The sequence below is a fragment of the Stomoxys calcitrans genome, chromosome 2 (genome assembly GCF_963082655.1).
Source record: "Stomoxys calcitrans chromosome 2, idStoCalc2.1, whole genome shotgun sequence".
NCBI classification, from domain to species: domain Eukaryota; kingdom Metazoa; phylum Arthropoda; class Insecta; order Diptera; family Muscidae; genus Stomoxys; species Stomoxys calcitrans.
The window spans coordinates 24,781,783-24,925,961 of NC_081553.1; the positions used below are offsets into that span (position 1 = coordinate 24,781,783).

At 34.7% G+C, this 144,179-nt stretch overlaps 5 protein-coding genes across 11 annotated transcripts in view; 3 read left to right on the forward strand and 2 right to left on the reverse strand.

Moving 5' to 3' along the window:
- Window positions 1–16,701: 16,701 nt before the first annotated feature.
- LOC106088418 (beta-arrestin-1) lies at window positions 16,702–34,037 on the reverse strand. The gene is made up of 4 exons (XM_013253932.2): window positions 33,843–34,037; window positions 33,708–33,758; window positions 32,468–33,163; window positions 16,702–18,994 (listed from the first exon to the last, which is right to left on the reverse strand). The coding sequence occupies exons 3-4, from the start codon at window positions 33,024–33,026 to the stop codon at window positions 18,147–18,149; spliced, it is 1,407 nt and encodes a 468-aa protein (XP_013109386.1). The 5' UTR covers window positions 33,027–33,163; window positions 33,708–33,758; window positions 33,843–34,037; the 3' UTR covers window positions 16,702–18,146.
- Window positions 34,038–35,394: 1,357 nt separating this feature from the next.
- Window positions 35,395–74,966, reverse strand: LOC106088419 (transport and Golgi organization protein 6). Of its 4 annotated transcripts, none has more exons than XM_059362693.1 (11): window positions 74,790–74,966; window positions 74,425–74,619; window positions 72,180–72,304; window positions 71,476–71,642; window positions 71,047–71,183; window positions 70,830–70,985; window positions 70,694–70,747; window positions 38,406–38,810; window positions 36,075–38,354; window positions 35,852–36,003; window positions 35,395–35,790 (listed from the first exon to the last, which is right to left on the reverse strand). In XM_059362693.1, the coding sequence occupies exons 8-11, from the start codon at window positions 38,455–38,457 to the stop codon at window positions 35,446–35,448; spliced, it is 2,829 nt and encodes a 942-aa protein (XP_059218676.1). In that variant the 5' UTR covers window positions 38,458–38,810; window positions 70,694–70,747; window positions 70,830–70,985; window positions 71,047–71,183; window positions 71,476–71,642; window positions 72,180–72,304; window positions 74,425–74,619; window positions 74,790–74,966; the 3' UTR covers window positions 35,395–35,445. The 4 variants fall into 4 exon arrangements, with proteins under 4 accessions (XP_059218676.1, XP_059218680.1, XP_059218679.1 ...); XM_059362697.1 differs by having other exon boundaries at window positions 36,075–38,344; window positions 74,790–74,965; XM_059362696.1 differs by lacking the exon at window positions 74,425–74,619.
- Window positions 47,140–77,373, forward strand: LOC106088416 (uncharacterized). The gene is made up of 7 exons (XM_059361395.1): window positions 47,140–47,259; window positions 47,766–47,932; window positions 48,221–48,357; window positions 48,419–48,574; window positions 48,657–48,710; window positions 49,541–49,897; window positions 77,288–77,373. Exons 3-7 carry the CDS (start codon window positions 48,231–48,233, stop codon window positions 77,371–77,373), a joined length of 780 nt encoding a protein of 259 aa, XP_059217378.1. The 5' UTR covers window positions 47,140–47,259; window positions 47,766–47,932; window positions 48,221–48,230.
- A 7,457-nt stretch (window positions 77,374–84,830) lies between these two features.
- Window positions 84,831–103,278, forward strand: LOC106085263 (uncharacterized). 3 transcript variants are annotated; one of them, XM_013249421.2, is made up of 5 exons: window positions 84,831–84,967; window positions 85,154–85,484; window positions 86,038–86,863; window positions 93,328–93,732; window positions 103,059–103,278. In XM_013249421.2, the coding sequence occupies exons 1-5, from the start codon at window positions 84,962–84,964 to the stop codon at window positions 103,069–103,071; spliced, it is 1,581 nt and encodes a 526-aa protein (XP_013104875.2). In that variant the 5' UTR covers window positions 84,831–84,961; the 3' UTR covers window positions 103,072–103,278. The 3 variants fall into 3 exon arrangements, with proteins under 3 accessions (XP_013104875.2, XP_013104874.2, XP_013104876.2); XM_013249420.2 differs by lacking the exon at window positions 103,059–103,278 and adding an exon at window positions 94,410–95,225 and having other exon boundaries at window positions 84,832–84,967; XM_013249422.2 differs by lacking the exon at window positions 103,059–103,278 and adding an exon at window positions 94,410–95,225 and having other exon boundaries at window positions 84,832–84,967; window positions 86,155–86,863.
- A 2,719-nt stretch (window positions 103,279–105,997) lies between these two features.
- The window catches only part of LOC106085262 (prostatic acid phosphatase), a 44,773-nt gene continuing 6,591 nt past the window's right edge, over window positions 105,998–144,179 (forward strand). For both annotated transcript variants that reach the window (XM_013249417.2, XM_013249419.2), the window contains exons 1-5: window positions 105,998–106,511; window positions 106,626–106,724; window positions 137,826–138,065; window positions 138,134–138,583; window positions 138,642–138,900. In XM_013249417.2, coding sequence (XP_013104871.2) covers window positions 106,299–106,511; window positions 106,626–106,724; window positions 137,826–138,065; window positions 138,134–138,583; window positions 138,642–138,900 — 1,261 coding nt within the window. In that variant the 5' untranslated portion in view covers window positions 105,998–106,298. The remainder of the gene's footprint in view (window positions 106,512–106,625; window positions 106,725–137,825; window positions 138,066–138,133; window positions 138,584–138,641; window positions 138,901–144,179) is intronic.

Genomic DNA, 144,179 nt, shown 5'->3' on the forward strand with positions numbered 1-144,179 from the left:
CAAGATATGGCCCAGTTCGAACCACAACTAAATTATATGTTGGAGACCTGTGTAAAATGTCAGCCAATTCGAATAAGAATTGCTCCCTTTGGGGGCTCAAGAAGTAAAATAGAGATATCGATTTATATGGGAGCTGTATCAGTCTATAGACCTAATTCAGACCATAATAAACACATATGTTGATAGTTATGAGAGAAGCCGTCGTACAAAATTCCAGGCAATTCGGATAATAATTGCGACCTCTAGAGGCTCAAGAAGTCAAGATCGCAGATCGGTTTATATGGCAGCTATATCAGGTTATGAACCGATTTAAACCATACTTGGCACAGTTGTTGAAAGTCATAATAAAATACGTCAGGCAAAATTTCAGCCAAATCGGATAGAAATTGCGTACTCCAGAAGCTCAAGAAGTCAAGACCCAAGATCGGTTTATATGACAGCTATATCAGGTTATGAACCGATTTAAATCATACTTGGCACAGTTGTTGGATATCATAACAAAATACTACGTGCCAAAATTCATTTCAATCGAATAAGAATTGCGCCCTCTAGAGGCTCAAGAAGTCAAGATCCCAGATCGGTTTATATGGCAGCTATATCAGGTTATGAACCGATTTGAACCATACTTGGCACAGTTGTTGGATATCGTAACAAAACACGTCATGCGAAATTTCATTCCAATTTGATAAGAATTGCGCACTCTAGAGGCTCAAGAAGTCAAAACCCAAGATCGGTTTATATGACAGCTTTATCAGGTTATGTACCGATTTGAACCATACTTGGCACAGTTGTTGGATATCATAACAAAACACTTCCTGCAAAATTTCATTCCAATCGGATAAGAATTTCGCCCTCTAGAGGCTCAAGAAGTCAAGACCCAAGATTGGTTTATATGGCAGCTATATCAAAATATGAACCAATATGGCCCATTTACAATCCCAACCGACCTACACTAATAAGAACTAGATGGTCAAAATTTCAAGCGGCTAGCTTTACTCCTTCGAATGTTAGCGTGCTTTCGACAGACAGACGGACGGACAAGGCTAGAACGACTTAAAATGTCACGACGATCACGAATATATATACTTTATGCGGTCTCAGACGAATATTTCGAGTAGTTACAAACAGAATGACGAAATTAGGATACCCCCATCCTATGGTGGAGGGTATAAAAACCAGTAAGGAAAGGTAAAAGTCGGGCGGAGCCGACTATTTAATACCATACACCTACCCTGCAATTATAAATTCGGGCAGCATATAAATATATATGTATATGAGGGCTATATCTAAATCTGAACCGACTTTCAAACAGATCGTTTGAAAATTGTTGTTACTACGGCCATATAAGTGCAAATCCGGCAATATATATGGGTGCTACATCCAAATTGGAACCAATTTTGATGAAATCTCGCAAATATGGTAAGATCAGTAAGAAAACAATCCATGGCAAATTTTGTGCAGGTCGGTCGAAATTTGTTGTTACTACGGCCATATAAGTGCATATCAGGCGATTCATATATATATTCAAATCTGAACCGATTCTGATTAAATCTTGCAGATATGTTAAGATCAGTAACAAAACTATTCGTACCGAATTTTGTGCAGATCGGTTGAAATTTGTAGCTAGTACGACCATTTAGGTTAAAATAGGGCGATATATATATGGGAGCTATATCTTAATCTGAACCGATTTTAATTAAATCTTCCACATATGTTAAGATCAGTAACAAAACAATTCGTACCAAATTTTGTGCAGGTCGGTTGAAAATTGACGCTACTACGGCCATTTAAGTGCAAATCGGGCGATACACATATATGGGAGCTATATCTTAATCTGAACCGATTTTGATGAAATTTTGCAGATAAGTTAAGATCAGTAACAAAACAGTCCATGCCAAATGTGCAAATCGGGTGAAAATTTTAGCTACTACGGCCATTTAAGAGCAATTCGGGCGATACATATATATGGGAAGTATATCTCAATCTGAACCGATTTTGATGAAATTTCGCAGATAAGTTTAGATCAGTAACAAAACAATCAGTGCCAAATTTGGTGCAGATCGGTTGAAAATTGTTGCTACTACGGTCATTTAAGTGCAAATCGGGCGATACATATATACGGCAGCTATATCTCAATCTGAACCGATTTTTACCAAAATCAATAACGTCCGTCCTTGGGCCAAAAAAGTAATATGTGCAAAAATTTCGTGATGATTAGACAAGAAATACGACCTGCATTTTTAATTACAAGAATACATGGACTCACAGATGGGTATGGCTCAAGTGATTTGGAGTCGATCGGTATATCAATGGGTCTAGCTCTTCTCCTTCTTAGCGTTGCAAATATATGCACAAACTTACCTCAGTGGTGGTGTAGGGTATAACAACAAGTAAAAGCGTGCTAAGTTTGGCTAAGTTCATATTTGTCGAGTTCTTTTCCCGGTATCTCTTTTAAGTCAAAAGAAAAGATTTGCTATGCTATTAGAGCTATATCAATTTATGGTCCGATTAGAATAAGAATTGCGCCCTTTAGGCGCTCAAGAAGTAAAATCGGTAGATCGGTTTATAGGGGAGCTGTATCCGGCTATAGACCAATTCAGAGCATATTTGACTCGTATGTTGAAGGCCATGGGCGAAACCGCTGAACAAAATTTCAGCCTAATCGGATAATAATTGCGCCCCCTAGAGGCTCAAGAAGTCAAGGTCCCAGACCGGCAGCCAATTCAAAACATAGACCGATTTGTAGCATATTTAGCACAGTTGTTGGAAGTTATAACGAAACACTTCCAACACTTCAGCCAAATCGGATAAGAATTGCGACCTCTAGTGGCTCAATAAGTGATGATTCAAGATCGGTTTATATGCCAGCTATATCCAAATATGGTACCAACTGGACGTTATTCGACAAAAAGGTGTAGAGTTTTGCTAAAGGTCACTATTTCAAATTTCATCGGAATCGGATGAAAAATTCTGCTTTTATAGGCTCACTGCTCAATATCGGGAGATCGGTCTATATGGCAGCTATATCTAAATGTAGTCCGATCTGGATCATTTGCGGCTCAAAAAACGAGAGGCATACTCCAACTCACTGTTCTAAATTTAAAATCGAATAATTGATAAGGCTATTATAGGCTTTATATCCTAAATCGGCAGATCGGTCTATATGACAGCTATGGTCCGATCTATCAACATGGTCCGATCTGGCCCATTTCTTGGTTTGATGTCATGAGGCTGAATACAACTTAATGTTGTCAATTTGAGCGAAATCGATTAATAAGTGCTGCAGTTATGGGCTTAACCTAAATCGGCTGATCGGTCCAATCTGATCCATATTCTGACCGTCAGTTGCTTTAAGCAACCGTCAGTTGCATAAAGCAACTGACTGTTTTTTTTTTGAAAATTACTGCGATATTGGACAAAAGTGCGCCTTTTATGGGCTTAAAACCCTAAATCGGCAGATTGGTTTATATGAAAGATATACCCAAATATAGTTCGATTTGCTCCGTTCTGAAACTTAGCCTACGTAATTAAACAAATACTGATCTACGCAAAATTTCAACTCAATAGCTAAATTTTTGGAGGCTGTAGCGATAGACGAACGGTCAGACAGACGGAAAGACACACCGACATCGTTAGGTCATCTTAGATTTTTACAACAATCACGAATGTCTGCGATCTTTTATTTTGATCTTTAAAATCTCTTCGTGATTTTTCTAATATTTCCAGCTCGAGATCATATTCAATTTGGTATATCCGTTGTGATTTTGTGATTGCCAAGTTTATCATTAAAATATGCACCTTTTTGTAAAATTTTCCAAAAATCCAAGTTAGTGCTTATTTTACTCTTTCTTACACAACATTTCACTCTTTTTTACCCTTTTTACAATTTTTTTTACGTTTTTTGGTGGTACATTGTTGGCATCACTGGTCCAATAACCCATGATCCATTATGGATATTCCAGACTTTTCAGCATGTCTTTTGTAGGGGTTTCTGAGTTCTATCTTTTAAAAAAGGAATCAAGCCGATCGGCCCATAAACGACTGTTTGACAAGCAATTCAAAATTTTACTTGGTCGAGGTGAACAACTTTCAAGGCCCATGGATCAATCTCAGGACACACTAGGGATCCTAAATTTTGCATACTTTTTGGAAAACATCTCAACATTACCAATGTTAATTTTTAGAATTATTTGTAAATTGTAAATGGTCCATATTGGCCCATGTTATAATATGCGAATTTGCCATGAACTTTCCATTAAGGAACTGGGGGAAAACTTTTCACAAATCTATGAGTGCTGTCCGATTCAATTTTAAGCTCAATGATAAGGGACCTCCTTTTTATAGCCGAGTCCGAACGGCGTGCCGCCGAGCGACACCTCTTTGGGGAGAAGTTTTTACATGGCAAAGAACCTTACAAATATCGCCAGCATTAGGTGCGGATAACCACCGCTGAAAAATTTTCTGGTGGTCCTGCAAGGATTCGGACCCAGGCGTTCAGCGTCATAGGCGGACATGCTAACCTCTGCGCTTCGGTGGCCTCCAATGTTCTAATATATAGCTGACATATAAGCTGATCTCGGATCTTGCCTCTAAATTGTTATCCGAATTGAAATTTTGCATGAGTTGTTTTGTTTTAAATTCTACCACCTATACCCAACTGAAAATGGGTTGCAATCCATAATCGACCCATTAGTGTTATGTTCCGACTTCCAACAAACGTAGCGTGTACAGTCCAAATCGGCCTATAACCTGATGTAGCTCCCATACAAATCGATCTTCCGTTTAATCTTCTACGGCCCCTAGAAACTTCAAATTTTGCTGGGTTCATAACCTGATATAGCTGCCATATAAACCGAGCTTCAGATTTGATCACATGGGCCTCTAGAAGTTTTGCTACAACTTTCAATAACTTCCCAAACGGTGCATAACCTAATACAACTCTCGTAGTAACCTTTTGCCCGATTTGACTTCTTGAGCCTCAAGTGGGTATGGATATATAGTCATGACAAAAACGGTCCATATCATAGTAACCTTTTGCCCGATTTGACTTCTTGAGCCTCTAATGGGCGCAAATATTCTCCGCTTTGTATGACGTTGAATAAAACACCCCATGCCACATTTTGTAAAGATCAGATCAAAATTGTGGCTTCTACAGCCTTAAAAGTCCATATCGGATGATAGATATATATGGGAACTATATGTAAATCTGGACCGATTTTGACGAAATTTTGCACACGAATGAAAACGTCAAATAAAACACCTCTTGTTTAATTTTGTAAAGATCGTACCCAAATTGTGGTTTCTACAGCCTTAAAAGACCATATCGGATTAAAGATATATGAGCTATAACTAAATCTGAACCGATTTTCTTCAAAATCCTGAAAAAAACGGGACGTGTGCAAAATTTCATGACAATTGGACAACAAATGCGATCTGTTGCTTAATCACAAGAATACATGGACCGACAGACGGACATAGCTTAATCGAATCAAGAAGTGATTCTAAGCCGATCGGTATACTTATCAATGGGTCTTACTCTTCTCCTTTTTAGCGTTGCAAACAAAGACACCACCCTGTACCACAGCGGTAGTGTAGGGTATAAAAAAAAAGGTAATTGATTTGTAAAAGTTTATAAACATTTAAAACTTACCTGTAAAATAATTGTCCCCAAAAACTATTCACAGCAGTTGTTTAGCGACATAGCGAGTACAATCCAAATCGGCCTATAACCTGATGTAGCTCTTCTACGGCCCCTAGAAGCTTAAATTTTTGCCTGACTTGGCAGAAAATGGTTACGTACGATACACTAATGCCTCAACTGAGTTTATTTGAGTAAATTTTAAGCAGAATCCATGGTGGTGGTTTCCCAAGAGGCCGTCTGGCCAAAGTTAGCGCATTTCACTCGTTTGTCGTTGCTCTGTGGTTTTCCGTTTATAACTCATCGAAATATTGATCTGAGACCCAAGAAAATATACACTACGTACTAGAGGTGTGAACGTGATTCAGGAGTTGTCGTGTCACGCGTGAGTCACGTGATTCGTGAGTGCGATTCAATTCTGATAGCGTGATAGTGCGTGACCGTGATTGTATTAAAACTTCTCCCAAAAAATGACGACTCACGAGACACTCACGACTCATGAAACACTCACGCGACACTCACGAGCCACTCACGAGATAATCACGAGACACTCAACAGAGGCTCACGGCTCATGAGACACTCACGATTCGTGAAATGCCCACGACTCACGAGAAAATCTAGACTAAAGTTTAAAAAAATAACGAAAAACAAATTTTTTTATGCTCTTAAATATGAAGAGATCAAATTACTGGTTATGGAGGGCTGATACATTTCATACATTAATATTCGTACATTCAAATGATTTTTAATTGGAAACGCACGAAAAAAATATTATTCACTTTATGAAAAATATTTATTTAACCGTGACTCGTGAGTTTTTCGTGATTCCTGATTTTCTCGTGAGTTCCTCGCAAGTCGGAAATTTCTTGTGAGTGCCTCGTGAGTCGAGATTTTTTCGTGAGTTGTGATTGTCTCGTGAGTTGTGATTATCTCGTGAGTTGTGAGTGTTTCGTGAATGACTCGTGAGCGTGAGAGGAAAATCACTCACGTCTTTACTATACATACATTCTTGATCGTTTGTCTGTCTGCATATCGAAAGCACGCTAACTTTCGAAGGAGTATAGAAAGGCTGTAAAAAATTTGCATAACTACTTCCTATTAGTGTAGGTCCAAATCGGTTCATGTTTTGATATACCTGCCATACAAACCGATCTCGCAATTTGACTTCTTGAGACTCTGGGAAGCGCATTTTCCGATTTGGCTGCTATTTTGCACCTGGCATTTTGTGTGTTGTGTTCTATCTTTCGTCAACTTGATTAAGTTGAGTGTCCAGATCCAGGAACACTGCGACTAAGATGAGGTGTATTCAGAAGAATCTGGGTCTGAGACGTGTGGGTGTGGCTGGGCAGATAAACAGGTGACGCGTGTCGTGGTGTCACAATCGGGACATGACATCAATCCTTGCTCTGTAGGATCGTAATTGAGCCAGAACTACTCTGATTTAATGGGGGACTTCAATTTCTTCGGGTGCAATGGGCGGCGGTCGTTCTGCAAGTAGCACATTCACCCGGTAGCTATGCACCGCATCTTCTACCGTGTCTGCATGAATGTTGTCTAGGTCCGCTTGATCCAAAGGTTCTCTCTTGTAGCACTGGACCTCACGCTCTAGATCATGTAGATCGACCTTAAGGCTTCTGAGCGGTGAATACCTATCCACAAGATGATGTGCCATGGTTTACTTCAAATTGGTCTGTAGCCTGATATAGCTCCCATAGAAATCTACATGCCGATATGGCGCCTTGAGCACCTAAAGGAGGCAACTCTTATTCAAATATATATAAAAGCAAGTAAAAAGGCGTTAAAGTCGGCCGGGCCAAACTTTGGATACCCACCAACTCGGGCATATATATAAACCACCTTTCGTGATAATCCGATGGAAAATGCATAATTTTGCACCCATAGCTGCTACATCGATTTGGACCAAATTCAACACGGACATTGAGTGGTCTAGTAAGTACAAGACATTGATAAATTTTGTAGAACAAAATATTGGTCTTTTTGGTAGTCACATCCAAATATAGACCGATATGAACCATATACGACAAGGATTTCGAAAAGTCCAACAAATCGGACAATAAGTGCATTTTTAATGGGCCCAAACCTGAAATCGAGAGATCGGTCTATATGACAGCAACTCACAGTCCCAAATTTCGGCGACATCGGACAATAAATGCGCCTTTTATGGGCCCAAAACCTTAAATCCAGAGATCGGTCTATATGGCAGCTATATCTAAATCCGGATCGATCTGGGCCAAATTGCAGAAAGTTGTCGAAGAGCTTAACACAGCTCACTGTCCCAAGTTTCGGCGAAATCGGAAAATAAACGCGCCTTTTATGGGTCCAAAACCTTAAATCGAGAGATCTGCACATATGGTAGCTATATTCAAATCTGAACCGATCTGAGCAAAATTGGAGGAGGATATCGAGGGCCCTAGCAAAACTCACTGTTCCAAATTTCGGTGACATCGGATAATTAATGCGCCTTTTATGGGCCCAAAATTTAAATCCAAATTGCAGAAAGTTGTCGAAGAGCTTAACACAGCTCACTGTCCAAAATTTCGGCGAAATCGGAAAATAAACGCGCCTTTTATGGACCCAAAACCTTAAATCGCGAGATCGGTCTATATGGCAGCTGTATCCAAATCTGGACCGATCTGGGTCATATTGAAGAAAGATGTCGAGGCGCCTTACACAACTCACTGTCCGAAATTTCGGCGAAATCTGACAAAAAATGTGTTTTTTATGGGCCCAAGACCTTAAATCGAGAGATCAGTCTATATGGCAGCTATAGCCAAATCTGGACCGATCTGGGCCATATTGCAAGCAGATGTCGAGGGGTCTAACACAAGTCACTGTTCCAAATTTCGGCAAAATCGGATAATAAATGTGGCTTTTATGGGTCTAAGACCCTAAATAGGAGGATCGGTCTATATGGCAGCTATATCCAAATCTGAACCGATCTGGACCAAATTGACGAAGGATGTCGATGGGCCTTACACAATTCACTGTCCCAAATTTCAGCAATATCGGATAATAAATGTGGCTTTTATTGGTGTAAGACCCTAAATCGAAGGATCGGTCTATATGGCAGCTATATCCAAATCTAGACCGATCTGGGCCAAATTGTCGAAGGATGTCGAAGGGACTAAGACAACTCACTGTCCCAAATTTCAGCAGAATCGGATAATAAATGTGGCTTTTATGAGCCTAAGACCCTAAATCGGAGGATCGGTCTATATGGCAGCTATATCCAAATCTGGACCGATCTGAGCCAAATTAACGGAGGATGTAAAGGGGCTTAACACAACTTATTGTCCCAAACTTCAGCAAAATCGGATAATAAATGTGGCTTTTATGGGTCTAAGACCCTAAATCGGAGGATCGGTCTATATGGCAGCTATATTCAAATCTGGACCGATCTGAGCTAAATTGACGGAGGATGTTAGGGGGCCTAACACAACTCACTGTCCCAAATTTCAGCAAAATCAGATAATAAATGTGGCTTTTATGGGTCTAAGACCCTAAATCGGAGGATCGGTCTATATGGGGGCTATATCAAGATATAGTCCGATTTGGCCCATCTTCGAACTTAACCTGCTTATAGACAAAAAAAGAATCTGTGCAAAGTTTCAGCTCAATATCTCAATTTTTGAAGACTGTAGCGTGATTTCAACAGACAGACGGACGGACATGTCTAGATCGTCTTAGATTTTTACGCTGATCAAGAATATATATACTTTATAGGGTCGGAAATGGATATTTCGATGTGTTCCAAACGGAATGACAAAATGAATATACCCCCATCCTTCGGTGGTGGGTATAAAAACTATATAATTTTTTATAACCACCACCATAGGATGGGGGTATACTAACATAGTCATTCCGTTTGTAACACCTCGAAATGTTGATCTGCGACCCCATAAAGTATGTATATTCTGGATCGTCTCGATATTCTGATTCGATCTAGCCATGTCCGTTCGTTCGTCTGTCGAAATTACGATAGCGGTCGAACACGTAAAGCTAACCGCTTGAAATTTTGCACAGATACTTAATATTGATGTAGGTCGTTGGGGATAGCAAATGGGCTATATCGGTTCTGATTTAGATATAGCTCCCATATAAACCGATCTCCCGATTTGATTTCTTGAGCCCCTGGAAGCAGCAATTTTCATCCGATTTGGCTAAAATTTTGCACATAGTGTTCTTTTATGACTTCCTACAGCTGCGCCACGTACGATCCAAATCGGTCTATAACCTGTAATAGCTCCCATATAAACCGATCGCCCCGATTTGACTTCTTGAGCCTCTGGAAGCTACAAATTTTGTCCGATTTGGCTAAAATTTTGAACAAAGTGTTCTTTTATTACTTCCGATAATTGTGTCAAGTAAGGTTCAAATCGGTCGATAACCTGATACAGCTTCCATATAAACCGATCTCCCAGTTTTACTTATTGAGCCCCTGGAAGCCACAAAATTAGTCCGATTTGGCTAAAATTTTGCACACAGTGTTCTCTTATGTCTTCCAAAAACTATGTGACGAGAGGTTCAAATCGGTCGATAACCTGATATAGCTCTCATATAAACCGATCTCCCGGTTTTACTTCTTGAGCACTTACTAGCCGCAATTTTTGTCCGATTTGGCTGACATTTTGCATGCGGTATTCTGTGACGGCTTCCAACAACTGTGATAAGCACGGTCCAAATCAGTCTATAACTTGATATAGCTCCCATATAAACCGGTCTCCCGATTTGATTTCTTGAGCCCCTGAAAGCCCCAATTTTAGTCCGATTTGTCTGAAATTTTGCATGCAGTGTTCTGTTGTGACTTTAAATAACTGTGCCAAGTACGGTCCGGTAACCAGATATAACTCCCATATAAACCGATCTCCCGCGGTTTTACTTCTTGAGCCCTTACTAGCCGCAATTTTTGTCCGATTTGGCTGACATTTTGCATGCGGTGTTCTGTGATGGCTTCCAACAACTGTGATAAGCACGGTCCAAATCAGTCTATAACTTGATATAGCTCCCATATAATCCGGTCTCTCGGTTATCCTTGTTCGACTCCTAGAAGCTTTAATTTTTGCAGGTTTGACAGAAGTTTGGTATGTAGAATAAAATTATGACCTTAAACAAAATTTAGTTTGTAGAAATTTTTAGCAGAATCCATGGTGACGGGTTCCAAAGATTCGGTCCGGACGACAGTTCTTTTGGAAACAAACAAGAAATGCGACTTGTACCTTGGTTACAAGAATGCATGGAGAGACAGACATAGCTAAATTGAATCAGAAAGTGATTCTAAGCCGTTCGGTATACTTAACAATAAGTCTAGCTCTACTCCTTCCTAGTGTTACAAACAAATGCATAAAGCTTTAATACCCTGTACCATCCCAGAGCGGGATGACTGTGAGCCCCTTATGGGTTGGAACTTTAAGCTCCGATATATGTGGTGTTCATTGTCATCATGAGAAGCTCAGCTGAGAGTGAAAGTAGAGTCGAATGGAGAGTCTCATTCTCATTAGGTTCCCGAGGCGGTCGGTCCTATGGACCGGAACGAGCTAGCTCACCTATGGAGTTTGACGAAGATCGCTAACTCCACAAACAATTGTGGCTACAACAACAAAGAAATGGCAACATGACAGCATACTTCCCATTGTAAGAAGGTGGGTGTAAATATATCGGCAAGTCCCACATATTTTGTACTAACACTTTAAAATTATTTATATACTAGAACAAGTAAGAAGGCGTTAAGTTCGGCCGGGCCGAACTTTGGATACCCACCACCTCGGGTATATATGTGAACCACATTTCGTCAAAATCCAATGAAAAATGCATACCTTATGCCCCATAGCAGCTCTATAGATATCATCCGATTTAGACCAAATGCTTATAAGTACAAGTCATTGTTCAACCGAGAGATCGGTCTATATGGCAGCTATATCCAAATCTGGACCGATCTGAGCCAAATTGAAGACAAATATCGAAGAACCCAACAAAAGTCATTGTCCCAAATTTCGGCGACATCGGACAATAAATGCGCTTTTTATGGGCCCAAAACTTTAAATCGAGAGATCGGTCTATATGGCAGCTATATCCAAATCTGAACCGATCAGGGCCAAATAGAAGAAAGATATCGAAGGGCCTAAGGCAAATCACAGTCCCAAATTTCAGCAAAATCGGATAATAAATGTGGCTTTTATGGGCCTATGACCATAAATCGGAGGATCGGTCTATATGGCAGCTATATCAAATTTGGACCGATCTGGGCCAAATTGACGAAGGATGTCGAAGGGCTCAACGCAACTCACTGTCCCAAATTTCAGCAAAATCGGATAATAAATGTGGCTTTTATGGGCCCAAAACCTTAAATCGGAGGATCGGCCTATATGGCAGCTATATCCAAATCTGGACCGATCTGGGCCAAATTGACGAAGAATGTTGAAGGGCCTAACACAACTCACTGTGCCAAATTTCATTCAAATCGGATATAAAATGTGGCTTTTATGGGCCTAAGACCCTAAATCTGAGGATCGGTCTATATGGCAGCTATATCCAAATTTGGACCGATCTGAACCAAATTGACGAAGGATATCGAAGGGCCCAACGCAACTCACTGTCCCAAATTTGAGCAAAATCGGATAATAAATGTGGCTTTTATGGGCCTAAGACCCTAAATCGGCGGATCGGTCTATATGGGGGCTATATCAAGATATAGTCCGATATAGCCCATCTTCGAACTTAACCTGCTTATGGACAAAAAAAGAATCTGTGCAAAATTTCAGCTCAATATCTCAATTTTTAAAGACTGTAGCGTGATTTCAACAGACAGACGGACAGACGGACGGACATGTCTAGATCGTCTTAGATTTTTACGCTGATCAAGAATATATATACTTTATAGGGTCGGAAATGAATATTTCGATGTGTTGCAAACGGAATGACAAAATGAATATACCCCCATCCTTCGGTGGTGGGTATAAAAAAACGTAAATAATCTTTCTTTTTTTGGAATACCATTTTAACGAAATGTGAACCTAAATGATCATACTATAGCGAAATTTGATAATGCTACATTTTAGTGAGTATTAAGCTGTGTAGGTATTTTCTCTAATAAGGCAGCAAGCGACATTTTCGGATAATAACCCCCTAAGCCTAAAAAATGAATTCGCACTCATTTGAAACTTAAGCTTGAAATTTGGTCTGAGATCCTGTTGTTGGAAAACAAAAAATTTGTTAATTTTCGCAATGTTTATTTTTTTTTGTTTGGATTAGAGGGTTATTATAGTCCATATAAACATTTTTTAATAGTGTCTTTTGCTGTAGTTATTGCTTGCCTCTAGCTAAAATTGGTTTAAATAAAATACATGTGGTGGATAATGTGTTTTTGTATTGTTGTATGTGTATGTATTTGTATAAATATGAAGGCGGCCGGTGTAAGCCGAAATGCATATCTATATGTATGTATGTATGTTTTTATGTACTATCAATTAAGAAAACTACAAATAGTACTATGTATAAAAAGATTTTGGAAAAAAATAATATACAACATATATATGTAATAAGATTTTGTTTTATTTTTTTTTTAATATATATTATTAAAGCTCTTTTTACTTTGAAATTGTATGTAGGTAGGTAGTATATGGGAAGTAGACAGACAAGGGCATGGGCCGAGGTGGAAAATGTAATTTGACTTTTTGGGGGCGGGGGGGTGGTAAAGGCGGAGATTGAATGGGAGGACTGGATTGTCAACAATATTCTCTGTAAAGGAAGAAGCGCACGAATCTCATTTTGTTTACAAAAAATGCCATTTAAATATCATTCATTACTTTGTTCCATTTAGGCTGAAGTGGGGGGGGGGGGGGGGGGGACGATGGTGTCGTATGTGTTGTGCAAGAAAGTTGATAGTGAAGGAAAGTTGTTTTTGTAGCAGTTTGTTGTGTTCTATCTTTCGTCTGCTTGATTCTGCCACAAAGATGGGGTGCGTCCACAGGGATCTGAGTCTGAGTCGAGTGGGTCTGGCTGGGCAGTTAAACCGGTGAAGTGTATCGTGTGGCATCAAAATACCATGGCTGCGTTGGCTAGGTCATGTTGTCAGAATGGATGAAGAAGCTCCAGCAAAGAAGGCTTTTGAAGGCAAACACGGTGGTACACGCAAACCGAGAAGACCAAAAGCCCGATGGAAAGATCAAGTTGTGGGTCAGACACCTCAAAACTTGGTGTCAGAGATTTTAGAATGAGCGCAGAAGATCAAGGCGCTTGGAACGCTATTCTACGTTCGGCTAGTGGAACAAATATTCTGTCATAGCCAATTAAAGTAAAGTAAAGTAGTGTATCACGTGGTCCCTGGTTACAATCTGGAGTAGGAGTGAAGGCGGCTGCATCTGCAAATGCAAATGCTAATTTTGCCCATGAACATTCCACTAAGGAACAGGGGCAAACTTCTCACATATCAATGAGTGAAGTTCGATTCAAGTTTAAGCTCAGCTTTTAATAGTCGAGTCCGAACGGCGTGACGCAGTGCGACACCTCTTTGAAGAGAAGTTTTACATGGCATAGTACCTCACAAATATTGCCAGCATTAGGAGGGGAAAACCACCGCTGAAAAATTTGTTTGATGGTCTCACCAGGATTCGAACCCATGCGTTTAGCGTCATAGGCGGACATGCTAACCTCTGCGCTACGGTGGCCACTGCATCTGCCGAAACGTAATTGAGCCAGAACTACTCTGGTTTGCCGGGGGAGGTCAATTTCTTCAGGTGCAATGGGAGGCGGTCTTTGCCCAAGGACATCTGCTACCTCGTCTGCATGAATGTTGTCTAGAACTGCTTGATATGACGCTTGATCCAGAGGTTCTCTCTCTCTCTCACGTTCTACAATAGATCATGTAGATCTACCTTAAGGCTTCTGGGTATCCACCGCCACAAAGTGATGATTTGGATAATCACTGCTATAACAACCCAAAAGGTATTGCTTAGACAGCATGTCTTCGCACTCCTTATCTCCTCCACATGACAACTGAGGAGACAGCCCTTCGCAATTCGGAGGGCGGCGTTCTGACAGACCTTAATATTATTGCACCTGTCACAAAGCTGACGGACCACACTGGCGATGCATAATTTACCACAGACCGGCCAATTGCTTTAACCGTGGTCAACAAGTTTTCTTTGGCTGCACCCCAAGTGCTGCCGGCAAGTGACATGAGGACCTTGTTTGACTTTATCGCAAATTGCTGTGTCATATGGGGAGAATGTGCAAGAGCTGTCAAATGTGACGCCAAATATTTTGGGACACTTGATGTTCGGAATTATTTTCCCATCGACCATCACAGTCAGCTCGGTGTTCACCTCGCGCGTATTTGTAGTTAACAATGTGGCTGAAGATTTGGTGGCAGATATCTTCAGATTTAGTTCGTTGAGATAGACGTTCAACTTATCGCAGATGTCAACAATGGGTGGGGGGCCTAAGACCATGATCGTACAATCGTCTGCATATGATACGATCTCTATGCCATTTGGAGGGGTGGAATGGAGGATAGGTAAAGGTTAAACAATGCCGGAGATATTACCCCGCCTTGGAAAACTCCCCGTTTCACTCTACGGTGCTTTGACTTCTTATCCCTAAATTCCACAAATGACTGGCGACCACACAGATAATTCCTAACTTAGCGTTTCAGGTCTGGTTCAAACCAGACGTGTTGGCAATGTCCTCAAATAGTTTGGCATGGCTGATCGTGTCGAATGCCTTCGATAGGTCCAGTGCCACAATGCCACACATGTTGATGCTCGGCGAATGGAAATTCTTCTACGAGGCTCGGGAGGAGCAATGCCTCAAACGCCTTTGCTACTGGTGAAAGAAGGGAGATCAGTGTAGAGATTCCTTCGTGGCCCAACGCCTGACTGGCGACCACACAGATAATTCGCGACCCATCGTTTCAGGCCTGGCTGGAGGAACCTGTTGGCGATGTCCTCAAATTGCTTGGCGAAATCCATGTTGATGCTCGGCGAATGGAAATTCTCCTACGAGGCTAGGTAGGAGTAATGCCTCAAGCGTCTTTGCTACTGGTGAGAGAAGGAAGATCGATCTGTATGACTCCCCCAAACTCGGGACCTTTCCAGGCTTCAGTAGCGGCATCACTCTGCCCATTTTCCAGACATCGGGAACTATAAGAGCGTTCAAAGACAGTTTGAGGCCAGTAGTAAGGTACTCAACTCCAGGCAAATCCAGCATTAGTGTCCGTCGGGGCCCAACGCCTTGGATGATTTCGCGCCACGCATGACATTTGTTACTTCGCCCACGGTAAATTGTGATGGCTGTCCATCGGCTTGGAGACCACGGATACCGCGAATGACTCTCCTCCTTGCCCTGTCACTCTCGGGATGCACAATAAATTGACGATTGAACAGGCTGGAGGCCACCGTAGCGCAGAGATTAGCATGTCCGCCTATGACGCTGAACGCCTGGGTTCGAATCCTGGCAAGACCATCGAATCCTGGTGAGACTATCAGAAATTTTTTTTTTTCAGCGGTGGTTTTCCCCTCCTAATTCTGGCAACATTTGTGAGGTACTATGCCTTGCAAAACTTCTCTCCAAAGAGGTGTCGCACTGTGGCACTCCGTTCAGACTCGGCTTTAAAAAGGAGGCCCCTTATCATTGAGCTTAAACTTGAAACGGACTGCACTCATTGATATGTGAGAAGTTTGCCCCTGTTCCTAAGTGGAATGTTCATGGGCACAATTTGCATTTGCAACCTGGCGCATCTCTTCGGATCAGTCACGGTTACGTCGCCAAAAGTAACTGAGGTCCTGTCATCCCATCTACCGGGGTTCGAAAATTACTTAGCAGTAGACCACAGCTTGCCTAAGCCGGTGCCTAAGTTACATTGCTCTAATTGTTTCGGCCACAAATTCCACCTATTGGGTTGCCCAAAAAGTAATTGCGGATTTTTCATATAGTCGGCGTTGACAAATTTTTTCACAGCTTGTGACTCTGTAATTGCATTCTTTCTTCTGTCAGTTATCAGCTGTTACTTTTAGCTTGCTTTAGAAAAAAAGTGTAAAAAAGGTATATTTGATTAAAGTTCATTCTAAGTTTTATTAAAAATGCATTTACTTTCTTTTAAAAAATCCGCAATTACTTTTTGGACAACCCAATATGTTCATTAACTACCCTGTTTATTTTCAGATTCAGCTCGCTGATTCTAGGCTTAGTGGGGTCCATACAACGAATCCCATCTCGCTCGTCTGCGTCGAATCCCATCTCGCTCGTCTGCGAGTACCATTGCCTGCGCCGGGAAATTGGGTCGCACTTGGGTTATTCGACCGGCTGGTATACAGCGAGTGGGAATTTCCTCTCGGCAATTCTAGCACATCCTAGGGGTGGTGGCAGTTCACTGAAGCGGCGATTGGTATACTCTCTGAAGCCAGCCCAATCGACCTTCTTCTGATTGATAAACGTCCGGCGTTCAAAGGGGTTTTTTTTGTGCTTTCTGTCTGTTTGTGTTTAATTGTAGGGGGGCTGTGTTTGTGTGCGTGTGTGTGTGTGTGATAGTAGGCATGTTTATGCATACCCATTTGCATAGATAACAAACAAAAACAAAATCATCGGTGATTGGTAATGTACAATACATAGAATAATATACAGCGGCGTAAAGCGGCAAATATTTTGTCTCTGGGGTTTCTTTCAATCTTTCTTTCATTTATATAAATATGTATATAATGTATATATGTATAATATGTATAGGTATAGGTATATTATATTTATATATAGCATTACGAAGAGACAACAAAAACTGGGGTAAGGTGGGATTTTGTGTTCGTGGGAGACTGGGGGGGAGGAGGGTAATAGTAAGCAATGATTAGGAAAAATCATAATTTATGTATATATATAGCTTAAACTCTAGGACAAGGGGCGCATGTGAACATGTTGACATATAGTACAAGTTACAATTAATTAGTGAAAGTATTTTTGAATTGAGTTGAATTGAATTGTTTAATGTGACATACGTACATCAGCATACTACTAAGGTCGGTCGGTTAATATCAACATACATCGACAGCGACATCGAATGCTGGGAGTTTATGGTTACTTTTCTTTTTCAACTTTTTCATCATTTTTGGGTGTGTGTGTGTGTGTGTGTGTGTGTTGTGTTTGCTTCTCTTCTTCTCTCCTTTTGCGTTTTCTTTATCTAGCTTATAGATTAACGAAACAAAAAAAAAACATTTATGTATGTAGCTAAAACATTCGTTCCATGATCTGATTTGTTCCTATGTGTATGTATGTATGTATGCAGATATATATAAATATATAATTCACACTTCATCTAGTTGTAGTAGTAGTAGTAGTAGTCCTAACACCAAATTTTGTATGTGGTAAAAATCATTAGTTGATTGCAACAAAGTATGTTTTTGGGGGTAGTGGTAGTGGTGGAATTATATGTATGTATTTATGTAATCTATGATAATACACGTAATCTTTACTAAATGGCATATGGCATATGGACATTTTACATTGTTTAGGCCTCCGTTTCGGCGCCTTTTAATCGAAGACGGGCAAAATCTTCAAATATAATGTCATCGTCTTGGGCATCATCATCGTCGAGTTGTATCAAATTGGTGGTCGGCACCTCTTGCATGCCACCGGCCGTATTATTATTGGATGTGGCATCCTCACCCACCAGCACTAGCTGGGCATCGCCACCACGTATACTCTGACGCGGCGACTTATCGCTGAGTAGAGGATTCTCCTCTTCCTCCGGCTTTGGATGCATTAATGTGAATGGCAATTCGGCTACCAAATCACCACCCATTAGTGGACCACTTATCAGCAATTTCACTTTCACCTTATAGTGGACAATGATGCCAAGACTTTCACGTTGTGCTGGATTTGTTATGAGTGTACTGGATGCTAGATTTGTGTCTTCGTGTTTCAATTGACCGTCTAGGGCTAAACCCCACTTGTCTTTGTTGTTGGCAAGTAGTGGACACAGTTCGAATACCTTCGACAGTGTAAATCCCGGCAATACCTGACATCCATCCTCGGATTCGGTTTCTGCTACCACAGATTTGTATTGCGCCGTTGAAAACAGACAAATATCGGCGAATTGCCTAACACACACTTTAATCTTTTTCACAGTTCGATTGGAGTTATTCGCTACGTGAACGTTTATTGAAATCTTTTCGCCATGATGATAGAGTTCCTTGTCCAGACTTGCTTCCAAGCTGATTTTATTTGGTTTCATCATAAATTCTTTGCTAACCTCAATGGAAGGTTGTTCGCCCACTTTGGACGGAGCGTACATTACTTTGCGTATTGTAAGACGTACGGAATTTCGTTTGTGCGGTTTATCATCGATATGTTCGCCTAAAAAAGAAATATTTTTCATTATTATTTTTATTTTTTGAGAATATATTTCATAAAATCTTCAAAATAAAAAACATTCTTAATCAATGTTAATAAAATGAAACAGTAATTGTCCACGGAGAACACTGTGACGCAGTGGTAAGCATGTCCTCCTATGACGCTAAACGCCTGGGTTCGAATCCTGGCGAGACCATCAGAAAAAATTTTTTGCAGTTTGCCCCTTTTCCTTAGTGGAATGTTCATGGGCAAAATTTACAATTTTTGGAGGGCGCAATTATTACTCGATTTGCCACTATGACTGGTATTTTTCTATTCGAAAGTCATTTAAAGAACTTGACAAATGCGATCCATGGTGGAGGGTATAAAAGATACGGCCCGAATTTTGTATTTTGACTTCTTGAGCCTTTAGAGGGCGCAATTCTCGTCCGATTTGACTGAAATTTTGCACGTAGTGTTTTGGTATCACTTCCAACAGTGTTAAATTTGATTCAAATGGGTTCATAATCTGGTATAGCTGTTATATAAACCGATCTTGGATCTTGACTTCTTGACCCTCTAGAGGGCTCAATTCCCATCCGATTTGGCTGAAATTTTGCAATTTCCAACAACTGTGCTCGGTATGGTGCAAATCGGTACATAACCTGATATAGCTGCCATATAAACCGATCTGGGATCTTGACTTCTTGAGCATCTAGAGGGCGCAATTCTCATCAGGCTTCTCTCATAACCTTCAACATACGTGCCTAATATGGTCTGAATCGATCAATAGCTTCAAACAGCTCCCATATAAACCTATCTACCGATTTTGCTTCTTGAGACCCTACAAGGCGCAATTCTTATCCGAATGAACTGAAATATTACACAATGACTTCTACAATGTTCAGCATTCATTTATGATCCGAATCGGACTATAACTTGATATAGCTCCAATAGCATAACAGTTCTTATTCAATATTCTTTGTTTGCCTAAAAAGAGATACCGCGCATAGAACTCGCCAAATGCGATCCATGGTGGAGGGCATATAAGAATCGGCCCGACCGAACTAAGCACAAAACAAAAACACAAAAACAAGTAAGAGCTTGTTTTTCTTTGTCTGTTTGCGCTTTCTTTTTTCGGTCTTAAAATCTTGTTGAGATTCCATTGCAGGATATTGTCTGGCCTAAGCCCATTGTTTAATGCTTTCTATTCAAACATATTTAAAAGTCAGCAAAAGGGTGTTGTTGCTAAGAAGCATTTGACTGGTTATCTCGAATCGCAAATCAGCACCATGATCCATTTGATATCGCCCGCTAATGATATTTGTTGGTCGAAATTGAAATCGCGATACGGGATAACCAGTCAAATTTGCTATAAGCATTTGACTGGTTATCCCAACACACTTTTGCTGACTTTTTTAAATGTTTTTTTGCCATACTAATCTTTGAGTGGGCAAATGGCGAATGTATTGCATTTGGAATACATAATATTGTATCATTCGTTATTTGATTGCTATTTTATAAGATATCGCAAAGAAAAAAGGGGAAATTTCATTTGACAACAAATAAAAGCGTGCTAAGTTCGACCGGTCCGAATCATGGGAACCCACCACCATGGATTCTGTTAAAAATTTATACAAAATAAATTTAGTTGAATGGCATAATTTTATTCTGCATAGCAAACTTCTGTTAAAACAGCAAAAATTAAAGCTTCTAGGAACCGAACAAGGATGATCGAGAGACCGGTTTACATGGGAGCTATTGGGTTGCCCAAAAAGTAATTGCGGATTTTTCATATAGTCGGCGTTGACAAATTTTTTCACAGCTTGTGACTCTGTAATTGCATTCTTTCTTCTGTCAGTTATCAGCTGTTACTTTTAGCTTGCTTTAGAAAAAAAGTGTAAAAAAAGTATATTTGATTAAAGTTCATTCTAAGTTTTATTAAAAATGCATTTACTTTCTTTTAAAAAATCCGCAATTACTTTTTGGGCAACCCAATATATAAAGTTATAGACTGATTTGGGTCGTATTTGGCACAGTTATTGAAGTCGTAACAGAACACTGCATGCAAAACTTCAGACAAATCGGACAAAAATTGTGGCTGTCAGGGCTCAAGAAATCAAATCATGAGATCGGTTTATATGGGAGTTATATTAGGTTATTCGCCGATTCGGACCGTACTTGGCACAGTTATTTATATCATAACAAAACACTACATGCAACATTTCAGCCAAATCGGACAAAAATAGCGGCTTGAAATTTCCCAAGAAGTCAAATCGGTAGATGGGTTTATATGGGAGCTATATCAGGTTATAAACCGATTTGAATTATACTGAACACAGTTATCGGTAATCATTAAAGAACACTATTTGCAAAATTGTAGATTCCAGGGGCTTAAGAAGTCAAATCAATCGGGAGATCGGTTTAAATGGGAGTTATATCAGGTTATAAACCGATTTAAAACGTACTTGGCACAGTTATTTGAAGCCATCACAGAACACTATGTGCAAAATTTCTACAAATCGGACGAAAATCGTGGCTCAAGAAATCAATTCGGAAGATCGGTTTATGTGGGAGCTCTATCAGGTTATAAACCGATTCAGACTGTACTTAGTATAGTTGTTAGTAGTCATAACAGAACACGACATGCAAAATTTCAGCCAAATCAGACAAAAATTGCTGCTTCCAAGGGCTCAAGAAGTCAAATAGGGAGATCGGTTTATATGGGAGCTATATCCAAATCTGAACCGATATGGCCCATTTGAAATCCCCAACGACCTATATCAATTAGAAGTATATGTGGCTATCTTTACGCGTTGAAGTGCTTTACGCGTTCGAACGCTATCGTGATTTCGACAGACGGACGGACTGAAGTGGCTAGATCGAATCAGAATGTCAAGACGGTCAAGAATATATATATTTAATGGGGTCTTAGATGAATATTTCGAGGTGTTACAAACGGAATGGCTAGATTAGTATACCCCCATCCTATGGTGTCGGCTATAAAAATTGAACATTGATTACACACGTCTAATAACCAAATGAATATCGGAATGTTATTTTAAGTGAGTGGCAATTCTTTTTTATTTGGAATTCCGTTTTCAGCTGTTGCTTTCTTGTCGCGTCAAAAAATATATGTACATGATTTAGTTTGCCTTGCGTGGTGTAGAACGAAACACGCAAGAATTATAAAAATATCATTATTCATATAAAACGTTATCGGTACATGGTCTAGTCTAAATAAGTCAATTTTTTGCTTTTTTTCATTCGCTAAAAAAAGGCTGTTCTTTAACCTGATTTGGCTGACATTTTTAGCAGTGATTTGTATTAGAGACCTCACTCCAATGCCAAATAGATTTTAAATTGAATCATATTTGGGTGCAAGTGCCATATAAGACGGTCCCCCGAATAGTTTCTTGCCTTCTAAAAGAGCAAACTTTTCCTAAGTTATAATAGCGATTTCGATTTTATTCAAAATCAATTTTTTAATCCATACAAATCAATCCGGCCTATTAAACATATTTACTATGATTTTAATAAATATATAAATAATGTATTAAAAAACATTTATTATAAAATTCGTTCCAATTACATTGTTTAATCAGTAAGGAAAGGTAAAAGTCGGGCGGTGCCGACTTTATAATACCCCACACCTGCCCTTTAACACGCCCACTAGGGCACTGGAAACTATTCCAGATATCCGACCCATTGACATACAGATTAAGTGTGAGGCAGCCACTGCGGCTATGAGACTTAAGGCGATGGTCGAATGGATTGAGGATGGGAGCAGCTCATACCATCGGGGTATAATCGAGGCGACGATACGAAATCTGGAAGGAAGGGAAGAGGTTTCCGATCGGATACCTGAGATGAACCTTGAAGTCGAGTGCGAGGCACTGCTGCCAGAGGCACAGACTTGGATTGACGGAAACCTAGTATTGCCATCTGGAAGATTAAAGCTAGAGGACAGAGTGAACATGAGGGTTTACATTGAGAACCCAGAGACTGAGATCTGTTTTAGACTGACTGACCATAATGCGGTCCTGTAGGCGGAGATCCGGGCGATCACGGAATGCGTGAAGTGGTGAGGTGCTAACACAAGGACGTCGAGTGTGACCATCTTTACCGACAGTTACATTGCCAAAAGGGCAATAACAACCAGGACGGTAGTAAGGTCACGAACAGACAGTTGCAGTGTAAGAAGGAGATTAACGCCTTCTCTGAGGATGGCAAAAACCGCATCGTTTGGGTGCCGGCCCATAACGGAGTAAGGGGAAATGAAAGGGCCAGAGGACTGCCGTCAATAAACTTGGTTAACTCGAAACCTTTCGGATCGACGCAGTCCGAGTTAAGGGCGTGGGTGACGAATGCGCATGCAGCATTGTGGAACAGCGAAACGGTAGGTAGGACGACGAAAATCCTATGGGGGGATCCAGATCGTGAGAAGCCGAAGCTATTACTGAAAGGAACCAAGAAGGAGGCCAGTATAGCTATTGATGTACTTATGTAAAATCGGTGCCGCAAGTGATAGCAAGTGTAGGGCATGCGGGGAAGATGATGAGACATTGGAGCATTTTCTTTGTCATTGCGCGGCTTTTGCGACCAACAGATACCAGCACTTAGATGGAGACACAATACCAGACATTAACCAATTTAGGGGATTGGTATTGAAAACAATTAAGGATTTTGAAAGTAGCACGGAATTCCCAACTTAAAATTTGCTTTTTAGAGGTTTCTTTAGTTTTTTTAGAACGCACAACAAGCCGATTACTGTGTTAGGTGTATGTCCATAGTGGCATGGGGCGGATTAATATCTGCACCCTCTTTTCAACCTAACATAACCTAACCTACGCTTCAACAACCCTTTACAAAGTGGAAGCTAAATCTAATTCTGAACCTATTTGAATGATCCTTGGCGGATGTTTTCAGATGGGTTATTTAACAATTCGAGCAAATATGTTCAAAATGTAATAAATCGGTTAACAAATGCCAACATTATTACAAATTACCCAAAATCTGACGAACATATATATGGGAGCTATATCTAAATCTCAACAGGTTTCGAGCAAACTGCTCAGATATAGTGGTAGTCGTCGAGGAAAGTGTTGTAAAATAAATGGCTCTTGGGGTGAAAATCTGGCGATATACATTTATGGCAGCTATATCTAAATCTGAACCGATTTCTATGAAATGCACCAGTGATGTTAAGTCATAAAAAATCCTTCCTGCCAAATTTCGAGAGAATCGGTTAACAAATTACCATTTTATTGCAATATTACTGAAAATCGGACGAACATATATTTGGGAGCTATATCTAAATCTGGACCGCATTTTTCCAATTTCAATAGGCTTCGTCTCTAGGCCTAGAAACATGCTTGTACCAAATTTGAAGACGATTGTAGTTTGTACACTAATGAACATGGACAGACAGACGGTCATAGCTAAATCGAATCAGAAAGTGATTCTGAGTCGATCGGTTCACCTATCAATGGATCTATCTCTCTTCCTTTTGGGTGTTACAAACAAATGCACAAAGTTATAATACCCTGTACCACAGTAGTGGTGTATATACCCTGTACCACAGTAGTGGTGTAGGGTATAAATATAGGCAAGCAAACCATTTATTGGGTTGCCCAAAAAGTAATTGCGGATTTTTTAAAAGAAAGTAAATGCATTTTTAATAAAACTTGGAAAGAACTTTAATCAAATATACTTTTTTACACTTTTTTCTAAAGCAAGCTAAAAGTAACAGCTGATAACTGACAGAAGAAAGAATGCAATTACAGAGTCACAAGCTGTGAAAAAATTTGTCAATATATAATGCTTTCTTAGAACATATAAACAGAATTTATTCTTTTCCTAAGATTTCTCCCGTGTTAAGAATAACGTATTCTGGAATCAATAAGCTCTAAAGGCTATCGATAACCTACTCATATACCATTGATAACCTTTTGGTATTGTTGTTGTTGTAGCCACATTTTCATGTTGAGGTGGCGATCCTCGTCAAGCACCTGCAGGTGAGCAAGCTCGTTCCGGTCCAAAGGATCCGTCGCCGCGGCAACAGGATGGCCATTGATTATTTAAAGGCGCCAATAGCCCATCTTGTCATATCAAGCATCATAGGCACTCAGTATTTGTGCAAGAGCCAGTGCCGCCCGGCCTCTCGCTGAGACTCTCCTCTCGATACCGCTGATTATCTGCTACTATCGTTGCAACTACTCCGTATGGGACATTCCACTAACCGCAACCTGTAGACGCGTCCGGTAGCTCGCAGCTAAGCTTTTGGTGACAGCAATAAACCCTTAATGTTCCAGCCTATGTAGTGCTCACAGCTATCCCATGCCGCGATTGATTACCTTTTCCCACTGGGTGGCTATCTTTTTTTATACCCACCACCATATGATGGGGGTATACTAATCTAGTCATTCCGTTTGTAACACCTCGAAATATTGATCTAGAACTCCATAAGGTATATATATTCATGATCGCCTCAACATCCTGAGTCGATCTAGCCATGTCCGTCCGTCTGTCGAAACCACAATAGCGGTCGAACTCATAAAGCTAGCCTATTGAAACCGGGAACAGATACTTTATATTGATGTAGGTCTTTGGGGATTGCAAATGGGCCATATTGGTTCAGATTTAGACATAGCTCCCATATAACCCGATTTCCTGATTTGATTTTTGAGCCCCTAGAGACCACAGTTTCTGCCTGAATGAAATTTTGCATGTCGTATTCTGTTATGACTTCCAACAACTGAGCCGAGTAAGATCCACATTAGTCTATAATCTGATATAGCTCCCATATAAACCGTTCTACGGATTTGACTTCTTGAGACCCTGGTTGCCTCAATGTTCATCCGATTTGGCCGAAATTTTGCTCATAGTATTCAGTCATCACTTCCAACAACTGTGGACCGATTACGGTCCAAATCAGTTAAGAACCTGATATAGCTGTCATATAAACTGATCGCCCGACGTGATTTCTTAAGCCCCTGGAAGCCTCAATTTTCATCCGAATTAGCAGAAATTTTGCACATAGTGTTCCGTTATGACTTTCAACAACTGAGCCGAGTAAGGTCCACATTGGTCTATAATCTGATATAGCTCCTATATGAACCGATCTCCCGATTTGACTCCTTGAGCCCCTGGAAACCTCAATGTTCATCCAATTTTTCTCATAGTATTCTGTCATCACATCCAACAAATGTGCCGAGTACGGTCCAAATCGGTTAAGAACTTGATATAGCTCCCATATAAACTGATCACCAGATTTGACTTCTAATCCCCGGCAAGACTCAATTTTCATCCCGATTGGCAGAAATTTTGTATATATAGTGTTCTGTTATGGCTTCCAACAACTGTGCCAAGTACGGTTCAAATCGGTCAAAAACCTAATAAAGCTCCCAATTAAACCGATCTCCCGATTTGACTTCTTGAGCCCTTACATGCCGAGATTTTATCCGATTACCTTGAAATTTTCACAGGTTGGTCTGGAAGGAAACATAGGCTATATACTTTTTTGATATCGGAAGGGGGAGGGACCCTTCCCCTTGCCCCAAAAGTACCACCCAAAAATAAAAGTGGACCGCTCGGGAGAATATGGGAATCAAATGAAATGTATTAAGGAGTAGAGTACGAATTTCATATTAAAAATTGGATCCAAGTAACTGGGGGCCGCCCAACCCCAAAACCCCCTAAAATAGGTTTTTTAGAGGATAATGACAAATGAAAGGTCCTCGGGACTAGATTGCGAACATGGTCAGGAAGGAGAAATAGGCTTTATAATTTCTTGATTTCGGAAGGGGGCGGACCCCACCCCCGTTTCCCAAAATCAAAAGTGTACCGATCGGGACAATATGGGTATCAAATGAAAGGAATTGGAAAATGAAATACAAATATGGTATTAAAATTTGGGTCTAAGTACTCCTCGGGTAGCCCCAACCCCAAAATTCCCCCAAAACAGACATATTGGACGTTCATGTCAATATGGGCTTCAAATGAAAAGTATTCGATAGTAGATTACAAATATGGCATAAAAAATTAAGTCCAAGTAATAGGAGGTCGCCCCACCCCCAAATGGACATATTAGCCGACCATATCTATATGGGACTCAAATGTAAGGTATTTAGGAGTAGATTACGAATATGACATTAACATTTGTGTTCAAGTCTAGGTGGCGCTTTTCCTTCCAAAAATAAGTCAAATAGGTTGATTGACCCATTATGACAATATGGGACTCAAATGAAAGTCTAGGTGGCGCTTTTCCTTCCAAAAATAAGTCAAATAGGTTGATTGACCCATTATGACAATATGGGACTCAAATGAAAGGTATTTGAGAGAAGAAAACGAATTTGACATCCAATTTTGGAGCCAAGTGTTTGGGGGTACGCCCTAAAGCACCCCCTAAACTGAACTTCATTTCCGATTATGGCAATATAGAGCTTAAATCAACGTTATTTGGTAGTAAAGAACGAATTTCATATATATTTTCAGTGCAAAGTGCCGCTGGCCGCCCCAGCCCGAAACCCCTCCAAACAGTTCATATTACAGACCATGGGGCTCACATTAAATGGATTTGGGAGTGCTGCATGAAGATATTCATATTTGTCTGAGTGGCATTCCCTCCCCTAAAAAGCACTTCTAATTACCCTAATTTTCAAAAACACCAGATCTCGGAGATTGGTGATACGATTAGTTCGAAAATTTTTTTTACACTCTCACAGTCAACACAAAGCATGGCTTCTATTGTTGGGGTCGGGTGCCTGGGAGGCCGTCCAAAATCCGCCAAATGGGTACATAGACCAATCACGACAATATAGAGCTCAAACAAAAGGTGCTTGAGAGAAAAAACGAATTTGATATCCAATTGAAGAGCCATGTGTTTGCCCCACCGGAAAACACCTCCCTATTATATAAAAGCTATTTGATAGTTAAATTAATAGATTTTCGGGAAATTGATACTCATTTTTGGGACAATGTCCCTGGAGACAAATCCACCCTCAAACTGAATTTATTTACAGATCATGCCATTATTGGGCTCATATAATCTGTAGAGGACGAAGCGTATAGTTATATTAAGGGCCTAATGTCTCTCTAAACCGGAAATATTTACCAATACGATAATATAAGACTCAATAGAAAGATATTTGATATTGGATTAAAAATTTACCCAGGAACCGAGAAGGGGCACACTACTCACATATCAATGAAAGCTTTCCGATTCAAGTTTAAAATCAATGAGATGGGACTTTTTTATAGCCGAGCCCGAATGGCGTGCCGTAGTGCGATACCTCTTTGGGGTGAATTTTTTAAATGGCCATGCATGGCAAATATTGCCGTACTAAATGTTGTCCGATGTTATGGCCAGAATTTGAAGGCAGGCGTTCAGCGTTATAGGCAAACATAGGCTACAGTGGCACGAATTCGATATACACATTCTGGGCGAAGTGTCCCAACCCTCAAAAGATATTAAAGAGTTAAAGAAGGCGCAGCGGAGCGGGCCCGGTTCGGCTAGTTTTATATAAATTTTAAGCAGAATTCATGGTGGTGGTGAATTCCCAAAATTCGGCCCGGCCGAACTTAGCACGCTTTTACTAGTTATACCCTCCACCATAAGATGGGGGGTATACTAATTTCGTCATTGTTTGTAACTACTCGAAATATTCGTCTGAGACCCCATAAAATATATATGTTCTTGATCGTCGCGACATTTTATGTCGATCTAGCCATGTCCGTCCGTCCGTCTGTCCGTCCGTCCGTCTGTCCGTCCGTCTGTCTGTCCGTCCGTCTGTCTGTCGAAAGCACGCTAACTTCCGAAGGAGTAAAGCTAGCCGCTTGAAATTTTGCACAAATACTTCTTATTAGTGTAGGTCGGTTGGTATTGTAAATGGGCCATATCGGTCGATGTTTTGATATAGCTGCCATATAAACCGATCTTGGGTCTTGACTTCTTGAGCCTCTAGAGTGCGCAATTCTTATCCGATTGGAATGAAATTTTGCACGTCGTGTTTTGTTATAATATCCAACAACTGTGCCAAGTATGGTTCAAATCGGTCCATGTTTTGATATAGCTGCCATATAAACCGATCTTGGGTCTTGACTTCTTGAGCCTCTAGAGTGCGCAATTCTTATCCGATTGGAATGAAATTTCGCACGACGTGTTTTGTCATGATATCCAACAACTGTACCAAGTATAGTTTAAATCAGTCCATAACCTAATATAGCTGCCATATTAACCGATCTTGGGTCTTGATTTCTATAGCCTCTATAGTGCGCAATTCTTGTCCGATTGGAATGAAATTTCGCACGACGTGTTTTGTCATGATATCCAACAACTATGCCAAGAATGGTTCAAATCGGTCGATAACCTGATATAGCTGGCATATAAACCGATCTGGGATCTTGACTTCTTGAGCCTTCAGAGGTCGCAATTATTATCCGATTTGCCTGAAATTATGTAAGACGGATCCTCTCATGACCATCAACATACGTGTTTATCCATAACCTGATATAGCTGCCATATTAACCGATCTTGGGTCTTGACTTCTTGAGCCTCTAGAGTGCGCAATTCTTATCCGATTGGAATGAAATTTTGCACGACGTGTTTTGTTGTTTTTGATATCCAACAACTGTGCCAAGTATGGTTCAAATCGGTCCATGTTTTCATATAGCTGCCATATAAACCGATCTTGGGTCTTGACTTTTTGAGCCTCTCGAATTGGCTGACATTTTACACAGGTCTCCAACATGTTATAATATAATAAAAGCAGAGCAAATCTTTTCTTATATCCTTTTTTGCCTAAGAAGAGATGCCGGGAGAAGAACTCGGCAAATGCGATCCATGGTGGAGGGTATGTAAGATTCGGCCCGGCCGAGCTTAGCACGCTTTTACTTGTTTTTAATTTTCACTATACATACGACTAGCCATTTGGCCGTAATATGTACCACAAAATCGCCTTTATAAAACCCTTGGCCGTTTAATACCTAATATAAATGTGTATATTAACTCGTTAGTATTCAAAAATTCGGCCAGGGCTTGGCCCTGCTCTTTAATGTTGGCTCTACCTCATGAAATGTGGTGAGAGTTTGCAACGCACCTTATTAATACCTCATATCTTGTCTGCATTGCCTTCCTCCCCAGTCGTTGCAGCTTCGACTTGGGTGGCGGTATTGAAGAGTCGAAAGGCAGATAAAGTGATGGCAGATATGCTCCACCGACTCCATGTCTCCAACGTTGACAACTCAGGGACACTATACGTAATTTATTGGGCCGCGGAAACGATCCTTTACTGCTAGAGCTCAGCAAGCAATGCCATAGTTTTTTCTGTGTAAAATTTGGTTGCCATACAATTTTCCTTCAGTGGCCTGTTTATACCCCAAAACCATTAATTTACAATTTATTTTCTAGTTTTAATTTACGAAAATATGAACGAAATCCCCTCCATTAATTTAGATTGCACATCAATCTGCATTGAAAATTGCTAATAATTCTTAGGAACAATAAAGCACCATCAATGCGAATGTGAGTAAATAAAATATAAACAAAAAACTTTGTTTACATTCAAAAATTCCTATGAATTATACAGAGTCGAATCGAAGAAAGTCAAAACGAATTGTTAATACACTACAGCATGAAATGGATTTAGTAGGAAAAAACTAAAGATGTAAGTCACACACAATCATATTCAACACCATTAGATTTTATGGCAAAATTTTGCCTCCTCAATATCCTTGATATTTCATTTAGCCTACTATAGATACATTACTGTTATTACTATCCATGTTTGTTGACTTTTTGTTGTTGCTGTTGTTGTTGCTGTTTGCTAGAACAACATTGGTATGGTAATGTTTTTTGATGAAATCAATCATAGCTGTTAGTTGTCAACGTAATTTCCCTACCACAATGTAATGCAGCCGCCATGTTCTCAATCATTGCAAAATATTTAGCATAAAATTGTTGATGGGATTGCCAACAATAAAATAAACAATGATATCAAAAACACAACACAACACAAACGCAAAAAATGGTCCCTATGCATTGTGGGTGTGTGTTTGCATTGTTGTTGTTTGCATTTGAAGGCAGGAAAACTATATGCTAATGGAATACTGTAATTTTACATGTGATATTGGAAAACAGAAACCCTTTCGGTTGCGGCTTATGTTTCATTGCAAAGTAGGTATTAAAGAAAAGAAATGCCATCAATTTGTCATACAAATCTCTTGGGATATTAATAGACTAAGTGACTGACTGACTGCGAGCGCTAGCAACGAGATAGGAGGAAACAAAAAAAAAAGCGCCAGTGACGTAGTACTACAAACGGAACAATTTAAAACTGTTCTTGATTACACACATTCGACATAGGAACGAACGTACAAATGATGGAGTGTACGTACGTATGCATGTATGTATGTACATATGCATATGCAAAATTGTTTATTAACTAGCAACAACACTCCCTGCTATATGGAAGCAGTAGCACCAGCAGCAGTAGACGTAAGCAAATTCCATAAAATTAGCAAAAAATAAATAATGTTTGCTTTTATGGGTAATTCTGATATAGCTGTTGTTGCTGTTTGTTGTTGTTTGGCTTGCTTGCTGGTTTCTCCAGTTTATAGTAGTGCGCATGATGTTAATTGGAGGATTCCAAAAAGATCAAGAAGAAAAACAATTCATTGAGAAAACCAATTAAGAATTTAAACAACAAGCGAACAAGTAGTAGCCAGCCTAGTAGCAGGCGGCAGACCAGTATCAGCAGCACCATCAACAGCCCCAGCAATGGAGCACCAAACTACGATAATGATAAATTTAGTAGCTGCGTCAACTCGACACCAACACTGTTGCACTTTTTTTGTATGATTATTTTTAAGCGTACCAAAGGGGCGCAGGGGCTAGGCTGTTGGTTGTCGATCGTCACTTGGCATGAGTAAGCGCATAATTTAGGTGGAAAACAGCGAGCAAACAGACAAAACTATGTATGTTTATGAACTCGCCATGTATGCGACGCTGCCGCGACGTTGGCGGCATCATTCATGTACTTGGAATTGTTGTTCATTTTTTTTTTTTGGAGAAGAGGGTAAACATGGATGAATGGGATGGATGCTAGAGGCCACTGCCGCCGCATGCCGGCCTGTTAGCTGTTGGTGATGACACACAACACACACAGCACACACATAATGCATGTGTGTCACATACAACAACTATGTATGCATGTAAGCATGTGTATGTAAGGCTGTTTGTGCCTTTTTTATACATTTGGGGCGCTGAGCGTGGATGATTGATTAATTAAAGGTTTTTTGTTGTTGTTTTGTTTTGTTTCATTGTTGCCTGCCCCATTGTGATCTTATGACTTTTTGCAGTCTGAGTGACCTTGATTGATCATATCTAAAATATTCTATTAGTAATAAATTGGTAACTTTTTTTACATCAAGCAATTATAGAGTATGTATGAAAGGGGAGAAGGGGAAGGAGTTTTTTTTTGTTCTTCTTAAGCTTACCTACAAATGCTTTGAGTTCATAGTCCACTCCACAGGATTTGCCAGTATCACCAGGTGCTGGCTGCAAAGACACCGAGGCCGGACAATATGGAGGAACTTCAAAGTAAAAAGGATATGCATTTGGGCCCAGCTTTTTTATCAGCCTCTCCTGCAGTCTGGTCAATGGTCTTTCATTTTGTGTCGGTGGATAGATTTGTTCATTGGCCAGATATAGGTCCTTGCGAAACGTCAAACCCAAAACATCCAGATCTTCGCGGCCATACCTAAATGCAGCCAATACCTGGCCAAACACTTTGCGTTCTTTAACATATTCGGGATCTATGAACACCACTCCATCAATGGGATCCACATGGGTACTGTGATCCACAAAGTCACGTTTGCCCAGATAAACTGTTATTTTGCCATTGGAGGAGCTCTTTTTGAAAACACGTGTTGCTTGTCTTCTCGAATTGGCATCGGCATCGCCACCCGCCGCACCATTGCCACCACCGCCGGCTGTATCATCATTGGCTCCGGCTGCTGTATTATTACCACTAACATTAGCGCTTAGGTTATTCATTGCCCTATGACTATTTACTTTAGGAGGTTGTTGGTGATTATGATGATGATGATGATTCAGGCTAATATTTCAAACAGAACTTTACTTTGCTGTTATTGCTTAGAGTTGAGCTGTGGAATTGAGTTTTCTAATTTAAGCTAGAAAGAAAAGGAAAAGAAAAACAAGCACCATTAACTAAAAAAAAGTTTAAAAAATAAACGTCATGTAATGCCCCATGGAAGAAAAAAAACAAAACATTTTCCCAAAATTAGTTTGGCAATTTTCAAAGGGTGTTTCCTGGTATTGTGGAACTAACATCTCGAACAGCAATCAGGTTAAGAAAGTCCGCTCGCCAACAATATATGATAATAGGTGTTCTTATCTCACAAGAAAGTGTACTTTTGTCACATTTTTGCTTTTGGCCACAGTGTATAAACAAATCCCTCATGGTTAAATGTGATTGATGACACACGATAATAAAACAATACAAATTTGATTACATTCTGATTCCACCATTATGGTGGTTGGTTGGTGCACGACCACTTTAAAACTGCTGCGCCCAGCCCCTTGCAGCGTATATGGCCCCCGCTTGACCGACCCCCCACCACAAACAAATGGGCTTGCCACACACAAAAAGTCAAAAAAAATAAAATTAAAAATGTATTTAAACTTTACCACAAGAGGACAATTATGTATGTGTACCTGTGCTTTGCTGTGACTCCTCGCTGCTGCTGCTGCTAGTATTCCATGTACCTGTGTGTTCCCGTTTGTAGAAATATTTAAGATTCTTTTTAGCAAATGCAGTCGAGAAAAAGGCAGCCAATTCGTCGTACTCACTATTTTGTGTCTACTGAAATTCATTGATACACTTGACCACGTTTGTTTTCGATTTTAATTTCTTGATATCCTTATGTTTTACATTATTTTTTCTATATATTTTTCTTATTGTTGTTACTTCGTTAGTTTTGTGTGTATTTCGTTAAATTAAGTCCACTATGAAGAAATATATGCGTATTCGCCTGCTAGCGAATGGAAAACGAATTCGATTGTTATAAAATAATCGATTATGCACTTGTCAATTCGATAATATTAAAAAAGTCTCAAGAGAATCGATAATTAAATGAAATCGATATCGGAAATACACTCTTATTGCCAGGCAAGACGTGATTGCCTGTCATTTTGAGTATATATTTGTATACCCAATTCTTTTCTTCACACAAAGCGCAAAAAGATCAAGGACTCTTTAAGTCAAAAGTCCACTCTTGCTTTGTTTTTAAAACAACGCATAATTTCTTTTGATTTTTTAAAGTTATTTATCAAGTTTTTTGTCTAATATGGCATCACTTAAATATATCGAGATACAAATGTTGGCGATTACCAAAAATGTTTAACCGATTTGTTCGGTTGTTCATTAGTCTGAAAAACAACGGACTCTTTACTGAATATATATATATAGGGTTGCCCAAAAAGTAATTGCGGATTTTTCATATGGTCGGCGTTGACAAATTTTTTCACAGCTTGTGACTCTGTAATTGCATTCTTTCTTCTGTCAGTTATCAGCTGTTACTTTAAGCTTGCTTTAGAAAAAAGTGTAAAAAAAGTATATTTGATTAAAGTTCATTCTAAGTTTTATTAAAAATGCATTTACTTTCTTTTAAAAAATCCACAATTACTTTTTGGGCAACCCAATATTTGACCTATTATAACAATATGGAACTCAATTGAAAGGTATTTGAGAGTAGAGAACGAATTTGATATCCAATTTTGGAGCCAAGTATTTTGGGGTACGCCCTAAAGCACCCCTTTAAACTGAACTTCATTTCCTTTGGACGCCCCAGCCCCAAAACACCCTCCAAACGGTTCATATTTAACGGGATTTGAGGGATTCGTTGCAGCACGAATTTGATATCCATATTTGAGTCGAAATGTCTGAGGTGCCATCCCTCCCCTAATGAGAACATTATCCTAAGGAAGAACATTACCACCAGGATCCGAGAAGGGGCAAATTCTCACACTTCAATGAGTGCTTTCCGATTTAAGTTTAAACTCAATGATAAGGGACTTTTTTTATATTTTTATAGCCGAGTCCAAACGACGTCCCGCAGTGCGACACCTCTTTGGGGAAAATTTTTTAAATGACCATGCATGGCATTGTAGCTCGCAAATGTCGCCAACATTAAGAGGCGTTGAACACCGCTTTGTTCGATGTTCTCGCCAGGATTCGAACGCGTTCAGCGTCATAGGCTACAATGGCACGAATTCGATATACGCATTCAGGGAGAAGTGGCCCCACCCTCAAAAGATATTAGAGAGTTAAAGAAGGGGCAGCGCAGCGGGCCCGGTTCGGCTAGTAAAAATATAAGAAAGGGGGTTTGCTAATCAAAGCTCCTTAGATTAAATCCCTTGAAAATTTTATTTACATATCTTAAAGATGTCCCATTTAATTCATATAAAGAATATGATTGTTTAATTTTTTCTTCTCTTTATCCTTAATTCCGGTTATTTTAATTTCCTTTTGCAATTGAGGTTGGCCAATAGCTGTGAGCAGTTCTTTGCATTTGACAGAGAGATTCTCTAAGCCTATGGCTGCATGTAGACGGATTTTTTCATCTGTTGATTCCGTAGAAGCCAATAACTTTAAAAGCCTGTATATGGGCAATAGCATATCCTGGTAATCTAAAAGGTTGTCCATAGCGGCCAACAAATCACTTAAGACCATGACAGCAGCTCGTTTGGCGGGCATATATTTGCCTGTAGATAATTCACAATTTATCAGTTGCAGTAGCTGTAAGGAGATTTAGAAAATGGATAAACTTTTGTTGTTGTTGTTTTTAGTTAAGACTTACTTCTTCAAAGTACTGATGAACGTCAAAAGACAGTATTTTACATAGCTGCGCTAGATTTGAAAAGGATGAGTAACGAAACTCATCCAAGGGTGAACGACAACCACTCATGTAAGTGTTTAAAAGCAGTCCCTTATATCTGTAGCATAGTTGGCCTGAAAAGAGAGGGAATGCAGAAAGAAATGGAACATGTATTGCAAATAGATTTGGTTTTAAAGCAACCTACCAACTTCCTTACAAACTTTTAATAAAGCCTCTCCCACAACTAATCTGTAGTCGGTGGCTGCCGAGTTATTTAAATAATCGTCGCATAATATTTCCATTATCGTGTGCTCATCAACATACACCAGTGCAGCAAATAGACGCACACAATTGAGAAATGTATAGGATTCTGTGGATTTTAAGGTATTCAGTGCCAAAGCACTGACCACATGAACACTATTCAGAGTAAAGGTATCCTTCTCCCTTATAAGTTGTATAAATTTCTGTATGCCTTCTACTTGCATATAGGGTTCAGGTGATTCCAACAACAAACGGGCCTCTTCAAATCTTTCCTTGGATGTATCATTGATGTTGGTGGGGCCTTGTATTTGTTTTCGCAGACAAGAGATCTGAAATTTCAGTTTTGGGTTCAGTACTTTTGGTTCCAGTTTCGACAAATGTTTGTGTAATTCCATTTTAACATCCTCCATAACATCTGTGGCATTTTCCAAGATTTCACCCATTAAAGTTAACAGAATGGTCATCACTGATGAGTCAATATCATCATCAGTTTCAACTGCATATAGCGCTAACATGTCTTGTAGTACGATTAGCACATCCTTTATGTTTTCCATTAGAAGAATTTTCAATGGCTTGTGAGTGATCAGTATCTGCAAGGCATTGATGATTTGAATTTTGCCATTATACTTTTGGGTAATATCTCGCACAATTTTGTTTTCCACATCTTCCTCAGTTTGCAGTAGATCATCGTTAGCATTCACTTCCTCACTAGATTGCTTGGGCAAATTGGTAAAGAGCCCAAAAAGCGTAATGAAAACGTGGTAACACAGCAAGCTAAATGAGGATTCTTTAAGAATTATGGACAATGTATTCATATGACCGGAAAATAAAGAATTTGTTTCAGATTCCATGTCCTTTTGAACAATTCTGAGGCTTTCCAATTGCAAGGGGTCATATTCAATTATCACATTGGCATGTTTATGCAGCCACTCCAAGGGATATTGAGCCAAAACAAAACTCTTAATGATTCCCCTAAGTTCTTCTTTTCCTCGATTATTAAGAATTCTTAGTATTAACTGGGCCAAATGATTGCTTACTGCCATAGTAAAGGATTTCTCAGTGCATTCACATACTTCTTGATGGCAAGCAATCAACAGTGGCAAATATGCTGTCAATAATTCACTGGGCATACATTCTACTGTGGAAGTGCAAAACATGTGAAACAACAAACTTATCCTAGTACAAAATTCATTCCATTCCATGACAGTGATGCGATCTTCATGAAACTCTAACAACGGTTGTAATTGTCCTTTAAGCCATTTTTTCACCAGCTCCTTGTTTTCATCATTGTTGTCATATAGCCTTCTAAGTGACACCAAGGCAGCTCCCATGTGAACTCCCAAATCTTTGTTGTCCACACTAGTGGCCAGAAAACGTAATATTTGTTGCACCATGGATTCCTGGGCTCGTCTTGGATATGAGGGTTGTGCCACTAATTTTTCAACAATCTGGGATATAGGTTGCTCCTCCGTTTTCTCGGACTTTTGTAGGGCAAACAATAGAGCCACAAAACCTCCATTTGACCACAGTTTCAGCAACATTTCCTTGTGTATTCTTGGTTTTTGTTCTGCTGGTAATATGCCATAAAGAAGCATTAAATTGCGATAATACAACACCTTGGGCATATCAGTCCATATTTTATTGAGTTTCGTTTGTAATGCTGTCAGACAATTTTGTTCCACTGTATATTCCTTGGCATCACAGGCCAGAAGTATACTAAATATTGCTGCCATATAGCATAGAAATATATCTTCTGACAATCTCAAAGTTGGTATGTGTATTATGGAGGAAAGCACTTCCACAATTAATTGCGCTCTGCAAAAATTTGTCTGATTTTCAGCGTTTCTGCAAAATATTGAGCCCTTACTTTTGTAAAAGCCTGAATGCAAGTTTGGTTTTACTCCTTTATCCACAATATCTTCCAAAAGTGCTATGAGTAGGGTTTTGTGATTTTCTGAAATTAAATCTTCCACAGCATCACTACGCAGATTTACATTTTTGCCAATTGTTTGCACTATCAACAAGGAATACATAGAGTATTTGGCCTCTATACTCATATTTTTTGCTATTTCATTTTCTCTATGCTTCAAATGATTGGCTTGTAAATTGGCCACTATTGATCCAACTATTTCCTCTGGAGATAGGCTTAAGGATTTTTGAATTAAAGTTATATTTTCTAGCACCCGATCATTTTCATTTTCGAATTGGGCAGTTCTGGAAATACCTGTTAATATATTAATATTATTACAGAACCAAAATATACAATAAACAGTACCTGGAAGATTGAGCGATTCCAGCAATAACCAATATTTCATCACGTTGGACATTTCAGGTAGGTTCAAAGAAACGCATTAAATAAATACCAAATCAGTAAGGGAATCCGTTAACAACACGATATGTTGGAAGATGGATAGCGATGAATGGACCAAGCTGGCTGATTAGAAGGTTTTTTATGGTTAGAAGCAAGAGCATTCTTGGGTTAGCGGGGGGAGTGGGGTTTATTTTTGTTGGTTTGTTTTGGTCTGTCATTCGCTGGGATGATTAGCCAGAAACCTCACGAGATTTCGAACGTTATCATTCCCAGTGAATGAATCTTCTTGTCTTAAGCCGAGTATTCTGTTCGGCTTTTCAAGCGGAATGCTGTCAAACTCCATATGAAAAAACGTCGGCAATATGTTGGCTAAAAATAGGCGGAAAAGTAGTACTCTGCTTATAGTGGGGAAAATGGCAAAAAATAAATCAAAATGGCAAAAATTGAAGCCATTGCCTGCATCATTTTTGTACGTTTTATTGGTTTCAATGGTTTTTTGTTCTTTATTTATTTACGAAAAAAAAACAAACTCCATATGAAAAAACGTCGGCGTCGTTGGCTAAAATAGGCGGAAAAGTAGTCTCTGCCTTTGTGGGGAAAATGGCAACACTTGAAACCATTGCCTGCATCATTTTTGTACGTTCTCAGGATTCACTGAATATGTGAACAAATTTCATTAAAATAAAAAATAAAAATGAAAAACTAACTAATTCCCTTGAGTAAATGAAACAAATAATTTAAATAAAAATAGAAAAATAAAAATAATAAAATATAAAATAAATAATAAATAATAAATAAAATATAAAATAATACAAATAAAAATAAATTAAAGATTAAAATAACTAACTAAATGAATAAAATACAATAAAATATATGATAAAAATATTAAAAATTAGTAAATTACAATAAAATAAGAATAAAAATTATAATACAAAAACAATAGAAATTTTTTGAACAAATTTCATTAAAATAAAAAATAAAAACACTAACTAATTCCCTTGAGTAAATGAAACAGATAATTTTAAAATAAAAATTGAAAAATAAAAAATAATAAAATATAAAATAAATAATAAATAAAATATAAAATAATAAATAATAAAAATAAAAATAAATAAAAGATTAAAATAACTAACTAAATGAATAAATTACAATAAAAATATATAATAAAAATATTAAAAATTAATAAATTACAATAAAATCAGAATAAAAATTATAATACAAAAACAATAAAAAAATTTCGGAACGAAAATCATGTGAACAAATTTCATTAAAATAAAAAATAAAAATGAAAAACTAACTAATTCCCTTGAGTAAATGAAACAAATAATTTAAATAAAAATAGAAAAATAAAAATAATAAATAATAAAATATAAAATAAATAATAAATAAAATATAAAAAAATAAAAATAAATTAAAGATTAAAATAACTAACTAAGTGAATAAAATACAATAAAATATATGATAAAAATATTAAAAATTAGTAAATTACAATAAAATAAGAATAAAAATTATAATACAAAAACAATAGAAAGTTTTGAACAAATTTCATTAAAATAAAAAATAAAAACACTAACTAATTCCCTTGAGTAAATGAAACAGATAATTTTAAAATAAAATTTGAAAAATAAAAAATAATAAATAATAAAATATAAAATAAATAATAAATAATATATAATAAATAAAATATAAAATAATATATAATAAAAATAAATTAAAGATTAAAATAACTAACTAAATGAATAAATTACAATAAAAATATATGATAAAAATATTAAAAATTAATAAATTACAATAAAATCAGAATAAAAATTATAATACAAAAACAATAAAAAATTTTTCGGAACGAAAATCATATAATAACAAATTTCATTAAAGTGAAAAATAATAAATAAAAAATCACTAACCAGTTAATTCTAGTAAATGAACAAATTACTTAAAAATAAGAATAAAACTAAATCAAAGATTAACATGACTAACCAATATCCTTGAGCAAAAATTATATGATAAAAATAAAAATATAATAAAAATATTAAAAAACGAATAAATTGTGAACAAATTTCATTAAAATAAAAAATAAAAATGAAAAACTAACTAATTCCCTTGAGTTAATGAAACAAATAATTTAAATAAAAATAGAAAAATAAAAATAATAAATAATAAATATAAAATAAATAATAAATAAAATATAAAATATAAAATAATAAAAATAAATTAAAGATTAAAATAACTAACTAAATGAATAAAATACAATAAAATATATGATAAAAATATTAAAAATTAGTAAATTACAATAAAATAAGAATAAAAATTATAATACAAAAACAAATAGAAAATTTTTGAACAAATTTCATTAAAATAAAAAATAAAAAATAATAAAAAACTAACTAATTCCCTTGAGTAGATGAAACAGATAATTTTAAAATAAAAATTGAAAAATAATAAATAATAAATAAAATATAAAATAATAAATAATAAAAATAAAAATAAATTAAAGTTTAAAATAACTAACTAAATGAATAAATTACAATAAAATATATGATAAAAATATTAAAAATTAATAAATTACAATAAAATCAGAATAAAAATTATAATACAAAAACAATAAAAAATTTTCGGAACGAAAATCATATAATAACAAATTTCATTAAAGTGAAAAATAATAAATAAAAAATCACTAACCAGTTAATTCTAGTAAATGAACAAATTACTTAAAAATAAGAATAAAACTAAATCAAAGATAGTTGTTTTGGCCAATGAATTGTATTTTTTCATGGTGGTTTGTCTTGGGTCTCTGAAGGTTTTGTTGCAAATGATATGAGACATTAGTGTGAGGAAGATAGACAGAATGCCTTTATTTGCTTTGTCTTTGAGTGACGATCTCATTGTATTGTATGGACATATTTTATGTTTACATAGTACATCTTATTTTTTATATTTACATGATACATCATATATATGCTTTTTTCTGTTCTTCAGTTTATGATGTGGTTTTTGCAGACAGTAACGTTTGCCATTTGATTTGACCCTTCCCATTTATTTTCCTTATACATGCAATTTTTTTGTACAAACGTAGGTATGACTTTCCTCTGTGAAGTTGTTTTGGCCAATGAATTGTATTTTTTCATGGTGGTTTGTCTTGGGTCTCTGAAGGTTTTGTTGCAAATGATATGAGACATTAGTGTGAGGAAGATAGACAGAATGCCTTTATTTGCTTTGTCTTTGAGTGACGATCTCATTGTATTGTATGGACATATTTTATGTTTACATGGTACATCTTATTTTTTATATTTACATGATACATCATATATATGCTTTTTTCTGTTCTTCAGTTTATGATGTGGTTTTTGCAGACAGTAACGTTTGCCATTTGATTTGACCCTTCCCATTCATTTTCCTTATACATGCAATTTTTTTGTACAAACGTAGGTATGACTTTCCTCTGTGAAGTTGTTTTGGCCAATGAATTGTATTTTTTCATGGTGGTTTGTCTTGGGTCTCTGAAGGTTTTGTTGCAAATGATATGAGACATTAGTGTGAGGAAGATAGACAGAATGCCTTTATTTGCTTTGTCTTTGAGTGACGATCTCATTGTATTGTATGGACATATTTTATGTTTACATGGTACATCTTATTTTTTATATTTACATGATACATCATATATATGCTTTTTTCTGTTCTTCAGTTTATGATGTGGTTTTTGCAGACAGTAACGTTTGCCATTTGATTTGACCCTTCCCATTCATTTTCCTTATACATGCAATTTTTTTGTACAAACGTAGGTATGACTTTCCTCTGTGAAGTTGTTTTGGCCAATGAATTGTATTTTTTCATGGTGGTTTGTCTTGGGTCTCTGAAGGTTTTGTTGCAAATGATATGAGACATTAGTGTGAGGAAGATAGACAGAATGCCTTTATTTGCTTTGTCTTTGAGTGACGATCTCATTGTATTGTATGGACATATTTTATGTTTACCTGGTACATCTTATTTTTTATATTTACATGATACATCATATATATGCTTTTTTCTGTTCTTCAGTTTATGATGTGGTTTTTGCAGACAGTAACGTTTGCCATTTGATTTGACCCTTCCCATTCATTTTCCTTATACATGCAATTTTTTTGTACAAACGTAGGTATGACTTTCCTCTGTGAAGTTGTTTTGGCCAATGAATTGTATTTTTTCATGGTGGTTTGTCTTGGGTCTCTGAAGGTTTTGTTGCAAATGATATGAGACATTAGTGTGAGGAAGATAGACAGAATGCCTTTATTTGCTTTGTCTTTGAGTGACGATCTCATTGTATTGTATGGACATATTTTATGTTTACATGGTACATCTTATTTTTTATATTTACATGATACATCATATATATGCTTTTTTCTGTTCTTCAGTTTATAATGTGGTTTTTGCAGACAGTAACGTTTGCCATTTGATTTGACCCTTCCCATTCATTTTCCTTATACATGCAATTTTTTTGTACAAACGTAGGTATGACTTTCCTCTGTGAAGTTGTTTTGGCCAATGAATTGTATTTTTTCATGGTGGTTTGTCTTGGGTCTCTGAAGGTTTTGTTGCAAATGATATGAGACATTAGTGTGAGGAAGATAGACAGAATGCCTTTATTTGCTTTGTCTTTGAGTGACGATCTCATTGTATTGTATGGACATATTTTATGTTTACATGGTACATCTTATTTTTTATATTTACATGATACATCATATATATGCTTTTTTCTGTTCTTCAGTTTATGATGTGGTTTTTGCAGACAGTGACGTTTGCCATTTGATTTGACCCTTCCCATTCATTTTCCTTATACATGCAATTTTTTTGTACAAACGTAGGTATGACTTTCCTCTGTGAAGTTGTTTTGGCCAATGAATTGTATTTTTTCATGGTGGTTTGTCTTGGGTCTCTGAAGGTTTTGTTGCAAATGATATGAGACATTAGTGTGAGGAAGATAGACAGAATGCCTTTATTTGCTTTGTCTTTGAGTGACGATCTCATTGTATTGTATGGACATATTTTATGTTTACATGGTACATCTTATTTTTTATATTTACATGATACATCATATATATGCTTTTTTCTGTTCTTCAGTTTATGATGTGGTTTTTGCAGACAGTAACGTTTGCCATTTGATTTGACCCTTCCCATTCATTTTCCTTATACATGCAATTTTTTTGTACAAACGTAGGTATGACTTTCCTCTGTGAAGTTGTTTTGGCCAATGAATTGTATTTTTTCATGGTGGTTTGTCTTGGGTCTCTGAAGGTTTTGTTGCAAATGATATGAGACATTAGTGTGAGGAAGATAGACAGAATGCCTTTATTTGCTTTGTCTTTGAGTGACGATCTCATTGTATTGTATAGACATATTTTATGTTTACATGGTACATCTTATTTTTTATATTTACATGATACATATATATGCTTTTTTCTGTTCTTCAGTTTATGATGTGGTTTTTGCAGACAGTAACGTTTGCCATTTGATTTGACCCTTCCCATTCATTTTCCTTATACATGCAATTTTTTTGTACAAACGTAGGTATGACTTTCCTCTGTGAAGTTGTTTTGGCCAATGAATTGTATTTTTTCATGGTGGTTTGTCTTGGGTCTCTGAAGGTTTTGTTGCAAATGATATGAGACATTAGTGTGAGGAAGATAGACAGAATGCCTTTATTTGCTTTGTCTTTGAGTGACGATCTCATTGTATTGTATGGACATATTTTATGTTTACATGGTACATCTTATTTTTTATATTTACATGATACATCATATATATGCTTTTTTCTGTTCTTCAGTTTATGATGTGGTTTTTGCAGACAGTAACGTTTGCCATTTGATTTGACCCTTCCCATTCATTTTCCTTATACATGCAATTTTTTTGTACAAACGTAGGTATGACTTTCCTCTGTGAAGTTGTTTTGGCCAATGAATTGTATTTTTTCATGGTGGTTTGTCTTGGGTCTCTGAAGGTTTTGTTGCAAATGATATGAGACATTAGTGTGAGGAAGATAGACAGAATGCCTTTATTTGCTTTGTCTTTGAGTGACGATCTCATTGTATTGTATGGACATATTTTATGTTTACATGGTACATCTTATTTTTTATATTTACATGATACATCATATATATGCTTTTTTCTGTTCTTCAGTTTATGATGTGGTTTTTGCAGACAGTAACGTTTGCCATTTGATTTGACCCTTCCCATTCATTTTCCTTATACATGCAATTTTTTTGTACAAACGTAGGTATGACTTTCCTCTGTGAAGTTGTTTTGGCCAATGAATTGTATTTTTTCATGGTGGTTTGTCTTGGGTCTCTGAAGGTTTTGTTGCAAATGATATGAGACATTAGTGTGAGGAAGATAGACAGAATGCCTTTATTTGCTTTGTCTTTGAGTGACGATCTCATTGTATTGTATGGACATATTTTATGTTTACATGGTACATCGTATTTTTTATATTTACATGATACATCATATATATACTTTTTTCTGTTCTTCAGTTTATGATGTGGTTTTTGCAGACAGTAACGTTTGCCATTTGATTTGACCCTTCCCATTCATTTTCCTTATACATGCAATTTTTTTGTACAAACGTAGGTATGACTTTCCTCTGTGAAGTTGTTTTGGCCAATGAATTGTATTTTTTCATGGTGGTTTGTCTTGGGTCTCTGAAGGTTTTGTTGCAAATGATATGAGACATTAGTGTGAGGAAGATAGACAGAATGCCTTTATTTGCTTTGTCTTTGAGTGACGATCTCATTGTATTGTATGGACATATTTTATGTTTACATGGTACATCTTATTTTTATATTTACATGATACATCATATATATGCTTTTTTCTGTTCTTCAGTTTATGATGTGGCTTTTGCAGACAGTAACGTTTGCCATTTGATTTGACCCTTCCCATTCATTTTCCTTATACATGCAATTTTTTTGTACAAACGTAGGTATGACTTTCCTCTGTGAAGTTGTTTTGGCCAATGAATTGTATTTTTTCATGGTGGTTTGTCTTGGGTCTCTGAAGGTTTTGTTGCAAATGATATGAGACATTAGTGTGAGGAAGATAGACAGAATGCCTTTATAAATATTTTATTTATAACTTTTATCTTATTATTATTCTTTTATATTTATATTATTTTATATTTTATTATTTATTATTTTTATTTTTCAATTTTTATTTTATATTATTTATTTCATTTACTCAAGGGAATTATTTAGTGTTTTTTTTTTTATTTTAATGAAATTTGTTAACATGTTTTTCATTTTTATTAAAAATTTGTTCACAATTTATTCGTTTTTTAATATTTTTATTATATTTTTATTTTATCATATAATTTTTGCTCAAGGATATTGGTTAGTCATGTTAATCTTTGATTTAGTTTTATTCTTATTTTTAAGTAATTTGTTCATTTACTAGAATTAACTGGTTAGTGATTTTTTATTTATTATTTTTCACTTTAATGAAATTTGTTATTATATGATTTTCGTTCGGAAAATTTTTATTGTTTTTGTATTATAATTTTTATTCTAATTTTATTGTAATTTATTCATTTAGTTAGTTATTTTAATCTTTAATTTATTTTTATTTTTATTTTTATTATTTTATATTTTATTTATTATTTATTATTTATTTTATATTTTATTATTTTTATTTTTCAATTTTTATTTTAAATTATTTGTTTCATTTACTCAAGGGAATTAGTTAGTGTTTTTTATTTTTATTTTAATGAATTTTGTTCAAAATTTTCTATTGTTTTTGTATTATAATTTTTATTCATATTTTAATGGAAATTAGTAGTTTTTAATATTTTTATCATATATTTTATTGTATTTTATTCATTTAGTTAGTTATTTTAATCTTTGATTTATTTTTATTTTTATTATTTTATATTTTATTTATTATTTATTTTATATTTTATTATTTATTATTTTTATTTTTCTATTTTTATTTAAATTATTTGTTTCATTTACTCAAGGGAATTAGTTAGTTTTTCATTTTTATTTTTTATTTTAATGAAATTTGTACCTATCTAAATTTTAATATTTTTGTATAAATACATATACAACTATGATAATATTTTTATGTATTGATACTTTATGTATGTCACTATTTTTATTCTCCTTTGTATGTTATATGGGTCTATATTTTCGTATAAAAGATTTTTTTATATATATATGTGAATTTAGATATGCATAATTAAAGGGAAATATATAAGATGTTTTTTGTACATAATTGTATATTATGTGTCATATATTATTTTTTATTGGAAATATTTTTGTTTTTATATTTTTTTGAATATATTTGTTTATTTTTAATGCATGTATGTTTTTTGTTTATATGTTGGAATGTTTATATGAGAATTTATATAAGTATATAAATTTGTAGTATATATGAAATGTATGTATGTAAGAATTTATTTACACATGTATTATTTTGAGGTATTTTATATTTATTATTTAGATATTTATATAATTTTTATTTTTTTCAAATTTTATAGTTTAATTTGATTTATTTATTTACTCCTTCACACAACTCCCTCAAAACAAAACAGAAGCATAAATATAAGATAGATTAGTTAGAAAAATACTAAACAATAAATCAAACATCCATTTAGCCAAAAAAAATATCAACAAATCACTAATAAATCATTAATATTAATCTCAAATTATATCTTATCCAAATTCCAGAACAAATATCTGCATAAAAAATCTTTTACATCAAACGGAAATCCATAATACATATATATGTATTACAAATACTAGGACCCATTTAGATGAAACATGTTCAAATAGTGTTCAAGATATTTAAAAAGGTAAGAAGCGATTACAAAACCAAATCAAAAATAAATGTTGATGTAACATTCTTTACTTTTTATCTTTTTTAACTGGAATTAATTAATAAAAAAATAGAAAATAAATTACATAATTTTATCTATGCAAGTAATAAAATAACATAAATTAAAAATATAAGAAAAAATAGATAAATTAAAAAATAGATAATAATGTATTAGTTAAAAAATAATAAAAATAAATAAAATTAAAAAACTATAATATCATAAATGTAATTACACTTACTATAATTAAAAATAATCAAAGAAAAACGGTATAGAACGAAATAACAAAAGGTAAAAAGTATATCTTTTAGACACAAAAGTCAAAAAAGTTTCTCTTTTACTTAAATTAATGAGTAGTACAAAAATAAGATTTTAATAAATAATTAATTACAAAAAAATTTTTTAACCAATTAATTTTCAAAATTCAAATTAAGTAAATCATTAACAGAAATAAACTACAAGTCATTACTATTATATCATTTCAGATATATAAAGAACGAAAAAGGAAGAAAAAGGAGTAACATATATTATTCATAAATAACAAACATCAAATGATACCTGTTCTGGACTAACCATTAATAAATTCAAAAAAATCATCTTAAAAATATTAAATAACGGAGTAAAAACCAACAATAGAAAAATAAAAACAGAGGTAAATAATTGAATAGTAAAAATTTTTTTCTTTATAACAATAAATCTTCGTTTTAAACTATTTCATAAAACCTAAAAAACAAGACTTTACAAAAATTAAAAACAATTAATTTATCCTCCAGATTTCCTAAGAAAAATATATATAATTAAATATACATACTTATACATATAAATTATATACTCTACAGCCAATAAAAAATAATTAAATTAATAAGATTATCAATAAACCACATTCCTTATTCGTGAAAAACACATTAATTTTGAATTTTCCAAACTTAAATCCTTCTAGTACAATTAAGATGGAGAGAAAAAAAGGGGTAGAAATATTTCATCAACAGACCAAGGCTCTCAACATATTGTGTCCCAGCCCAAATGTCTCCTCTATCAAAAACAGTACCTTAGAAGATAGTTTCATAAAAAACAAAGGTAACAAAAATAAAATATCTCCAAACATCAAATTAAGTTATAGTATATAACTCATATGAAGGGAGCAATCAAAAGGACACCACATATCAAGATTGTTATTCTATTCCAAACGGACAATTGATAACTTCTGATTTCTACAACAACCATGAAGAACCAACCAAACAAATTCCTGAGCCTAACCAGTCAAACAATTCTTTAATAATTTCTCTAAGTCAATGTAAGTAGAAGCTCCAATTAAGAAAAATATATGTTCCTTAATGAAATTATATCATTCATCTCAATCCACAAAACATATAAAGTATGTGACCCTTCCATATCCAGTTTCGACAGTGATTGTTATATAATAAACTCAGGTGAGAATAAAATAAAACAACTATATAATACTATCTCCAAAAAATCCTTACATCAACACGCAATTAAAATCCTTTTCAAGAAATATATAACCAATGAACCAATCTATACAGTAATAAAGAAAAAAATCTATGTAGTAACACCCATTAAAACATCAGCAGTCAAAGAAGGGGAAAAAAATCCCCCTTAATCAAATTAGTTAAAGCCAATTACATATTGAATGTACATATTCCTACATAATTATCTCTTAATTCGCCCAGTAAAACCCATTCATATAATCTCCCAATCCAATAGAAGAAACAAAATCCAGTTAAACTAAAAATACAATAATATCCCAACTTCACAGATAAAAAACCTTGCCCAGAAATCACAATCCAATATCATATAGTAAATTAAGGTATAAATCACTATAAAGAGATTGCAAATTATGAATAAATTAATTAACAAACAAGAAAAACATCTAAAGTCAAAAAAACCCTTACATATATATTAATGTTCCTCAGAATAAAAAATGAGATTGACATATATACATATAAAAATTTTTCATATCGGTCGATATCTAAATCAAAAAACACCAAATACAAATACAGAACCTGTATACACAAATATATATGTTTATGTCAATAAAAACCCTAAATAATTGATCTACTACACGTCTTATCCCAAAATAACCCTCATTGGCGAATTCCCAATTTTAGAAAAACCATCTGCTAACACAAAATCTGCATACATAAATACACATCTTCACAACAACAAAACAATTTTGAATAATTTTTTAATAAATAATTTACTACATGTCCTTTTTCAAAAAACCTTAATTCAATTCAAATAGGAGTTGAAACTGCTCTGACCGTTATAAAGGAAATAGAGAAAGAAAACAAATTAAAACAAACGAAAAAATCCAGGAACAATTGTGAATTCTTTGAACAAAAAGAAAAAGAAAATTTAAATTCAACAACACCTGATATAACAGAATTATTAAACATATTAGAGACAAATAAAAAAACTCAAAACCTATTCATAGAAAATACAAAGGAAGAAAATAATTACACAAGTACTGATGAGTATTCCTACTTTGAAAAAAATGTTAATTTTAATTCAACATCCATCGAAATTGAAAAAGGAATTGAATCAAATACAGAAAAGAATGAAAAGGATATAATTAATTTTAAACAGAGAAGACCAAAAGGTAAAAAACTAAGAATGTAAAAAAATTTTTTTCTTTTTCCTCTTTTTCCTTCCTTTCACACATTAGATCAATTAAGTGAAAACAGATCAAATTTTCTTCATATAAGTAAACACTTTCCTTTTACTCCACTCTCACCTCCTTTCATTTAATAGTTTTAGTAAACAAAAATTCGTTTATTTTTTATCATAAAAAAACTTCTCCAAAATGATTAAAAACAAGTGATAATCATAAGAAATGAGAATATAAATAAATTACAAAAATAAAATAAAATGATAAAATTAATGAATAAAAATTTATAAATAAATAAATAATGGATTTTCAAAAATTAGTTAAGATTATAAACTTAAAAATGAGCATACATGCATATATACATAAACACAAACACATACATATATATATATACACATATACATACATACATACATACACATACGAACATATACACATTCAAATATACAAAAATTATCCTCAAAAAATAATAATTTTTTAAATCTAAATCTAAGTAAATGACAACAAAACTTAAATATGATTAAAGTAAATTAAGTAAATTAAAAATAAATTAAAATAGAGAAATTAGAAATATGAAAAGTACAAAATATTAAAAATATAAATAATTGAGAGTAAAAATCAAACTGTAAAAATAAATATAAACTAAATAATGAAATAAATATACAATAAAATCTAAGTAAATAAATAAATCAAATTAAACTATAAAATTTGAAAAAAATAAAAATTATATAAATATCTAAATAATAAATATAAAATACCTCAAAATAATACATGTGTAAATAAATTCTTACATACATACAGCGGTCAAAAAAAGTATTCATCATTAGCAAAATTGATAATAAATTCACTTATTTTGGGTAATTGAAGAAAATTTAAAGTAAACAAATAATGCAGTTTTATGCAATAGTTTATTTTTCGTAATATGTTTTAAAATAAATTCAAAAAATAAATTTAATTAGCGCAAAAAATGCAATTTTATATAATAACACCAAAAACAGAACAAAAAAAGTATTCATCATTGATGTGCTATCATCAAAGTCAAATTCAAATATTATTTGGGAATCCCCCTTTTCTGTTTTATTTAGTAAAGGAGGCTTTGTTATAAATAAATTCAAAAAATAAATTTAATTAGCGCAAAAAATGCAATTTTATATAATAACACCAAAAACAGAACAAAAAAAGTATTCATCATTGATGTGCTATCATCAAAGTCAAATTCAAATATTATTTGGGAATCCCCCTTTTCTGTTTTATTTAGTAAAGGAGGCTTTGCCCTTGACAGCAAATATTTAATTTCATTGAAAATATAGTTTTTGTCAAAATGGGTCGTAAGCAAGACGAGGTTTCTGATGAGGTAAAAGTTTTGATAATAAAACACCACAGGAATGGGTTTAACTCAAAAAACAATCAGTGAAATATTAAATAGACTACGATCTACTATACAATCCATCATCAGAAAGTGGACAGAAACGAAAACTGTTGACAATAAACCAAGATCTAGTCGACCAAAAGCACTTTCAGTTGGAGATGTGCGTTGGCTAGTGCGGCAAGTTCAGAAAACTCCGAAGACAAATGCGACCATTCTTCGTAAAAACACTATGGAATATTTAGGGAAGGAAGTTACTACACAAACAATTCGAAATACACTCAAAAGGCATAGTTACAGAGGAAGAACTGCACGTAAGAAGCCCTTTATAAATAAAATAAACCGAGTGAAAAGGCTAAACTTCGCAAAAATGTATGTAAAACAGCCCGAATCATTTTGGAAAACAGTCATTTTTGCAGACGAGAGCAAGTTTAATCTTTTTGGGTGCGATGGAAAGGTCATAGTGTACAGAAAACCAAATACAGAGCTTGAAGAACGAAAAACAGTTGCTACTGTAAAACATGGTGGAGGTGGTTTAATGGTTTGGGGGTGTATGGCGGCTTCAGGAGCGGGAATTCTTGAAATTATTAATGGAGTAATGGATCATAAGTATTACATTGACATTTTAAAGAGGAATTTAAAAGATAGTGCTGTAAAACTTGGGCTTGGTAATAACTTTCAATATTATCAAGATAATGACCCCAAACATTCTGCTTTAAATACCAAGATGTGGATGCTGTATAACTGCCCCAAAGTCATTAAAACTCCTCCTCAAAGTCCCGACTTGAACCCAATTGAACATCTTTGGGAACATCTCGAACGCAAATTGAGAACGCGCAATTTTTCGAGCAAGAGTCAAATGCAACAGGTGATAATGGAGGAATGGACTAATATAGACCAAAATATAACCGCTAAATTAGTCCAATCGATGTCAAACCGTTTAAAAGAAGTTATAAGACGCGGTGGTCGAATAACAAAGTATTAATTTTTTTAAATTATGTTATTTGTTTTTTTGCAATGATGAATACTTTTTTTGTTTAATTTTTTGTGTTCAGCTGTAAAATGGCCCTTTTTGTTCCAATAAATACTATTTTTTTCTTTAAAAACAATGAAATTGTGTACATATATATCACACAAGCACTACTGCATCATTAGTTTAATATGTTTTTATTCCAATTGTCTTTTGTAGACTTATTAAAAAAAAAACATTGAATGATGAATACTTTTTTTGACCGCTGTACATTTCATATATACTACAAATTTATATACTTATATAAATTCTCATATAAACATTCCAACATATAAACAAAAAACATACATGCATTAAAAATAAACAAATATATTCAAAAAAATATAAAAACAAAAATATTTCCAATAAAAAATAATATATGACACATAATATACAATTATGTACAAAAAACATCTTATATATTTCCCTTTAATTATGCATATCTAAATTCACATATATATATAAAAAAATCTTTTATACAAAAATATAGACCCATATAAAATACAAAGGAGAATAAAAATAGTGACATACATAAAGTATCAATACATAAAAATATTATCATAGTTGTATATGTATTTATACAAAAATATTAAAATTTAGATAGGTACAAATTTCATTAAAATAAAAAATAAAAATGAAAAACTAACTAATTCCCTTGAGTAAATGAAACAAATAATTTAAATAAAAATAGAAAAATAATAAATAATAAAATATAAAATAAATAATAAATAAAATATAAAATAATAAAAATAAAAATAAATTAAAGATTAAAATAACTAACTAAATGAATAAAATACAATAAAATATATGATAAAAATATTAAAAATTAGTAAATTACAATAAAATAAGAATAAAAATTATAATACAAAAACAATAGAAAATTTTTGAACAAATTTCATTAAAATAAAAAATAAAAACACTAACTAATTCCCTTGAGTAAATGAAACAGATAATTTTAAAATAAAAATTGAAAAATAAAAAATAATAAATAATAAAATATAAAATAAATAAAATATAAAATAATAAATAATAAAAATAAATTAAAGATTCAAATAACTAACTAAATGAATAAATTACAATAAAAATATATGATAAAAATATTAAAAATTAATAAATTACAATAAAATCAGAATAAAAATTATAATACAAAAACAATAAAAATTTTTTTTTTTTTCGGAACAAAAATCATATAATAACAAATTTCATTAAAGTGAAAAATAATAAATAAAAAATCACTAACCAGTTAATTCTAGTAAATGAACAAATTACTTAAAAATAAGAATAAAACTAAATCAAAGATTAACATGACTAACCAATATCCTTGAGCAAAAATTATGTGATAAAAATAATAATATAAAAAAAATATTAAAAAACGAATAAATTGTGAACAAATTTCATTAAAATAAAAAATAAAAATGAAAAACTAACTAATTCCCTTGAGTAAATGAAACAAATAATTTAAATAAAAATAGAAAAATAATAAATAATAAATAATAAAATAAATAATAAATAAAATATAAAATAATAAAAATAAAAATAAATTAAAGATTAAAATAACTAACTAAATGAATAAAATACAATAAAATATATGATAAAAATATTAAAAATTAGTAAATTACAATAAAATAAGAATAAAAATTATAATACAAAAACAAATAGAAAATTTTTGAACAAATTTCATTAAAATAAAAAATAAAAACACTAACTAATTCCCTTGAGTAAATGAAACAAATAATTTAAATAAAAATAAAAAAATAAAAATAAAAATAATAAATAATAAAATATAAAATAAATAATAAATAATAAATAAAATATAAAATAATAAAAATAAAACTAAATTAAAGATTAAAATAACTAACTAAATGGATAAATTACAATAAAATATATGATGAAAATATTAAAAATTAATAAATTACAATAAAATAAGAATAAAAATTATAATACAAAAACAATAAAAAAATTTTTTTTTTTTCGGAACAAAAATCATATAATAACAAATTTCATTAAAGTGAAAAATAATAAATAAAAAATCACTAACCAGTTAATTCTAGTAAATGAACAAATTAAGAATAAAACTAAATCAAAGATTAACATGACTAACCAATATCCTTGAGCAAAAATTATATGATAAAATAAAAATATAATAAAAATATTAAAAAACGAATAAATTGTGAACAAATTTTTAATAAAAATGAAAAACATGTGAACAAATTTCATTAAAATAAAAAAAAAACACTAAATAATTTCCTTGAGTAAATGAAATAAATAATTTAAAATAAAAATTGAAAAATAAAAATAATAAATAATAAAATATAAAATAATATAAATATAAAAGAATAATAATAAGATAAAAGTTATAAATAAAATATTTATAAAGGCATTCTGTCTATCTTCCTCACACTAATGTCTCATATCATTTGCAACAAAACCTTCAGAGACCCAAGACAAACCACCATGAAAAAATACAATTCATTGGCCAAAACAACTTCACAGAGGAAAGTCATACCTACGTCTGTACAAAAAAATTGCATGTATAAGGAAAATGAATGGGAAGGGTCAAATCAAATGGCAAACGTTACTGTCTGCAAAAGCCACATCATAAACTGAAGAACAGAAAAAAGCATATATATGATGTATCATGTAAATATAAAAATAAGATGTACCATGTAAACATAAAATATGTCCATACAATACAATGAGATCGTCACTCAAAGACAAAGCAAATAAAGGCATTCTGTCTATCTTCCTCACACTAATGTCTCATATCATTTGCAACAAAACCTTCAGAGACCCAAGACAAACCACCATGAAAAAATACAATTCATTGGCCAAAACAACTTCATAGAGGAAAGTCATACCTACGTTTGTACAAAAAAATTGCATGTATAAGGAAAATGAATGGGAAGGGTCAAATCAAATGGCAAACGTTACTGTCTGCAAAAACCACATCATAAACTGAAGAACAGAAAAAAGCATATATATGATGTATCATGTAAATATAAAAAATAAGATATACCTTGTAAACATAAAATATGTCCATACAATACAATGAGATCGTCACTCAAAGACAAAGCAAATAAAGGCATTCTGTCTATCTTCCTCACACTAATGTCTCATATCATTTGCAACAAAACCTTCAGAGACCCAAGACAAACCACCATGAAAAAATACAATTCATTGGCCAAAACAACTTCACAGAGGAAAGTCATACCTACGTTTGTACAAAAAAATTGCATGTATAAGGAAAATGAATGGGAAGGGTCAAATCAAATGGCAAACGTTACTGTCTGCAAAAACCACATCATAAACTGAAGAACAGAAAAAAGCATATATATGATGTATCATGTAAATATAAAAAATAAGATGTACCATGTAAACATAAAATATGTCCATACAATACAATGAGATCGTCACTCAAAGACAAAGCAAATAAAGGCATTCTGTCTATCTTCCTCACACTAATGTCTCATATCATTTGCAACAAAACCTTCAGAGACCCAAGACAAACCACCATGAAAAAATACAATTCATTGGCCAAAACAACTTCACAGAGGAAAGTCATACCTACGTCTGTACAAAAAAATTGCATGTATAAGGAAAATGAATGGGAAGGGTCAAATCAAATGGCAAACGTTACTGTCTGCAAAAGCCACATCATAAACTGAAGAACAGAAAAAAGCATATATATGATGTATCATGTAAATATAAAAATAAGATGTACCATGTAAACATAAAATATGTCCATACAATACAATGAGATCGTCACTCAAAGACAAAGCAAATAAAGGCATTCTGTCTATCTTCCTCACACTAATGTCTCATATCATTTGCAACAAAACCTTCAGAGACCCAAGACAAACCACCATGAAAAAATACAATTCATTGGCCAAAACAACTTCACAGAGGAAAGTCATACCTACGTTTGTACAAAAAAATTGCATGTATAAGGAAAATGAATGGGAAGGGTCAAATCAAATGGCAAACGTTACTGTCTGCAAAAACCACATCATAAACTGAAGAACAGAAAAAAGCATATATATGATGTATCATGTAAATATAAAAAATAAGATATACCATGTAAACATAAAATATGTCCATACAATACAATGAGATCGTCACTCAAAGACAAAGCAAATAAAGGCATTCTGTCTATCTTCCTCACACTAATGTCTCATATCATTTGCAACAAAACCTTCAGAGACCCAAGACAAACCACCATGAAAAAATACAATTCATTGGCCAAAACAACTTCACAGAGGAAAGTCATACCTACGTTTGTACAAAAAAATTGCATGTATAAGGAAAATGAATGGGAAGGGTCAAATCAAATGGCAAACGTTACTGTCTGCAAAAACCACATCATAAACTGAAGAACAGAAAAAAGCATATATATGATGTATCATGTAAATATAAAAAATAAGATGTACCATGTAAACATAAAATATGTCCATACAATACAATGAGATCGTCACTCAAAGACAAAGCAAATAAAGGCATTCTGTCTATCTTCCTCACACTAATGTCTCATATCATTTGCAACAAAACCTTCAGAGACCCAAGACAAACCACCATGAAAAAATACAATTCATTGGCCAAAACAACTTCACAGAGGAAAGTCATAAATACGTTTGTACAAAAAAATTGCATGTATAAGGAAAATGAATGGGAAGGGTCAAATCAAATGGCAAACGTTACTGTCTGCAAAAACCACATCATAAACTGAAGAACAGAAAAAAGCATATATATGATGTATCATGTAAATATAAAAAATACGATGTACCATGTAAACATAAAATATGTCCATACAATACAATGAGATCGTCACTCAAAGACAAAGCAAATAAAGGCATTCTGTCTATCTTCCTCACACTAATGTCTCATATCATTTGCAACAAAACCTTCAGAGACCCAAGACAAACCACCATGAAAAAATACAATTCATTGGCCAAAACAACTTCACAGAGGAAAGTCATACCTACGTTTGTACAAAAAAATTGCATGTATAAGGAAAATGAATGGGAAGGGTCAAATCAAATGGCAAACGTTACTGTCTGCAAAAACCACATCATAAACTGAAGAACAGAAAAAAGCATATATATGATGTATCATGTAAATATAAAAAATAAGATGTACCATGTAAACATAAAATATGTCCATACAATACAATGAGATCGTCACTCAAAGACAAAGCAAATAAAGGCATTCTGTCTATCTTCCTTACACTAATGTCTCATATCATTTGCAACAAAACCTTCAGAGACCCAAGACAAACCACCATGAAAAAATACAATTCATTGGCCAAAACAACTTCACAGAGGAAAGTCATACCTACGTTTGTACAAAAAAATTGCATGTATAAGGAAAATGAATGGGAAGGGTCAAATCAAATGGCAAACGTTACTGTCTGCAAAAACCACATCATAAACTGAAGAACAGAAAAAAGCATATATATGATGTATCATGTAAATATAAAAAATACGATGTACCATGTAAACATAAAATATGTCCATACAATACAATGAGATCGTCACTCAAAGACAAAGCAAATAAAGGCATTCTGTCTATCTTCCTCACACTTATGTCTCATATCATTTGCAACAAAACCTTCAGAGACCCAAGACAAACCATCATGAAAAAATACAATTCATTGGCCAAAACAACTTCACAGAGGAAAGTCATACCTACGTTTGTACAAAAAAATTGCATGTATAAGGAAAATGAATGGGAAGGGTCAAATCAAATGGCAAACGTTACTGTCTGCAAAAACCACATCATTAACTGAAGAACAGAAAAAAGCATATATATGATGTATCATGTAAATATAAAAAATAAGATGTACCATGTAAACATAAAATATGTCCATACAATACAATGAGATCGTCACTCAAAGACAAAGCAAATAAAGGCATTCTGTCTATCTTCCTCACACTAATGTCTCATATCATTTGCAACAAAACCTTCAGAGACCCAAGACAAACCACCATGAAAAAATACAATTCATTGGCCAAAACAACTTCACAGAGAAAAGTCATACCTACGTTTGTACAAAAAAATTGCATGTATAAGGAAAATGAATGGGAAGGGTCAAATCAAATGGCAAACGTTACTATCTGCAAAAACCACATCATAAACTGAAGAACAGAAAAAAGCATATATATGATGTATCATGTAAATATAAAAAATACGATGTACCATGTAAACATAAAATATGTCCATACAATACAATGAGATCGTCACTCAAAGACAAAGCAAATAAAGGCATTCTGTCTATCTTCCTCACACTAATGTCTCATATCATTTGCAACAAAACCTTCAGAGACCCAAGACAAACCACCATGAAAAAATACAATTCATTGGCCAAAACAACTTCACAGAGGAAAGTCATACCTACGTTTGTACAAAAAAATTGCATGTATAAGGAAAATGAATGGGAAGGGTCAAATCAAATGGCAAACGTTACTGTCTGCAAAAACCACATTATAAACTGAAGAACAGAAAAAGCATATATATGATGTATCATGTAAATATAAAAAATAAGATGTACCATGTAAACATAAAATATGTCCATACAATACAATGAGATCGTCACTCAAAGACAAAGCAAATAAAGGCATTCTGTCTATCTTCCTCACACTAATGTCTCATATCATTTGCAACAAAACCTTCAGAGACCCAAGACAAACCACCATGAAAAAATACAATTCATTGGCCAAAACAACTTCACAGAGGAAAGTCATACCTACGTTTGTACAAAAAAATTGCATGTATAAGGAAAATGAATGGGAAGGGTCAAATCAAATGGCAAACGTTACTGTCTGCAAAAACCACATCATAAACTGAAGAACAGAAAAAAGCATATATATGATGTATCATGTAAATACAAAAAATAAGATGTACCATGTAAACATAAAATATGTCCATACAATACAATGAGATCGTCACTCAAAGACAAAGCAAATAAAGGCATTCTGTCTATCTTCCTCACACTAATGTCTCATATCATTTGCAACAAAACCTTCAGAGACCCAAGACAAACCACCATGAAAAAATACAATTCATTGGCCAAAACAACTTCACAGAGGAAAGTCATACCTACGTTTGTACAAAAAAATTGCATGTATAAGGAAAATTAATGGGAAGGGTCAAATCAAATGGCAAACGTTACTGTCTGCAAAAACCACATCATAAACTGAAGAACAGAAAAAAGCATATATATGATGTATCATGTAAATATAAAAAATAAGATGTACCATGTAAACATAAAATATGTCCATACAATACAATGAGATCGTCACTCAAAGACAAAGCAAATAAAGGCATTCTGTCTATCTTCCTCACACTTATGTCTCATATCATTTGCAACAAAACCTTCAGAGACCCAAGACAAACCACCATGAAAAAATACAATTCATTGGCCAAAACAACTTCACAGAGGAAAGTCATACCTACGTTTGTACAAAAAAATTGCATGTATAAGGAAAATGAATGGGAAGAGTCAAATCAAATGGCAAACGTTACTGTCTGCAAAAACCACATCATAAACTGAAGAACAGAAAAAAGCATATATATGATGTATCATGTAAATATAAAATATAAGATGTACCATGTAAACATAAAATATGTCCATACAATACAATGAGATCGTCACTCAAAGACAAAGCAAATTAAGGCATTTTGTCTATCTTCCTCACACTAATGTCTCATATCATTTGCAACAAAACCTTCAGAGACCCAAGACAAACCACCATGAAAAAATACAATTCATTGGCCAAAACAACTTCACAGAGGAAAGTCATACCTACGTTTGTACAAAAAAATTGCATGTATAAGGAAAATGAATGGGAAGGGTCAAATCAAATGGCAAACGTTACTGTCTGCAAAAACCACATCATAAACTGAAGAACAGAAAAAAGCATATATATGTTGTATCATGTAAATATAAAAAATAAGATGTACCATGTAAACATAAAATATGTCCATACAATACAATGAGATCGTCACTCAAAGACAAAGCAAATAAAGGCATTCTGTCTATCTTCCTCACACTAATGTCTCATATCATTTGCAACAAAACCTTCAGAGACCCAAGACAAACCACCATGAAAAAATACAATTCATTGGCCAAAACAACTTCACAGAGGAAAGTCATACCTACGTTTGTACAAAAAAATTGCATGTATAAGGAAAATGAATGGGAAGGGTCAAATCAAATGGCAAACGTTACTGTCTGCAAAAACCACATCATAAACTGAAGAACAGAAAAAAGCATATATATGATGTATCATGTAAATATAAAAAATAAGATGTACCATGTAAACATAAAATATGTCCATACAATACAATGAGATCGTCACTCAAAGACAAAGCAAATAAAGGCATTCTGTCTATCTTCCTCACACTAATGTCTCATATCATTTGCAACAAAACCTTCAGAGACCCAAGACAAACCACCATGAAAAAATACAATTCATTGGCCAAAACAACTTCACAGAGGAAAGTCATACCTACGTTTGTACAAAAAAATTGCATGTATAAGGAAAATGAATGGGAAGGGTCAAATCAAATGGCAAACGTTACTGTCTGCAAAAACCACATCATAAACTGAAGAACAGAAAAAAGCATATATATGATGTATCATGTAAATATAAAAAATACGATGTACCATGTAAACATAAAATATGTCCATACAATACAATGAGATCGTCACTCAAAGACAAAGCAAATAAAGGCATTCTGTCTATCTTCCTCACACTAATGTCTCATATCATTTGCAACAAAACCTTCAGAGACCCAAGACAAACCACCATGAAAAAATACAATTCATTGGCCAAAACAACTTCACAGAGGAAAGTCATACCTACGTTTGTACAAAAAAATTGCATGTATAAGGAAAATGAATGGGAAGGGTCAAATCAAATGGCAAACGTTACTGTCTGCAAAAACCACATCATTAACTGAAGAACAGAAAAAAGCATATATATGATGTATCATGTAAATATAAAAAATAAGATGTACCATGTAAACATAAAATATGTCCATACAATACAATGAGATCGTCACTCAAAGACCAAGCAAATAAAGGCATTCTGTCTATCTTCCTCACACTAATGTCTCATATCATTTGCAACAAAACCTTTAGAGACCCAAGACAAACCACCATGAAAAAATACAATTCATTGGCCAAAACAACTTCACAGAGAAAAGTCATACCTACGTTTGTACAAAAAAATTGCATGTATAAGGAAAATGAATGGGAAGGGTCAAATCAAATGGCAAACGTTACTATCTGCAAAAACCACATCATAAACTGAAGAACAGAAAAAAGCATATATATGATGTATCATGTAAATATAAAAAATAAGATGTACCATGTAAACATAAAATATGTCCATACAATACAATGAGATCGTCACTCAAAGACAAAGCAAATAAAGGCATTCTGTCTATCTTCCTCACACTAATGTCTCATATCATTTGCAACAAAACCTTCAGAGACCCAAGACAAACCACCATGAAAAAATACAATTCATTGGCCAAAACAACTTCACAGAGGAAAGTCATACCTACGTTTGTACAAAAAAATTGCATGTATAAGGAAAATGAATGGGAAGGGTCAAATCAAATGGCAAACGTTACTGTCTGCAAAAACCACATTATAAACTGAAGAACAGAAAAAGCATATATATGATGTATCATGTAAATATAAAAAATAAGATGTACCATGTAAACATAAAATATGTCCATACAATACAATGAGATCGTCACTCAAAGACAAAGCAAATAAAGGCATTCTGTCTATCTTCCTCACACTAATGTCTCATATCATTTGCAACAAAACCTTCAGAGACCCAAGACAAACCACCATGAAAAAATACAATTCATTGGCCAAAACAACTTCACAGAGGAAAGTCATACCTACGTTTGTACAAAAAAATTGCATGTATAAGGAAAATGAATGGGAAGGGTCAAATCAAATGGCAAACGTTACTGTCTGCAAAAACCACATCATAAACTGAAGAACAGAAAAAAGCATATATATGATGTATCATGTAAATATAAAAAATAAGATGTACCATGTAAACATAAAATATGTCCATACAATACAATGAGATCGTCACTCAAAGACAAAGCAAATAAAGGCATTCTGTCTATCTTCCTCACACTAATGTCTCATATCATTTGCAACAAAACCTTCAGAGACCCAAGACAAACCACCATGAAAAAATACAATTCATTGGCCAAAACAACTTCACAGAGGAAAGTCATACCTACGTTTGTACAAAAAAATTGCATGTATAAGGAAAATTAATGGGAAGGGTCAAATCAAATGGCAAACGTTACTGTCTGCAAAAACCACATCATAAACTGAAGAACAGAAAAAAGCATATATATGATGTATCATGTAAATATAAAAAATAAGATGTACCATGTAAACATAAAATATGTCCATACAATACAATGAGATCGTCACTCAAAGACAAAGCAAATAAAGGCATTCTGTCTATCTTCCTCACACTTATGTCTCATATCATTTGCAACAAAACCTTCAGAGACCCAAGACAAACCACCATGAAAAAATACAATTCATTGGCCAAAACAACTTCACAGAGGAAAGTCATACCTACGTTTGTACAAAAAAATTGCATGTATAAGGAAAATGAATGGGAAGAGTCAAATCAAATGGCAAACGTTACTGTCTGCAAAAACCACATCATAAACTGAAGAACAGAAAAAAGCATATATATGATGTATCATGTAAATATAAAATATAAGATGTACCATGTAAACATAAAATATGTCCATACAATACAATGAGATCGTCACTCAAAGACAAAGCAAATTAAGGCATTTTGTCTATCTTCCTCACACTAATGTCTCATATCATTTGCAACAAAACCTTCAGAGACCCAAGACAAACCACCATGAAAAAATGCAATTCATTGGCCATAACAACTTCACAGAGGAAAGTCATACCTACGTTTGTACAAAAAAATTGCATGTATAAGGAAAATGAATGGGAAGGGTCAAATCAAATGGCAAACGTTACTGTCTGCAAAAACCACATCATAAACTGAAGAACAGAAAAAAGCATATATATGATGTATCATGTAAATATAAAAAATAAGATGTACCATGTAAACATAAAATATGTCCATACAATACAATGAGATCGTCACTCAAAGACAAAGCAAATAAAGGCATTCTGTCTATCTTCCTCACACTAATGTCTCATATCATTTGCAACAAAACCTTCAGAGACCCAAGACAAACCACCATGAAAAAATACAATTCATTGGCCAGAACAACTTCACAGAGGAAAGTCATACCTACGTTTGTACAAAAAATTGCATGTATAAAGAAAATGAATGGGAAGGGTCAAATCAAATGGCAAACGTTACTGTCTGCAAAAACCACATCATAAACTGAAGAACAGAAAAAAGCATATATATGATGTATCATGTAAATATAAAAAATAAGATGTACCATGTAAACATAAAATATGTCCATACAATACAATGAGATCGTCACTCAAAGACAAAGCAAATAAAGGCATTCTGTCTATCTTCCTCACACTAATGTCTCATATCATTTGCAACAAAACCTTCAGAGACCCAAGACAAACCACCATGAAAAAATACAATTCATTGGCCAAAACAACTTCACAGAGGAAAGTCATACCTACGTTTGTACAAAAAAATTGCATGTATAAAGAAAATGAATGGGAAGGGTCAAATCAAATGGCAAACGTTACTGTCTGCAAAAACCACATCATAAACTGAAGAACAGAAAAAAGCATATATATGATGTATCATGTAAATATAAAAAATAAGATGTACCATGTAAACATAAAATATGTCCTTACAATACAATGAGATCGTCACTCAAAGACAAAGCAAATAAAGGCATTCTGCCTATCTTCCTCACACTAATGTCTCATATCATTTGCAACAAAACCTTCAGAGACCCAAGACAAACCACCATGAAAAAATACAATTCATTGGCCAAAACAACTTCACAGAGGAAAGTCATAAATACGTTTGTACAAAAAAATTGCATGTATAAGAAAAATGAATGGGAAGGTTCAAATCAAATGGCAAACGTTACTGTCTGCAAAAACCACATCATAAACTGAAGAACAGAAAAAAGCATATATATGATGTATCATGTAAATATAAAAAATAAGATGTACCATGTAAACATAAAATATGTCCATACAATACAATGATATCGTCACTCAAAGACAAAGCAAATAAAGGCATTCTGTCTATCTTCCTCACACTAATGTCTCATATCATTTGCAACAAAACCTTCAGAGACCCAAGGCAAACCACCATGAAAAAATACAATTCATTGGCCAAAACAACTATCTTTGATTTAGTTTTATTCTTATTTTTAAGTAATTTGTTCATTTCCTAGAATTAACTGGTTAGTGATTTTTTATTTATTATTTTTCACTTTAATGAAATTTGTTATTATATGATTTTCGTTCCGAAAATTTTTTATTGTTTTTGTATTATAATTTTTATTCTGATTTTATTGTAATTTATTAATTTTTAATATTTTTATCATATATTTTATTGTAATTTATTCATTTAGTTAGTTACTTTAATCTTTAATTTATTTTTATTATTTATTATTTTATATTTTATTTATTATTTATTATTTATTTTATATTTTATTATTTATTATTTTTTATTTTTCAATTTTTATTTTAAAATTATCTGTTTCATTTACTCAAGGGAATTAGTTAGTTTTTTATTATTTTTTATTTTAATGAAATTTGTTCAAAAATTTTCTATTTGTTTTTGTATTATAATTTTTGTTCTTATTTTATTGTAATTTACTAATTTTTAATATTTTTATCATATATTTTATTGTATTTTATTCATTTAGTTAGTTATTTTAATCTTTAATTTATTTTTATTTTTATTATTTTATATTTTATTTATTATTTATTTTATATTTTATTATTTATTATTTTTATTATTATATTTTTATTTAAATTATTTGTTTCATTTACTCAAGGGAATTAGTTAGTTTTTCATTTTTATTTTTTTGTTTTAATGAAATTTGTTCACAATTTATTCGTTTTTTAATATTTTTATTATATTTTTATTTTTTTCATATAATTTTTGCTCAAGGATATTGGTTAGTCATGTTAATCTTTGATTTAGTTTTATTCTTATTTTTAAGTAATTTGTTCATTTACTAGAATTAACTGGTTAGTGATTTTTTATTTATTATTTTTCACTTTAATGAAATTTGTTATTATATGATTTTCGTTCCGAAAAATTTTTTATTGTTTTTGTATTATAATTTTTATTCTGATTTTATTGTAATTTATTAATTTTTAATATTTTTATCATATATTTTTATTGTAATTTATTCATTTAGTTAGTTATTTTAATCTTTAATTTATTTTTATTATATATTATTTTATATTTTATTTATTATTTATTTTATTATTTATTATTTTTTATTTTTCAATTTTTATTTTAAAATTATCTGTTTCATTTACTCAAGGGAATTAGTTAGTGTTTTTATTTTTTATTTTAATGAAATTTGTTCAAAATTTTCTATTTGTTTTTGTATTATAATTTTTATTCTTATTTTATTGTATTTTACTAATTTTTAATATTTTTATCATATATTTTATTGTATTTTATTCATTTAGTTAGTTATTTTTATCTTTAATTTATTTTTATTTTTATTATTTTATATTTTATTTATTATTTATTTTATATTTTATTATTTATTATTTTTATTTTTCTATTTTTATTTAAATTATTTGTTTCATTTACTCAAGGGAATTAGTTAGTTTTTCATTTTTATTTTTTATTTTAATGAAATTTGTTCACAATTTATTCGTTTTTTAATATTTTTATTATATTTTTATTTTTATCATATAATTTTTGCTCAAGGATATTGGTTAGTCATGTTAATCTTTGATTTAGTTTTATTCTTATTTTTAAGTAATTTGTTCATTTACTAGAAATAACTGGTTAGTGATTTTTTATTTATTATTTTTCACTTTAATGAAATTTGTTATTATATGATTTTTGTTCCGAAAAAAAAAAAATTTTTTTATTGTTTTTGTATTATAATTTTTATTCTGATTTTATTGTAATTTATTAATTTTTAATATTTTTATCATATATTATACCCTCCACCATAAGATGGGGGGTATACTAATTTCGTCATTCTGTTTGTAACTACTCGAAATATTCGTCTGAGACCCCATAAAGTATATATATTCTTGATCGTCGTGACATTTTATGTCGATCTAGCCATGTCCGTCCGTCTGTCCGTCCGTCCGTCCGTCTGTCTGTCGAAAGCACGCTAACTTCCGAAGGAGTAAAGCTAGCCGCTTGAAATTTTGCACAAATACTTCTTATTAGTGTAGGTCGGTTGGTATTGTAAATGGGCCATATCGGTCCATGTTTTGATATAGCTGCCATATAAACCGATCTTGGGTCTTGACATCTTGAGCCTGTAGAGTGCGAAATTCTTATCCGATTGGAACGAAATTTTGCACGACGTTTTTTGCTATGATATCCAACAACTGTGTCAAGTATGGTTCAAATCGGTCCATAACCTGATATAGCTGCCATATAAACCGATCTTGGGTCTTGACTTCTTGAGCCTCTAGCGTGCGCAATTCTTATCCGATCAGAATGAAATTTTGCACAACGTGTTTTGTTATGATATCCAACAACTGTGCCAAGTATGGTTCAAATCGGTTCATAACCTAATATAGCTGCCATATAAACCGATCTTGGTTCTTGACTTCTTGAGCCCCTAGAGTGCGCAATTCTTATCCGATTGGAATGAAATTTTGCACGACGTGTTTTCTTATTATATCCAACAACAGTGCCAAGTATGGTTCAAATCGGTCCATAACCTGATATAGCTACCATATAAACCGATCTTGGGTCTTGACTTCTTGAGCCTCTAGAGTGCGCAATTCTTATCCAATTGGAATGGAATTTTGCACGACGTGTTTTGTTATGATACCCAACAACTGTGCCAAGTATGGTTCAAATCAGTCCATAACCTGATATAGCTGCCATATAAACCGATCTTGGGTCTTGACTTCTTGACCCTCTAGAGGGCACAATTCTTATCCGATTTGAATGAATTTTTGCACGAAGTATTTCGTTATGATATCCAACAACTGTGCCAAGTATGGTTCAAATCGGTTCATAAACTGATATAGCTGTCATATAAACAGATCTGGGGATTTGACTTCTTGAGCTTCTAGAGGGCGCAATTCCTATCCGATTTGGCTGAAATTTTGCATGACGTATTTTATTTTTACTTTCAACAACTGGGTCAAATAAGGTTCAAATCGGTTCATAACCTGATATAGCTGCCATATAAACCGATCTGGGATCTTGACTTCTTAACCCCTAGAGGTCGTAATTATTATCCGATATGCCTGAAATTTTGTACGATGGATCCTCTCATGACCATCAACAAACGTGTTTATTATGGTCTGAATCGGTCTATAGCCCGATACAGATCCCATATAAATCGTTCTCTCTATTTTACTTCGTGAGCCCCAATGGGCGCAATTCTTAAACGAATTGGCTGAAATTTTACACAGACCTCCAACATATAACTTAATTGTGGTCCGAACCGGACCATATCTTGATATCGTTTTAATAGCAGAGTAACTATTTTCTTATAGAACTTGACAAATGCGATCCATGGTGGAGGGTATATAAGATTCGGCCCGGCCGAACTTAGCACGCTTTTACTTGTTTTTATTGTAATTTATTCATTTAGTTAGTTATTTTAATCTTTAATTTATTTTTATTATTTATTATTTTATATTTTATTTATTTTATATTTTATTATTTATTATTTTTTATTTTTCAATTTTTATTTTAAAATTATCTGTTTCATTTACTCAAGGGAATTAGTTAGTGTTTTTATTTTTTATTTTAATGAAATTTGTTCAAAAATTTTCTATTGTTTTTGTATTATAATTTTTATTCTTATTTTATTGTAATTTACTAATTTTTAATATTTTTATCATATATTTTATTGTATTTTATTCATTTAGTTAGTTATTTTAATCTTTAATTTATTTTTATTTTTATTATTTTATATTTTATTTATTATTTATTTTATATTTTATTATTTATTATTTTTCTATTTTTATTTAAATTATTTGTTTCATTTACTCAAGGGAATTAGTTAGTTTTTCATTTTTATTTTTTATTTTAATGAAATTTGTACCTATCTAAATTTTAATATTTTTGTATAAATACATATACAACTATGATAATATTTTTATGTATTGATACTTTATGTATGTCACTATTTTTATTCTCCTTTGTATTTTATATGGGTCTATATTTTCGTATAAAAGATTTTTTTATATATATATGTGAATTTAGATATGCATAATTAAAGGGAAATATATAAGATGTTTTTTGTACATAATTGTATATTATGTGTCATATATTATTTTTTATTGGAAATATTTTTGTTTTTATATTTTTTTGAATATATTTGTTTATTTTTAATGCATGTATGTTTTTTGTTTATATGTTGGAATGTTTATATGAGAATTTATATAAGTATATAAATTTGTAGTATATATGAAATGTATGTATGTAAGAATTTATTTACACATGTATTATTTTGAGGTATTTTATATTTATTATTTAGATATTTATATAATTTTTATTTTTTTCAAATTTTATAGTTTAATTTGATTTATTTATTTACTTAGATTTTATTGTATATTTATTTCATTATTTAGTTTATATTTATTTTTACAGTTTGATTTTTACTCTCAATTATTTATATTTTTAATATTTTGTACTTTTCATATTTCTAATTTCTCTATTTTAATTTATTTTTAATTTACTTAATTTACTTTAATCATATTTAAGTTTTGTTGTCATTTACTTAGATTTAGATTTAAAAAATTAATTTTATCATTTTATTTTATTTTTGTAATTTATTTATATTCTCATTTCTTATGATTATCACTTGTTTTTAATCATTTTGGAGAAGTTTTTTTATGATAAAAAATAAACGAATTTTTGTTTACTAAAACTATTAAATGAAAGGAGGTGAGAGTGGAGTAAAAGGAAAGTGTTTACTTATATGAAGAAAATTTGATCTGTTTTCACTTAATTGATCTAATGTGTGAAAGGAAGGAAAAAGAGGAAAAAGAAAAAAATTTTTTTACATTCTTAGTTTTTTACCTTTTGGGCTTCTCTGTTTAAAATTAATTATATCCTTTTCATTCTTTTCTGTATTTGATTCAATTCCTTTTTCAATTTCGATGGATGTTGAATTAAAATTAACATTTTTTTCAAAGTAGGAATACTCATCAGTACTTGTGTAATTATTTTCTTCCTTTGTATTTTCTATGAATAGGTTTTGAGTTTTTTTATTTGTCTCTAATATGTTTAATAATTCTGTTATATCAGGTGTTGTTGAATTTAAATTTTCTTTTTCTTTTTGTTCAAAGAATTCAGAATTGTTCCTGGATTTTTTCGTTTGTTTTAATTTGTTTTCTTTCTCTATTTCCTTTATAACGGTCAGAGCAGTTTCAACTCCTATTTGAATTGAATTAAGGTTTTTTGAAAAAGGACATGTAGTAAATTATTTATTAAAAAATTATTCAAAATTGTTTTGTTGTTGTGAAGATGTGTATTTATGTATGCAGATTTTGTGTTAGCAGATGGTTTTTCTAAAATTGGGAATTCGCCAATGAGGGTTATTTTGGGATAAGACGTGTAGTAGATCAATTATTTAGGGTTTTTATTGACATAAACATATATATTTGTGTATACAGGTTCTGTATTTGTATTTGGTGTTTTTTGATTTAGATATCGACCGATATGAAAAATTTTTATATGTATATATGTCAATCTCATTTTTTATTCTGAGGAACATTAATATATATGTAAGGGTTTTTTTGACTTTAGATGTTTTTCTTGTTTGTTAATTAATTTATTCATAATTTGCAATCTCTTTATAGTGATTTATACCTTAATTTACTATATGATATTGGATTGTGATTTCTGGGCAAGGTTTTTTATCTGTGAAGTTGGGATATTATTGTATTTTTAGTTTAACTGGATTTTGTTTCTTCTATTGGATTGGGAGATTATATGAATGGGTTTTACTGGGCGAATTAAGAGATAATTATGTAGGAATATGTACATTCAATATGTAATTGGCTTTAACTAATTTGATTAAGGGGGATTTTTTTCCCCTTCTTTGACTGCTGATGTTTTAATGGGTGTTACTACATAGATTTTTTTCTTTATTACTGTATAGATTGGTTCATTGGTTATATATTTCTTGAAAAGGATTTTAATTGCGTGTTGATGTAAGGATTTTTTGGAGATAGTATTATATAGTTGTTTTATTTTATTCTCACCTGAGTTTATTATATAACAATCACTGTCGAAACTGGATATGGAAGGGTCACATACTTTATATGTTTTGTGGATTGAGATGAATGATATAATTTCATTAAGGAACATATATTTTTCTTAATTGGAGCTTCTACTTACATTGACTTAGAGAAATTATTAAAGAATTGTTTGACTGGTTAGGCTCAGGAATTTGTTTGGTTGGTTCTTCATGGTTGTTGTAGAAATCAGAAGTTATCAATTGTCCGTTTGGAATAGAATAACAATCTTGATATGTGGTGTCCTTTTGATTGCTCCCTTCATATGAGTTATATACTATAACTTAATTTGATGTTTGGAGATATTTTATTTTTGTTACCTTTGTTTTTTATGAAACTATCTTCTAAGGTACTGTTTTTGATAGAGGAGACATTTGGGCTGGGACACAATATGTTGAGAGCCTTGGTCTGTTGATGAAATATTTCTACCCCTTTTTTTCTCTCCATCTTAATTGTACTAGAAGGATTTAAGTTTGGAAAATTCAAAATTAATGTGTTTTTCACGAATAAGGCATGTGGTTTATTGATAATCTTATTAATTTAATTATTTTTTATTGGCTGTAGAGTATATAATTTATATATATAAGTATGTATATTTAATTATATGTATATATATTTCTTAGGAAATCTGGAGGATAAATTAATTGTTTTTAATTTTTGTAAAGTCTTGTTTTTTAGGTTTTATGAAATAGTTTAAAACGAAGATTTATTGTTATAAAGAAAAAAATTTTTACTATTCAATTATTTACCTCTGTTTTTATTTTTCTATTGTTGGTTTTTACTCCGTTATTTAATATTTTTAAGATGATTTTTTTGAATTTATTAATGGTTAGTCCAGAACAGGTATCATTTGATGTTTGTTATTTATGAATAATATATGTTACTCCTTTTTCTTCCTTTTTCGTTCTTTATATATCTGAAATGATATAATAGTAATGACTTGTAGTTTATTTCTGTTAATGATTTACTTAATTTGAATTTTGAAAATTAATTGGTTAAAAAATTTTTTTGTAATTAATTATTTATTAAAATCTTATTTTTGTACTACTCATTAATTTAAGTAAAAGAGAAACTTTTTTGACTTTTGTGTCTAAAAGATATACTTTTTACCTTTTGTTATTTCGTTCTATACCGTTTTTCTTTGATTATTTTTAATTATAGTAAGTGTAATTACATTTATGATATTATAGTTTTTTAATTTTATTTATTTTTATTATTTTTTAACTAATACATTATTATCTATTTTTTAATTTATCTATTTTTTCTTATATTTTTAATTTATGTTATTTTATTACTTGTTATTATTATTTTTATTATATTTATACATTTCATAGATAAAATTATGTAATTTATTTTCTATTTTTTTATTAATTAATTCCAGTTAAAAAAGTTAAAAAGTAAAGAATGTTACATCAACATTTATTTTTGATTTGGTTTTGTAATCGCTTCTTACCTTTTTAAATATCTTGAACACTATTTGAACGTGTTTCATCTAAATGGGTCCTAGTATTTGTAATACATATATATGTATTATGGATTTCCGTTTGATGTAAAAGATTTTTTATGCAGATATTTGTTCTGGAATTTGGATAAGATATAATTTGAGATTAATATTAATGATTTATTAGTGATTTGTTGATATTTTTTTTGGCTAAATGGCGTGTTTGATTTATTGTTTAGTATTTTTCTAACTAATCTATCTTATATTTATGCTTCTGTTTTGTTTTGAGGGAGTTGTGTGAAGGAGTTTTTGGTTTGTTTTTAATATTGATTTATTATCATTTATTTTAACTTTATTTCAATTTATTTTTATTATTTAATTCTCATTTTATTGTTTATTTTCAATTATATATGAGAAATTATTCAAGAGAGGTTATATATATTTTTTTATCTATTTGTTGCTTTTATTTGTATTGATTTTGTGCGGGTTTAGGAATAGAAACATGTTAGAAGAAAGAAGAAAAAATAATTTTTTAACATTTTTAATGAAACATGTTAGAAAAAAGAAGAAAAATTGATTTTTAGTATTTTTAGTTTGTTATTTGTTAAATTGTATAGCTACTGGTTTTTAGTAGAAATATAATTGACAGGTTACTTGTCCAAAAATAATATTTTTATTTTTCTTTTGATATATATTGTGTTTTTATATGTATTTTGTTTGTTTATATATCTATTAGTTCAATAAAGTTAGTTTTATTGTAATCCAATGCATACCTTTAGTTAATGTTTATTTTGTATTTTAGAATTATAGACATATGAAATGTTAAGGAATGAAAAATGTTTTACATTAGCTTACATTGTTTTTGATTGAGGATTTTTTAACATTTTTATAAAACATTTTATAAATTATTTGATATAATTTTTGTTTTATACATATGTTATCGATGGAAATTTAGTTGGTCATTTTTTGTTTTTTTCGCAAATGGCTTGATTTTGAATGTTGTCATGTTGCCACAGACTAAACAGAATGTTTGTATGGAAATATGAAATAGAAGGTTTTTTTACTAGTTTTTTTTACTGAAATTTGATATCATGTCTGTAAATATGTGTATTGGATATTTGTTAAGAATGATATGACAAGGATTTTTTATTACTTATTTATAATTGTCTCTGAGGTAAATAAGATGATTAATTTTATTTGTCACCCTTATTTGTTTTATTCTTGCCACAATGGAAGGGGTATAGTTTTATGCCTTGCGTAAGATCTGTCTTATGGTTTGTTGTATATTTTTATAGGATAATTTTTATAGGATACTATTTAGTATTATATTATGACCAACATCATTTATATAGTTTATGTATGTTTTATGTTATAAGTTAATATTGTTAAATTTTAGTTCAATGAGACATTATTTGTTAATAATTTCTGATTTTTATTTTAATAATTTGTTCATCCGTTTTTATGTGTATATGATAACATTTTTCCATATAGATTATGTATTTATATATATATGTCAATTGTTTATACATGTATTAATTTACTAAAAAAATTTTTTTAAAATTTTTGAGGTTAGTTTTTTTTTAATCTATTGCATGCTTTTAGTTTAATTTATTATGTATTTTAAAAATTTTTTGGCTGCATGGAATGTTAATATATTTTATAAAAACTTTTGTGATAAAGATGTTTTTTAATGACTTACGTTATTTTTGGTTAATTATACATTTTTCGCATTTTTTAGGTTATTTGATTGAGGCTATGATTTGATGTACACAACGGGGGGATAATTGTTCGCTTTTGGTCTATTGCATGTTTGTAGTTAAATTTATTATGTGTTTTAAGATTATGAATTTATAAGATGTTAGAATGAATTACAGAGACTTTTGTGATTGGGATGTCTTTTAATGACTTACATTTCTTGTTTGATATATATGTCTTGATATTTTTAGGTTATTTGTTTGGAGTCATAATATGATGTTCACAATAAGGAAATAATTGTCCGTTTTTTAATTTTCACAGTTGGTTTGATTTTGAATGGTATCATGTTGCCACAGGTTGAACAGAATGTTTGTGTGAGAGTGTGAGATGATTGGCTTTTTTTGTTGTATTTGTTAATGAATGGTGGTATCATGTTTGAATGTGTGTGTGATGGATGACTGTTTGGACTGATGTGATACAGGTTTTTTATGAGAAACATGATTTTGTATTGATTTAAGTGTGTTTGTTATATATACATTTATATACAATTTCTTTTACTCACCGTGATTGATTTTGTATTTTGGTCCGATGTATTTTTGTCTTCGTCCGTTTGATTGGCTAATTTCTGTCATGTATGATCTTTGCCATTGATAGATGATTCGTTTTAATCATGTATGTGGAGTTTTGCGTTTAGTTTTGCCTGTGTGGAATCGCTGTTGTTTTTGTGATTTTAATGATTAATAATATTTGGCAACCCCTTTTTTGTTTTATATGTCCCCCGTTGTTGTTCATTTTTGGTTTTTGGAAATAGGATAAAGTTTTTTATTAATATTGACTTGATGGGAGCTGAATTTTAATATGGAAGGGTTATTCTGTTTTGGTGGGTTTTTTCAACCTTTAAGTTGGGGTTGCTTTGCTGAAACTTACCTTTATTGGCATGCATGATGGTATGTTTTTCTGTTCTTCAGTTTATGATGTGGTTTTTGCAGACAGTAACGTTTGCCATTTGATTTGACCCTTCCCATTCATTTTCCTTATACATGCAATTTTTTTGTACAAACGTAGGTATGACTTTCCTCTGTGAAGTTGTTTTGGCCAATGAATTGTATTTTTTCATGGTGGTTTGTCTTGGGTCTCTGAAGGTTTTGTTGCAAATGATATGAGACATTAGTGTGAGGAAGATAGACAGAATGCCTTTATTTGCTTTGTCTTTGAGTGACGATCTCATTGTATTGTATGGACATATTTTATGTTTACATGGTACATCTTATTTTTTATATTTACATGATACATCATATATATGCTTTTTTACATGTTAAGGATGGTACTGCGTTTGCTTTTGGAAGAGATTTTTTTATGATTACCTTTTTGAATGATGGATACTATAACAAGAAAAACTTGCGAGTTTTACTCAATAGGACATTTTTCATTACTTATGAGGAAGAAAAATTTTTTCATAAAATGATTTTTTCATGGAAATTTTGCATTTTTCAAGAGATAGATCATAAGGAATATGATCTTTTCGATAAGTGAGAAACGAGTATAAAGCCATTTTTCACTTCGGATTTTATTTTTCACACTGAATTTGGAAATCATTTATGATTAATGTTTACCCAGATTCTTAAAGTTAATTTTCTTCATAACTTGATTTATATTGTTGAAGTCATTTTTCTTTTTCAAGTTTATTTTACCTGTTAGGGCGATGTTCAATTTAAAATTCATTTTTGTCTATTTTTTTTCGAGACGAACTGATATGATCATTTTTCTACAAGAAAATTTATGATGCAATTTGATTTTTTTTGATGAAAAAAATTTTTATTTTAAATGCATGCGTACAAGTATATGTATTTTCATGTATGTTTTGAATGAAAATGTATATATGTGTATAGTTGCGTATGTATATGTATGCTTATATGTATATGTATGTATATTTGTATATGTTTTATGTGTATATTTTTGATCAAGTATAATTCTGTGTATATGTATTGTATATATGTTGTATATGTCCTGTATATGTATTGTATTTATGTTGTATATATATATATATATATATATATATATATATATATATTAATTTTACAAAAGAATCTTGTTAATTATTGTTAGGAAGTTAAAAAGATTTTTTATTTTGTTTTCAAACCAATTAGTTTGTTTTTGACAATAATGTTTTGAATTCTCTCTGAACAAAATAGTAAAGTAGGCCTTGTTTTTTACTTTCGTTGAGGATATGTAAGTTATGTTATAAATTTTTTATCTTGAGTATTGATTTAGTTGTGAATAAGTGCAGTGCCTTAAGAAGTCAAGTGTTTGATTTATTTTGTGAATTATTTATTTTTGTGAAATAATAGACATATGTTTTTTCTATCAAAAATGAAATTTCGTTACATATTTGAGATTGAGGAAAAAGAAAAAGATTTTTTAGTTCAATATAAAAAGTTTTTTCGTTTTAAGATTGTTTTTTATTGGAAATTTAATACATATGGGAAATATTGTTTCTCTTGAAAGCATGCTGTGTTTATGGCCCTTTTATTAAGACAAACATCTGTTTTTTCATTCTGTTTTTAAAGAAAAGGAGATGATTTTCTTATATTAAAAAAATTTTTTATTTTGTAGATTTATTTTTTCAATTTTATCGGTAAGAATCAAATACAATTGTTTTTATTTACATTTTGTTTTTTATGTAATATTTGTATTTATATACTATACATATATATCTATTTAAATTATATACATGATGTTAAAAATCACAAATTTATTTATAAGAAATGATTTTTTTATTTTTTGTTTGTTTTTTGGAAAATAATTTTTAAATATACGTTTGTTATTTTCTGTGATCTGTTGCGAAATGAAATTTCTTCTTTTTTATTCTGTGATATTTAGCAATAATTTTTATGGTATGAAACTTCATAGAAGTTATTAGATTAGATATATTTTGGTTATTCTCTTTGTTGTTATTTGATTATTTCATTCATGGTTTTAATTTTTTTAAGTGAATTTTTTTAGTAACAATTTTTTATTTATAATTTCCGTTTTATTTTATATATATTTATATACTATATTAAGGTGAAAAATTTTTTTTGTTTTTATATGTTTTTTCCTTGTTTAGGTTTTTTTACTATGGGAATTGGAAGGGAAGATTTTATTTTGTTTGTTCATGGGATGTACTTGATGGTATGGATTATTATGAGGAGATTTTTAGATTTTTAACGATTTGAATATATTTCTTGATAAGGATTTTTTTGGGAATCTAATATTTCAATAGATCGATTGTGATCTTGTCAATTCAATTTGTGCATGTGTTATTCATTCATTTTTGTTTGAAATTATTATTTGATATTTATTTTTTTTTTGGTTGTAATTTTATTTGTTTTTATGTTAATGTTTTTATTATTTATTTATAATTATTTTTGTTTTCTTTTTTGTAGTTTTGAAGCTCGCTGATGAGTCCTCCCTGGCAAGAGGCGAAAGCGCTCCGGGCAGCCATGTATTTATTGTAGTTGTTAGTAGTTGAATAGATTTTTATGTTGTTTTTTTATTATAATTTTTATTTTATTTATTTATTATTTAAATTTGATTTGTGTATGTGTATATGCATATGCATGGATGTATGTTTTTTAGGAAAAGTAAATATGTATGTGTGTTTATGTGAATGTAGATTTGTGTGTATGAATGTGTATTTATATGTATGAATGTATGTATGTATGTACATGTGTATATGTTTATGTGTTGATATTATGTTTATGTTTTGAGTGTGTATATGTATGTATGTGTGTGTACGCATGTATGTGTGTGTGTAGGTATGTGTATATATTGAATGTGTATGTGTGGTTGTATTTGTGTATGTTTGTATATGCACGTACACATATATATCTATATGTTTTTTTTAAGATTTTTAAGTTTTTTATTTTGTTTTCTGTTTTTTTATTCTTACTTTAGTGTTTTCTTACTACTGTTGATCTTGATTTATTTGAGTACTAAACCATTCTGTTTTCAGAACATTTTTTCTGGGATATTGGGTTTATATTTCAATTTGATGCTTGGTGCTATTTCACATTCCAATAAGATTTTAGGATTTTAAAAGATTTTTTAAAAATTTTTGTAGATTTTTAAGATTTTTAAGTTTTTTAAGTTTTCTGTATCTATTTTTAAGATTTTTATATCTAATTTATTAATGTTTTTTTTAGGTAAGTAATTTTTTATTTTAACTTTACTTATCATCATTATTATTATTGATAATATATATATATATATATATATGTGTTTATATGTATTTGTGTTTTTTTATATGTTGTATATATATATATATATATATATATATATATATTTATGTGTATTTATTTTATTCATTTAGTTTATATATTTTAATTTTTAATAATTCCAATTTTATTTTTAATATATTTTACAAATTAGTTTATATAATTATATTTAATTTACTTTATCTTATTAGTTATTTTATATATGTATATGTATATATATATATACATATATATATTTTTAGAATTTTTTATTTGTTACTTATTTTAACCTATTTTTTGTTCTATTATTTTTGTATATATTTTATTCATTTTATTTTATATATATTTAATTTCAATTTAATTTTATTTAGTATTTATCTTAATTGATTGACTATTTTTTCTATTTATTAAATTTACTTTATTTTATTAATTTATTCCAATTTAATATTTATTTATTCCACTCATTTTATTTGATATATATTTAATTCAAAAAATATTTTATTTATAACTTTTATCTTATTATTATTCTTTTATATTTATATTATTTTATATTTTATTATTTTTCAATTTTTATTTTAAATTATTTATTTCATTTACTCAAGGGAATTATTTAGTGTTTTTTATTTTTTATTTTAATGAAATTTGTTAACATGTTTTTCATTTTTATTAAAAATTTGTTCACAATTTATTCGTTTTTTAATATTTTTATTACATTTTTATTTTATCATATAATTTTTGCTCAAGGATATTGGTTAGTCATGTTAATCTTTGATTTAGTTTTATTCTTATTTTTAAGTAATTTGTTCATTTACTAGAATTAACTGGTTAGTAATTTTTAATTTATTATTTTTCACTTTAATGAAATTTGTTATTATATGATTTTCGTTCGGAAAATTTTTATTGTTTTTGTATTATAATTTTTATTCTGATTTTATTGTAATTTATTAATTTTTAATATTTTTATCATATATTTTATTGTAATTTATTCATTTAGTTAGTTATTTTAATCTTTAATTTATTTTTATTATTTATTATTTTATATTTTATTTATTATTTATTATTTATTATTTATTTTATATTTTATTATTTATTATTTTTTATTTTTCAATTTTTATTTTAAATTATTTGTTTCATTTACTCAAGGGAATTAGTTAGTGGTTTTCATTTTTATTTTAATGAATTTTGTTCAAAATTTTCTATTGTTTTTGTATTATAATTTTTATTCTTATTTTATTGTATTTTATTCATTTAGTTAGTTATTTTAATCTTTAATTTATTTTTATTTTTATTATTTTATATTTTATTTATTATTTATTATTTATTTTATATTTTATTATTTTTATTTTTCTATTTTTATTTAAATTATTTGTTTCATTTACTCAAGGGAATTAGTTAGTTTTTTATTTTTATTTTAATGAAATTTGTTCACAAAATTGTTATTATATGATTTTCGTTCGAAAATTTTTTTATTGTTTTTGTATTATAGTTTTTATTCTTATTTTATTGTAATTTATCCATTTAGTTAGTTATTTTAATCTTTAATTTAGTTTTATTTTTATTTTTAATATTTATTATTTTATATTTTATTCATTATTTATTATTTATTTTATTATTTATTATTTTTATTTTTCAATTTTTATTTTAAATTATTTATTTCATTTACTCAAGGGAATTAGTTAGTGTTTTTTATTTTAATGAAATTTGTTCACATGTTTTTCATTTTTATTAAAAATTTGTTCACAATTTATTCGTTTTTTAATATTTTTATTATATTTTTATTTTATTCATATAATTTTTGCTCAAGGATATTGGTTAGTCATGTTAATCTTTGCTTTAGTTTTATTCTTATTTTTAAGTAATTTGTTCATTTACTAGAATTAACTGGTTAGTAATTTTTTATTTATTATTTTTCACTTTAATGAAATTTGTTATTATATGATTTTCGTTCCGAAATTTTTTTATTGTTTTTGTATTATAATTTTTATTCTGATTTTATTGTAATTTATTAATTTTTAATATTTTTATCATATATTTTATTGTAATTTATTCATTTAGTTAGTTATTTTAATCTTTAATTTATTTTTATTTTTATTATTTTATATTTTATTTATTATTTATTTTATATTTTATTATTTATTATTTTTTATTTTTCAATTTTTATTTTAAAATTATCTGTTTCATTTACTCAAGGGAATTAGTTAGTTTTTTATTATTTTTTATTTTAATGAAATTTGTTCAAAAATTTTCTATTTGTTTTTGTATTATAATTTTTATTCTTATTTTATTGTAATTTACTAATTTTTAATATTTTTATCATATATTTTATTGTATTTTATTCATTTAGTTAGTTATTTTAATCTTTAATTTATTTTTATTTTTATTATTTTATATTTTATTTATTATTTATTTTATATTTTATTATTTATTATTTTTATTTTTCTATTTTTATTTAAATTATTTGTTTCATTTACTCAAGGGAATTAGTTAGTTTTTCATTTTTATTTTTTATTTTAATGAAATTTGTTCACAATTTATTCGTTTTTTAATATTTTTATTATATTTTTATTTTTATCATATAATTTTTGCTCAAGGATATTGGTTAGTCATGTTAATCTTTGATTTAGTTTTATTCTTATTTTTAAGTAATTTGTTCATTTACTAGAATTAACTGGTTAGTGATTTTTTATTTATTATTTTTCACTTTAATGAAATTTGTTATTATATGATTTTCGTTCCGAAAAATTTTTTATTGTTTTTGTATTATAATTTTTATTCTGATTTTATTGTAATTTATTAATTTTTAATATTTTTATCATATATTTTTATTGTAATTTATTCATTTAGTTAGTTATTTTAATCTTTAATTTATTTTTATTTTTATTATTTTATATTTTATTTATTATTTATTATTTATTTTATATATTATTATTTATTATTTTTTATTTTTCAAATTTTATTTTAAAATTATCTGTTTCATTTACTCAAGGGAATTAGTTAGTGTTTTTATTTTTTATTTTAATGAAATTTGTTCAAAATTTTCTATTGTTTTTGTATTATAATTTTTATTCTTATTTTATTGTAATTTACTAATTTTTAATATTTTTATCATATATTTTATTGTATTTTATTCATTTAGATAGTTATTTTAATCTTTAATTTATTTTTATTATTTTATATTTTATTTATTATTTATTATTTATTTTATATTTTATATTTTATATTTTATTATTTATTATTTTTATTTTTCTATTTTTATTTAAATTATTTGTTTCATTTACTCAAGGGAATTAGTTAGTTTTTCATTTTTATTTTTTATTTTAATGAAATTTGTTCACAATTTATTCGTTTTTTAATATTTTTTAATATTTTTATTATATTTTTATTTTTATCATATAATTTTTGCTCAAGGATATTGGTTAGTCATGTTAATCTTTGATTTAGTTTTATTCTTATTTTTAAGTAATTTGTTCATTTACTAGAATTAACTGGTTAGTGATTTTTTATTTATTATTTTTCACTTTAATGAAATTTGTTTTATATGATTTTTGTTCCGAAAAATTTTTTATTGTTTTTGTATTATAATTTTTATTCTGATTTTATTGTAATTTATTAATTTTTAATATTTTTATCATATATTTTTATTGTAATTTATTCATTTAGTTAGTTATTTTAATCTTTAATTTATTTTTATTTTTATTATTTATTATTTTATATTTTATTTATTATTTATTTTATATTTTATTATTTATTATTTTTTATTTTTCAATTTTTATTTTAAAATTATCTGTTTCATTTACTCAAGGGAATTAGTTAGTGTTTTTATTTTAATGAAATTTGTTCAAAAATTTTCTATTGTTTTTGTATTATAATTTTTATTCTTATTTTATTGTAATTTACTAATTTTTAATATTTTTATCATATATTTTATTGTATTTTATTCATTTAGTTAGTTATTTGAATCTTTAATTTATTTTTATTTTTATTATTTATTATTTTATATTTTATTTATTATTTATTTTATATTTTATTATTTTTATTTTTCTATTTTTATTTAAATTATTTGTTTCATTTACTCAAGGGAATTAGTTAGTTTTTCATTTTTATTTTTTATTTTAATGAAATTTGTTCTATTAGTGAATCCTGGTACGTTATATTGGCTTCAATGGTTTTTTGTTCTTTATTTATTTGCGAAACAAACTAAATAGAGAAAACAATAAGAGCAGATAAAAAACATGCTCTTGCATGGAAACAAAAAGATTTAATTGCTGTCAAATTCCACTCGCGGAACAATTAAAAACTCCGCGACTATTCCGAAAGCAGAATAAAAAACCTTGCATAAGTATAAAACAAAAGAAAACGTCAGTTGGTGTTCGTTATTGCCATTTGTTAGAGAAAGTGAAAATTCATCTAATTCAATCTATTGTCTGTGATAGACGCAGACAGTAGATTTCTAACAAGATAAATTCATTTACAGGTAGGAGCAGTTGGGCAACAACAAAAAACCGAGGTCAAAATCAATGTTTGAGGATGTTACTTGTTCGCGTCATTTTTCGTGGTTTGTGTGTGTTATGGCTCTTCACTATAATACACACACAGCCGAACGTTATGAAAATTCCTTGACAGATTGTTTTCTCCTCGAGAAAAAATTGTACTCATCTGTTTGCTGTGTGGAGGCCATCGTAGCGCAGAGGTTAGCATGTTCGCCTATGACACTGAACGCCTGGGTTCGAATCCTGGCGAGACCATCAGAAACATTTTTCAGCGGTGGGTTTCCCCTCCTAATGCTGGCAACATTTGTGAGGTACTATGCCATTTAAAACTTCTCTCCAAAGAGGTATCGTACTGCGGCACGCTGTTCGAACTCGGCAATAAAATGGAGGTCCCTCATCATTGAGCTTAAACTTAAATCGGACGGCACTCATTGATATGTGAGAAGTTTGCCCCTGTTCCATAGTGGAATGTTCATGGGCAAAATTTGCGTTTTGCATCTGTTTGCTGTGCACTACCTAAGTTAAATCGTCTTGTCTTTGTCTGAGTTTGTCATGGCTGCATCCATGACATAATTACCAAAAAGTGTACCGTAAACAGCTGAGTACAATTTTTTCTTGCGAAGTGCACTATCTGTCAACGAGTTTTGGTTGTGTATGTATTATAGTTAAGAACTATAACACACAAATAAACGAAAAATGGCCCGAACTAATTTTAATAATGTTCAGTTGTGTAAGTGCATTATAGTTAAAAACTATAACACATTCAAACAACGAAGAATGGCACAAACTCGAAATCAGAGTTGCATTAAATACTGATTGTGACAAATAGAGTACTCAATTTGTTGTTGTGGGACAACTGCTTCTACCTGTTAAATTTATCTTGGTTGCAGCCAAGCCATTTATATCGCCACTGAAAATTGGTTGTGCAGAACACAAGACGGCGACAAACATCGATTTATGATTTTAACCGAATTTTAATAATTTTTTACTAATAAAGTACATATGTGCTGCAGTTAATCGTTATTATTTGCAAATAACTTTATTTTTTTTTTATTAAAACAAACATTTTCATTCGTAGTTGCAAGAAAAAAAATCACCAATGTGTATTGTGTCACCCTGTTACGCAAAGAAAATTTCATTTGAGCTGCGTACCTACAAGCGAAATTTTCGGTAATGGTGCTGGTAACGAAAAATTCGTTTAGGACATGCCAATGCATTTCTTATTTTTGCCAGAGGTGCATACTGCTCTTAACCAGTTTATGGCATCGTGCTTGCCTCCGCATAATAATCTCCTTCAGACCTTGTGTTTTTGCTGTCGTTGCTTGTCCTTGTGTTGATGATCGCATATCATAGCGATGTATTTGCTTTCGATAGATGGCACTAATAGATAAAAATGCGACATTTGCAGTAGTGGTGCAAAATATTGATGGCACTATCGATATTAAATGTTTTGACTGAATATCGATTGATATTTTTCCGACGGATACTATCGCAAGTTATTTTTTTTGCAAAACTAAACAAAAATAAACAATCCAACACTTTCGACAGATGTCACTGATAGATAAAAAGGCAACATTTGTAGTAGTGGTGGCAAAATATCTATAGCACTATCGATATTAAATGTTTTTACTGAATATCGATTGATATTTTTTGCATGGATACTATCGCAAAAGTTAATTTTTTTGGAAAACTGAACAAAAATAAGCAATTCGACACTGCATGTATTCTTTAAGATACATTGTGCCTATAAAGGGCGCAATTTTCATCCGATTAGCCTAACATTTTGTACAATGATTCCTCTCATGACTACCAACTGGCTTTACTAACAATGATTTTATTTGGTTTGTGCATTGGTATTGCTTCTATATAAATCGATCTCCAGATTTTTGATTCTCATTTTCGTTGGAAATATATATGATGGTAAATCAACGATTATTATTAAAACTATCGAAAATATCGAATGTTGTGATTATCGATAGTTTGCCAGCTCTAATTTGGCTGATATATCACTCAAATGAGTGATATATCACATTTTACTCGGCGCTGTATAGCAGTTAAATACTCCTAAAACAGTCATTATGCTCTATGTAATAGAAAGTCTGTCTGTTATTTGGGTTTTGCACAAGGCCTATTTTATTTTCGCACAGTTTAGTTTAGCGAAAAAATAAAACAGCCAAACACGATAACAAACTTGGGCGGCCGTCCTGTATTTTTCGATTATCTACCTTCGCCGTCAAAACATACTAGACTCTGTGCTCTGTTTCCCATCCCTCATGTTGCTGAAAGCCGCCGCGTCAAGATTATTTTATTAAGCATCGTTTTCACATTTTATCAAAAGAGAGTCTTGTTATACCACCAAGAAAAATAAAACAAAATGGCTGTAAGTAAAGTTTGAAATAGTTTGTTTATCTATGCGGCTTTATCCTTTGTTTATAAGTAGTTAAACCGCATGGTATTTTATTTAGTTGGCTGTATTATGTATTAAGTATTGTTTTTTTCTCCTTGGCCAAAGAAATGCAGGTGTATGTATATTTGTGTGTGTATTATATTTTATTTTCTGTTTTAGGCACCTCAAACCTGCAAAGTTTTTGTTGGCAGTTTACCTCCAGGCACAAAGCCGGAAGAACTTCGTCATTTATTTGAAGATTATGGAGTTGTTGTGGAATGTGATGTCATGAATCGTTGCGGCTTTGTGCATATGAAAAATGCCGCTATGGCAGAAAGCGCCATTCAGGCCTTGAATGCCAGTGACTTCAAGGGCCAATCAATTGTAGTGGAACATGGTAGACCGAAGGAGCGTGGCGGCCCTCAAGGTGGCCCCAATGCAGGCGTTGTTGGAAGACCTCAAAGAGGTGGCGGTCGCGGTGGTGGAATGGGTGGAGGACGCGGAGGCGGCGGTAAGTTTTTATGACTTTGATGTATACAGTGAGTGGTATTGGAAGGTTCATATGGTGATAGAATTTTTTCTTTGTGAAAGTTGATGGATTTTAAATGTATTGTTTGCAGAGTGCATTTCCCCTTTTTTTGCTTACCATGTTGGTTAGGTACCGGCACTTGGTATCTTGGGTTATTTTTGACTCAGCAGAAAAGCCGGGTAGAATAAAATGTTGGTCGTTGGTGTCTTTAAGTTACGACAACATTTTAATGGATTTTTCCTTACTTACCCTTTCGCCATGGTATCCCCGGGAGTGCTTTAAGACTCATTGTGATGCGCTGCTTGCTCTATAGGTTATCTCTCGTAGCTCTGAAATATCTTCCATGTTACTTTCTTTGAAGCTTATTGCATTTAGATATGAAAAACTAACAAACGAGATTCAGTGACAACATTTTTTTTTTGGCTTAGAGGGAAGCCAACAGGATGTGGAGTAGCATTGCATCACAACAAACAAGCATTGATAACATGATAAAATTCTATTCCTTTTCATTGTTCATTTCATTATTGTCTTAAAGTTGGCTTCCCTGGCAACGCACAACAATTTAATAACGCAAAACAAGCCGCCACATTGCAATTGGCCGGCGTCATTCTGGAATTGTTAAATGACCAAAACGAAAACGAAAATATTGCAGGTGGTGGCGGCGGCGGCGGCGGAGGAGGATTCCTTATTGGCAGCGGTCCTGGTCCAATGGGTCGTGCAATTGCAGGTGGAGGTAATTTCCAAGGCGGCCGTGGCGGTGGTCCTCAGAATATGAATGGTCCCGGCCCCATGCGTAATCAAGGTTTTAAACAGGATCGTTCAGCACCTTACCCGCAGCATAACATGAACATGGGTGGCGGTCGACCGCAAGATGGACCAGGTGGCAAATTCAATAACCAGAATAGAGGTGGTGGCATGGGCAGAGGCGGTGGCAACTTCGGACCAAGCCGTGAAGGAAATTTCAACAACTCCTATCAGGGTAACAATGCCGGTGATAATGGAGGTTGGCAGAATAACATGGGTGGCGGAGGTGCTGGGGGTCCCAGTCGTGGTCCTAACCGTGGTGGTGGCGGTGGCGGTGGAGGTTTCAACCAAAACCAAGGTGGTCGAGGCAGCGGCGGTGGTGGCGGCTATAATGACAACAATAATTTCTCTGGAGGATTCAGTGGCAATATGAACAGCGGACCTCGTGGAGGTTTTGGCAATGGACAACAAGATCGTCGGGGCTTCACTTTGCCTTCGAATCAACCACCTAAATATGGTGGTGCTAATCAAGGAGGCGGTGGCGGTTTTGCAGATGATGTCAGTTTTGCCAATGACGATGCCATTTTCCAAAGAAGAACTAATAATGGACCCAATGTGTAAGTAACAACAGTAATATACTAATTATATAGATATATTAAGTTTTAGCTCTAATTAAATACCTTTCAAATGCTACTGTTGTGCAAGGTATAGTGAATTTGTTTGTAAGGCACAGCTAATTTGTTTGTACCATCTTCAACGAGATTTGGAAATTTCATAGTTCGAAATCAATTTATAAATCGGCTAAATCTATTATTTTAATGTCTGTCTGTCGTTTCATTATTGTGATCACTGCGATCCGTTGAGAAATGTCTCGTCAAATCCACTTCATCAATAACTACTAGGGTGTACACTCGATTAATCCTTATTAGATTAATCGATAATTCGTGATCTTTCATATAAACAAACCATTGAAAATGCTACGGTTTCATAAAAAAATCGATTATTTTTTGACGGTTTATCGATTATTCGTTTTACTTTGGGCCTTAATGCTGCTGGCGTTAGGAGTCATAATAAAACTTAGTACATTCAAAATTTAATTTGGTTGAGTTGGAATTTGTTTGCTCTAGTACTTAAGAATATCATTCGAAAGGTCAAATAAACCGTACCTAAATATCCCGCCTTTTCCATTAAATAAAATATTAATAAATATAAAATATAATTAAGAGCGCTTTGGGGGCTCAAGAAGTAAAATAAAGGAGATCGATTTATATGTGAGCTGTATCTGGCTATAGACCGATTCAGACTATAATAAACACGTATGTTGATGGTCATGAGAGGATCCGTCGTATAAAATGTCAGACAAATCGGATATTTATATGGCAGCTATATCAGGTTATGAGTCGATTTGGATCTTATTTGACACAGTTGTTGAGTGTTGAGTCATAATAAAATGCGTCATGCAAAATTTCAACCAAATCGGATAGGAATTGCGCCCTCTAGAAGAAACCCAGATGGGATTATATGACAGCTATATCATGTTATGGACCATACTTAGCACAGTTATTGGATATCATAACAAAATACTTCTTGCAAAATTTCATTCAAATCGGATAAGAATTGCGCCCTCTAGAGGCTCAAGAAGTCAAGATTCAAGATAGGTTTATATGGCAGCTATATCAAACATGGACCGATATGGCCCATTTACAATTCCAACCGAACTACACTAATAAGAAGTATTTTTGCAAAATTTCAAGCGGCTTTACTCCTTCGAAAGTTAGCGTGCTTTCGACAGACAGACGGACGAAGAGGCGGACGGACACGGCTAAATCGATATAAAATGTCTAGACGATCAAGAATATATAAACTTTAAGGGGATTTAGACGAATATTTCGAGTAGTTACAAACAGAATGACGAAATTAGTATACCCCCATCCTATGGTGGAGGGTATACAAATAATTATGTAATTCGAATAGGTTTTATACTCAAAACCTTTAGGTCTTGTTCGACTAATAGCCAAAAAAGAAATTTTAACTAACTTTAAATTGAATTATTCAAAAATACAAGTAAAAGGACACCCTAATATGTAATTACTAGAGCTGGCAAACCATCGGTAATCGCAACATTCGATATTTTCGATAGTTTTAATAATAAATATTGATAGTATCGATACTATCGTTAATTTCCCATCACCTATATTAGAAAACGGAAATGAGAAGTAAAAATCAGGAGAACGATTTATATATTGGGTTGCCCAAAAAGTAATTGCGGATTTTTTAAAAGAAAGTAAATGCATTTTTAATAAAACTTTGAATGAACTTTAATCAAATACACTTTTTTTCTAAAGCAAGCTAAAAGTAACAGCTGATAACTGGCAGAAGAAAGAATGCAATAACAGAGTCACAAGCTGTGAAAAAATTTTTCAACACCGACTATATGAAAAATCCGCAATTACTTTTTGGGCAACCCAATAGAAGCAATATAAATGCACAGACCACATGAAACCAACGTTAAAAAATTCAGTTGTACAAAATGTTAGTCTCATCGGGCGAAAATTGAGCCCTCTATAGGCACAATGTATTTAAAGGATACATTCAGTATCGGATTGCTTATTTTTGTTTAGTTTTGCAAAAAAAATTAAATTTTGCGATAGTATTCAGTGGAAAAATATTAATCGATATTCAGTCAAAAAATTAAATATCGATAGTGCCATCCATTTTTTGCCAGCTCTAGTAATTACCCATCTTGTCTTCAATATCATTTTAGATCGATTTTAGGCAAATGGTTAAATGAATTAAAAGATGTGTATAATTCTATTTTTACGCGATTTTTTCTTAGTACGTAACACTTGGGAAAAGTAGGAAGAATTGTATAACCTAGAGGAGTCTTATAATTCGGGACCATTAATGCACAGAGAAGTCGTTGCGGAATGTGTCACTTTTAGAAAAGACAAGAAAAAGCGTACTAAGTTCGGCCGGGCCGAATCTTATATACCCTCCACCATAGATCGCATTTGTCGAGTTCTTTTCCCGATATATCTTTTTGGGCAAACAAAGGATAAATAGGTTAGGTAAGGTTGAAATGGGGGTATGGATGTTAATCCACTCCATACCTTTATATACCTAAGACAGTAATCGACTTGTGGGCTCCAAGTAGTAAGAAATTAACATAGAAAAATAAAATGTAAGTCGGGAATTTCGTGCTACTTACAAAATCCCTAATTGTTTTCCATAACATGCCCCTAAGTTAATTCCTGTGCATTCATTTCATGTTCATGTATTGTGCCTCCACCTTAATGCTGGGGTCTGTTAGCCTCGAAAGCCGGGCAATGACATAGGAAATGCTTCAACGTCTCATCATCTTCCCCAAATGCACTAAACATGCCAATACTTGCCATACCTATTTTGCATAAGTGTGCTTGTAGTCCTATTTTTTCCTTCAGGATACCGAAAGCAATACTGATCTCCTTCTTACCTCCTTTCAATATAGCCTTTCTCGCATAATACGGATCTCCCCATAGGATTTTCGTCGTCCTACCGACGGTTTCGCTGTTCCACATTCCTTACATGTAACTTATTCGCCACATTTTATACCCTCCACCATAGGATGGGGGTAAACTAATTTCGTCATTCTGTTTGTAACTCCTCGAAATATTCGTCTAAGACCCCATAAAGTATATAAATTTTTAATCGTCATGACATTTTAAGTCGATCTAGCCATGTCCGTGCGTCTATATGTTGAAATGACACTACAGTCTTTAAAAATGGAGACATTGAGCTGAAACTTTGCACACTTTCTTTTTTTGTCCTTAGGAAGGTTAAATTCGAAGATGGGCTTTATCGGACTCCCATATCGACCGATCTGCCGATTTAAGTTCTAAGATAGTGTTGCCGTTTTTGGTAGATTCCTACCAAAATTGGTAGGTTTTTATTCTCTTGGTAGGTTGGTAGGCTGCCTTCAAGTTTTGGTAGGGTTTTCCAACATATTAATACCAAGTTAGATACCGAAAAAATCGTTGGGGATGACTCAAAATTCATTCACTTCGTGTTGTTGCAAGGGGGCTAAAAAGGGTCCAATTGCTTCAAATTTCAAGAAAAAAAACGTGAGTTTTGATAATGACCGTAACTGCTGGTACGAGTGTTAATGGATATCTTCCGAAATTCGTAAATTCTGGATAGAAAATGCGGCTTTTGTGTGTTCAATGCCTTCAATCGGAAAACAAGGCTATGTGGCAGCTGCATACATATACAATAGAATCAAATGTGGTCTATACTCAAAAGTTGAGGCGTACATGTAACGGCGCTGTAACGGCGAAAATGGGAAGTAAAAGCGCATTTCTGGGCCCAAAACTTAAATCGGTACGGTTGTTTGTTGAAATCGGGGCAAAACTACGACTTTATGAACTCAAGATTGCTTATCGGGAGATCGGTATAAATGGTGCTATATTAAGATGTAGGCCATCTTTGAACTTCTGGTTGTAGACTGATTTTAACCAACATAGGGACGGACACGCCTATATCCGATATGAATAACGACGATCCAGTAGTTTGTAACCTTGAAATGTATAATTCGTTGAGTTCCAAATGGAATGTCAAATGACCAACTCTTCGGTGGTGGCTTGGCTTGTAGAACATTTGGTAGGCTTTGTTCGGGTTTGGTAGGATTTTTCTTAAATTTTGGTAGGAAATAATTTTCTTGAGTGGCAACACTGGCCCTAAGCCCATAAAAGCCACATTTATTATCCTATTTTGCTGAAATTTGAGACAATGGGTTGTGATAGGCCACTCGAAATCCTTCATTAGTTTGGCCCAGATAGGTCAAGATTTGAATATAGCTGCCGTATAGACCGATCTCTCGATTTAAGGTCTTCGGCCCATAAAAGGCGCATTTATTGTCCGATTTTGCTGAAATTTGGGACAGTGAGTTGTGTTAAGCCCTTCGACATCTTTTTATACCCACCATCATAGGATGGGGGTATACTTATTTCTTTATTCTGTTAGTAACTACTCGAAATATTCGTTTGAGACCCCATAAAGTGTATATTTTGTTGATCGTCAAGACATTTTATGTCGATCTAGCCATGTCCATCCCTCTGTCCGTCTGTCTGTCGAAAGCACGCCAACTTTCGAAGGAGTAAATCTAGACGTTTTAAATTTTGCACAAATGCTTGTTATTAGTGTAGGTCGGTTGGGATTGTAAATGGGCCAAATCGGTTCATGTTTTGATATAGCTGCCATATAAACCGATCTTGGATCTTGACTTCTTGAGCCACTAGAGGGCGTAATTCTTATTCGCACGTGGTATATTGGTACAACTTCCAACAACTGTGCCAAGTATGGTTCAAATCGGTTCATAACCTGATATAGCTGCCATATAAACCGGTCTTGGATCTTGAGCCACTAGAGGGCGCAATTCTTATTCGAATTGCATTAAATTGTGCACGACGTGTTTGGTTATGATTTCCAACAACTGTGCTAAGTATGGCTTTAATCGGTCCATAACCTGATATAGCTGTCATAAAAACAGGTCTGTGGTCTTGACTTCTTGAGCTTCTAGAGGCCACAATTCCTATCCGATTTGGGTGAAATTTTGCACGACGTCTTTCGCTATTACTTCCAACAACTGCGCTAAGTATGATTCAAATCGGTCCATAACCTGATATAGCTGCCATATAAACCGATCTTGAATATTGATTTCTTGAGCCACTAGAGCGCGCAATTCTTATCCGATTTAGCTGAAATTTGGCATGACGTGTTTTGTCATGATTTCCAACAATTGTGCAAAATATGGCTCACATTAGTCTATAACCTTATATAGCTGCCGTATAAACCGATTTAGGATCTTGACTTCTTGAGCCTCTAGAATTTGCAATGATTATCTGAATTGTCTGAAATTTTGTACGACAGATCCTCTCTTGACGATCAACATACATTTTTATTATGGTCTGAATTGGTCTATAGCCTGATACAGCTCCCATATAAACCGATCTCTCTATTTTACTTCATGAGCCTACAAAGAGGGCAATTCCTATTCGAATTGGCTGAAATTTTACACAGGTGTCCAACATATAATTTAATTGTGGCCCGAATCGTACCATATCTTGATATCGCTCTAATAGCAGAGCAAATCATTTCTTTAATGCTTTTTTTTTGGCCTAAGAAGAGATGCCGGGAAAAGAACTCGACAAATGCGATCCATGGTGGAGGGTATATAAGATTTGGACCGGCCGAACATAGAACGCTTTTATTTTTTTTAATTTGGCCCAGATCGGCCATATAGTCCGATCTCTCTATATAAGGTCTTGGGCCCAAAAAGGCGTATAATTTTTTTTTTGTTCGATTTCAGTGATATTTGGTACTGTGAGTTGTGTTAGGCTCTTCGACATCTTTCTGCAATTTGGCGCATTTCACTGAAATTTATCCGATTTCACTGAAATTGGTACAGTGAGTTGTGTTGGGCTCTTCGACCCAACACAACCCTTAGGCTCTTCGACATCTTCCTGCAATTTGGCGCATTTCACTGAAATTTATCCGATTTCACTGAAATTTGGTACAGTGAGTTGTGTTAGGCTCTTCGACATCTTTCTGCAATTTGGCGCATTTCACTGTAATTTATCCGATTTCACTGAAATTTGGTACTGTGAGTTGTGTTGGGCTCTTCGACATCTTTCTGCAATATGGCGCAGATCGGTCCAGAAGGGATATAGCTGCCATATAGACCGATTTCACGATTTAAAGTTTTGGGCCCATAAAATGCGCTTTTTGGATATAGCTGCCAAAAAGACCCATATTGAATCAAAATTAAATAGTGACTTGTATTTATTATATCACTCAATTTCCGTGCCGAATTTGGTCCAAATCGGACGATATTTCGATATAGCTGCTATGGGTGCATAAATAATGCATTTTTTATCGGATTATGACGAAAAGTGGTTGACATACATACCCAAGGTGTTGTGTATCCAAAGTTCGGCCCGGTCGAACTTAATTATTACTTGCTCGCCTTATCGTAGTTTGCTTAAGGAAGGAATACTAAAGACTTAATTGAATTTTGTTTAATCTTTTTTTCTATCATATTTTTTAGTGGTGGCCCTACCGGTGGCAATTTCAATCGTGGTGGCGCTGGTGGTGTCAATCGTGGTAACCGCGGTGGCGGCGGAAATTTCCACAATAATCGCGGAGGTATGGGTGGACCACCACCTCCGGGTCCCAATCAAGGTGGCTTCAAACGAAATTTCGCTGGTGGCAATAACATGGACTCGGGAGATGATGATTATCAACAGCAATTCCCACCTCTAGGCGGCGGCAGAGGTGGAGGAGGAGGAGGTGGTAATGATTTCCCCCAAGGCGATTTCGGCAATAACCGTGGCGGTGGAGGCCGAGGAGGTTTTGGCGGAGGATTTAATCGAGGCGGAGGCATGGGAGGAGGTATGGGCCGAGGAGGCTTTGGTGGTGGTGGCGGCGGAGGTCCTGGTGGCAATATGAATCGGTAAGTACAAATTTTGAGTGCTTCTAAGTATTAAAGCGAAATTTTGTATAAAGTCCAGACTAAGAGTATACTTTTTTTGTGAAAATTAAATGCCTAGTTTTAAAACAGCTATATGATATAGGCTCGGTGGCTTTAGGCGTTTTTTTATAATTAGTTTTCCTTCAAACTTTAGTGTGAACCATATTATGCGAAAAGTTACCAATTCCTATAAACATTATTGCCTTAGCTGAAGGAAACTTGCGAAATAGACTTATGTGTACTTAATAGGAAACTCACAGGTATAAAGCGAGACTTTCAAAAAGCGTACTATTAAGAACACATGTGTTCCAATTGTAATGAAATCAATGCGGTTCAATGGTGTTTGCGTCACCACTTTTTTTTTTTTGCGATTCTAAGGTATTTGCGGCACTTATATGTTGATATAGTTGAAAAATTGCACTTGCAGCAAAACAGGTGTTTTATAAAATAAATGTGGGTATTGGTTTCACAGTATGAAACAAACAAAATGGTCTTTATTTACAATACCAGTTGTTTTGCGTAAAATTTTTTGCTTAGATTTTTGGATAGGTTTCGTTGTTAGGCTATTTCACTCGTACTCGTAATCTAAGATGAAACTCTTAAACATTTTATAAATTTTAACGAACTAATTGAAATAATTTTATATATCTTTCAAACAGCAATGCGCCCAGACAAAATATGCCAAATCGTCGCTATTAAAAAAAAAACGAAAGACACTTTCTGATTATCCAGAAAATTGATAAAAATCTAAATTTTAACGAAAAACAGCGAAGACCTATATCGCTTATTAAGGGATGGAGCTTTGACAAAAGCAAAAGAAAACAAAAAAAAACCAGGAATTTTTAAGCAAAACCTAGAAAATAATTTAATCATAAATCAAAAAAGCATAATAAAAACGTAAATAATAGTGCGGTCTGCATAAGATCGACTTATGGTGGTACTTACAAAGTTCTAAACTAAGGACATACGCCACTTGGGGTGTTCGAAACTATGCGTTATACATTACCAGCAAATGTAAAGTAACAAATTTTCATTTTTATCCTACAAAAAAAAAAATAACATTTGATTATTCACTATTCACAAGATTTTTTAACCAATTTCGTCCACCACCAAACAGTCGACATTTGCGTTATGGCGGCCTATCATATAGTATATACATACCTAAGTAAAAACAGTAGGTTCCACTAACCTGCAGCATAAGGTTAATCCTTCAATTTAGCTAACAGGCATTCTCTGCTCCAGAAAGTCCCTCTTAAGATTACTCATTATTTAGTTAATTTTTTCCCCAAACGAAAAGCAAAAAAAAAGAACAAAATCCAAAACTGACGTATGAGATAAGTTAAAAAAGAAAATCATTTACTTCACCAAATCAATTACTATAAAAGCAAACCCCTATTATAAAATAATAAAAGCGTTTTTAATCACTTGAAAATATACATATATCAACTAATACAAAACGAACAAAAACCAAGAAACTAATGCGTTTTAATCCGAAAATAATTACAACTAAAGAGAAATTAAGTTTGGCGATATCATCAGATTTATAGAGAAAAAATACCCCTCTTCTAAGATACCCATCAGTTTATTTATCAGCAATGAACGTGCTAGCTCTGAATATATTGCGGACTCTTATACATGACATTTGCGGAAATTTCGTTTATTAGAAACACAGCAACAACATTCGTTTCGTAAGTACAACCAATATGCTATTGACATACTTTTTTTTTATTGGTAAATAATGTTAAAAGGTTTATATATTTTTTTAAATATTTATAAGGAGTTTTTACGTAAAAGATAAATAATACAATGATAGTAATAACAAGGCGTTAAGTTTGGCCGGGCCGAACTTTGGATACCCACCGCCTCGGGTATATATGTAAACCACCTTTCATAAAAATCCGGTGAAAATTGCATACCTTATATCGAAATACGATTCGATTTGGACCAACTACTAATAAGTACAAGTCACTGTTCAATTGTGTATAACAAAATATTAGTCTTTATTGTAGCTATATCTAAAAATAAACCGATCTGAACCACATACGACATGGATGTCGAAAAGCCTAACATAAGTCAATGTGTCAAATTTCAGTTAAATCGGATTATAAATGGGCCTTTTTTAGGGCCAAGACTTTAAATCGAGATATCGGTCTATATAGCAGCTATATGCTAATCTAGATCGATCTAGACCAAATTACAGAAATATGTGGTGAGGCTCAACTTAACTCTCTGTCCCAAATTTCAGCAAAATCGGATAATAAATGTGGCTTTTATGGGCCTAAGACCCTAAATCGGAAGATCGGTCTATATGGCAGCTATATCTAAATGTGGACCGATTTGAGCCAAATTGACGATGGATGTTGAATGGCCTAACATAACTCACAGTCCCAAATTTCAGCAAAATCGGATAATAAATGTGGCTTTAAGGGGCCTAAGACCCTAAATCGGAATATCGGTCTATATAGCAGCTTTATGCAAATCTTGATCGATCTGGACCAAATTAAAGAAATATGTGGAGGGGCTCAACTTAACTCTCTTTTCCAAATTTCAGCAAAATCGATTAATAAATGTGGCTTTTATGGGCCTAAGACCCTAAATCGAAGGATCGGTCTATATGGCAGCTATATCGAAATCTGAACCGATCTGAGCCAAATTGAGGAAGGTTGTCCAAGGGCCTAACAAAACTCACAGTCCCAAATTTCAGCAAAATCGGATAATAAATGTGGCTTTTATGGGCCTAAGACCCAAAATCGGCGGATCGGTCTATATGGCAGCTATATCCAAATCTGGATCGATCTGAGCCAAATTGACGAAGGTTGTCGAAGGACCTAACACAACTCATAGTCCCAAATTTCAGCAAAATCGGATAATAAATGTGGCTTTTATGGGCCTAAGTCCCTAAATCGAAGGATCGGTCTATATGGCAGCTATATCCAAATCTGCACCGATCTAAGCCAAACTGACGAAGGATGTCGAAGGGCCTAACAAAACTCACTGTCCCAAATTTCAGCAAAATCGAATAATAAATGTGGCTTTTATGGGCCTAAAACCCTAAATCGAAGGATCGGTCTACATGGCAGCTATATCCAAATCTGGAGCGATCTGAGCCAAATTGAGGAAGGATGTCGAAGGACCTAACACAACTCACTGTCCCAAATTTCAGCAAAATCGGATAATAAATGTGGCTTTTAGCGGCCTAAGACCCAACATCGGCTGATCGGTCTATATTGGAGCTATATCGAGATATAGTCCGATATAGCCCATCTTCGAACTTAACCTGCTTATGGACAAAAAAAGAATCTGTGTAAAGTTTCAGCTCAATATCTCTATTTTTAAAGACTGTAGCCTGATTTCAACAGACAGACGGACGGACATGTCCAGATCGTCTTAGATTTTTACGCTGATCAGGAATATATATACTTTATAGGGTCGGAAATGGATATTTCGATGTGTTGCAAACGGAATGACAAAATGAATTTCCCCCCATCCTTCGGTGATGGGTATAAAAATGGCCATCGAAGTAAAAAGCAAGAAGTAAATTTTGCTTTTTTTATAAATGGAAAAAAAAGCCTAGTACTAGTTTATTGTGGAACAAGTGAGAGCGTGCTAAGTTCGGCCAGGCCGAATCTTATATACCCTCCACCATGGTCGCATCTGTCGAGTTCTTTGCGCAGTATCTGTTTTTAGGCAAACAAAGTATAATGAAAAAGGACGGAGGAACAGCTACATCAAGTTATGGTCCAATTCGGGGCTCAAGAAGCGAAATATATGGGAGCTGTATCAAGCTATAGATCGATTCTGACTATATTGCACACGTATGTTGAAGGACATGGGAGGGGCCGTTCTACAAAATGTGTGCCAAATCGAATGAGAATTGCGCCGTCTAGAGGCTCAAGAAGTCAATACCCTCCTTGTGGTGATTGAGCTCTAATCACAATCTACTTATCTGAGCCATTTGTTAGTATTCACTTGGTAGCTATCTACGGCTACAATTACGTTATGAAAACTATTTAAACCTGTCATCTTGGTGGTTTTGTGGGTTGTTGTTTTTGTAGCCTCATTTTCATGTGGAGGTGGCGATCCTCGTCAGGCACCTGAAGTTTGTTCCGGTCCAGGACCCATCGCCGCAGGAACAGGGTGGTCATTGGCGCCAATTACCCGCCTTATCAATCGAGCATAATAGGCACTCAGTATTTGTGCAAGAGTCGGTGTCGCTCGATACTGCTGATTGTCCGTGACTGCCGTTGCAGCTACTCCTTATGGAGCATTCCACTATTCGCAACTAGAGGGCGCAATTCTTATCCGATTGGCTGAAATTTAGCATGAAGTGTTTTGTTATGACTTCGAACAACTGTGCTAAGTATAGTCCAAATCAGTCCATACCCTGATTTACCTGATAACCTGACTTCTTGAGCTTCTTATCCGATTTGGCTGAAATTTTTTGCATATCGTTTTGCTATGACTTCCAACCGCTGTGCCAAGTTTGATCTAAATCTGTCTATAATCTGATGTAGCCGCCATATAAACCGATTTCCCGATTAGACTTCTTGAGTTTCAGTCCATAACCTGATTATAACGCCATTTAAACCGATCTCCCAGTTAGAATTCTTGGGCGTCTAGAGGGCGCAATTCTTAACCGATTTGGCTGAAATTTTGCACATATGGTTTTGGTATGTCTTCCAACAGCTGTGCTAAGTATGGCCTATATCAGTCCATTTCTGATATAGCTGCCATATAAACCGATCTCCTGATTTGTCTTCTTTAGTTCTAAACGGCGCAATTCTTATCGAATTTAGCTGAAATTTTGCATATGTCGTTTTGGTATGACTTTCAACAACTGTGCCAAGTATTAGGTTGCCCAAAAGGTAATTGCGGGTTTTTTAAAAGAAAGTAAATCCATTTTTAATAAAACTTAGAATGAACTTTAATCAAATATACTTTTTTTACACTTTTTCTAAAGCAAACTAAAAGTAGCAGCTGATAACTGACAGAAGAAAGTATGCAATTACAGAGTCACAAGCTGTGAAAAAATTTGTCAACGCCGACTATATGAAAAATCCGCAATTACTTTTTGGGCAACCCAATGCGATCTTCATAACCTGATATAACTGCCATATAAACAGATATTGCAATTTGACTTTCTGAGCCTCTTGAGGGCAATTATTATTCAATGACTTATATGACTTGAACGGCGTGACAAGTACGCTCCATATCGGCCAATAACTTCATATAGCTTATATATATTTGAAAAAGTAATGCAAAAAACTTGAAAAATGCGATCCCGATGCAGCCCGGCCGAACTTAGCACGCTTTTACTTGTTTTTTATTTTCAATTTGCCCCCACTGTGTTTTTTTGCAGTTTTTTAAGACCACCACTGTGGCATTTGGTAACGCTAGCAATATCATTATTACGATTTATGGTGTGATATACAAACATTTTGCTTCATCCACTTTAAAGCGTTTGAGTTCGCCAACAATAACCAGTGGTGATTTTTTAGCTGAATATAACGCAATCACACTATTAAGGCCAAACAGAATGAGTGCGTTGAGCGTTGCGGTGAAAAATGCAACCATGCAAATATCCCACAAAAATAATCATTTTCATCTTTGACGACCGAAATCGAGCGTCATTCTTTGTTGCCATACGTAGTGTTTTTAGGCGTCAAAGTTAAAAATTGTTTAACTTTTGCGCGTTGCTTTTGTGGGGTTTGTTAACAGAGTTGCATTTTTCAAACGCAACGCTCAAAAACTAAGCTTAACGTGCTCATTCCTTTTTTTGACCCCTACGCTTAAACTTCATCACAAATAACTTTCTTTTTAAATAAATTCAGAAACCAATGCTTTCGATGGCTTGAAAACAATATAATGAGCTGTCAAACAAGTATCATGTAGCTGTCATTTCTATTTTGACAGATATGCCAGTATGAACTTGGTGAAGCTTTGTGTCAGCTACTCTGTGTTAAGATGATACTGTTGTTGTTGTAGCAGTGTGTTGTAGCTTTCGTCCGCTTCATTTTGTTGAATATCCAGATCCGGGAACTATGCGCCTATGGTGGCGTGTGTCCAGAGGGATCTAGATCTGGCTGGGCAGGTAAACAGGTGATGTGTGGTTCCAGGTTACAATCGGGACACACATTTGGTTGCTGGTGCTGGATCGTAATTGATCCAGGGGCCTAATTCTCGCATCTGCAATCGTCTTATTATACTTATGGGTGGTTTGCCGGAGGTCAATTATCTCAGGTCGTTCTCTAAGGACAACATTCAACCATGAACCTGAACCTCCCGCTATAGATCATGAAGATCCAACTTTGACGTTTCTGGGCGTATTTTGTCAATGTTTCGATTTTGAATGGCGACAAATTTTCATGAGATGATGAAGAGTAATTTTATAATTTCAGATCTTTTACTTAAAGGACGTTTCATTTAACCCAACTTAAAAGAAGTAAAAAGGCGTTAAGTTTGGCCGTGCCGAACTTTGGACACCCACCATCTCGGTCACAATCCGGTGAAAATTGAATAGTTTATGCAGCCAAATTTGGCACGGACATTGAGTGGTCTAATAAATTTAAGTCACTGTTGAATTTTGTATTTCAAATTTCAACAAAATCGGGTAATAAATACAGCTTTTATGAACTTTAGACCCTTAATCGGAATATCGGTCTATATGAGAGCTATTTCCATACCCACCACCGAAGGATGGGGGTATATTCATTTTGTCATTCCGTTTGCAACACATGCAAATATCCATTTCCGACCCTATAAAGTATATATATTCTTGATCAGCGTAAAAATCTAAGACGATCTAGACATGTCCGTCCGCCTGTCTGTTGAAATCACGCTACAGTCTTTAAAAATTGAGATATTGAGCTGAAACTTTACACAGATTCTTTTTTTGTCCATTAGCAGGTTAAGTTTAAAGATGGGCTATATCGGACTATATCTTGATATAGCCCCCATAAAGGGTCTTAGGCCCTTAAAAGCCACATTTTTTATCCGATTTTGCTGAAATTTTGAACAGTGAGTTGTGTTAGGCTCTTCGACATCCTTTGTCAATTTGGCTCAGATCGGTCTAGATTTGGATATAGCTGCCATATAGACCGGTCCTCCGATTTAGGGTCTAAGGCCCATAAAAGCCACATTTATTATCCGATTTTGCTGATATTTCGCCAATTTGGCCCAGATCGGTGCAGATTTGGATATAGCTGCCATATAAACCGATATCTAGGTTTTAGGTTTTGGGGCCATAAAAGACGCATTTATTGTCCGATGTCACTGAAATTTGAGACAGTGAGCTCTTCGACGTCCTTTTTCAATTTTGCTCAGATCGGTTCAGATTTGGATATAGCTGCCATATAGACCGATTTCTTGATTTAAGGTTTTGTGCCCATAAAATGCTCATTTATTGTCCGATGTCGCCGAAATTTAAGACAGTGAGTTAAATTAAGCCCCTTAACACACTTCTGCAATATCGCACAGATCGGTTCAGATTTAGATATAGCTGCCATATAGACCAATATCTTGGTTTTAGGTTTTGGGGCCATAAAAGACGCATTTATTGTCCGATGTCGGTGAAATTTGAGAAAGTGAGTTAAGTTAGATTCTTCGACTTCTTTCTTCAATTTTGAATATATATAGTCGGATCTGAAGCATGTTTGGGCCAGATGTCGGGAAGCCTTAAACTACACACTGTTTCAGATTTCAGCGAAATCGGATAAAAAATAAAGTTTTTATGGGCCTTAGACCCTTTATCGGCTGATCGGTCTATAAGGCAGCTATATCTAAATATATTCCGATCAGAACCGTATTTGATTCAGCTCTCGAGAGGCCTTAAACTACACACTGTTTCAAATTTCAGCGAAATCTGTTAATAAATAAAGTTTTTATGGGCTTCAGACCCTTTGTCGGCAGATCGTTATATATAGCAGCTATATCTAATAGTCCGATCTGAACCATATTTGGATCCTATGTTGGGAGGCATAAAACTACTCACTGTTTCAAATTTCAACGAAATCGGTTAAAGAATAAAGCTTTTATGGACTTCAGACCCTTTATCTGGAGATCGTTCTATATGGCAGCTATATCTAAATATAGTCCGATTTGATCCATATTTGGGTCATATGTTGTGAGACTTAAAATAACCCACTTTTTCAAATTTCAGCGACATCGGGTTATAAATAAAGCTTTTATGGGCTTCAGATCTTTTATCGCCAGATCGGTGTAGTTGGCAGCTATATCTAAATATAGTCTGATCTGAATCATGTTTGGGCCAGATGCCGGGAAGCCTTTAACTACACACTGTTTCGAATTTCAGCGAAATCGGATTAAAAATAAAGTATTTATGGGCATTAGACCCTTTATCGGCAGATCGTTCTATATAGCAGCTATGTCCAAATATGGTCTGATTTGGTCCGTTGAAGCACTTAACCAGTGTGCATCAAAAAGACGTATCTGTGCCAAATTTCAGCTTAATATATCAATCTTTGAAGGCTGTAGAGTGATTACAACAGACGGACGGACAGACACAGAATTAGAATTTTACGACGATCCGAAATATATATACTTTGTAGGGTCGGAAATTGATATTTCGATGTGTTGCAAATGGAATGACTAAATGAATATACCCCCTATCCTACGGTGGTGGGTATAACAATTTTTCGTTTATCTGAACTTCGTTTAAACGAGACATATTACATTTATCTGGAGTTCGCATAAGTGAAAACATCGGATAATTGAAACAAATATTACGGTTGTTTTGTTGATTGGATTCAAATGAAAGTTATCAGAGAATTTGAAACTAGATGTCGCTTGAATAGTATTTGTGTATACTGTGTTGTTTAGATATATTTTGTAATATTGAGTGTAAGTAAAATACTTGTATAAAAATTATACAATACATGCGTGATATCTCTACTATAGTGTTTAAACAGAATGAAAAAACTAAAAGAAGTTATGCCGCAGGTAACTTGGCTAGTGCGATGCAGGTTTTTTAAATAATTTCTAAATAAAACTTAAAATGTGCATAAAAATGTTCTTTAAATGGATAAGATCACGCATGTAATACGCGTATATAATTTTTTTCTTCATAGTAACCAATATTTTGAATAACGCAAATGAAATTTTAATGGTTTTGTAAGAAATGTTAATTTTATTTTATTTCCTATCTTCGAAATCAATATTTAACTATTGTCAAGCTTCCGTTTTTTTTATTATTTTTAACTTTCCCGGTTTACTAAACCATATCAAAATTAAATTAGTTTTTACCCAAAACCCAAACATAACTAATAGACTTTAAATGATTTTATTTACAGGAATCGTTATTAAAGTTTGACCTCGATGCTCCCTCTATATTTCTAGCCATTTATCATACCATCAGGTGCTTAAACATAACCTATTTTAGTTTTAAGTTATAGTCAATGAAGTGACCAATGTTCTTCATCCAATCATCTACAAACTTGTTATGCGAATGAAATGGCATGGCTCATTTGGAGAATAGGACAATAATAAGCGGAATCCCGACTAAAGTCTTAATTTTAAAAGGCTGTATTTTTTAAAGTATTATTTAAGATTATATAAGCATGTAAAGTGCCTCAATTGTAATAATGTCTGTAGTTTTAGAATTTATTTTTTTAACTTATGACATTATTGAATTTTTGTAATAATTTTATGACTATTTAAGAAAATATAAAAAAAAAATTATTGACTTAAAAAAATAAAAAAAAAATCTTTTTAATACTTTAAAAAAATTCCTAAAGCCGTTTAATTGGTTATTTGCCTACAAATTGGGAATCCCTTTTATCTAAGTGTAGAAAATTAAAAAAAAAAAACATTTTGATACTTTAAGAAATGTCAAAACTAGTTTCATTGGTTATTTGCCTACGAATTGGGAATCACTTTTATTTAAATATAGCTCTCATACAGCTCGTGTTTAATTTTCCTTAAACGGCCACTGGTATTCCCTGCCACCAGTCATTGGTGCTGTCCGTCAACTGGCCCCAATTGATATTTCTATATTTTTAAGTTAAATTTTATTGTGGTTTATGCATTTAAGTTCCAGCATCCGTTGGTAGTATGTTCTCTCTGATGCCTCTAACAATTTTGTCTCTACTGTAAATCCGTTGAACGCTAACGCCATCTAGATAATTTGCTTGTATTAATTTAAAGAGAGCAATAAAATGCTTGAAAAGAGAATCTTTCTATTCAGTTGAAATACCCAGGGCCGTAAGAATGGTGGAATGAGGCCTTTTTTGTTTTTTAAGTGTCGTATCGTCGACAATGCAGGCCTTCCAAATGAGGCCTTGAAGAGGGGCATTCATTTATTCTCATTATTTCAATCGTACAACCTGAAAATGTCGATCTTCCATATGCTTCACAACACTGTAACAACTCTTGATAAACAACGACGAATACACATTCACTGCTGCTCGAATGGGCAAAAGTAAATATGTACATTCACAGTATTCGTGTACATTTACAGTATCCGTCACAGTTGAATTGAGACATGAATGAAAAAATAATTTATTGTAGTTAAATTGTTTTTCAAAATGTAAATGAGTCCATAACTTTTGATCCGATCTATTCCATATCTTGAATAGAACGATGTCGATAGGCCTAACACAACTCACTGTCCCAAATTTCGAAAAAATCGAATAATAAATGCACCTGTAGACCGATCGAGAGATCGGTCTATATGCCAGCTATATCCAAATCTGGAGCGATCGGGGCCAAATTCAAGAAGGATGTCGAGTGGGCTAACACAACTCACTGTCCCAAATTTCGGCGACATCGGATAATATATGTGGCTCTTGTGGGCCTATGACCCTAAATCGGCGGATCGGTCTTCATGACAGCTATATCCATATCTGTACCGATTTAAGCCAAAGTCGAGAAAAATGTCGAAGGTCCCAACACAACTCACGGTCCCAAATTTCGGCGAAATCGGACAATAAATGCGCCTTTTATGGCCCCAAAATCTTAAATCGAGAGATCGGTCTATATGGCAAAATTTGGGCCTATATCGAAGGGGCTAACTAAACTCACTGTCCCAAATGTCGGCGACATCGGACAATAAATGTGCCTTGTATGGGCCCAAAACCTTGAATCGAGAGATAGGTCTATATGGCAGCTATATCCAAATCTTTCCATTTCTGACCCTGTTAAGTATATATCCTCTTGATTGTCATAAAATTCGAAGACTTTTTTGTCATATCCGATTGTGTGTATTTTGGAACAAGTAATTTCAACAAGTTAGGATAGACTTAATTCTGGCAAAGTCGACCTTTTGATTCCCTACATCATATAGGGCATGTAGGCCAGTTTGTCAAAATTAAAATTTGTTTAAATTTGTAATGAAGATTGTGGACCGAATCCTGGGAATCCATCACCATGGATTCTGCTAAACATTTTTACAAACTAAATTTAGTTGAATGGCATAAATTATTCTACATACCAAACATCTTTCAAACCAGCAAAATTAAAGCTTCTAAAGACCGAACCAGGATAATCGAGAAGTCGGGAGCTATATCAGGTTATAGACCGATTTGGACCGTACTCGGCAAAATTTCAGCCAAATCGGACAAAAATTGTGGCTTTCAGGGGCTCAAGAAGTTAAATCGGGATATCGGTCTATATGGGAGCTATATCAGGTTATGGACCGATTTGGACCGTAGTTTACACAGATGTTGGAGGTCACAGCAAAATGCTTTGTGCAAAATTACAGCTTAATCGGATGAAAATTGCGGCTTCCAGGGGCTCAAGACGTCAAATCGGGTGATCGGTTTTAATGGGAGTGATATCCAAATCTGAACGGATATGGCCCATTTGCAATCCCCAACGACCTACATCAATATTAAGTATATGTGCAAAATTTCAAGCGGGTAGCTTTGCACCATCGAACATATGTTTTTGAAAACCAGCTGTGTTTTCTTTCTTTTTTTTCTAACTAACCTCCAAATTTTTACTGGAAAAGTATGCGAACAAACCTAATGTATCATATCTTGAACGAAAGCGGAACTGAATTATAAAACGGTTTTTGCGTTGCATTCATAATCAATTCAGCTTAAGAATATTTTCATTGTCTTCTAGAAGGCCTCTTAAAAAAGGCCTTGTCAACAACGCCTCTGTTTAAAAGTTTTTATCTCTCATCTTAAATTGAGCGAGAGAGAGAGAGAGAGAAAAACTGTTTGCAAATAAATAACAACAAATACTCAACTCTAGAGATATTTTGGCGAAAACAAAAGTAGCGGCCAGTTTTGATTTTTGTTGTGTGTGCTCCGCGCTCCGGGTTAGATGGTTGTTTTTACGGTACTGCGCGTTCGTCGTCTGTAGTTTGAGAGTCGAAGAAGAAAAAAAAGTAATAGGCAATAAATACACTAAACTCTCAGAAATGCAGTAAAAAAAACGCAAAAAATTAGCAACAATTAGGATATATAAAAAAAATAGAAAACCAAGTGCTAAAAGTGTTCCTCGGTGGTACATAGTGTGAAGCAGTAGATATTGTCTAAGTTTTAGTTTTTTTTTCATGAAATCGCAAGTGTACCACTACAAGAATTATGCAAAATAAAGTTTGGCCAACAACAAAAGCAGCAAAGCTGTTTAAATGTCAAAGTTGTTGTTGTTGGTGTCTATTGTTATTAGTGTGCATATTGAATTTGGTTGGGGCCACAACGACAGAACGAGGTGGGGGAGAAGTGGATATTGCCGCTGCACATAAAGAAGCAACAGCTGCTACAAAATTGAAAGGAAAATTGGTCTTTGCCCATGTGGTAAGTGTGAAGTCAACTGAAGGAAGGAAAACTTTTCCTCCTCAATATATTTGCCCAAGGCATGGCCTTACCATGAATGATTTGGTTCTTCCCCACAATTTTATATAATTTAAGCTCTTCCGGCATGGTGACCGTACACCTATCGACCCATATCCCACTGATCCCTGGAACAATCCATCTGACTGGCCAACTGGATGGGGTCAATTGACGAATGTAAGTGATTTCTTTTGATTTTTTTTTATTGCTTCCACAAAAGAACTCTTTTTTTTTTTCTTTGGGGTACATTTTTGGCAATTTCTCTTCTTTCTGCCCCAACAATCGCAATTGGTACAGAAAGAAAGGGCAAAGAATTGTTGTTTTTTTTTTGTTTGTTTGCTGGTGTGTAATACACTTAAAATGCTCATATTTAGGTGTGCTTGCTTCTTATGTATATCTGTCTGTGTGTGGGAGTGTGTGTTGAGCCAGACGGCTATTCAGACCAAAAAGCATTAGCACACGAACGTGTGTTTTTGGATCGACCTTCAAAGCGGTGAAATGTGATTTCTTACATCAAACGTTCGAACTTAGAGATGGTTGGTGGGGTTTTAAAGTTGTCAATGTGCGTGAAGTGTCGAATGGTATGGTTTTTTTAATACCCCGCTGTGTTTCGACAAATGCAGTTAGCGGCTTTGAGAGGGGTGGGGGAAATGCATGTTTCTTGTTTGAGGTATTTGTTGGTGTAATGTAATTTAAAGCAGTTTTACTTCTTCAAATTTGAGGGCTATTTTTAAAATGTCTGCTAAGAAGCTGTATTTGGTTTTAAAACACACTGCCGAAACTGGGAAAGCATGACTGCTGTGTTAACAAGCATAACGATATGACGTCTGTTAGCAAACATTTGTCTCAGGTATTTTAACTAACATGCTACGAAATAATGGACACAGGTTGGCAAATTGCACCGAGAAGTATGAAAATATAAACGAATTTCAGGCTAACTTCAGAAGTAACTGTTCTACTGCCGATAACATGTTCAACGTATCGTTAATAATACATTGATGTACCCCGTTATTTGAGAAGAGGATATACACGTTTTAAATCAAATGATACACAGAAAGAAAAATGTTCATGACATTAATTATTTTGTCTTAACATAAAAAAAATTTAAATATTGGGTTGCCCAAAAAGTAATTGCGGATTTTTTAAAAGAAAGTAAATGCATTTTTAATAAAACTTAGAATGAACTTTAATCAAATATACTTTTTTTACACTTTTTTTCTAAAGCAAGCTAAAAGTAAGAGCTGATAACTGACAGAAGAAAGAATGCAATTACAGAGTCACAAGCTGTGAAAAAATTTGTCAACGCCGACTATATGAAAAATCCGCAATTACTTTTTGGGCAACCCAATACGTCCCAATGAAACTTTTCATAACATTTACGAAACACGTTTCATAAATCGGAATTCAATGAAAATTGTCATACTATTTATGAAAATCAAACATAGTTTAAGGAAAGTTGTCATAACATTTATGAAACACTTTTACAACATTTAAGAAAACAATTTCATAATGGGGATCTCTCATCCGCAACAAAACCCTCCAACAGGACTCTTTCACCGCTTTGGGCAATATGGGTATCAAATGAAAGGTATTAAAAAGTGGAGTAGAAATCTGACATACAAATTTATTCCTTGATGTCTGAGGGGCCTTCTCACCCACCGCACGCACATGTCTACCAATTGGGGCAATATGGGTATCAAACGAACGGTATTTAAGAGTACGAACTTGGAATACAAATTTTGCCAAAGGGTTTGGGGGGGTACCCCATCCCTAAAAAACACTCCAACAAGACACTTTCACCGCTTTGGGCAATATGGGTATCAAATGAAAGGTATTTAAAAGTAGAGTACAAATATGATATACAAATGTATTCCTCTCCACTCCCAAAACCCCCCCGCAAGCCATATTTACTAATTGGGACAATATGGATATCAAATGAAAGGTGCCACAAAATGTGGATCAAATGAAAGGTCTTTGGGAGTTGAGATAGAGTTTGAGATAGGAGTTTGGGATAGAGTCTGGCACCGGTCCATCCACTAAATATCCTTCAATAGGACGTGTAGTTCAAGCGGGATAATATGTGAATTTAAAGACAGGTCTACGTCAGTAGAGTTCGAATCTAATATTGATTTAAGAATTTAAGAATCTGGGTCACGTCCTGCTGTGCTGCCGTCCTGCCTTTCAGCAGGATATGTATATCGTAATAATAAAGCACTCCAATCCATTGTTTTTGGGACTTAGCGTCAGGGGAGCGAACCTCTCCTCCGAATAAAATCAACACCAAACTGTCTTGTAGGACGACCGAGAATATATTGTACTCAAATGAAAGGATGTGTCCTGCCCTAAGCAAAAAAAGGAATTAAAAATAACATATGAAGGCCGATCAATATAGAATAGGACAACAGGCCTTTGGTAGTAGAGTACAATTTTTATACCCACCACCGAAGGATGGGGGTATATTCATTTTGCCATTCCGTTTGCAACACATCGAAATATCCATTTCCGACCCTATAAAGTATATATATTCTTGATCAGCGTAAAAATCTAAGACGATCTAGACATGTCCGTCCGTCTGTCTGTTGAAATCACGCTTCAGTCTTCAAAAATAGAGATATTGAGCTGAAATTTTGCACAGATTCTTTTTTTTTGTACATAAGCAGGTTAAGTTCGAAGATGGGCTATATCGGAGTATATCTTGATATAGCTGCCATATAAACCGATCCGCCGATTTAGGGTCTTAGGCCCATAAAAGCCACATTTATTATCCGATTTTGTTCAAATTTGGGGTAGTGAGTTGTGTTAGGCCCTTCGACATCCTTCGTTAATTTTGCTCAGATCGGTCCAGATTTGGATATAGCTGCCATATAGACCGATCCTCAGATTTAGGGTCTTAGGCCCATAAAAGCCACATTTATTATCCGATTTCGCGGAAATTTGGGACAGTGAGTTGTCTTAGGCCCTTCGACTTCCTTCGTTAAATTGGCCCAGATCGGTTCAGATTTGGATATAGCTGCCATATAGACCGATCCTCCGGTTAAGGGTCTTAGGCCCACAAAAGCCACATTTATTATCCGATTTTGATGAAATTCGGGACAGTGAATTGTGTAAGGCCCATCGACATCCTTCGTTAATTTGGCTCAAATCGGTCCAGATTTGGATATAGCTGCCATAAAGATCGATCCTCCGATTTATGGTGTAAGGCCCATAAAAGCCACATTCATTATCCGATTTTGCTGAAATTCGGGACAGTGAGTTGTGTTAGGCCCTTTGACATATATCTTCAATTTGGCCCAGATCGGTTCAGATTTAGATATAGCTGCCATATAGACCGATTTCTTGATTTATGGTTTTGGGCCCATAAAATGCTCATTTATTGTCTGATGTCGCCGAAATTTGGAACAGTGAGTTAAGTTAAGCCGCTTGACTTACTTCTGCAATATCGCACAGATCGGTCCAGATTTGGATATAGCTGCCATATAGACCGATATCTAGGTTTTAGGTTTTGGGGCGATAAAAGACGCATTTATTGTCCGATGTCGCTGAAATTTGACACAGTGAGTTTGGTTAGGCTCTTCGACGTCCTTCTTCAATTTTGCCCAGATCGGTCCAGATTTTCATATAGCTGCCATATAGACCGATCTCTCGATTTAAGGTTTAGGGCCCATAAAAGAGGCATTTATTGTCCGATTTCGCCGAAATTTGGGACAGTGCTTTGTGTTAGGCTTTTCGACATGTTTATGCAACTTGGCCCAAATCGGTCCAGATTTGGATATAGCTGCCATGTAGACCCATATCTCGATTTAAAGTCTTGGCCCCATAAAAGGCCCACTTATAAGCCGATTTCACTGAAATTTGACACAGTGACTTATGTTCGGCTTTTCGACATGCGTGTCGTATATAGTTCAGATCGGTATGAGGTATATGAGTATAAGGTATGAAATTTTCACCGAATTTTGATGAAAGGTGGTTTACATATATACCCGAGGTGGTGGGTATCCAAAGTTCGACCCGGCCGAACTTAACGCCTTTTTACTTGTTTACCCTCAAATTGGGATAGAAACAGGTGGACCTACGGATCTTTAAAAATGAGGTATACCAAGTGGTAGCTTTGAAATATGATTTTGAATGTAGATAACCAAAACAACAACAAAAATTAATTAGTGTGGATCTGAACGAGACCCCTTGCCCTGAATGTGTTGATAGCAACCTTCAAAATGCTTGAAATTTTAGGGTCAAACCAAATCGTGCTCCAGCACGATGCTGATGTTATTTCAGGGTCCAACCCTAAATTTGTTAGTAGAAAAGGAATTTGATATCAAATATTTGTGGATAATGGCAAAAAGGCGCTCAAATCTGGTATCTGTTTTATGCCAAGTGTTTAAGGGTTTTGGGACTAGAATCTTATATCCACTTTCGGGGCAAAGGGTTTGGCAACTCCAATTCACCACCAAAACCAAGAGAATGAAGTAGAACTAACATCCAAACTTTAATGGACTGCCCTTATTTTCAAAAACGTCCGATCACGGAGATGTGTAGGGCGATTTAAACAAAATTTTGTATGTTTATAATAACTCAAAAACGGAAATTTGGTATCCTTATTTAGGGTGAAATAACTAGGGGGGCCGCGCCACCTCCAAAACCCGCCAAATGAAAATATAAACCAATAATGACAATATGTGGCTCAAATGAAAGGTATTTTTGGACTAGATCACGGATCTGATATACGGGCGTCCACCTCACCCCCAAAAATATCCCCATACCGGAAGAAGAGCACGAAAATGATATCCACATTGAGGAGAAATATCAGAAATATCCAAACCAGGACTTATTTCTTGCCTCAGATAAAATAAAAGAGTGAAAGAAGGCGCAGCGGAGCGGACCCTGTACAAATAATTTGTACATAAACCTAAGTGCTGTGTTTTTTATTGTTGTGGTCGAACTTGCATGTGGAGGAGGGTAGCGATTCTTGACAAGCCTCTGAGAAGGTTAGATCGTTGCAATACATAAAACCGAAGCTGAACACGAACACAAGTATTCCACAGTTGAAAACAAATATTGCTTCACTTTTACCTTTTTTGTCCGCAACCTGTGGACGCGCCCGGTAGCTCGTAGCTAAGCTACTCGTGACAGCAATGAACACCACACAGATCGGACCTCTATGTTCCAGCTTGTGTGGTGCTTACAGCTATCCCATGCCGGGATGTTGTAATGTAAAACATACATGTAGGTATGTGTGTGTGTGTGTGTTTGCTTGCCAATTGCTCCAAAGCAGGTTCGAAAATGTTTTCCCGATAATAACTCAATTTTACTATGATTATGACGGCCATCGGCGATCACAGCTGCCCATACCATCACTTGGGTTGCCCAAAAAGTAATTGCAGATTTTTTAAAAGAAAGTAAATGCATTTTTAAAAAAACTTAGAATGAACTTTAATCAAATATACTTTTTTTACACTTTTTTTCTAAAGCGAGCTAAAAGTCACAGCTGATAAATGACAGAAGAAAGAATGCAATTACAGAGTCACAAGCTGTGAAAAAATTTGTCAACGCCGACTATATGAAAAATCCGCAATTACTTTTTGGGCAACCCAATACTTTGGGTTACCGTTCGTAGGTTAAGTAGTAAGTGGAGTTTACGTATTGCTCAATTGCTACATTTTTCTCTTAAGAAAACACTATGTTCGAAAATTCATCATGTATTTTATATCTTTCCTGTCCAAAGGACCGATCGCCGTGGGAACAGGGTGGCCATTGGTTATTTAAAGGCGCCAATAACTCCCCTTGTCATGACGAACATCATGAGCACTCAGTATTTGTGCAAGAGCCGGTGGCGCCCGGCCTCTCACTGAGACTCTCCGCTCGATAACGCCAATTGTCCGCGACTGTGGACGCGCCGGGTAACTCGCAACTAAGCTTCTCGTGACAGCAATGAATACCACACAGATTGGACTTCAATGTTAGAGCCTTTGTGGTGCTCACAACTATCCCGTGCCGGGATGTGTGGTACAACTATCCTGTTTGTAACACCTCGAAGTATTGATCTGAGACACATCGTCTCTATGTAACCGTGTCCGTCCGTCCGTCAGTCGATATCTCTATAGCGGTCGAAGGCGTAAAGCCAGCCGTTTGAAATTCCAATTCCACAGATGCTGCTTATCGATGTAGGTCGTTAGGGAATGCAAATGGGCTACATCGGATAAATGGATGGAATAATTCGGTATATAATCTACAATAATATTGTTCCCATATAAACCGATCTCCCGATTTGATATCTTTGGCCATTGGAAGCCGTTATTTTAGTCCGATTTTACTAAAATTTAGCATGTAATGTTCCATTACGACTTGGAACAAACGTGCCGTTTACGGTTCAAATCGATTTATAACCTGATATAGCTCCCATATAAACCGATCTCCCGATTTCACATCTTGAGCCCCTGGAAGCCGCAATTCTTGTCCGAATTGGCTAAAATTGCACGTAGTATTCTGTTACGACTTCCAAAAACTGTGCCAAGTACGGTCCTACTAGGTCGATAAACGAATATAGTTTCCATGTGTACCGATCTTTCGATTACCCTCATTCGGCTACAAGAATCGGCCTGGTTTGTCAGAAATTTATTGTAATACGTAGAGTAAAATTATGCCCTTCAATTAAATTTATTTTGTGTAAATTTTTAGCTGAATCCATGGTGGTGGTTCCCAAGATTCGGCCCGGCTGAGCTTAGCACTTTTTTACGTGTTGGTTGTTGTTGTAGCAGTGTGTTGTACACTGAGGCGGCAACCCCTACCGACAAAAGACTTTATCGGGTCAATCCGGTACGTTCAACCGGCTGCCATGGGATTGTTGGTATACGGTGAAGCCTTTTGTTCCGCTCGACTATTCTCTACAATATCTTCCATGTTCCCCCATGTTTATTTTCCCTGTCCTAACTTTCTTTTTATATTCTTGCTGCATTTTGTATTTTATTTTTTGCTTTTTTCATTACTTTGGGAGAGAGAAAAAAAAAACTAAATCAAGAATTAGTCATATTGTTCCAAATTATTGGTTTTTTGTTACCTAAGCTAAGTGAGAATTGAATTTAAAATTCACGCTAAACAGGTTAATACAATACATATACAAAAAATTATAACAAAACCAGTAAGGAAAGGCAAATGTCGGGCGGTGCCGACTGTATAATACCCTATACCAACCCTATAACTACAAAGTGGGAGCTATATCTAATTCTGAACTAATTTTGATGAACCTCGGAGGATATTTTTATACCCTCCACCATAGGATGGGGATATACTAGTTTCGTCATTCTGTTTGTAGCTACTCGAAATATTCGTCTGAGACCCCATAAAGTATATATTGGGTTGCCCAAAAAGTAACTGCGGATTTTTTAAAAGAAAGTAAATGCATTTTTAATAAGACTTAGAATACACTTTAATCAAATATACTTTTTTTACACTTTTTTCTAAAGCAAGCTAAAAGTAACAGCTGATAACTGACAGAAGAAAGAATGCAATTACAGAGTCACAAGCTGTGAAAAAATTTGTCAACGCCGACTATATGAAAAATCCGCAATTACTTTTTGGGCAACCAATATGTTCTTGATTGTCGTGACATTTTAAGTCGAACTAGCCATGTCCGTCCGTCCGTCCGTTTGTGGAAAGCACGCTAACTTTCGAAGAGTAAAGCTAGCCGCTTGAAATTTTGCACAAATACTTCTTATTAGTGTAGGTCGGTTGGCAGTGTAAATGGGCCATATCAGTCCATGTTTTGATATAGCTGCCACATAAACCGATCTTGGGTCTTGATTTCTTAAGCCTCTAGAAGGCGCAATTCTTATCCGATTGGAATGAAATTTTGCACGACGTGTTTCGCTATGACTTCCAACAACTGCGTCATGTATAGTTCAAATCGGTCCATAACCTGATATAGCTGCCATATAAACCGATCTTGGGTCTTGACTTCTTGAGACTCTAGAGGGCGCAATTCTTATCCGATTTGGCTGAAATTTTGCACGACGTATTTTATTATGACTTTCAACAACTGTGCCAAATAAGGTTCAAATCGGTTCATAACCTGATATAGCTGCCATATAAATCGATCTGGGATCTTGACTTCTTGAGCCTCCTGGGCGCGCAATTATTTTCACACTTGGCTGAAATTTTGTAAAACAGCTTCTCCTATAATGTTCAACATACGCGAGAAATATGGTCTAAATCGGTCTATAGCTTGATACAGCTCCCATATAAATCGATCTCCGAATCGGACCGGATAACTTGATGTGGCTCCAATAGCATAGCAAACCTTTTCGTTTATCCTTTTTTCCCCTAAAAAGAGATACCGGGAAAAGAACTCGACAAATGCGTTCCATGGTGGAGGGTATATAAGATTCGGCCCGGCCGAAGTTTACACACTTTTACTTGTTTTAATTTAATTAAGTACCTATTGAGTTATTTCATCATAAAGAAGATGATGTCGGTAGGCTAGAGGATGAGTGCAAGACTACCAAAAATGAGATCATGATTTCAATCCTTTGCGGCATCAAATTTATTAAAAATTGTTTTTAAGGGTAATAGTAAAGAGAGTGAGAGAGATAAGCCTGGTAGATAAGCCGAATGAGACAAAGCAGCACGAGCAGAACAAAGAGAATATTGGGTTGCCCAGAAAGTAATTGTGGATTTTTTAAAAGAAAGTAAATGCATTTTTAATAAAACTTAGAATTAACTTTAATCAAATATACTTTTTTTACACTTTCTTTCTAAAGCAAGCTAAAAGTAACACCTGCTAACTGACAGAAGAAAGAATGGAATTACAGAGTCACAAGCTGTGAAAACATTTGTCAACGCCGACTATATGAAAAATCCGCAATTACTTTTTGGGCAACCCAATAAAAACACCACCACTCAAAGCAAAGCACATGTGTTGACTGGTTTTTTGTCTATTGTTGTTGTTGTCATATGTTGGCTTGCCAAGAGTGCCTTTCAACAACAAATTTGTACTTTGGGTCGTTGAGATTCAAAATAAATTGTTGCAGGAAAATTAACAACTTTCGTAGTTGTTTTTTCGACCAAAGTTGTTTTTTTTTCTAAATTATTTTTATATGTATAGAATTTGTATATATTTTACGTACTCAAATTGTATTAAAACATTTTATTTTTTTGTTTAACAAACATATTATAATGACATCAATATTTTATGTACAAAGCTCAACAACACTTCTGGCGCGATGACAAGAATACAAATATGAGGCCGTCAATTCTTAATAGCCTCCTTTGTCTGGTATTGAATTAATACCAAATGGTATTAAAAATCTTTGCCAATGACGCGAACAAAATAATACCAGGCGGTATTGGCAAAGTACCGTAATTTCTCTATTAGCGAACAAATAGGATCTTTTTTAAATGTTTATTTTTTTTAGGCTAAGATGCTAATAGTTGGACAGTTATGAAGTAAAATAAGAGTCAATCAGCGATCAAAATCTGAAACGGATAGGCCTGTCTGTTAGTAAATAGGAAATTAAATTCAAAGATAGCATTTTTATTTTTAACTTTTAGTTTTTTGGCTCGTTTTCATTGCTAAAATCCTATGAATAAGGAAAAATCTTAAATTTTGGGACAATTTTTTTTTTCAGTGTGGGAGCTAGACCATACTTGGCATGGGTGTTGGATGTTACATGCGACCTCTAGAGGCTCGAGTAATCAAATCGGGTGATCGGTTTATTTGGGAGTTTTATTCAAACATGGACCGATTGGACCCATTTTTTATCCTAACCGATCAGCACTAATAAGAAATATTTTGGCAAAATTTCAAGCACCTAGCTTTAATCCTTCGATAGTTGAGTGCTTTCGACAGACAAACGGACGAATAGACAGAGAGTCGGAGAGACATGGCTAAGTAGATGTTGAATGGCAAGGCGAGGAAGCATATGTTGATTGTTGCGTCTCAGATCGTTATCTCCATGAGTTACAAACGGAATGACGATGTTAGTATACTCCCAACCTTAGGTGGAGGGTATACTCGTAAACAAAACTAAAGATATTTATAAATTTATTTGCAATAGCCACAATACAAACATATGGATACACGCTATTTGTTACTTTTTTATTTGAAAGCACACCTTTAGCTATGCAAATATTTGGCCATTCGTTTTAAAGGGGTATTTACCAAACCGTAGTGTGGCAAAAACACAAAAGTCGGGTTTATTCGCAAAGGTATCTGACGACGTGTTAGCTAACTTATTTAATATTGAATCTGACTAAATAATTGGGAGGTTTAATATTAAAGAACAATAACATCCCGAACACACATTTAATTATGTTCATCAGAATTCTGCAGGTTTAGCTCGAATTGGGGCAAAACGTGTCGACATGGCTTGTGGAGAAGCATTTTAATTTGGTTGCTTTTAATAAAGACGAGTATCAACGGCATATTGCTTTATTTTAATTGCGAATGGTTTTGTGTAAATGCTTCTTTTGATTGTATTGAGGTTTTACTTTAATGAAAACAAAAAAGTTCAATGACTTAAAACATGTAGCATCTTCATAGGAAGTTGATGCTCAGTGGGTATTCATTGTACACTAATTACTTCATTTTGTTTGCAAGACCTCAAATATTGATCAGAGTTCTAAGAAAGTATATGCATCGGATCGATTTTTTTTCCAAAAAAATCGTATAGCAAAAACGTAAACTACATACATTTCTAAGAAGTTTCTCCGAAGAAACCGTGTATCGAAAATAAAATCCTAATCCGCGCCTCTCGACTTCAAAAAGTATATTCGATATTTGATATTCTTGGGATCAAGGTACAGGGTTCATTTTCTGTTCGAATATCGAAAGATTTTGCACAAGTCACTTTTTTGGTTCAAGGACGAACGCTATTGATTTTGAACAAAATCGGTTCAGTTTCAGATATAGCTCCCATATATATGTTTCATCCCATATGGCATTTTTAGATTCTAGTAGCCATAATTTTAATCCGATCTTTACAAAATTTTGCACGATTTTATCAAAATCGGTACAGTTTTAGATATAGCTCCCATATATATGTTTGATACGATATGAAATGTTTAGGCTCTAGTAGCCGTAATTTTGGTCCGGTCTATACAAAATTTTTCGCAAGACGTTCTTTTTAATGTTCCAATAGGTTTCATCCAATATGACATTTTTGGGCTCTAGTTTCCATAATTTTGGTTCTGTCTTAACAAAATTTTGCTACGTTATGGCCCGGCAACCAAACGATGCAGATTTTGCCATCCTCAGAGAAGGCGTTAATCTCCTTCTTACACTGCAAGACTGTTACTGATCTTACCGTCCTGGTTGTTATTGCCCTTATGGCAATTTTACTGTCGATAAAGATGTTCAGACTCGACGTCCTCGCGTTAGCACCACACCATCTCACGCATTCCGTGAACGCCCGGATCTCCTCCTGCAGGACCGTTCTATGGTGAGGCAGTCTAAAACAGACCTTAGTCCCTGGGTTCTCGGTGTAAACCCCTAGGCCCACTCTGTCCTCAAGCTTTTATCCATCCGTGTAACATGATCTTTCAGATTGCAATACTAGGGTTCCGTCAATCCAAGACTGTGCCGATGATAGCAGTGCCTCGCACTCGACTTCAAGGTTCAAGGAAGGGAAGAGGTATCCGATGGGAAACCTCTTTCCTTCTTCCAGGTTTCCTATCGTCGCTTTGATTATGCCGCGATGGTATGAGCCGCTCCCATCCTCAATCCAATCCCACATCGCCTTAAGTCTCATAGTCGCAGAGGCTGCCTCATACTTAATCTGTATGTCAATGGTTCGGATATTAAGAATTTTCTCCAGTGCCCTAGTGGGTGTGGTCCTCATCGCTCCGCATATGCTAAGACAACATGTTCTCTGACCTGAAATCGTGGTTATAAATGCGCCTTTTATGGGGCTATATGGCAGCTATATCCAAATCTGTACCAATTTGGGCCTAATTGCAGAAAAATGCCGAAGAGCACAACTCGACGAAAACTTCGACATAATCGGACAATAAATGCGCCTTTTATGGCCCTAAATCGGGAGATTAGTCTATATATATATCCAAATCTGGACCGATCTGAGCCAAATTGAAGAAGATTGTCGAAGGATCCATCACAATTTATTGTCCAAAATTTCGGTGAAATCGGACAATAAATGACCTTATATGGACCAAAAACCTTTAATCGAGAGATCGGTCTAATGGCAGCTTTATACAAATCTTGATCGATCTAGGACAAATTGCAGAAATATGTCTAAGGGTTTAACTCAACTCACTATCCCAAATTTTGGCAAAATCGGACAATAAATGCACCTTTTATGGGCGCAAACCTTAAGTCGAGAGATCGGTCTATATGGCAATTATATTCAAATCTGTACCGATCTGGGCCAAATTGAAGAAGGATGTCAAAAACCCTAACACAACACACTGTCGCAAATTTTAGCAAAATCGGATAATAAATGCGTCTTTTATGGGCTCAAAACCTTAAATCGAGAGATCGGTCTATATGGCAGCTATATCCAAATCTGGACCAATGTCGGACATATTAAAGTAGGATGTCGAAGGGCCTAACACAACTCACTGTTCCGAATTTCAGCAAAATCGGATAATAAATGGGGCTTTTATTGGCCTAAGACCCTAAATCGGCGGATTAGTCTATATGGGGATTATATCAAGATATAGTCCAATATAGCCCATCTTCGAACTTAACCTGCTTATGGGCAAAAAAAGAATCTGTGCAAAGTTTCAGCTCTATATTTCTATTTTTAAAGACTGTAGCGTGATTTCAAAAGACAGTCGGATGGACAGACGGACGGGCATGGCCAGATAGTCTTAGATTTTTACGCTGATCAAGAATATATTTGATTTATAGGGTCGGAAATGGATATTTCGATGTGTTACAAAAGAAATGACAAAATGAATATACCCCCATCCTTCGGTGGTGGGTATAAAAACAAGTAAAAGCGTGCTAAGTTCGGCTGGGCCGAATCTTGGGAACCCACCACCGAGGATTCTGCTAAAATATGGGAGCTATATCTGGATATAGAACGATTCGGACCATATTTGGCACAGTTGTTGAGAGTCATAACAGAACACTATATGCAAAATTTCAACCAAATCAAATTGTGGCTTGTAGGGGCTCAAGAAGTCAAATCGGTTTATTTGGGAGCTATATCAGGTTATGGACCGATTTGAACCGTACATAGCACAGTTGTTGGAAGTCATAATAGAACACCACATGCAAAATTTCAGCCAAATCGGTCACAAATTGCAGCTTTTAAGGGCCTAAGAAGTCAAATCGGACAAAATTTGCGGCTTCCAGGGGCTCAAGAAGTCAAATCGTTAGATCGGTTTATATGGGAGCTAAAGGGTGATTTTTTTGAGGTTAGGATTTTCATGCATTAGTATTTGACAGATCACGTGGGATTTCAGACATGGTGTCAAAGAGAAAGATGCTCAGTATGCTTTGACATTTCATCATGAATAGACTTACTAACGAGCAACGCTTGCAAATCATTGAATTTTATTACCAAAATCAGTGTTCGGTTCGAAATGTGTTCATTCACCGTTCAGCGATGAGGCTCATTTCTGGTTGAATGGCTACGTAAATAAGCAAAATTGCCGCATTTGGAGTGAAGAGCAACCAGAAGCCGTTCAAGAACTGCCCATGCATCCCGAAAAATGCACTGTTTGGTGTGGTTTGTACGCTGGTGGAATCATTGGACCGTATTTTTTCAAAGATGCTGTTGGACGCAACGTTACGGTGAATGAACACATTTCGAACCGAACACTGATTTTGGTAATAAAATTCAATGATTTGCAAGCGTTGCTCGTTAGTAAGTCTATTCATGATGAAATGTCAAAGCATACTGAGCATCTTTCTCTTTGACACCATGTCTGAAATCCCACGTGATCTGTCAAATACTAATGCATGAAAATCCTAACCTCAAAAAAATCACCCTTTATATCAGGTTATAGACCGATTTGGGCGGTACTTAGCACAGTTGTTGGTAGTCATAACAGAATACTATGTGCAAAATTTCAGCCAAATCGGACACAAATTGCAGCTTGTAAGGGCTCAAGAAATCAAATCGGACAAAATTTGCGGCTTCCAGGGGCTAAAGAAGTCAAATCGTTAGATCGGTTTATATGGGAGCTACATCAGGTTATAGACCGATTTGGACGGTACATAGCACAGTTGTTGGAATTCAAATCGGATAAAAATTTAGATTTCCAGGGGCTCAAGAAGTCAAATCGGGAAATCGGTTTATATGGGAGCTAAATTAGAACCGATATGGCCCATTTTGAATCCCCAACGACCTACATCAATATTAAGTATCTGTGCAAAATTTCAAGCGGCTAGCTTTACGCGTTCAACTGCTATCGTGATTTCGACAGGCGGACGGACGGACATGGATAAATAGAATCAGAGACGATCCACAAAAATATATACTTTATGGGGTTCCGGATCAATATTTCGAGGTGTTACAAACGAAATGACTGGATTAGTATACCCCCATCCTATGGTGGTGGGTATAAAAAATTTGAAGTCGAGCGCTGATTAGGATTTTATTTTAGATGCATGGTTTCTTCGGTGAAACTTCTTAGAATTGTATGTAGTTTACGTTTTTGCTATACGATTTTTCACTTTTTTTCATCCATACATTTCCGTCCGGCCTAATACACATATATATATTTTCAGGTTACTTTACTTTACTTTTTTTGATTCATTAACCCCAGCCCGTCCTTGCAAACATTAGTTAACTACTGCTTTGAAAATCTTTTTCTTAACAAACCCGGCTAAACGAGATCATTGACATAAGTTTTCTTCTCTATCAATATCAAGTTTTTATATTTCAGAATTGTATTTCCTTTTGTTTAACAATACTTGAACAACAGTTTGATTATTGACCACACTTAACTGGCATGTTATAAACAAAGCTTTATTTAAAGAAACAGAATGAGTAAATTTAGTTCAATGCTTTGATATATACATTTATTGTTTGGAAGTTATTCAAACTGCCGTATCCACTTGGGCTAATGTGTGGTATCCACTTCAATGACTGACGTGTGTATTTTATTCACTGGTTTTCCCAAAACTCGTTAAAATTTGCAAGTCATTCTAAAATGTATCCTCTTTTGTTAAATTTGCAACTTTTTTTTGGAATTCAATCTACAACTATTAACCTGTCTTAATGTTTACGCACACTGATAAGGTTTTATGGACTCAAATCAAAGAAGACGTGTTTCAATGATAGTTCTGCAAATCAAACAAATGCCATCGCAGTTGGAGTCGAACTTTTATATTTCGCTTCACTTAGATTTATCGTGCCGTGATGACATATCGATTTTATAGTAAAATGTTATACTCTTTTTTTTTTAGCGGCGCAGTAAATATTGCCCATAACAGGCGCCTTTATTTGTCTCCGTATGTTTTTATTTATCTTTATTTACTTTCGATAAGAAAATAAAATGTTTAAACTTTGTTTTTTTTTTTTAATATTTCTTCGCATTCCTATGTAAATTGTTGGGAGAAATATTGGGTTGCCCAAAAAGTAATTGCGGATTTTTTAAAAGAAAGTAAATGCATTTTTAATAAAACTTAGAATGAACTTTAATCAAATATACCTTTTTTACACTTTTTTTCTAAAGCAAGCTAAAAGTAACAGCTGATAACTGACAGAAGAAAGAATGCCATTACAGAGTCACAATCTGTGAAAAAATTTGTCAACGCCGACTATATGAAAAATCCGCAATTACTTTTTGGCCAACCCAATAAATAGAACGTTCGCAAATAAAAAAACAAAGAACAAAAGTTTTGTGCGCACTATGATCAATATCAGAATTAAGCTTGAACTCTGTACATTGTTAACTCATTAACGCTTGACTCTTCGCCTAATTGATCTTATCCTGAATCACCCTGAAACTTTTTGGTAATTTTCTTTTTTAAAGTTTTTTAGTGCTAAGTTCGGCCGGGCCGAATCTTACATACCCTCTCCACCATGGATCGCATTTGACGAGTTCTTTGCGCGGTATCTTTTTTTTTGGGCAAACTAAGGAAAAAATAAAATATTTGCTATTCTAATTGAATTGAGTATTGTAGACCATAGTAGAAGTCTATGTGTAAAATTTCAGCGAAATCGAATAAGAATTGGGCCTTTTAGGGGCTCAAAAAGTAAAATAGGGAGATCAGTTTATAGGGAAGCTATTGGGTTGCCCAAAAAGTAATTGCGGATTTTTCATATAGTCGGCGTTGACAAACTTTTTCACAGCTTGTGACTCTGTAATTGCATTCTTTCTTCTATCAGTTATCAGCTGTTACTTTTAGCTTGCTTTAGAAAAAAAGTGAAAAAAAAGTATATTTGATTAAAGTTCATTCTAAGTTTTATTAAAAATGCATTTACTTTCTTTTAAAAAATCCGCAATTACTTTTTGGGCAACCCAATATATCAGGCTGAAGACCGAATCAGACCATATTTGATACGGCTATTGAAGGTCATGAGGAGGTCACCGTAGCGCAGAGGTTAGCATGTCAGCCTATGACGCTGAACGCCTGGGTTCGAATCCTGGCGAGACCATCAGAAAAACTTTTAGCGGTGGTTTTTCCCTCCTAATGCTGGCAACATTTGTGAGGTACTATGCCATGTAAAACTTCTCTCCAAAGAGGTGTAGCACTGCGGCACGCCGTTCGGACTCGGCTATAAAAAGAGGCCCCTTATTATTGAGCTTAAACTCGAATCGGACTGCACTCATTAATATGTGAGAAGTTTGCCCCTGTTCCTTAGTGGAATGTTCATGGGCAAAATTTGCATTTGCATTGAAGGTCATGGGAGAAGCCGTTGTACAAAATTTCAGCCAAATCGGATAATAATTACGCCCTCTTGAGGCTCAAGAAGTCAAGATCTCGGATCGGTTCATATGACAGCTATATCAGGTTATGGACCGATTTGAACCATATTTGGCACAGTTGTTGAAAGTCATAACAAAATATCTTATGCAAAATTTTAGCCAAATCGGATAGGAATTGCGCCCTCTAATGGGTCAAGAAGTCAAGATCCAATATCGGTTTATATGGCAGCTATATCAGGTTATGAACCGATTTACACCGTACTTGGCACAGTTGTTGAAAGTCATAACAAAACACCTCATGCAAAATTTAAGCCAAATCGGATAGGAATTGTGCCATCTAGAGGCTCAAGAAGTCAAGACCCCAGATCGGCTATGTACAGATACAGCTATGTCAGGTTATGGACCGATTTAAACCATAATTGGCACAGTTGTTAGAAACTATAACAAAACATCTCATGCAAAATTTCAGCCAAATCGGATGAGAATTGCGTCCTCTAGATGCTTTATAAGTCAAGACCCAAGATCGGTTTATATGGCAGCTATATAAAAACGTGGACCGATTTGAACCATACTTAGCGCAAATGTTGGAAGTAATACCAAAACTCCACGAGCAAAATTTCAGTCAAATCGGACAAGAATTGCGCCCTCTAAAGGCTCAAGAAGTCAAGACCCCAGAACGGTTTATATGGCAGCTTTATCCAAAACTGGACAAAATCGGATAATGAATGCGGCTTTTATGGGCCCAAAGCCTTACATCGAGGGGTCGGTCTATATCTGGACCGATCTGGGCCAAATTGAAGAAGGATTTTGAAGGGCCTAGCAGAACTCACTTTCCCAAATTTTAGCAAAATCGGATAATAAATGTTGTTTTTATGGACCTAAGACCCTAAATCCGCGGATCGGTCTATATGCCAGCTATATCCAAATCTGGACCGATCTGGGACAAATTGAAGAAGGATGTCGAGTGGCCTAACACAACTCACTGTCCCAAATTTCAGCGACATCGGAAAATATATGCGCCTTTTATGGGCTCAAAGCCTAAAATCGAGAGATCGGTCTATATGGCAGCTATATCCAAATCTGGACCGATCTGGGCCGAATTGAAGCAGGGTGTCGAAGGACTTGACACAACTCACTGTCCCAAATTTCAGCAAAATCGGATAATAAATGTGGCTTTTATGGGCCTAAGACCCTAAATCGGCGGATCGGTCTTTATGGCAGCTATATTCAAATCTCGACCGATTTGGGCCGAATTGAAGTATGGTGTCGAGGGCCTAGCAGAACTCACTTTCCCAAATTTTAGCAAAATCGGATAATAAATGTTGCTTTTATGGGCCTAAGACCCTAAATCGGCGGATCGATCTATTTGAGGGCTATATCAAGATATAGTCCGATATAGCCCATATTCGAACCTAACCTGTTTATGAACAAACAAGAACCTGTGCAAAATTTTAGCCCAATATTTCTATTTTTACAGACTGTAGCGTGATTCCAACGGACTGTCATGGCTAGATCGTCTTAGATTTTTACGCTGATCAAGAATACATAAACTTTATAGGGTCGGAAATGCATATTTCGATGTGTTGCAAACGGAATGACAAAATGAATATACTCCCATCCTTCGGTGGTGATAATAAGCGGGGATAAGCCAAGTCGCTTAGTTTGCATATTTCTCCATACAAACTAAGCGAGAAAATTCATTAATGGGTAAATAAAACACCTCTTATCACAATTTCGTCTCTTATCAATTAATAACTAAACAATGATTTTTTCTTTCCAAATCCTATTTATTTATTGATCTATATTTTTAGTTTTATATACCCACTTACTTATATTCCAGTGTGCATAAGTGATTACAAGTTTTTATAAATTTAAATAGACCAGCAGCAATAGAACACAGAACAAATACTGTGGTCTCTGCGATGATTTGTTGCTATCAACTGTTGAAACTCTAACTCGTCTAATGTTGTTACTAATTGAAAATAAATATTTCAAATAAAATAAAAATAACAATACAAGCGTCTTGTTGTTATTCTTTGCAATAAGCAAACAATAATGTTTTGTTTAATGTGTTCACACTGTACTGCACTCTATTTATAATTAGAGAAGAGTTTCATTCAACATTTTTTTAGAAGAAAAACAAGTAAGAGCGTGCCAAGTTTGGCGGGGACGAATCCTACATACCCTCCACCATGGATTGCATTTGTCGAGTTCTATGCGCAGCATCTCTTTTTAGGCAAACAAAGAATATTGAATGAGAACTGTTATGGTATTAGAGCTATATTAAGTTATAGTCCGATTCGGACGAATAATGAATGCTGAACATTGTAGATATTTCATTGTGTAATATTTCAGTTCATTCGGATAAGAATTGCGCCTTGTAGGAGAAACAAAATCGGGAGATCGGTTTATATGGGATCTGTATCAAGCTATTGATCGATTCAGACCATATTAGACACGTATGTTGAAGGTCATGAGAGAAGCCGTTGTACAAAATTTCTTCCAAATCGGATGAGAATTGCGCCCTCTAGAGGCCCAAAACGTCAAGATCCCAGATCGGTTTATATGGCAGCTATATCAGGTGCTGTATCGATTTGCGCCATACTAAGCACAATAATTGGAAGTCGTAACAAAACACCTCATGCAAAATTTCAGCCAAATCGGATGAGAATTGCGCCCTCTAGAGGCTCAAGAAGTCAAGATCCCACATTGGTTTATATGGCAGCTGTACCAGATTATGAACCGATTTAAATCATACTGAACACAGTTATTGGTAGTCATAACATAACACCTCATGTGAAATTTCAGCTAAATCGGATGAGAATTGCGCCCTCTAGAGGCTCAAGAAGTCAATATCCAAGATCGGTTTATATGACAGCTATACCAAATTATGAACCGATTTGAATCATACTTAGCGCAGTTATTGGAAGTCGTAGCAAAACAAATCATGCGAAATTTCAGCTAAATCGGATGAGAATTGCGCCCTCTAGAGGCTCAAGAAGTCAAGATCCCACATTGGTTTATATGGCAGCTGTACCAGATTATGAACCGATTTAAATCATACTGAACACAGTTATTGGTAGTCATAACATAACACCTCATGTGAAATTTCAGCTAAATCGGATGAGAATTGCGCCCTCTAGAGGCTCAAGAAGTCAATATCCAAGATCGGTTTATATGACAGCTATACCAAATTATGAACCGATTTGAATCATACTTAGCGCAGTTATTGGAAGTCGTAACAAAACAAATCATGCGAAATTTCAGCTAAATCGGATGAGAATTGCCCCCTCTAGAGGCTCAAGAAGTTTATATGACAGCTATACTAAATTATGAACCGATTTGAATCATACTAAACACAGTGGTTGGAAGTGATACCAAAACACTACGCGCAAAATTTCAGTCAAATCGGATGAGAATTGCGCCCTCTAGAGGCTCAAGAAGTCAAGATCCAAGATCGGCTTATATGGCAGCTATATCAAAACATTCACCGATTTGAATCATACTAAACACAGTGGTTGGAAGTGATACCAAAACATCACTTGCAAAATTTCAGTCCAATCGGTTGAGAATTGCGCCCTCTAGAGGCTCAAGAAGTCAAGATCCAAGATCGGTTTATATGGCAGCTATATGAAAACATGGACCGATTTAAATCATACTAAACACAGTGTTTGAAAGTGATACCAAAACACTACGTCCAAAATTTCAGTCAAATCGGACGAGAATTGCGTCCTCTAGAGGCTCAAGAAGTCAAGACCCAAGATCGGTTTATATGGCAGCTATATGAAAACATGGACCGATTTCAACCATACTTAGCGCAGTTTTTGAAAGTGATACCAAAACATCACTTGCAAAATTTCAGTCGAATCGGTTAAGAATTGCGCCCTCTAGGTGGCTAGCTTTACTGCTTCGAAAATTAGCGTGCTTTCGACAGACAGACGGACGGACGGACGAACGAACGGGCATGGCTAGATCGAATTAAAATGACATGACGATCAAGTATATATATACTTTATGGGGTCTCAGACGCATATCTCGAGGTGTTACAAACAGAATGACGAAATTAGTATACCCCCATCCTATGGTGGAGGGTATAACAAGCAGTTATTTTTAGAAGAACCATAAGAGATGGTGTATCAAATATAGAACTTCGGTCATCTTGCAATTCACTTTTGCTTGTTACAAATGGACAGAAAAGAAAGAAAAACTGATTGTTTGTATGCATCGATGGGCATTTTATTTACAATTTATAAACTGCCGGCATGTGACGCTGTCAGGCCATTTGTACTATCAGCTATCAAAGGGGGAAATTGGTTTCTGGAAAATGAGACAATTATTTATTTAAATTATCAATGCTTTGTTGAAGATGAAGCATTTATTTTAGTATTAATAGCAAGCTATGTAAATAAATAAATTTGCTTGTGGGCAAATAATAAACAATCGTCACGTGTTGAATGTAAGAACGCTTTTCCGAGATAATAGTTTTTTTTGTTTTGTTTTGATTTGATCTTTAAATTACATCTACATTTGTGATTTGTTTGTTTTAGATAAACGTTTTAATGACTGTGAAGTTCATATTTTATTGTGCCTTAGGAGTTTGTTGTTGTCTCTATACCTCTAAGCTTATCTAAATAAATGAAAAATCTTCTTTGGTCTTATATGATGCGTACGTTGTAATTTGTCAAATATAAATAAAATATGCAGTGTTTTAACTTCCACATGGCGATAAGAATAGCGAATTGTAACAAAATTCTGCTTAAGGTATGATGTAAGGTATAATATGAAATTTAAGAATAGGATTTTTCAAAATAGAAGTATAAACATTGGCCACAAATCTCAGAGCTTAGTATCTAAGTACTACTACTGTTGCAGTATGCATTGTATTAAGTGTTAACAAAAGCATTTCAGTCAAATGATAACGTGCTTGAGTCATTTAAAATGTATTAGCTGCGGTTTGTTGTCGTAAATTGAATACAAGTAATAAATATTAAATTACTTTCCATATAGAAAAATGTCATTCTTAAATCTTTCATCACCATACAAGGAAACAAAGAATTGAATATTGACTTACAAAACATTGGCCTTTTAAAAAGCGACACCTGTTGCTTAAATAAGCTGCACATGAATTTTATACTCACCTCACTTAGGTGGTGACATATCAATTTGCGACCCTACAAAGAGCGTGTGTCGAACGACAGCAATCTCCTATGGTGAGATGTAAAAATGACGTAGAGGGTTGTTTTTTTTTACACTGGTGAGAAACAATCTATTTTTGTTGTGCCAATCCATGACATAACTACCGAGTAGTTAACACCGTTAATAGCTGAGTACAATTTCTTCTCGCGAAGTGCACTATCTGTTGACCAGTTTTGGTTGTGTGTGTGTGTATTATAGTTAAGAACTATAACACACACAAAAAACGAAAATTGGCGCGAACTGATGACATACACAAATTCAGAGTTGCACTGTTACTACCTGCAAATGAATATAAAACAAGTAAAAAGGCGTTAAGTTCGGCCGGGCCGAACTTTGGATACCCACCACCTCGGGTATATATGTAAACCACCTTTCATCAAAATTCGGTGAAAATTTCATACCTTATACTCATATACCTCATACCGATCTGAACTATAAACGGATGTCGAAAAGCCGAACATAAGTCACTGTGTCAAATTTCAGTGAAATCGGATTATAAATGCGCCTTTTATGGGGCCAAGACTTTAAATCGAGATATCGGTCTACATGGCAGCTATATCCCAATCTGGACCGGTTTGGGCCAAGTTGCATAAACATGTCGAAGAGCCTAACACTAAGCACTGTCCCAAATTTCCGCGAAATCGAACAATAAATGCCTCTTTTATGGGCCCTAAACCTTAAATCCAGAGATCGGTCTATATGGCAGCTATATTCAAATCTGGACCGATCTGGGCAAAATTGAAGAAGGACGTCGAAGAGCCTAACCAAACTCACTGTCTCAAATTTCAGCGACATCGGACAATAAATGCGTCTTTTATGGCCCCAAAACCTAAAACCTAGATATCGGTCTATATGGCAGCTATATCCAAATCTGGACCGATCTGTGCGATATTGCAGAAGTATGTCAAGGGGCTTAACTTAACTCACTGTTCCAAATTTCGGGGACATCGGACAATAAATGAGCATTTTATGGGCCCAAAACCATAAATCAAGAAATCGGTCTATATGGCAGCTATATCCAAATTTGAACCGATCTGGACCAAATTTAGGAAATATGTCAAAGGGCCTAATACATCTCACTGTCCCAAATTTCAGCAAAATCGGATAATGAATGTGGCTATTATGGGCCTTACACCATAAATCGGAGGATCGATCTATATGGCAGCTATATCCAAATCTGGACCGATATGAGCCAAATTATCGAAGGATGTCGATGGGCCTTACACAATTCACTGCCCCGAATTTCATCAAAATCGGATAATAAATGTGGCTTTTGTGGGCCTAAGACCCTAAACCGGAAGATCGGTCTATATGGCAGCTATATCCAAATCTGAACCGATCTGAACCAAATTAAAGAAACATGTCAAAGGTCCTAAGACAACTCACTGTCCCAAATTTCAGCAAAATCGGACCATAAATGTGGCTTTTATGGGCCTTAGACCCAAATCGGAAGATCGGTCTATATGGCAGCTATATCCAAATCTGGACCGATCTGAGCCAAATTGACAAAGGATGTCGAAGGGCCTAACACAACTCACTGTCCCAAATTTCAACAAAATAGGATAATAATCGATCGGCGGATCGGTCTATATGGGGGCTATATCAAGATATAGTCCGATATAGCCCATCTTCGAACTTAACCTGCTTATGGAGAAAAAAGAATCTGTGCAAAATTTCAGCTCAATATCTCTATTTTTAAAGACTGTAGCGTGATTTCAACAGACAGACGGACAGACGGACGGACATGGCTAGATCGTCTTACATTTTTACGCTGATCAAGAATATATATACTTTATAGGGTCGGAAATGGATATTTCGATGTGTTGCAAACGGAATGACAAAATGAATATACCCCCATCCTTCGGTGGTGGGTATAATAAATGAATATATATATACAGCGGTCAAAAAAAGTATTCATCATTCAATGTTTTTTTTTTAATAAGTCTACAAAAGACAATTGGAATAAAAACATATTAAACTAATGATGCAGTAGTGCTTGTGTGATATATATGTACACAATTTCATTGTTTTTAAAGAAAAAAATAGTATTTATTGGAACAAAAAGGGCCATTTTACAGCTGAACACAAAAAATTAAACAAAAAAAGTATTCATCATTGCAAAAAAACAAAAAAATAAATAACATAATTTAAAAAAATTAATACTTTGTTATTCGACCACCGCGTCTTATAACTTCTTTTAAACGGTTTGACATCGATTGGACTAATTTAGCGGTTATATTTTGGTCTATATTAGTCCATTCCTCCATTATCACCTGTTGCATTTGACTCTTGCTCGAAAAATTGCGCGTTCTCAATTTGCGTTCGAGATGTGCCCAAAGATGTTCAATTGGGTTCAAGTCGGGACTTTGAGGAGGAGTTTTAATGACTTTGGGGCAGTTATACAGCATCCACATCTTGGTATCTAAAGCAGAATGTTTGGGGTCATTATCTTGATAATATTGAAAGTTATTACCAAGCCCAAGTTTTACAGCACTATCTTTTAAATTCCTCTTTAAAATGTCAATGTAATACTTATGATCCATTACTCCATTAATAATTTCAAGATTTCCCGCTCCTGAAGCCGCCATACACCCCCAAACCATTAAACCACCTCCACCATGTTTTACAGTAGCAACTGTGTTTCGTTCTTCAAGCTCTGTATTTGGTTTTCTGTACACTATGACCTTTCCATCGCACCCAAAAAGATTAAACTTGCTCTCGTCTGCAAAAATGACTATTTTCCAAAATGATTCGGGCTGTTTTACATACATTTTTGGAAAGTTTAGCCTTTTCACTCGGTTTATTTTATTTATAAAGGGCTTCTTACGTGCAGTTCTTCCTCTGTAACTATGCCTATTGAGTGTATTTCGAATTGTTTGTGTAGTAACTTCCTTCCCTAAATATTCCATAGTGTTTTTACGAAGAATGGTCGCATTTGTCTTCGGAGTTTTCTGAACTTGCCGCACTAGCCAACGCACATCTCCAACTGAAAGTGCTTTTGGTCGACCAGATCTTGGTTTATTGTCAACAGTTTTCGTTTCTGTCCACTTTCTGATGATGGATTGTATAGCAGATCGTGGTCTATTTAATATTTCACTGATAGTTTTTTGAGTTAAACCATTCCTGTGGTGTTTTATTATCAAAACTTTTACCTCATCAGAAACCTCGTTTTGCTTACGACCCATTTTGACAAAAACTATATTTTCAATGAAATTAAATATTTGCTGTCAAGGGCAAAGCCTCCTTTACTAAATAAAACAGAAAAGGGGGATTCCCAAATAATATTTGAATTTGACTTTGATGATAGCACATCAATGATGAATACTTTTTTATACCCTCCACCATAAGATGGGGGGTATACTAATTTCGTCATTCTGTTTGTAACTACTCGAAATATTCGTCTGAGACCCTATAAAGTATATATATTCTTGATCGTCGTGAAATTTTATGTCGATCTAGCCATGTCCGTCCGTCTGTCCGTCCGTCCGTCCGTCCGTCTGTCTGTCGAAAGCACGCTAACTTCCGAAGGAGTAAAGCTAGCCGCTTGAAATTTTGCACAAATACTTCTTATTGGTGTAGGTCGGTTGGTATTGTAAATGGGCCATATCGGTCCATGTTTTGATATAGCTGCCATATAAACCGATCTTGGGTCTTGACTTCTTGAGCCTCTAGAGTGCGCAATTCTTATCCGATTCGAATGAAATTTTGCACGACGTGTTTTGTTATGACATTCAACAACTGTGCCGAGTATGGTTCAAATCGGTCCATAACCTGATATAGCTGCCATATAAACCGATCTTGGGTCTTGACTTCTTGAGCCTCTAGAGTGCGCAATTCTTATCCGATTGGAATGAAATTTTGCACGACGTGTTTTGTTATGATATCCAACAACTGTGCCAAGTATAGTTCAAATCGGTACATAACCTGATATACCTGCCATATAAACCGATCTTGGGTCTTGACTTCCTGAGCCTCTAGAGTGCGCAATTCTTATCCGATTGGAATGAAATTTTGCACGACGTGTTTCGTTATTATATCCAATAACTGTGCCAAGTATGGTTCAAATCGGTCCATAACCTGATATAGCTGTCATATAAACCGATCTTGGGTCTTGACTTCTTGAGCCTCTAGAGTGCGCAATTCTTATCCGATTTGAATGAAATTTTGCACGACGTGTTATGCTACGTTATCCAATAACTGTGCCAAGTATGGTTCACATCGGTTCATAACCTGATATAGCTGCAATATAAACCGATCTTGGGTCTTGACTTCTTGAGCCTCTAGAGTGCGCAATTCTTATCCGATTGGAATGAAATTTTGCACTACGTGTTTTGTTATGATATCCAATAACTGTGCCAAGTGTGGTTCAAATCGGTCTATAACCTGATATAGCTGTCATATAAACCGATATTGGGTCTTGACTTCTTGAGCCTCTAGAGGGCGCAATTCTCATCCGACTAGACTCAAATTTTGCAAATAGTGTTTTAGTATCACTTCTAACAACTGTGCTAAGTATGGTTCAATTCGGGCCATTACCTGGTATAGCTGTCATATAAACCGATCTTGGGTCTTGACTTCTTAAGGCTCTAGAGTGCGCAATTCTTATCCGATTAGAATGAAATTTTGCACCACGTGTTTTGTCCATAACCTGATGTAGCTGCCATATAAACCTATATTGGGTCTTGACTTCTTGGGCCTCTAGAGAGCGAAATTCTGATGATTTGCCTGAAATTTTGTACGACGGATCCTCTCATGACCATCAACATACGTGTTTATTATGGTCTGAATCGGTCTATAGCCCGATACAGCTCCCATATAAATCGATCTCTCTATTTTACTTTTTGAGCCCCCAAAGGGCGCAATTCTTATTCGAATTGGCTGACATTTTACGCAGGTCTCCAACATATAATTTAATTGTGGTCTAAACCGGATCATATCTTGATATCGCTCTAATAGCAGGTTTTTTCTTTCTTTCTTTTCTTATATCATTTTTTGCCTAAGAAGAGATGCCGGGAAAAGAACTGACAAATGCGCTCCATGGTGGAGGGTATATAAGATTCGGCCCGGCCGAACTTAGCACGCTTTTACTTGTTTGTTCTGTTTTTGGTGTTATTATATAAAATTGCATTTTTTGCGCTAATTAAATTTATTTTTTGAATTTATTTTAAAACATATTACGAAAAATAAACTATTGCATAAAACTGCATTATTTGTTTACTTTAAATTTTCTTCAATTACCCAAAATAAGTGAATTTATTATCAATTTTGCTAATGATGAATACTTTTTTTGACCGCTGTATCTTGGTGCCAATTGACAATTTTTCCTAACACTGACACATTTTGACGTTTGTCAAAAATCAAATGTAGACAAAATTTGCGCGCCACATAATAATACAGCAACAAGTAAAAGCGTGCTAAGTTCGGCCGGGCCAAATCTTATATACCCTCCACCATGGATCGCATTTGTCGAGCTCTTGCCACGGTATCTGTCTGTCGAAAGCACGCTAACTTCCGAAGGATAAAGCTAGCCGCTTGAAAGGTCGGTTGGTATTGTAAATGGGCCATATCGGACCATGTTTTGATATAGCTGCCATATAAACCGATCTTGGGTCTTGACTTCTTGAGCCTCTAGAGTGCACAATTCTTATCCGATTGAAATGAAATTTTGCACGACGTGTTTTGTTATGATATCCAACAAATGTACCAAGTATGGTTCAAATCGGTTTATAACCTGATATAGCTGCCATATAAACCGATCTTGGGTCTTGACTTCTTGAGCCTCTAGAGTGCGCAATTCTTATCCGATTGGGATGAAATTTTGCACGACGTGTTTTGTAATTATATCCAACAACTGTGCCAAGTATGGTTCAAATCGGTCCATAACCTGATATAGCTGCCATATAAACCGATCTGGGGTCTTGACTTCTTGAGCCTCTAGAGTGCGCAATTCTTATCCGATTGGAATGGAATTTTGCACGACGTGTTTTGTAACGATATCCAACAACTGTGCCAAGTATGGTTCAAATCGGTCCATAACCTTATATAGCTGTCATATAAACCGATCTTGGGTCTTGACTTCTTGAGCCTCTAGAGGGCGCAATTCTTATCCAATTTGAATGAATTTTGGCACGTAGTATTTTGCACGTGTTTTGTTATGATATCCAACAACTGTGCCAAATATGGTTCAAATCGGTTCATAACCTGATATAGCTGTCATATAAACCGATCTGGGATCTTGACTTCTTGAGCCTCTAGAGGTCGCAATTATTATCCGATTTGCCTGAAATTTTGTACGACGGATTCTCTCATGACCAATAACATACGTGCTTATTATGGTCTGAATCGGTCTATATCCCGATACAGCTCCCATATAAATCGATCTCTCTATTTTACTTCTTGAGCCCACAAAGGGCGCAATTCTATTCGAATTGGCTGACATTTTACACAAGTCTTCAACATAATATAATTTAATTGTGGTCCAAACCAGACCATATCTTGATATCGCTCTAATAGCAGAGCAAATCTTTTCTTATATCTTTTTTTGCCTAAGAAGAGATGCCGGGAGAAGAACTCGACAAATGCGATCCATGGTGGAGGGTATATAAGATTCGGCCCGGCCGAACTTAGCACGCTTTTACTTGTTTACACTTTTTTTTCTAAAGCAAGCTAAAAGTAGCAGCTAATAACTGACAGAAGAAAGAATGCAATTACAGAGTCACAAGCTGTGAAAAAATTTGTCAACGCCGACTATATGAAAAATCCGCAATTACTTTTTGGGCAACCCATAAAATATCATGACGATAAAGAATGTATATACTTTATGGGGTCTCAGACGAATATTTCGAGGTGTTACAAACGGAATGGTGAAATTAGTATACCCCCATCCTATGGTGGAGGGTATAAAAAGGATGAAAGAAAGATTTGCTCTGCTATTAGAGCGATATCAAGATATGGTCCTCCCTAGGGTGGAGGCTATAAAAATAAAGATGTATTGCAAATGCAAATTTGCCCATGAACATTTCATTAACGAACAGGGGCAAACTTCTCACATATCAATGAGTGCTGTCCGATTCAAGTTTTAGGCTCAATGATAAGGGACCTCCATTTTATAGTGAAGTCCGAACGGCATGCCGCAGTGCGACACCTCTTTGTGGAGAAGTTTTTACACGGCTGCCATACCAAATGGTCAGTACCTCCCAAATGTCGCCAGCATTAGGAGGGGACAACCACCGCTGAAAATTTTTCATGATGTTCTCGCCAGGATTCGAACCCAGGCCTTCAGGGTCATAGGCGGACACGCTAACCTCTGCTACGGTGGCAAACCAAATATGGTCCATGTCGGACTATATATTGATAAGACCTCATTTATTACCCAATTTCGCTCAAATTCGGAACAGCGAGTTGTAGTCGGCTCCCAGATATCTGAACCGAATATGGGTCAAATCGGAGCAAAAGTAGCTATATCTGCACTATAGACTGATCTGCGGAATTAGGGTCTTGAGAACATAAATGCAGCATTTACAATTAGAAGCAGTGAGTTGCATTATTAAGACTCCCCACATTTGTCCCCCACATTTGTCCCCCATAAGGTCCCGATCGAGCCCCATTTACATATAGCTGCCACAAAGACCAATTTAGGGTCTTAAGCCCATAAATGCCTCATTTGTTATACAATTTCGCTGGAATTCGGAACAAAGAGTTGCATTTTGTCCTGCGATACCGGAATCGAATGTGTTCCCTATCGGAACATGTTGTTGTTGTTGTAGACACATTTGTAGAGATGGGCGATTGGGTAAATCGCCGGTTATTAACCCATTTATACCCAAAAGCTGGATATTTATATTAGGTTGCCCAAAAAGTAATTGCGGATTTTTCATATAGTCGGCGTTGACAAATTTTTTCACAGCTTGTGACTCTGTAATTGCAAGTTTTATTAAAAATGCATCATCTTTCTTTTAAAAAATCCGCAATTACTTTTTGGGCAACCCAATATTTAGCAGATATCTTGGGTATAAACACATTTTTCAAAAAATTTTTGATGATTTCGTATTCTTTGTATATAAACCTGACCTTCTGATCTCATGAAATCGGATTTTAGTTTTATATAGCTGCTATATAGACCGATCTCCCGATATATGGTATTGAGGCCATAAAGGATCCATTTATTACCCGAATTCGATGAAATTTTGGCACAGTGTGTTCTGGTAGACCCCTGCCCATTCCTCTCAAATCTGGTACAGATCGGACCATATTTGGATATAGCTGCCATATATAGCGATCTCCCGATATGGTGTAATGAACCTATAAAAGGAGCATGCAATTTGGCACAGTGAGTTCCGGTACCCCTTTAAACGTTTTTGTTGAATATCGTCCCGATCGGACCATATTACCGTTATTTAGCGTTGGTTATTTATCTGGTAGAAACCCATCTCTTCACATTTGCATGTGGAGGTGGAGATCCTCGTCAAGCTCTTATAGGCGAGCAAGCTCGTTCCGGACTATACGACATAGAACATAGCACCGCAACACATTTAGATATAACTGGCATATAGACCGTTCTACCGAATTAGGGTCTTAAGCCCATAAAAGCCATAATTGTTGTTCCATGAAAACAATATCAGGTTATAGACGGCTTAGGGCCGTATTCGACGCTGAACGCCTGGGTTCAAATCCTGTCAAGAACTTCAGAAAAATTGTTCAGCCTAGAACAGGAACATGGGGTGCTGTTCGATTCAAGTTTTTTAAGCTCTGTGTTATGGGGCCTACTTGTTATAGCCGACTCCGAACGGCGTGTCGACAACTCTTTGGGCAGACATTTTACACGGCTGCTATGCCATGTATATGGTATATTTATTGTTGTTGTAGCAGTGTGTTGTACTCTGAGGCGGCAGCCCTTGCCGATGAAGGAATTCATAGGGTCAATCCGGTACATACAACCGGCTGCCATGCCTCACAAATGTTATCAGCATTAGGTGGGGATAACCTGATATTCTAACCATTAACTGAAATACATAAAAAGTAGGTGCTTGTGCAAAATTTCCCAACGGCAATTTAATTTCTTTGGAACTTGTCATGACCTCATGGATATAATAGATGGACGGACATCTTTTGATTGATGGTAAACATGTCTAACTAAGTGCAAATATATGAATACAAGGTCTTTCATATTCTTTACTTCCATGAACTATATACTTTTTTTTATTGCATTTTAAACATTTTTTGCCTTTTATTGCCTCTTCATTGCAGACTGGCAAACAACAACATTACCATTTGGGCAAATGGCTGCGACAACGCTATTCCAGTTTGTTAAGCAAAACCTATAACAAAGATGAGATCTTTGTAAGATCAACGGATGTTGATCGTACCTTGATGAGTGCTTTGTCCAATTTGGCTGGTCTGTATGAACCGCAGACGAAAGACATATGGAATCCTGATATAGATTGGCAACCCATACCAGTGCATACAGTACCAGAGAAATATGATTCGGTAAGCCCTTAAGGAAACTCAACTATAATATTGGCAAAGATAATGCAAACATTTCTATTGTCTTTTAGGTTTTGGCCGCCAAGGCACCTTGTCCTGCCTATGAATATGCCTATTCCGCTCTGATGGACTCGCCGGAGATACAGAAAATAAATGACCATTATGCCTACCTGTTTAATTACCTCACCAAGAACACAGGACGCGCCTGCGATTCATTGGCAATTCTACAGAACCTAAATAATACGTTTTTCATTGAGGAGCTCTACAATAAGACCCTGCCCGAATGGACCAAAAAAGTGTATCCCAGCGAAGATATGACCTATGCTGCTGCTTTTACTTTTACCCTTGCCACCTATACACGTCAGTTAGCACGCTTTAAGATGGGGCCCTTGATCAAGGAAATTCTACAGAGGTTTGCAGACAAGTCAAAGGGAAAATTAATGCCAGATCGTTCCTTGTGGATCTATTCGGCTCATGATACAACGGTGGCAAGTGTATTGAATACCTTGAAATTGTTTGATGTAAGTGTTTGCGAAGAGTTTTTATCAGCGATTTTAATGAGTTTTTTTTTGATTTCAGATGCACAGTCCTCCCTATGCATCTTGCATTATGTTTGAGCTTCGTCTACAAGATAAAAATGAACCATATGTCTCGATTTTCTATAAAAACACTACCAAAGAACCAGAGCCTATGTATATACCAGACTGTGGCATAGAATGCCCCCTAAATACTCTCTTCAATATATACAGTGATATATTGCCTCAAGACTGGGATAGCGAATGCAAATTGTCGACGCTTATGATGACCTATGAGGAGGCCAACATTGGTACAGCGATGGGTGAGTTTAATATGTATTTTTATTACTGCTGAAAGGTTGCCGTAGATGTTATTGCTGTTGTTGTTGTTGTTGTTGTTGTAGCAGTTTATTGTGTACTATCTTTCGTCTGCTTGATTCTGTTGAGTGTCAAGACCCAGGAACTCCGCGACTAAGATGGGGTGCGTCCACAGGGATCTGGGTCTGAGTCGAGTGGGTCTGGCCGGGCAGTTAAACAGGTGACGTGTATCGTGCGGTCCCTGGTTACAGTCGGGACATACATCTTGCACGTCGGCATCAATCCTAGCTCTGTGGGAATTGAGGCGGCTGCATCTGCCGGAACGTAATTGAGCCAGAATCACTCTGGTTTGCCGGGGGAGGTCGATTTCTTCGGGTGCAATGGGTGGCGGTCGTACTCCAAGGACTACATTCACCCGGTAGCCAGTTAACGCGTCTGCTACCGTGTCTGCATGAATGTTGTTCAGACCCGCTTGATATGCCGCTTGATCTAGAGGTTCTCTCTTATAGCGCTGGACCTCACGCTCTAGATCATGTAGATCTACCTTAAGGCTTCTGGGCGGTGGGTATCTATCCACAAGATGATGATTTGGATGATTTCTGCGATAACAGCCCAAAAGGTATTGCTTAGACAGCATGTAGTTATGTCTTCGCACTGGTAGGATCTTTGTCTCCTGGTGGAGGTGGTCCACATGAGAACTAAGGAGGCAGCCCGTCGCAGTTCGGAGGGCGGCATTCTGACAGATCTGAATATTATTCCACTGCGTGTCACAAAGCTGACGTGACCACACTGGCGCTGCATAACTTACCACAGACCGGCCAATTGCTTTGTACGTGGTCAACAAGGTTTCTTTGTCTGCACCCCAAGTGCTGCCAGCGAGTGACTTGAGGACCTTGTTTCTACTTTTGACTTTATTGCAGATTGCTGTGGCATGTGGGGAGAAAGTGTAGGAGCTGTCAAATGTGACGCCAAGTATTTTGGGACACTTGATGGTCGGAATCAATTCTCCATCGACCATCACAGTCAGCTCAGAATTCACCTCACGCGTATTTGTAGTGAACAGTGTGGCTGAAGATTTGGTGGCGGATATCTTCAGATTTCTTGCAGCGAAATATGAGGCAAGCTCGTTGAGGTAGACGTTCAACCTGTCGCAGATGTCATCAATGGGTGGGGGGCCTGATGCCAGGATCGTACAGTCGTCCGCATATGATACGATCTCTATGCCGTCTGGAGGAGGTGGGATGGAGGAAAGGTAGAGGTTAAACAGAGCCGGAGATATCACCCCGCCTTGGGGAACTCCCTGTTTCACTCTACGGTGTTTTGACTTCTTATCCCTAAATTCCACAAATGACTGGCGGCCACACAGATAATTCGCGACCCAACGTTTAAGGCCTGGCTGGAGGGACGTGTTGGCGATGTCCTCAAATAATTTGGCATGGCTGACCGTGTCGAATGCCTTCGATAGGTCCAATGCCACGAGGACCGTCCTATCACATGGCCTGGGTTTATTGAAGCCACGGCAAATGTGTGTGGTGATGGCATGCAAAGCTGTTGTTGTGCTGTGCAGTCTCCGAAATCCGTGTTGATGCTCGGCGAATGGAAATTCTCCTACGAGGCTCGGGAGGAGTAATGCCTCAAGCGTCTTAGCCACTGGTGAGAGAAGGGAGATCGGTCTGTACGACTCCCCCAAACTCGGGTCTTTACCAGGCTTCAGTAGCGGGATCACTCTGCCCATTTTCCAGACATCGGGAACTATAAGAGTGTTCAATGACAGGTTAAGGACAGTGGTAAGGTACTCAACTCCAGGTAAATCCAGATTCTTCAGCATCAATGTAGAGATTCCGTCGGGGCCCAACGCCTTGGAAGATTTGGCGCCACGGATGACATTCGTAACTTCGCCCACGGTAAATTGTGATGGCTGTTCATCGGCTCGGAGACCACGAATACGGCGAATGGCTCTCCTCCTTGCCCTGTCTCTCTCGGGATGCACGATAAATTGACGGTTGAACAACCTGGCGCATCTCTTCGGATCAGTCACGGTTAACTCGCCAAAAGTGACTGAGGTCCTGTCGTCCCGTCTACCGGGGTTCGAGAGAGACTTAACAGTGGCCCACAATTTGCCTGCACCGGTGCCTAAGTTACATTGCTCCAAGTGTTCCAGCCACAAATTCCGCTTATGTTCGTTGATTACCCTGTTTATTTCCAGATTCAGCTCGCTGATTCTGGGGTTAGCGGGGTCCATAGCACGAATCCCATCACGCTCGTCTGCGAGTACCACTGCTTGCGCCGGGAAATTGGGTCGCACTTGCGGTATTCGACCGGCTGGTATAAAGCGAGCGGCTGCTGCGTTGATGATGTCTCGGAATTTCCTCTCGGCCACAAGCACATCAGAGGGGGGTGGCAGTTCATTGAAGCGGCGATTGGTATACTCTCTGAAGCCAGTCCAATTGGCCTTCTTATAGTTGATGAACGTTCGGCGCTCAGAGGTTATGAAGTCGGGTGGTCGGTCGATGGTGAGGATTATGGGGAGGTGGTCTGACCCCAAAGAGATGACGGCTTGCCAGGATACGTCACTCAGGAGATCAGGGGATGCGATTGAGATGTCTGGCGAGCTGCTGCACCTCCTCGTAATCCTAGTGGGGGCATCCTCATTCACCGTGCAAAACGTGGAGCTATCTATCTGCTCTGCCAAAGCTATGCCACGCTGGTCGTTGCCTAGGGGAGAATGCCATGACGAGTGATGTGCATTGAAATCCCCCAGAACCAGACGACTATGGCCAGATAGCAACCCACTTATGTCGGGGCTGTAGGCCTGGCCATTAATCGGGACACAGCTGCCAACCGGCGGTATATACACGTTGTATATCTCTATCTCGGCAGTACCAGACTTGACTGCTACCCCCATACATTCCATGTATGGGTCACTAGCGTCAAGCGCAGGCGAGATAGGTCTATACTGCACGGAATGGTGTATAACGAAGGCCAATCCCCCACCTCCATTCCTTGAGCGATCCTTACGTAGCACATTGTAGCCGTGACAACTGTGCAAGCTGCAGGTGTTAGTCAGCTTTGTCTCCTGGATCGCTGCGACCGATATGCTCTTCCGACTCATAAAATCCACAATCTCATCAATCTTGCCTCGCAGTCCATTGCAGTTTAACTGCAGGAACGATACATTTCCCGACACTGGCCTGGCAATAGTAGGGCTAGGGTGCTGTCTTTGCATAAATTGCCGTACGGGAGAGGTCGGGGGGGTCACATAGTCCGACGACGAGGACGCCGAAGGCGACGACGGTGACGCTTGTGACCCACTGCTGGCTGTGTTCGCACAGCACCTAGCGACATAGCCAGTATGACTATACTCCCGTAGCGAAGTTAGGCCAGAGCAAGAACGGAAATGTACCCACTCCAAGCACCTGTTACACCTCACCGACACTGACCGATGATGAAGGCGGTTCTGGCAAACGGAACAGAACCAGGGTCCGGGGTTCTTTTCAATCCCGGCACGGACCAAAAGCATACGGAGAAGGCACTCCGGGATGTGCCTCTCCCATGACGAAAAAAGACGAACACGTACACTGAGGCGGCAGCCCTTGCCGATGACGATTCCATCGGGTCAATCCGGTACGTACAACCGGCTGCCATGGGATTGCTGTTGTAGTAGCCACATGTTTGCATGTGGAGGTGGCGATCCTCTTCAAGCTCCTATAGGTGAGCAAGGTCATTCGGTTTGGTAGAGATCTCCAATTCGTTGTGTCCTGTGTCGAGGTAAAAATGCAAATTTTGTTCAAGAACATTCCACTAAGGAACAGGGGCAAACTTCTCACATATCAATGAGTGCAGTCCGATTCAAGTTTTAAGCTCAATGATAAGGGGCCTCCTTTTTATAGCCGAGTCCGAACGGCGTGCCGCAGTGCGACATCTCTTTCGAGAGAAGTTTTACATGGCATAGGACCTCACAAATGTTGCCAGCATTAGGAGGGGAAAACCACCGTTGAAAATTTTTTCTGATGGTCTCGCCAGGATTCAAACCCAGGCGTTTAGCGTCATAGGCGGACACGCTAACCTCTGCGCTACGGTGGCCGCCTGTGTCAAGGTAGATGCGCATAAAAACTCATCTTATTCGGAAGGGGCTTATACACTATACCATCGCCATGATTTCTGTCCATGACCTGCCTCAGGATGGCGTCTTATATAAAGAGATTTGGTGATGTGGAAAGAGTTGGGTGACAAACAGTTGATATAGCGATCGCTGGCTTTCCCCTCCTAATGCTGGCAACATTTGTGAGGTAATATGCCATGTAAAACTTCTCTCCAAAGAGGTGTCGCACTGTGGCACGCCGTTCGGACTCGGCTATAAAAAGGAGGCCTCTTATCGTTGAGCTTAAAACTTGAAACGGACTGCACTCATTGATAGGTGAGAAGTTTGCCCCTGTTCCTTAGTGGAATGTTCATGGGCAAAATGTGCAAATTTGCTTTAGTAGAATCTCCGTTGCATCTGTAATTGGTGGTGCGCGTCCACTAAGGACTTTATTTGGCTGGTATGATGAAGACGCATTGGCTGCAGTATCCCGATGAATATTTTGTAGGTCCGTACTGTATGAGGAACTTGTAAGTGGATCGGTGAAGTGTTGTTGGATAGCGTCTCTAAACATCTAGTTATTACTCTTGACATGTTTCGGTCGATATTTATCATCTGAAGGCAGTCTGTGATGATCATTGGGCCTGCGTTTTAACAGATCTGTAGATTTCCCCATGAGAGAGAGATAGAGTTAGAGAGATGGAGATAGAGAGAAATAGAGATAGAGAGAGATAGACTTAGAAAAAGGGATGGAAATAGACGGGGATGCATAGAGAGATGTAGGAAGGAGGAGAAATAGATAAAGAAAGAAGGAGGGTTATGGAGATAGAGAGGGATGGAAAGAGAGGTAGGGAGAGATGGATTTGGGAAGAGAGATAGAGAGAGTGATGGAGAGGTAGGTAGCGAGAGATAGAGAGGTACATAGAGAGCGCGATTGATAGATATGGGGAGAGATAGAGAAAGGGGTGAAGATAGATGGAGACAGGAAGAGAGAGATGGGAAGATAGGTAGAGAGAAATAAAGGGAGAAGCAGTGAGCTATGGAGGTGGACGGAGATGTTGTGAGAGATGGAGGAAGAGGTGGTGAGAGATGTGGAGAGAGATTTAGAGAGGGATGGGAAGAGAGAAAAGAGAGGTAGAAAGATGAAGGGAGAGATAGAGGGAGCGATGCGGAGAAAAATGGGTAGTGAGATGGAGAGAGATA

Coding starts and splice junctions, on each gene's coding strand:
- LOC106088416 (XM_059361395.1), top strand. CDS start 48,231: ATGGAGAGAAAAAAAGGGGTAGAAATATTTCATCAACAGACCAAGGCT. Junction 48,575..48,656: donor AATAATTTCTCTAAGTCAAT/GTAAGTAGAAGC, acceptor AAACATATAAAG/TATGTGACCCTTCCATATCC. Junction 48,711..49,540: donor TTGTTATATAATAAACTCAG/GTGAGAATAAAA, acceptor CAATTCAAATAG/GAGTTGAAACTGCTCTGACC.
- LOC106085263 (XM_013249420.2), top strand. Junction 86,864..93,327: donor ACTAATAATGGACCCAATGT/GTAAGTAACAAC, acceptor CATATTTTTTAG/TGGTGGCCCTACCGGTGGCA. Junction 93,733..94,409: donor CCTGGTGGCAATATGAATCG/GTAAGTACAAAT, acceptor TCTTTCAAACAG/CAATGCGCCCAGACAAAATA.
- LOC106088419 (XM_059362696.1), bottom strand. CDS start 38,457: ATGTCCAACGTGATGAAATATTGGTTATTGCTGGAATCGCTCAATCTT. Junction 36,004..36,074: donor AAAAGTTTGTAAGGAAGTTG/GTAGGTTGCTTT, acceptor CTCTCTTTTCAG/GCCAACTATGCTACAGATAT. Junction 35,791..35,851: donor TTCATCAGTACTTTGAAGAA/GTAAGTCTTAAC, acceptor ATCTCCTTACAG/CTACTGCAACTGATAAATTG.
- LOC106088418 (XM_013253932.2), bottom strand. CDS start 33,026: ATGAATAACCTAAGCGCTAATGTTAGTGGTAATAATACAGCAGCCGGA. Junction 18,995..32,467: donor TGAACTCAAAGCATTTGTAG/GTAAGCTTAAGA, acceptor TTTCTTTTTTAG/GCGAACATATCGATGATAAA.